A 107,248-nucleotide genomic window follows, 5' to 3' on the forward strand; every position below is an offset into this window, starting at 1 on the left:
TTTTTTTTCAAAACCTCAAAAATGATGAAAAACGGCGTGCTATAGTATGCCGTACGGTAGGGGCTATAGCCCATGTTCAAAAATGATGAAAAACGAGGTTAATTCTTTTTTTCAAAATTTCAAAAAAAGATGGGCTATAACCCATGTTTTTTGAAATTTTGAATTTTTTTCAAATCCTCAAAAATGATGAAAAACGGCGTGCTATAGTATGCCGTACGGTAGGGGCTATAGCCCATGTTCAAAAATGATGAAAAACGAGGTTGAAAAAAAGAATTAAAATTTTCAAAAAACGATGGGCTATAACCCATGTTTTTTGAAATTTTGAATTTTTTTCAAATCCTCAAAAATGATGAAAAACGGCGTGCTATAGTATGCCGTACAGTAGGAGCTATAGCCCATGTTAAAAAATGATGAAAAACGAGGTTAATTCTTTTTTTCAAAATTTCAAAAAACAATGGGCTATAACCCATGTCTTTCAAATTTTGATTTTTTTTCAAATCCTCAAAAATGATGAAAAACGGCGTGCTATAGTATGCCGTACGGTAGGGGCTATATCCCATGTTAAAAAATGATGAAAAACGAGGTTAATATTTTTTTTTCAAAATTTCAAAAAACGATGGGCTATAACCCATGTTTATTGAAATTTTGAATTTTTTTCAAATCCTCAAAAATGATGAAAAACGGCTTGCTATAGTATGCCGTACGGTAGGGGCTATAGCCCATGTTAAAAAACGATGAAAAACTATGTTAAATTTGTTTTTTAAAAATTTCAAAAGACGATGGGCTATAACCCATGTTTTTTAAATTTTGAATTTTTTTCAAATCCTCAAAAATGATGAAAAACGGCGTGCTATAGTATGCCGTACGGTAGGGGCTATAGCCCATGTTCAAAAATGATGAAAAACGAGGTAAAAAAAAAATCTAATTTTCAAAAAACGATGGGCTATAACCCATGTTTTTTGAAATTTTGAATTTTTTTCAAATCCTCAAAAATGATGAAAAACGGCGTGCTATAGTATGCCGTACGGTAGGGGCTTTAGCCCATGTTCAAAAATGATGAAAAACGAGGTTAAAAAAAAACTTCACATTTTCAAAAAATGATGGGCTATAACCCATGTTTTTTGAAATTTTGATTTTTTTTCAAAACCTCAAAAATGATGAAAAACGGCGTGCTATAGTATGCCGTACGGTAGGGTCTATAGCCCATGTTCAAAAATGATGAAAAACGAGGTTAATTTTTTTTTCAAAATTTCAAAAAACGATGGGCTATAACCCATGTTTTTTGAAATTTTTAATTTTTTTCAAATCCTCAAAAATGATGAAAAACGGCGTGCTATAGTATGCCGTACGGTAGGAGCTATAGCCCATGTTCAAAAATGATGAAAAACGAGGTTAATTTTTATTGTCAAAATTTCAAAAAACGATGGGCTATAACCCATGTTTTTTTTTATTTTGATATTTTTTCAAAACCTCAAAAATGATGAAAAACGGCGTGCTATAGTATGCCGTACGGTAGGGGCTATATCCCATGTTAAAAAATGATGAAAAACGAGGTTAATATTTTTTTTTCAAAGTTTCAAAAAACGATGGGCTATAACCCATGTTTTTTGAAATTTTGAATTTTTTTCAAATTCTCAAAAATGATGAAAAATGGCGTGCTATATTATGCCGTATGGTAGGGGCTATAGCCCATGTTCAAAAATGATGAAAAACGGCGTGCTATAGTATGCCGTACAGTAGGGGCTATAGCCCATGTTCAAAAATGATGAAAAACGAGGTTGAAAAAAAAAATCAAAATTTCAAAAAACGATGGGCTATAACCCATGTTTTTTTAAATTTTGATTTTTTTTCAAATCCTCAAAAATGATGAAAAACGGCGTGCTATATTATGCCGTATGGTAGGGGCTATAGCCCATGTTCAAAAATGATGAAAAACGGCGTGCTATAGTATGCCGTACAGTAGGGGCTATAGCCCATGTTCAAAAATGATGAAAAACGAGGTTAATTCATTTTTTCAAAATTTAAAAAAACGATGGGCTATAACCCATGTTTTTTGAAATTTTGATTTTGTTTCAAATCCTCAAAAATGATGAAAAACGGCGTGCTATAGTATGCCGTACGGTAGGGGCTATATCCCATGTTAAAAAATGATGAAAAACGAGGTTAATATTTTTTTTTCAAAATTTCAAAAAACGATGGGCTATAACCCATGTTTATTGAAATTTTGAATTTTTTTCAAATCCTCAAAAATGATGAAAAACGGCGTGCTATAGTATGCCGTACTGTAGGGGCTATGGCCCATGTTCAAAAATGATGAAAAATGAGGTTAATTTTTTTTTCCCAAAATTTCAAAAAACGATGGGCTATAACCCTTTTTTTTTTTTATGTTTATTTTTTTTCAAATCCTCAAAAATGATGAAAAACGGCTTGCTATAGTATGCCGTACGGTAGGGGCTATAGCCCATGTTCAAAAACGATGAAAAACTATGTTAAATTAGTTTTTTCAAAATTTCAAAAGACGATGGGCTATAACCCATGTTTTTTAAATTTTGAATTTTTTTCAAATCCTCAAAAATGATGAAAAACGGCGTGCTATAGTATGCCGTACGGTAGGGGCTATAGCCCATGTTCAAAAATGATGAAAAACGAGGTTAAAAAAAAATCTAATTTTCAAAAAACGATGGGCTATAACCCATGTTTTTTGAAATTTTGAAATTTTTTAAAATCCTCAAAAATGATGAAAAACGGCGTGCTATAGTATGCCGTACGGTAGGGGCTATAGCCCATGTTCAAAAATGATGAAAAACTAGGTTAAAAAAAAACTTCAAAATTTCAAAACATGATGGGCTATAACCCATGTTTTTTGAAATTTTGATTTTTTTTCAAAACCTCAAAAATGATGAAAAAGGGCGTGCTATAGTATGCCGTACGGTAGGGGCTATAGCTCATGTTCAAAAATGATGAAAAACGAGGTTATTTTTTTTTTCAAAAATTCAAAAAACGATGGGCTATAACCCATGTTTTTTGAAATTTTGATTTTTTTTCAAATCCTCAAAAATGATGAAAAACGGCGTGCTATAGTATGCCGTACGGTAGGAGCTATAGCCCATGTTCAAAAATGATGAAAAACGAGGTTGAAAAAAAAATCTAAATTTCAAAAAACGATGGGCTATAACCCATGTTTTTTGAAATTTTTAATTTTTATTTTCAAAATTTCAAAAAACGATGGGCTATAACACATGTTTTTTTTTATTTTGATATTTTTTCAAAACCTCAAAAATGATGAAAAACGGCGTGCTATAGTATGCCGTACGGTAGGGGCTATGTTCAAAAATGATGAAAAACGAGGTTAATTCTTTTTTTCAAAATTTCAAAAAACGATGGGCTATAACCCATGTTTTTTGAAATTTTGAATTTTTTTCAAATTCTCAAAAATGATGAAAAACGGCGTGCTACAGTATGCCGTACGGTAGGGGCTATAGCCCATGTTCAAAAATGATGAAAAACGAGGTTGAAAAAAAAAATCAAAATTTCAAAAAACGATGGGCTATAACCCATGTTTTTTGAAATTTTGATTTTTTTTCAAATCCTCAAAAATGATGAAAAACGGCGTGCAATAGTATGCCGTATGGTAGGGGCTATAGCCCATGTTCAAAAATGATGAAAAACGGCGTGCTATAGTATGCCGTACGGTAGGGGCTATAGCCCATGTTCAAAAATGATGAAAAACGAGGTTAATTCTTTTTTTCAAAATTTAAAAAAACGATGGGCTATAACCCATGTTTTTTGAAATTTTGATTTTTTTTCAAATCCTCAAAAATGATGAAAAACGGCGTGCTATAGTATGCCGTACGGTAGGGGCTATATCCCATGTTAAAAAATGATGAAAAACGAGGTTAATATTTTTTTTTCAAAATTCCAAAAAACGATGGGCTATAAGCCATGTTTTTTGAAATTTTGAATTTTTTTCAAATTCTCAAAAATGATGAAAAACGGCGTGCTATAGTATGCCGTACGGTAGGGGCTATAGCCCATGTTCAAAAATGATTAAAAAAAAACGAGGTTGAAAAAAAAAAAAAAAATTCAAAAAACGATGGGCTATAACCCATGTTTTTTGAAATTTTGATTTTTTTTTAAATCCTCAAAAATGATGAAAAACGGCGTGCTATAGTATGCCGTATGGTAGGGGCTATAGCCCATGTTCAAAAATGATGAAAAACGGCGTGCTATAGTATGCCGTACGGTAGGGGCTATAGCCCATGTTCAAAAATGATGAAAAACGAGGTTAATTCTTTTTTTCAAAATTTAAAAAAACGATGGGCTATAACCCATGTTTTTGAAATTTTGATTTTTTTTCAAATCCTCAAAAATGATGAAAAACGGCATGCTATAGTATGCCGTACGGTAGGGGCTATATCCCATGTTAAAAAATGATGAAAAACGAGGTTAATATTTTTTTTTCAAAATTTCAAAAAACGATGGGCTATAACCCATGTTTATTGAAATTTTGAATTTTTTTCAAATCCTCAAAAATGATGAAAAACGGCGTGCTATAGTATGCCGTACGGTAGGGGCTATGGCCCATGTTAAAAAATGATGAAAAATGAGGTTAATTTTTTTTCCCAAAATTTCAAAAAAACCCTTTTTTTTTTTATGTTTATTTTTTTTCAAATCCTCAAAAATGATGAAAAACGGCTTGCTATAGTATGCCGTACGGTAGGGGCTATAGCCCATGTTCAAAAACGATGAAAAACTATGTTAAATTAGTTTTTTCAAAATTTCAAAAGACGATGGGCTATAACCCATGTTTTTTAAATTTTGAATTTTTTTCAAATCCTCAAAAATGATGAAAAACGGCGTGCTATAGTATGCCGTACGGTAGGGGCTATAGCCCATGTTCAAAAATGATGAAAAACGAGGTTAAAAAAAAATCTAATTTTCAAAAAACGATGGGCTATAACCCATGTTTTTTGAAATTTTGAAATTTTTTAAAATCCTCAAAAATGATGAAAAACGGCGTGCTATAGTATGCCGTACGGTAGGGGCTATAGCCCATGTTCAAAAACGATGAAAAACTATGTTAAATTAGTTTTTTCAAAATTTCAAAAGACGATGGGCTATAACCCATGTTTTTTAAATTTTGAATTTTTTTCAAATCCTCAAAAATGATGAAAAACGGCGTGCTATAGTATGCCGTACGGTAGGGGCTATAGCCCATGTTCAAAAATGATGAAAAACGAGGTTAAAAAAAAATCTAATTTTCAAAAAATGATGGGCTATAACCCATGTTTTTTGAAATTTTGATTTTTTTTCAAAACCTCAAAAATGATGAAAAACGGCGTGCTATAGTATGCCGTACGGTAGGGGCTATAGCTCATGTTCAAAAATGATGAAAAACGAGGTTATTTTTTTTTTCAAAATTTCAAAAAACGATGGGCTATAACCCATGTTTTTTGAAATTTTGATTTTTTTTCAAATCCTCAAAAATGATGAAAAACGGCGTGCTATAGTATGCCGTACGGTAGGAGCTATAGCCCATGTTCAAAAATGATGAAAAACGTGGTTGAAAAAAAAATCTAAATTTCAAAAAACTATGGGCTATAACCCATGTTTTTTTTTAATTTTGAATTTATTTCAAATCCTCAAAAATGATGAAAAACGGCGTGCTATAGTATGCCGTATGGTAGGGGCTATAGCCCATGTTCAAAAATGATGAAAAACGAGGTTAATTCTTTTTTTCAAAATTTCAAAAAACGATGGGCTATAACCCATGTTTTTTAAATTTTGATTTTTTTTTCAAAACCTCAAAAATGATGAAAAACGGCGTGCTATAGTATGCCGTACGGTAGGGGCGTGCTATAGTATGCCGTACGGTAGGGGCTATAGCCCATGTTCAAAAATGATGGAAAACGAGGTAATTTTTTTTTTTTCAAAATTTTAAAAAACGATGGGCTATAACCCATGTTTTTTGAAATTTTGATTTTTTTTCAAATCCTCAAAAATGATGAAAAACGGCGTGCTATAGTATGCCGTACGGTAGGGGCTATAGCCCATGTTCAAAAATGATGAAAAACGAGGTTAATTCTTTTTTTCAAAATTAAAAAAAACGATGGGCTATAACCCATGTTTTTTGAAATTTTGATTTTTTTTCAAATCCTCAAAAATGATGAAAAACGGCGTGCTATAGTATGCCGTACGGTAGGGGCTATAGCCCATGTTCAAAAATGATGAAAAACGAGGTTGAAAAAAAAAAATCTAAATTTCAAAAAACGATGGGCTATAACCCATGTTTTTTGAATTTTTGATTTTTTTTCAAATCCTCAAAAATGATGAAAAACGGTGTGCTATAGTATGCCGTACGATAGGGGCTATAGCCCATGTTCAAAAATGATGAAAAACGAGGTTGAAAAAAAAAAATCTAAATTTCAAAAAACGATGGGCTATAACCCATGTTTTTTGAAATTTTGTTTTTTTTTCAAATCCTCAAAAATGATGAAAAACGGCGTGCTATAGTATGCCGTACGGTAGGGGCTATAGCCCATGTTCAAAAATGATGAAAAACGAGGTTATTTTTTTTTCCAACATTTCAAAAAACGATGGGCTATAACCCATGTTTTGTTTTGTTTTTATTTATTTTTCTCCAAAACCTCAAAAATGATGAATAACGGCGTGCTATAGTATGCCGTACGGTAGGGGCTATAGCCCATGTTCAAAAATGATGAAAAACGAGGTTAATTTTTTTTTCAAATTTTCAAAAAACGATGAAAAACGAGGATTTTTAAATCCTGTAATATAACTGTAGGGAGTACAAACACAGTAAGGAACCTGTGGGTTATCTATGAAAAGGCAACACAATGAGCAGAAAATAAACCATGGAAATACAACAAATTGAGCAGAGCACCGCAGGGACTTGAACCCCGTTCTGGAAAACCAGGAAGTACCACACCAGTGCCTTGGTTTTTGTTTTGTTGTAATTTACAGGTCCAACTCGAATAAAACTAAAAACTCTAATAAAACTAAAAACTCTAATAAAACTCTAATAAAACTAAAAACTCTAATAAAACTAAAAACTCCAATAAAACTAAAAACTCCAATAAAACTCTAATAAAACTAAAAACTCTAATAAAAATCCCCCTCTCCATCTCCATCTCTTTCTATCTCCCCCCTCTCCCCTCTCCCTCCCTCTGTCTCTCTCTTTGCCGTATATAGTTTCCCAAACAAACGATGCCTTCAGGGACTGCAGTGGTTCATAATGATCCAAAACAGCGTGCGCGTGTCCGTGCGTGTGAGCGTGCGTGCGCATTAATACCCTGTCTCTGCTGACTTGTACTGTACTGTACTGTGTCATTATGTCTAAAAAGTAGATCTGGCCCAATAGGACTACGCTATACCAACATTTGATTCGAATTTAGAACACAATGTTCTATACTGCTCTTTACTCCACAACTCAACGGCACGGCCTGTGGAGTGCTGCAGCACTGGAGAGGGAGACAGGAGTAGCTTACCAATGGAATCCACACACAGAAAGTCATGAATCATGCGATTGAAAAGACTTGGGAGGACTCAGGGAGGCATAAATTCATAGTCCGACAGTCCTTAGTCCGTCACGCTATCCCAAACCCTAACCGCAATGTATGTCGGAGGCAACCTTAGAGTATACTGTATATTGATAGAGACGGGCATTAAGTTGCTCAAAAGCGCATGAGGTGATTTCACGCCTACTTCCGCGTATAGGAACAGAGTGCATTCTGGGATGGATTGGACCCAAACACATGAACGCGCTGGACCGTTGACTATCATTGCGCCATTTGTGCGCGTTCGCGTATGAAACATAGCGTTCGCGTATGAAACATAGTGTTCACGTATGAAACATAGACTGCCTAACAATTTTCAGTGTAACACACGCTGGACTCACCATGCTGTTTGGGCTTCCGTTGTTGATGGTAAATAATTAGAGTCAATTCTATGGAAAACGGAAAACGGAAAATCGAGAAAACGGAAAATCGAGAAAACGGAAAAACGGAAAATCGAGAAAACAAACGGAAAGTCGAGAAAACGGAAAGTCGAGAAAAACGGAAAACGGAAAATCGAGAAAACAGAATACGGAAAACGGAAAATCGAGAAAACGGAAAATCGAGAAAACGGAAAACGGAAAATCGAGAAAAAGGAAAAACAGAAAATCGAGAAAACTAACGGAAAGTCGAGAAAACGGAAAGTCGAGAAAACGGAAAATCGAGAAAACGGAAAGTCCAGAAAACGGAAAATCGAGAAAACGGAAAATCGAGAAATCGAGAAACGGAAAATCGAGAAAACGGAAAATCGAGAAAACGAAAAATCGAGAAACGGAAAACGGAAAATCGAGAAAATCGAGAAAACGGAAAACGGAAAACGGAAAATCGAGAAAACAGAAAATCGAGAAAAACGGAAAACGGAAAATCGAAAAAACGGAAAATCGAGAAAACCGAGAAAACGGAAAATCGAGAAAAACGGAAAACGGAAAATCGAGAAAATGGAAAATCGAGAAAACGGAAAATCGAGAGAACGGAAAACTAAAAATCGAGAAAACGGAAAATCGAGAAAACAAACGGAAAGTCGAGAAAACGGAAAATCGAGAAAACGGAAAATCGAGAAAACGGAAAACGGAAAAACGGAAAATCGAGAAAACGGAAAATCGAGAAAACGAAAAATCGAGAAATGGAAAATCGAGAAATCGAGAAAACAAACGGAAAATCGAGAAAACGAGAAAACAAACGGAAAATCGAGAAAACGAGAAAACAAACGGAAAATCGAGAAAACGGAAAAACGGAAAATCGAGAAAACAAACGGAAAGTCGAGAAAACGGAAAATCGAGAAACGGAAAATCGAGAAATCGAGAAAACAAACGGAAAATCGAGAAAACGGAAAATCGAGAAAACGGAAAACGGAAAAACGAGAAAACGGAAAATCGAGAAAACGGAAAATCGAGAAAACGGAAAATCGAGAAATGGAAAATCGAGAAATCGAGAAAACAAACGGAAAATCGAGAAAACGGAAAATCGAAAATCGAGAAAACGGAAAATCGAGAAAACGGAAAATCGAGAAACGGAAAATCGAGAAATCGAGAAAACAAACGGAAAATCGAGAAAACGGAAAATCGATAAACGGAAAATCGATAAACGGAAAATCGAGAAATCGAGAAAACAAACGGAAAATCGAGAAAACGGAAAATCGAGAAAACGGAAAATGGAAAAACGAGAAAACGGAAAATCGAGAAAACGGAAAATCGAGAAAACGGAAAACTAAAAAACGAGAAAACGGAAAAACGGAAAATCGAGAAAACAAACGGAAAGTCGAGAAAACGGAAAGTCGAGAAAACGGAAAATCGAGAAAACGGAAAGTCGAGAAAACGGAAAATCGAGAAAACGGAAAATCGAGAAATCGAGAAATGGAAAATCGAGAAAATCGAGAAAACGGAAAATCGAAAATCGAGAAAACGGAAAACGGAAAAACGAGAAAACGAGAAAACGGAAAATCGAGAAAACGGAAAACGGAAAATCGAGAAAACGGAAAATCGAGAAAACGGAAAATCGAGAAAAACGGAAAACGGAAAATCGAGAAAAACGGAAAACGGAAAACGGAAAACGGAAGAAAACGGAAAACGGAAAATCGAGAAAAACGGAAAACGGAAAATCGAGAAAACGGAAAATCGAGGAAAACGGAAAATCGAGAAAAACGGAAAATTGAGAAAACGGAAATACAACAAATTGAGCAGAGCACTGCAGGGAGTTGAACCCCATTCCGGTAAACCAGAAATACCACAACCAGTGCCTTGGTTTTTGTTTTGTTTTACGAGGTCCATTCGTTGAAATGTAAATTTTGCATTTCAACGGTAAAGTAATTTCACAATTGACATTGTAGGCAATAATTAATAACGGTATGGCACCAGGCCAAAGCCATGGGGAGAGAGTATGTTTTGCACTCTGAGTTTGTTTGTGTGTGTGTGTGTCCGTCAGTTTGTTAACAGCTAATCTCCAGCACCATTAACCCGGTCGATGCCAAATTTTGCACACACACTCCCTGGATGCCAACGATGAACCTCTGCCCCATATTTTCCAGGACGGCCTGTATTTTCAAATCCTCCAAAATCGTGAAAAACAACATACTATAGTATGCCCTCCATGACCATGGACTATAGCCTTTCGCTTTTCCGCGATTTCACCTTTTTTTTAATCCTAAACAATGATGAAGAATCGCGCACTATAGCATGCCACTTAATGACCTTGACCAATATCAATGACCTTGAGCAGTATAAATGACCTTCAATAAGACTAGTAAATGACCTTGACCAGTATAAATGACCTTGACAAGTACATTGTGGATGTCTGTGTTCTGTCATGGTTTCTCCTCTGTATTATCTGATTATACCATCCATGACCATAACACTTAAAGGCACTCAAGACACCTTTGATGCACAGCATACACCATTAAACTGCTCTGTACGATCCCAAGGCCCCATTTCACAGAGCGTTTAGTGGCACCCTTGATAAGACAATGTCCATGTGAGCTAGTGGTTGTGAGTTCAAATCCAGCTGAGTTCCTCGGAGGAACTTCCTCCTACTTTCACTCTGTAGCATATGCTACAGAGTGAAAGTAGGAGGAACTCAGCTGGATTTTGTCTTCCGAAACCATGAACTATAGGGATAAATGGCCTAAAAATAAAAAATATTGGAAAATGATTATGCCCATTTCAGGGATGGTGCATTGGGTCATTTTAGAGATATTTTGTATTGGGAGTTGGTACCTAGCATGAAATAAACCCCCCACCCCACCCAAAAAACTAAATCGGACATGTTAATTTACCACTTTTTCACATTTTCTTTCATTAAAAAATAAAATAAAATCTTAGAGAGGACTTTGGTTCACCTGTCAGATATTCCAAAGTTCTATTGTATTAAGGTACATTTACATAATGCATTTTGGCTCCTGGTTGACTGCAAGCAAACAGGAGAAATCATGGAGAGACCACTGAGGACATAGCAATGCAAGTGGATATGGGGTTCGAAATACTGGCATCGGTCAGAGGAGTCAGTGTGGAGGATGTGTATAAACTAGTAGATACACACATGACTGACAGTACAGAGCACAACAAAGGGTTTTCAAAGCTGCTGGCAGAGATGTACAACTTGGAAACACCAGCAGGGCAGATATTTTGTGGCACCCACACTACACTGGGCTTCAGCAGTGCCATGAATAAGGTAATGCGGTTGTTGGAGGCTGATATGAAGATGGAGCAAGTGCTAAAGAGTTTCATGGTGGATCTGGATGTAGACAGCAAGAATGCCAGTGTAGCTGGACAGGCACTGGACATGTGCCTCAAGTTGGTGGCTCCTGAGTATGCCCACAAACCCTGGAACCGCTACAAGGAATTCCTCCTCTTCCTTGAGCAAAGGCAGGTATCCAGTGTGCTGTTTGCCTACAAAGACAGCAGGTTTGGGTGTCTCTCCAGGGCAGCAGCAGTCCTAACCTACCACTTTGGCCATCTGACAGAGTTCCTGAGCCAGAACCCTCATATAAACAACCGCCTGGCCTGCCTCGTCAGAGAAGTGATGGAGCTTCCCTACCTCAAGGTGGTCCTTGTGGTGTTTGCCTGCCTGGGTGTGCAATTGGTGGAACCCTTCTATGCCAGAACCATAGAGAAAGATGCTACCCATACTCAGCTCAGGGAGTTCTAAAAAGGGACTGCATACAGGATTGGGCCAGCCAATCAGTGACAACTACACAATGTTCACAACACCAGAGTATCCTGGAGTGTCTGACGAGCTTTTCAGTGGTGTAAAGAAGACCTACACAGAGGAGGTCCTGAACTCAGTGTCAGACATGGCTGCCGAACACTTGGATGAAGTGAAGAAGCTAACCAATCTCATGCAGCCCCACCTGCAGACTGTCCTGGCCAGACAGAGGAGGGACTGTGGCATTGATGAGAAGACCTTCCCAATGGACTATCTTGTCAGCGAACAGGCAACCAAGATAGATGATTCTCCTGTGCACAACATTGGAATGGAGAGACAATGTGGCAAGGTGGACTACAGACTGAAAAAGCTACGCACATTAAACGCAGTCAGCAGGTCTATCATTTTGCAGAAGAGCCAGGAACTTAGGTCTGGACAGATTCCATCCTTCAGAGGTTTCAAGGCAGCAGCCCAAGCAAAAAGGGAGGTCGAACTCAACTGGAGTAAACTCATGAAGACAAAATTTGAGTGGGGCAGACCAGAGTGGGGCAGACCAGAAACAAGAGATGGCTCAAAGAAAGGAGAGGAAGAGACTAGACATGCTGGACACACTGAAGTCTAGAGGTGGCCCCTTCACTGACAGTGGGGAAGTTGAGAAGTTCCTTGTGGATACAACTCTGAACAACGATGCAAAGCAGTAGAGGATGAAGTTGGAGGTTCAGTTTGCCAGAGAAAGTACCACGCTTCTGCCTAAAGTCGATCCTATCTTCCGAATCCAGACTACACTGCCCAGTGGGAAGAGGCGGATGAAAACAGCACAGGAGTTTGGAGATGCCCTCATGTTGAACCTGGGCAAGAGGAGTGACCGAACCACACTGGGATATGAGAAATTCCAAGAAAGTCTTGAAAGGATGGCATCTGGACAGGAGTGACAGAATTACATAAGAAACATGTGAACTGCTATTAAGAGACTGAAAAGTTAAATAGTATTAGCAGACAGTAAGATTAGTGAATGCATAACTGGCGGAATAGCCAGAAAACTTTTTATGTTATTTTTCATTTTAATGAGGAATTGGGGGTTATTTTCAAGATACAGAGTTACTTTGAGGTGTTACAGTTCTTCTATGTAGCCTATAGTGTTTATTAATTCCCAAATGTGTTTGAAAGTATTTATTCAACAGCATATTGAAAAACAGCAAGAATAACTTATGCATACCAGGCGGAATGGCCCTTTTTGGGTTATTTGTTTGATTTTCAAGGGGTGGGGGGTTATTTTCAAGATACAGAGTTACTTTTGGTGTCAAAAGTCTTGTATTTATAGTGTTGTTAATCAACACCCAAATGGGTGCGTTTAAATTTTGAACTTGATGATTATCCCCCCTCCCTAAGCCTATGTCGTTTTTTCACGATTATTTTTTTCCATTGTTCAAAATCATGAAAAACGACATACAAATTAGTAGCCTATGTCTTCTGAAACCATGAACTATATGTCGTTTTTTCATGATTTTCATCTTCTTCTTTTTTAAATCCTCCAAAAAGTGCTCCGGTTGCAGTTGCACTGGTTAAACTCTGACCAGTAAACTCTAACCAGTTTAACCAGTTAGGACGAGCTAAAACCAGCAACCGTCCGTCATGTTGTTTTTTCAACAGGGAAACTAAAACAAACATTTTGGACACCACGCTACCTGCCTTCTTCACCATTGAAAATATTGCTTTACAGTCTCACCACTAGATGGCAATCTTCCTCTTTATGAAATTGTTCTGTTGGACAACAGGCTGGTAGTAAAATTGACCACTGAGCTAATAGGCCTACTGCATGAAAGCAACAACACATGATTCCACTTTGTTCTTGTAAATTCTATTGAACATGACCAGAATGTCATTGACATTAACTCCCTGGAATGGCTCAAATGTACGAAGACTGCAATTGTAGATAAATCAACTTGTTTCCTTTCCAGTTCATCCCTTTATTCAAAACAAAGACATTATTTTGTCATGTATGTGTTGTGGAATGTTGAGTCTACTATAAACGAACCTACAGAAGACTAATCATCTATAATTGTCAAGATTATCAGTATTCAGTTAGAATACTTGAATCAATATTGTATTGATGGTAACATAATTTGGACTGCAAAGCATTTTTGTGAACCTACATAAAACTGTTGCACTAAACTCAGTGATGCAAATAGCGTGCATCCTGCATCCTTAGACTCACAAAAATTGAGAATGGACGCAATCATGTCACCCTCCGGGGGTCGGATGCAATACTGTACTCAGTACTGTACTCTAACGTTGTTGAAGTATAGGACTCCCTGGGACCCATCTGGTAATTAATTGATTTAATCAATTTGGGCTTGTTTGTTATTAACTCTAATGCTACACAACCCAACTCCAACACACGCATGCTCTCAAAGCCAGCCCTACTGTATGCCAATAGCAGGTCTTGTGGTCTTATGACACACAAACATGTACACCACATGCATGCATGTACTCAAGTCACGCATGTAATGCACGCACGCACACACACACACACACACACACACACACACACACACACACACACACACACACACACGTCGGAACTGTCTCTGCATGGTTGCTGCCAGACAGGTTATGCAATGGGATTTCAGTTTGACTCCTGGCATCTGTCTATCTCTTCTTCTATTCTATTCTTGTTAATCTCTTATTTTACCATACAGGCACGCATTGCAGTCACCATGCGCACAACCAGAGGTGGTACTGCAAATAATGTTAAACTACTTTCTTAATTAAAAACAGAAAATAAATTAAATCAACAAAACTAAATGTTTTAGTAGAAAAGAACTATGCACTATGTTGTAATATATATATATATATATATATATATATATATATATATATATATATATATATATATAACTTCCGATTTCACTTGTTCAGCCAGTGTCCTGTATGATTTCTCTGCTGATAGGATGAAATTGTTAATCCTGAGACAACCCTCTAGCAATCGTATTACAGTATTTAACAACAAAAAGACATTGGATTGTGGATTGGCTATTTTGGATTTTTGCCAATTACAAATTGGGCCTACTTTGTAAAGTAAATAGTATGCATGCATTTTACACCGCCAATTAAGCCTGGTCAGCAAATATTTGCGACCAAGAAATATGGCAGCAGCAGATTCAGCAGCAGCAGTAATATTCACTCATGGCCATATCTGGGGGGATGTGTTAAGTTAAAATGAATCAACGGTAGGACGGGTTCTCATTAATAGCTGTCTTCTGCTGCAATAAATGACATTTCAGCATAAAACAAACAGACAAATAAAAGTATTTTGGTTCATTTGTACAATTTTATCTCTGACAATATACCTAATATCAACAGCATTACGTCTCCAAATCTGAGGCCATGGTTCTCAGCAGGAAACCGGTGGATTGTGCAGTCCGGGTAGGGAATGAGGCATTACCCCAGGTGAAGGAGTTCAAGTATATCAGGGTCTCGTTCACGAGTGAGGGGAGGATGCAGAAGGAGATCAGCCGGAGAATCGGAGCGGCATGGGCGGTATTGCAGTCGCTGTACCGCACTGCTCTCTGTCTACCGAGCAATCTTCGTTCCTACTCTCACCTATGGTCATGAAGTGTGGGTCATGACCGTAAGACGGTCTTCGACGGGTGGCTGGCATCTCCCTTAGAGATAGGGTGAGAAGTTCAGTTACACGAGAGAGATTCGGAGTAGAACCACTGCTCCTTCGCCTGGAAAGGAGCCAGTTTAGGTGGTTCGGGCATCTGGTTAGGATGCCTCTCGGGCGTCTCCCTAGGGAGGTCCTCGACGCACATCCCACTGGGAGGAGACCCCAGGGCAGACCAAGGCGCAGTTGGAGGAAATACATTGACCAACTGCCCTTGGAACGTCTCGGGATCCCCAAGGAGGAAGTCACTAATGTTGCTCTGGAGAGGGTTGAAGATGGATGGATGGATGGATTACAATTACTTAAAATGTACATTTACATTTAATATCAGAGAATTAATTACTTGTTAAGTACTGTTGATAGATGAGATTTTAAGACTTTTTTTTTTTTTTTTTTTTGTAAGATATTTTTTTGCGGCTTACGCCTTTTATTGATTTTTGAAGGGACAGACAGTAGGCTGACAGGAAACGGGAGAGAGATGGGGGGATGACATGCAGTAAAGGCCGTGTCGGGTCCGGGAGTCGAACCCGCGGCACACTGCGACTGGATTACCAGTCCGGTGCCCAGACCGTTACGCTACGGCCTGGGCTAAGACTTTTATACTTTAAGATACTTTGGTTTCAAATGAAAGTGACTATGACTATGTATTTTCATATTTTGTGTACATGAAGGTACATGAAGGTTTTATGGCATGGTATCCACTGCAGCCATTTCCATGAGAGGGCAAAGGGCTTCAAATAAAGCACAAGAAGCAAATTGGAAGTGCTACTACGTCAATTATAGTTGTCTGAACTGAAAAAGGGAGAATGGGAACATTGGATTAGGAGCAGAAGCAATTGATTCTAGCACAAGTAAGTTTTCTTCTAGTCAACCCACAGGGGGACAAGTCGCACAATAGTATACTGTCACAAGTAAGACACGAGCAAGTACTCAAGCACAACATTTAAGTAAAATCAATACTTTATTCAGTAATCACTTCCCCTTTTCTTAAAAAATAAATAGATAAATAAATACATACATAAATAAACAACATTGATAAGGATAATGACCAGCAAGATCAAAGGCATTTTGAAAAGCAAGGACCAAATGGAGACCAGCCACTTGGTCATCATATAGTAGCAGCAGCTAACGAGAAGGTTTGCAGTTCTAATCTACATCAACCCTTACTGGAGACAGACCCAGTGAGATAGAAGACCTTACTGGAGACAGACCCAGTGAGATAGAAGACCTTACTGGAGACAGACCCAGTGAGATAGAAGACCTTACTGGAGACAGACCCAGTGAGATAGAAGACTCCTAGGATTTAAAGAAGTTTCACATCTCTGTGCATTCTATAGTGGCATTAAATTACTGAAGCAAATGTATTCTAACTGCAATTTAGGTGTTTTATTGTTTCTTACAGTATGTAAACTGTAATTTACTTGGTAACTGAAGTTGCACGTTTCATGAGCTTGGGATTTTTAAACCTGCTAAAAAAGCTAGTATGTCATTTTAATATATGGGGGTCATTGAATAAATGTCTTCTTTGTTTACTACTGCTACATGTACCTTTCGTGCAGGTAAATTATTTTCCCTGATAAGGGTATAGTACAAGTGAAACATCACCACCCTGCTCCTTAGAAAGTGCCATTATATCACTGACTCTGTCTTGAACAGATTATAACAATCAAATAGATTGGTTGTCAATTCACTTAAATCCAGTCAATTCATACTATTGAATTGAATTCCAGTTCATTTGCCAACAATATATATTAATATACTTTTCTTAATATCGTATTCAGCAATTGCCCTAAGTGAATTGATTGAAGTCGGCATAGGATGACCGCAACCCTGCAACACTCACATAAGTTGTCTATCTAATGTTTACAATATCTAATTGTTTTGGTTACAACTAAAATAAATACCCTACTGTATTGTTGATTACACTTACAGAATACTTTTCTGTCTCCCCTTCTTACCAGTTAGAGAGCAGTCTGTTGAGCTGACCCGAGGTGTATTCAGCAAAGCTACTTTCAGGTAAACTCTTGGAACAGTAACATGACTGTATATGACATGACGTAAGAAGGGATACTCAATATTGTCCATGCAACTCATATTGCTTTTGTCAACTATGTCATGAAATGTTGCTTTTCCTACATATTTTCCTACTTTTTCCCCTAGTTAAGTACATATGCAGTATATTAAAAAAATGGAAATAGGAGTTTAAATTTGCTGAGTTTGCTCTAGAGTGCACACTGCTATCACAATATCATCATACTTTGAATAGGAAGCCGTCTAAAATGTACAACCTTGTGTTTTGGAAGTTGGAATAAACAATATCATTTTCTTTTCTATCTTATCCAAAGTCTTTTACAGTAGCATAACTGTACACACCTTTAGCAGGGATGTTTCAGTAACAGTGTTAGTGTTATGTGACATTCTCTATCCGGTAAGATATTTATGACTACAGTACAGTATTATGTTCATGGCTAAGACGTAAAATGTTAGCAAAAGTTGGCTTATTTTCACAAGAAACATGGCTTGCTGAACACACCTGTGGTGAGTGGTTAGGGGGTGTTTTAAACATACACAAACACCAAACAGTACAACAGTGGTCCTAAACCTGTGTGGTGGCATGGGACACTGGCATCATGCAGAGTGAAATCATGTTTTGAGAATTCTTGAAAATATGTTCAATATTTGAAAGCAGTTAAGAACTGTTGAACGTGGTTAATGAGCTTCACATATTTGAATAATTCATTGTGTTGCATCTAAAAAGATCTAAAAAGGATGAAAACCACTGCCATACAATACAGTTAGTACAATACAGTACAGACAAAAGGTACAGTTCAGTAAAGCTTGCTTTTTTTTAACAAAACAATGAAGGCTATGTTTCCCAGAGTGACAAGGATGGCACAGAACACTTTCATTCACAGCCCTTCTCACTGTTCTATCAGTCTTAGCCAACTATACGTTTTCTTAGAAATCCGATGCCAAATTGTCTGGTATGGTAGATACATTTACCATCCAAACCATACAAAGCTGATTTTGTGCAGTTTAGGACAAGGGTGTAATAAACTCTCTAGTCATGCAGGGTCCCATCTAAGGACTATTATTCAACACATGTTGCGTATCAACCAATGTTTAAGAAATAAGATAAGTTTTTACATCCAACTTTTGTTTTGTTTTTCATAATTAATGAACAATGTTCATTTGTGATCCTACAAAGGATTGCACACTAAACAACTATTTTATATACATTCCTACATCCGGTGGAAATAAAATAAAAGGTACGTAGCTCCAAATACTCTTGGAAACCTAGCCTAACTCTAATTAATATATCAATCCTAAAACAGGATTGTGTATCTAATCCCTACTCGGTTCAATCACTACTTGAGCTGATAAAAAAAACGTTTGCGGGGCAGAAATCCATACCCTAATTATTTGTGATCAAGAGACGTTTTCCAGAGCTGGTGTTCTTTCATGACCTGAGCCCTGAACACAAACCCTCTAGTCTTAGTCAAACGGAACTGAGTTACTTGGACTGCTTGTTTTTCTCCATCTAGCCCAGATCACATGCATTGTGAGATTTAGCTATTTTTGGTGAGAATATTACCCCCAGGCCCAGAATAGGCATGCTGGGGTTCAAGTGGTTGAAGCACAGAGTCTTGAGGGCATTTTAGTGTTATATATTCTGCACCAGACAGAAGTGCCCATACCCGTAAATTAACACTAAGATCTGTGACAGTGTGTGCATAAATTGGATCTGTCATTCACTGTCAGTGAAGCTTCTCTTGAGGATAACATCACCGGATAGGAATGTTAGTAGTCTGACCTCCAGCTTCCAAAGACAATGCTAACGCAACTATATCATCTATCTGCTTATTATTCTATTGATTACTTTCTCATATAATTAAATCATCTTGAAGCATGTTTTTTTTCTTTCTTGTATTTTTATAGATCAACAAATCTATGTGAAAGAAATTCTAATAGATTTGTTTTCATAATACATTTAAATTGATTAGTCTGCTCTATTCTTGTCATACAATGGTGGCACGCAAAAATAACTACATATTTGTAGATTGTCTATTTTCGACTTTTGAAAATGTATCAATTGATTTAAATTAATTATTTTTTATCATTGAGTTTTAAAGAGACTGTTCTCAAATATTGATTGAACTTTTGAAGATCATATACAACAAATCTGTTCTACTCTCTTAAGAAAGTGTCACATGTAGTCAGGGACAGCAAGCATTTGTGGTACTATTCAAAACAATGTATACTACTGTATACTAATATCAACACACATGAACACATTGTCTTGTTATTAATCTGGAATTAGTGCTTAAAGTGAGTAACATGATCCAAATGCGTGTTGTTCTAACTATGACACAGATGTGTTGAAAAGGACAGATTATTTTAAGAGAATATTATTTGAGTGCATTTTCTCTTGCCTACAAAATAATACAACTTTACTGAGCTATACAAATACTAGTGTGAACCCTCAATAAACTTTTAGTTTAGCTTCGTTTTTGCAAAAAGCGTAGCTTCGACAGTACACCCACAAAGCAGTGCAATACAATATCTTTCATCCGAAAGACAAAATATATTCTCTCCAAAATATCACATGACTCCCTTGTTACAATTAAATTGTTGTCCATGACAATCATGTAATCACTAGATCAATAAAGTTATTACAATCTACAGTACAGGTATGTAAATGCTAGCAACAATGGATATTGCAGTCATATATATAATACACTACGCACAGAATACCCATGCCTTGTTGGGACAGACCAGGGAAAATTAAAATGTACGAACTGTGTGCAATAGGTTTAAACTACAGCAGTTATCATCACTAACGGGCAGAAACTTTGTATCTCAATATATATTCTTTTTAGTTTTCTTCCATAAAATAATTAATGCCCTATCTTGAAGTTCATAAGTAGCGGAAACAGCCGATCTACAAGCTCGCCAACACACTGCAATGGGATGCGTTGGGAACTTTAAAATATTTTTGAAAATTCAAAATGTTTGACAATTTTAGAAAAACGTAACCTATAATAAGTTAACAAAATCAAAAATGAGGCACAGCAGGTTCAAAGTGGTTAAGTCTGTCTGTGGGTATTTATAAATATCTAACCAAAAAAAAGTATTACTAATAAATCTATGTTACTTCTTTTGTTTGTTTGAGACATACAAGGTTTCTGTCTGATAGCAGCGATATATATCTAGTATATACCATATATATATTTTGGGACCTAAAATCTTCCTTTTGCCTTGGCCTGTATAGTGATGTTAAGTGGTTCTTTTGCGTAATGTAGACAAGGTCTACTTGGAGTTAAACCCTGAAGAACTAATCTTGGTGCTAAGCCCTTCTAATCATAAATACACAGCTCTGGACTGGCCCAGGCGGCTAGGACAGTGTGCTACAACAACACGAAGAGGAAGAAGAGAAAGAGAGACAGACAGAGCGAAAGAGGAAGATATTGTAGTTGTAGAAAAATAAGTTCATTTTCTGCAGTATTTTCTCCCCACTTTCTTTTAGGCTGTGAAAGCGGAGGCAGAAGATGAGCTACACAGTAAAATCCTCAGTGTTAATTTCACTGAGATTGTACAAATGGTACCAAATAGACCCGTAAACACTCAGGATTTTACGGTGTATATAACTGTTATCACTGATACTAAATCCCTGGAACTCTGTTGTTAAGTGTGTATTACTCTGGATCAAAATAACATTTGAAATCTTTGAAAATACTTTTATCCTCACCTTGATACAATAAAATGGCAACTTGGTTAGGTCAGCACTTACAAATACCCTTTACAGGCAGGTTAAGAGGAGACTCAAAAGTATTTGATGCGATTTCAAATGCTATTCTTATTCATGTATGGCTTGAACTGTAGCTAGCCATTTCCTGTGTTTGATGAACGTGGGTAGGTGCTATTGCGTTGGTGTCAAAGGTTAGGATTCAGTCAATTTACATAGTGCTTGGTTTTCCAATGGTCAGATTAATGTGAAAGTACATAGGCAACCAGATAGCCTGTAGTTAATGGTACACATTCTAAGCTCTCTAAATAAGAGTCTTATTTATGTATTTGTGGTTTAATGTATTAAGCTGTGGTTTCAACATGTGGTTCTTAGTAACATGAATTGAATCCTAACCTCAGACTGCTGTACCTTCAGGGCTGGTGTTTCAGTGACTAGCAGTAAACGGTTCAACAATCTCCTAGGTTAAAGACAGGTTTTAAGACAGAATTGAAACTAACATTTTAGACAATGAACCACAGTGGCTAGTGCATTCAGAATTCCATCTTAAAACATGAACAATCAAAATATTTAGGAGAGTTCCCCAGACAGCCAAACATCATCATCATTCGGCTGGTGGCTAATGTTAATTTTTAAGCCACCCCCAACTACAACCATAAAGCATGATAGTGAAGCACAAACCTCAATAACAACAGTGACAGCTGCGGTTGTGACAAATCGTAACAGTCTCATGTTACCAGTTATAATTGATTGTATCAGCGCCGCGGCATTAAGCAAGTTCAAGTTCAAGCATTACATTTACAGTACAGTAGATAGACTGTGAAGTCAGCAAAACAAAAGACTACATTTCAAACCAACGTTTGCTGTTAACACAGTTGTCAGATGATTACAAATACTTTCACCTTGACAGTATGGTTGATAGCGTAAAGGTTTTCTACCACTAAGAACACTTACTACAGTAGTTAATGTGGCGAGTTCTGTGTGCTGCTAACCAAACCTGGGCCAGAAAACATGAATAGGCTTGGTAGATTGTCTGCAATCGGTTGGTCTCGCCTAAGCCATGAAACTCGAGAATCACTCGAAAATAAAATAAATAAATGCAGATCCAGCACACAACACATAAATAACCACTCAGTCAGTTGTCCAATAAAAGGCTATTCGTGGACAACACTGGCCAAGGTTTGGCATATGGCAGAGACACCCAGAGATGGGTGATATTAAGTTTTACAATCAACAACTGAATGCCACACCAACTGAATACAATCTAGAGAAAGTCACCGATATCTAATGAAGCAGCAATCCAAAATCTAAATGCATAGCCGTTAGTACATCAACGGCCCCTATAAACTTTTTGTATTTTCTTCTCTCCCTCTCCTTTTTTTTCTTCTTTTTTTTAATATACTGATTGTGCTTTAAACCACACATGAAAGAGGAAGGTGAGGCTACTTGTGTTGAGAAGAGTTGCAGGGTCAGTTAGTATCATGGTGGAGGTGGGGGTCAGACAGAATAGTACTGGAGTACTGGAGGAATTCAAAACCATTCTGTGGCACGTGGTTGGGTTGGTCAGTGAGAGTAACACAGTAGAGGTATAGAGCGCCAAAAGTGAATTCCTTGCACATCCTCATACTTGGCATTAAAGTGTCTCTGACTCAGATTTAGAATTAGGACAGGAGGAATGTTGATAGCAAGTTGGAAGGTGGGCAATTTGAAGGAAAACGTCCCTCTTGTATAAATAAATAGAGAGAGAGAGAGAGAGAGAGAGAGAGAGAGAGAGAGAGAAAAGAGGAAAAGGTAGGATAGGAGTAGTATAGGAGGGACAGAAAAAAGGAGTTGAAAAGGGCGGAAGATAGCGGTAACAAAGACTTTGTTGGACATCTTTGACCTGCAAATCTCCCAACAGCGCTGCCTGGGCCAGTTCACGCCACGGCGGGGGAGGTGCTCCAGAAGCACCACCTGCGACGTGATTGGTGCTTGTTCATGATCACATCCTCCTTCTCGCGTTCCTTCTTGGCACGCTGATAGTGGTCCTCCTCTTTCAGATACCACACCGGGGGCCAGCGGTGCCTCTCAAAGTACTGCTGGTTCTCTGGAGCACACAAACACACATGGACAACGTGCATGCTTTGGTTGGTGCATTGTGGGAAAGCATTGACAATATAACATTAATATAAATTAAAAAAAAGTATTTAATCAGAAAATAATGCCATATATTGTTTTTACAACAAAAAAAATATTTGATCCCACCACAAATTGTGGTGGGTTTTAATGTGGACTGTAAAGAGTGTTATATACTCCATCATACTGTGTCCCATGCCAAAAACGCATATTGATGCATTGTGAGCTTGTAGATCTACTATTTTCAGCACGGGACCCCAACGTACAATACAAGGCTTTAGGTAGTTGCTATTCTGGCAGTGACTCTCTGACACTCACCTGGTGTCTTAGATTTGATCTCTTTGCGGTAGTTGGCACACACACTGTTGTAATGAGTGCATATGTGATGTAAGCACCAGGCGGACAGCTGGCTAGCATTATGGAACTGAAGAGACAAAGGGAGACATGATCAGAAAATATCGAGATCATAGTTGAATGGTCCAAGTAGGATATGCATAGTTGGTTTCAGCAGTCTACTGTTGCTAGGAGACATGTAAAAACCCCGGTCAACATCAGACAAACAGAGAACAACTTGAGCTAATTAAAGGTTAAACAAGACGAATAGACTAAAAGCCCCCCTATGGATATATGCTGCTTGTTAAACACAACCGGACCAACGTGGTTTGGAATCCTGGGCTCCCACTATTGGGGCAAAAGTTGACCTTTTGGCCCATGGGCTATTGGAAAAGGACTGACTCAAATGGTCAAGGTGGTCGAGGAAGCATGAATGTGCTCATCAAGTTTCATGGCAATGCACATTACATTCTGAGATATCTTGTGTGCAAGTAGACATTTGTGACCAGATTTGACTGAGAGCCTGCCATCACGCAAATTCCAGCTTTTCACCAGAGGAGAAAAACCTTCCCCAAAATGAGTTAATAGCACAGGCAGACTCTTCCCATATGGAAAAAAAAGTAGAAGAAACATATATGTTGTCCTGTTGCCTCCAATAGTAAGTATTTACATTTTTTATGTATGTCATTTACATGTATGTCATGTAAAGTACATACTAGATGTGAACTCTTGAAAGTGGCCCATTTCATACAATCCTCATATAAGACAATAAAGTGAATCATGTATGAATCAAGTAAACAACATGTATGTGATCTATGAGTTAAGTACATGGCAAACTGTATTTTCCTTACATGTTCCATACAATGTTTGTAGTTTTAAATTATAAGAGATATATCCTTTCCATATATAAAATGTATATGCAATGTATATATAAATATATGTATTTTATGGTTTGTAACCATTTAATTTACAAGAAAAGTATGCTTCTTTTATATGATTTTTATAACATTGTTATATGTCAGCCAATACATTATACCTTATAGTTATAAAAAAAACATATGTTTTATCTATGACTATATATAAGTTTTTATATGTGAAGTGTATGATAGGTATAAAAAACATATGCGCTATAGACCCCTGGGAGATAGTTGCTGAGATGGAGCACCACACCTACTATACCATCAGCTCCCAATTCTTCCCGCATCACTTGCCGCACCCAAGCCATGCTGCTACTCATACGCTGATTTGCCAGTGCCCAGGATCGAACCCACGAACTTGTGGTCTTAAGGCGAGAGCTCTACCGACTGAGCTACCCAGACACATCCTGACATATGTGAAGTGTTTGATATGCTCTCTTTATGTTTTTTGTTTTTTTTAGAAGATTCTTATAAGTTACCATAGCAGTATAAAATAAAATGCATTGGGAGGGACATTGGTGGTGACACTGGCAGGGGGGGCACTGGTTGGGGGGGCACTGGGGGGTTGTGTCACACTGGGGGGTTACTGGCTGGGGAGGACACTGGCTGGGGGGGGGGCATCACACTGGGGAGGACACTGGCTGGGGGGGGCATCACACTGGGGAGGACACTGGCTGGGGAGGACACTGGCTGGGGGGGGGGGCATCACACTGGGGAGGACACTGGCTGGGGGGGGCATCACACTGGGGAGGACACTGGCTGGGGGGCATCACACTGGGGGGACACTGGCTGGGGGGGGGCATCACACTGGGGGGACACTGGCTGGGGGGCATCACACTGGGGGGACACTGGCTGGGGGGGCACTGGGTGGGGGGTGTCACACTGGGGGGTCACTGGGTGGGGGGGGGGCACTGGGTGGGGGGTGTCACACTGGGGGGTCACTGGCTGGGGAGGACACTGCCTGGGGGGGCACTGGGTGGGGGGATCTTAAAAATGTAGGAGTCATAAAATGTAAAAGGGAATACAACTCATTATTTTGTCATCTCATGTTATTTCATTGTAAGATTAGGTTTTGTTTAATTTGGATGTCTCTGTGACATACATGGCCTGTATTGTATGGTTTCTATACAATATCCTATCAGATTTTGGTTTCACTGATGTTTGCCCAACTCTACAAGTTTTACAACACACAATTACTAAGGATTTTGTATGTGGATTTACTGCAGTAATTATTTATAAGTTCATATATATTTCAATTTATACTAATTTACTAAGAATATTGTATGTGGATTTACCGTCACATATAGTTCTTATAAGTTACAAAATTATATAGGTTTCACTTTACAAAAACTTACTATGGCTCTATATGTGCTTTGACTGTTATATATAGTTCCTATAAATGACAAAATTATATAAGTTTCACTTTACAAAAAAATACTATGGATCTTATATCTGCTTTGACTGTCATATATATTAACTACAAGTTTCATGTAAAACATATACAAATGTAGTATTTATTTTCCCATATGGGTTCACACACTAGAGCATGTCTGAAATAAGTGTACCTGAAATGTACATGTAAATATGAAATAAATGCTTAAACATGAAGGTGGTGTAATGTTAGAGACCACAGAAGTGAACCTTTCAAGCCTGTTTTCTCAACTTTCTCAAATCCAATGGCAGTCCCTCAGTCAAATTTGGTCATACAGCACGGTAAGTAAGACTACAAATAGTAGGACAAACAAACTAATACACACTATTAATGGACCGTTGAACTCGAACTGACCGACCAACTCTGTATTACGATTGATACTATCATACTTATACTCCTATTTTAATCCTATGGTAGAATGGTGGTGTTGTGTAGTAGCAAGGATAAGACAATAGCCATTGTGGAGTGGGTCTTATTGGTAGTGTGTATAGCCTGCAGATGGTGAAAGGGTGAATCTGAAGCATTCTTAATCATGACATCACTGATACATCCTTGGTATCCATATTGTAGGTCACTGTTGTTCGTGGTTCAGGTACATTATTAGTTCACACCAGCCACTTGAGACTGAGGGTACTTAATCATTGGCGGTTGTTGTATTATTAGTTCACACACCAGCCACTTGAGAGTACCGGTACTTAATCATTGGCGGTTGTTGTATCATAGTGCAATTCGTGAGAACAGAGGGAGAAATTGGGCATTTCATGTAGCCACCAACATTGCGAACTGGAACCAAACGCACACAAGAAATGTAGTTTTTCTTTCAAAAGATGTGACAGGGGGAATTTGTCACCTGAGCCAGCTCCAGATAAGTGAGAACCTCTCCATCAATGTCCTGTCCCTCTTTAGAGCCCTTGACCAGCTCACTGACAGCATACTGCTCTGTGGGGAGACAGATGGACAGAGGACGGTCATGCAAAGAGAGATAGAGAGAGAGAGAGAGAGAGAGAGAGAGAGAGAGAGAGAGAGAGAGAGAGAGAGAGAGAGAGAGAGAGAATTGGAGTGGGCTGGAGCAGACCGTCAGGGGACAGGGACAGAAGTAGGTGAAGAGGTATAAAGTGAGGCAGAAGAGGGAGATGGAAGTAGGTATAGAAGACAATACGTGTGTAAGTGAGGAGAGGAAGAGACACAAAAGGAGAGTGTTGAAGATGAAGAAAAAGTGATATGCAAGCCAAGGAGAAAGGGAATAAGTGGAACAGAGAGAGAAAAGGAGGGAGATAGCATGGGAGGATCAGAGAAAGAGAGAGGGACAGACAGAGAGAGAGAGAGAGAGATTGAGAGATGACGCTGTTCCCCTCATACATAAATCATCAAGTGTTTCATAACCCGAGAGTGCATGACTGCATGTGGTCTCACACATTCTCACACGCACGCACGCACGCACAAACGCGCACACACAATCAACACCCTCATACAACAAATTTTCACTTGCGCAGTGGACAGAGACACACACATGCACGTGTACACACACACACACAATCAAATCAACACCCTCATACAACACATTTTCACTTGCGCAGTGGACAGAGACGCACACGTGCGCGTGTACACACACACACACACACACACACACACACACACACACACACACACACACACACACACACACACACACACACACACACACACACACACACACACACACACACACACACACACTTTATGCAGGTCTCCATAGTCCTTCAGCAGCCTTCAATCTTCTCATGCAATCATGCTGTGATGACAGTTGTAGCTGTCGTTAACAGAATGTCTGCATGTCTTCATTCTGCTCTCTACTGGACACTGACTGACACAGTACAGTACAGACACAAATAGTCCTCTTTCTCCTTGGGGAGGGTAACTTGGAAGCTCCACCAACCCAGTTTATTCTGCACACAGACACAACCTGTGTCTCCCAAACAGTGGTTCGTTTGTGGGCTACGGACACATTCTTATGAGACTCGCGATTACATTTCCATTTTTTTCTATTAGAATTACTTCAAAAGATTTTCAAACGTATCCAAAAAGAAGCTGAATTTTCCATAAATTGAAAAGGAGAATTAAAACACTTTAAAAAAAAAAAAAATCATAGACTAAATCAAATCAAAAATCCAAGACATTCTATACATTTTGAAAATCTTTAAGAAGTAGCTTAGTGAAAATAGTCGATCTACAAGCTCACAACATGTCACATCGCGACATGTTATGAGCTTGCAGATTTTGCCAAAAATAGAGACACCAGGGTTAAAGTGGTTAAAATAGAGTCTTTCAGTGAGTCACCATAGAAGGACAGTGTCAGAGCGCGCGCGCACACACACACACACACACACACACACACACACACACACACACACACACACACACACACACACACACACACACACACACACACAAACAGTTTACTGAAAGATTCCCCTCTCTCTCTCCTTGTCCACACCTCATTGGCCAGTCTTTTACACACAAACACTATAACCCTTCCTCCTAAATCGTCTCTCAATGACACTATCCTCTCGCTCCCTCTCTCTCCCCCTCTCTCTCTCCCTCTCCCTCTCCCTCTCCCTCTCCCTCTATTTCTCCAGGCTTCTATCCTTCACTTCCTCCCTCTAGAAACACACACACACCTCCTACCTGTGAGTGCTATGAGTCGAGGAAGACAAAGTCTATTGGCCAGGGCGGTGAGCTCCATGGGGTCCAGGTCTGGTGTGGGGGACAGAGTGTTGGTATATAGGTACTCTAGTACGGCCTGCATGCACACTCGGCTGGTGTTAGGGAACCCCACCTAAGAGAAAGCATACAGGGACACAAATATTTTAGGTGCAGTAAACACAAATATTTTAGGTGCAGTAAACACAAATATTTTAGGTGCAGTAAAGGTTACATTCACAAACTCATAGATATGTCCTCGTGATACAACACACATGTCACTCAGCACTCCATTGGCCATATGCAGACTGCGACAATCTTGCCAGCAAGGTGCTAACTAGATGCAATTTCTCATTGACAGCCCATACATTTAAACAGAAAAGTCCTGATTTGGCCGCCAGGATTAATTAATCTATTTATCGCACATTGCCAAGGTTTTTCCACTTTCAACCTTTATTTTGAAGAGCCAAATATCCGTAACCAGATGTTACGTTGACGTAATGCTGTGTGTGGTGTCTTGACCGGTTGTTGTTCTCTCGCTCTGTGCAGAAAAAACCCGACCACGAGTATCACAGTGCCTGCTGTCGGCCGTTAAAAAACCTTGTTTTCACCACAAACAACATTCATTGTGCCGATTTGGAGATACGGGCCATTGAAAGCAGCACATAGAGTGCAAGTGGATGCGTGCGCATCTTCAAAATGGCTGCGTCCACTGTCACACTTTACACTGAGCTGCTAACGGGAGAGACCTATTGATAGGCTACACTGTTGGCGGGCTGCCAGACTAAAGTTAAGCGGGCTTCGTGTTAAACAACGTCAAACTCCCCAACATTACAGCTGTATGAAAAGCTTGAATTATCCTCTTTCTATCTGCAAAGTGTTTGTTTCATAAAAATCCATGGTAGATATATTATCTTGATAGCTACTTTCTGTCAGGAAATTCGTTGCAGGTGATTGTTTTTTCCTAAGTGTTGGAGTTTAGAAGCGCTTGTTTTCAGTAAAGCAACCTCCTGCTGCTTCCTGCATTATGTGCAAATTCAAAACGGGTGGTACGCAGGGCCATTGAATGATATCAAACAAGCACTTCCAAACTCCAACACATAGAAAAGAAATCATCTGCAAGGAATTCTTGACAGGAAGTAGCTCATAACATATATGGATTTTTATGAAACAAACGTGTTGCAGATAGAAAGAGGATAATTCAAGCTTTTCGTACAGCTGCAATGTTGGTGAGTTTGACCTTGTTTAATACAATCAGATAGGACTTTTCTGTTTGGATGTATGAATCAATGGGAAAGAGCTTACCACCTTGCTGGCAAGATGGCCACGGTCTGCATATGGTCAATGGGCACAAGTAGCGGCGGCTTTGCCATACAATTATGGCAGCAGAGACAGCACAATACTTTGCTAGCCTTTCTGCCTCGTCTTTGGGCATCCCAAGTTGTCGAGACCCTCCAACAACCAGTCCGTGGGTATGTCCTAGGCTGGATCGCCAGAGGAAGCCAATTTCTTAGTCTTGCACTGCTACTTGGTGTTAAAGCGCTCTCTGTAGTTGTTCTCATGGGACTGGAAGTCCACACATTGCTATTCCGACAGCAGACGGACATACCGCTGGAAGGCCGCCCTGGTCTAATGCCTCTCTTCCCGTTAGCTGTTCATTGGAGCGGCCATCAGGTAGATTGGTAGATTCCATTGGTGAATATAGTGCATTCTTGTATCCAAGCTACATAGTCCACAGAAGTTGTAAATGCATCCACTGCACACACTACATTGACAATGGTAGTTATAACAGAGCAGTTTAACGTCCAGGACACTTCACTTTCTTTCCTTTCCCCCCCCCCTCTCTTTCATTTCATTCCACTTGGCCTTTTCTCTTTTCCATCACCTAGTATACAGTATAATACAGGCCTACAGTACAGTGTAGGCCTATATCATGTCTCTTTGCTTCCTCCACTCTCTTTTTGTTCCGTTAGCCCATCTCTGTAATTGGGTCACTATCGATTCCCTCACCTCTCTCTGACATTACTAAGCACATTCCAATCTAGCAGCAGGTCAAACAAAGACGTGTGCACAAGCCTGCATGCATGCACACGCCTGCCCGTGCTCGCACGCACACGCACGCACCTCGCATGCATGCACACACTGCAGCCGAGTCACAGACAGATCACAACACTGCTATTACATAACACAGCCTTCAAGGACAAACATACCAGACTGTGTTGAGTTATACAGAACTAGACTGCTGATATGTAAATGGTGCATTTATATAGCGCCTTTATCCAAAGCGCTTTACAGAGATTGTGCATTACATTCACCCATTCACACACACATTCATACACCGATGGCAGCGGATACCATGCAAGGCACCAACCAGCACATCGGGAGCAATTAGGGGTTCAGTGTCTTGCTCAAGGACACTTCGACAGTAACTCTGGGGGAGCCCGGGTTCGAACTGGCAACCTTACGGTTACCATCCAGGCACTCTACCCCTGAGCCACCGCCGCCCCCCATATGTGTACGCTTACTGTATGCTTGCTTTACATATACAATACATGCAACCATAAACACTCTTACAGACCTCCATGTCAATGTATGTTTGTTGCGACTGTAGGTCGCATTTACTATGAAAACCGGCATCTTCCGTCCGTCAGATAGTTAGTCACCCCAGGCCTCCATCGCAGGTCACGCCTTGTGACATCACACCTCCATATGTGGTCATGCCTTGTGACATCACCCTGCATAATACTGTATGGTCATGCCTCGTGACATTACGCCTCCATATGGTCACGCCTTGTGACACATCACGCAACCAAATATGCATATGACCATCTCCATAAGATCACGACACTGACCTTGTCTAACCCATGCCAAAGCGCTTGCGCTCACCCAGCAGTCTGCCGTCTGCCGTCAGTGAGGTGGATGCGTGCGTGCGAGGTCGCTTCTCGCCCTCAGGGTGTCTTACTGGTATGCTTCTATGGCCCTCATTTATCAATGGAGTGTAAATTCTGCCTTAAATTCGAGCGTGGGTTTTGGCGTACGGTCACGTCGGCACGGCATTTATGAAGTGATTGTAAACAGCTGATCCTTGTGTAAATTCGGTCTTAGCGTTGATAAATGTGACACAACTGGCACAACCTATAAAATCAAGACTCGCCGTCGTTTTCGCGACATGAATAACTGGAATACGACCAAACAACATAGGAAAGCCAATAATAATTAAGAAATGTTTCCAAACAGCTCTTGCCTCGCTGCCTGTCATGTCCTCGCATGTATATGCGCTCATGCAAACACTGTTTAAATGGCGAGAAGCGATCTCGCCCTAAAGGGCCCTGTAAAGAGCGTGTCTTGAGTGTACCGGGTTTGATGAGGTCAGATCAACATATGGAATGTGGAACAGGTCAGCTCCGTATATGGAGATCTAAGGGTGGCAGCGGGGGCAGTGTCTTGGCCCAGGTAGGGCCGGGACTTAATTTTCGGGCCTGTTGAGAACTCTAGTTTTTGCCGGCTGCCACGGCACGGCTGCACAAATAACTTTGGGGACATTCCCGTATTATGGGCTTGCTTAATATCCCTGATGATGTCAGTGATTTCACGAGACCTGGGCACAATATATGGGGGCTTTACCCATGTACAGGTATGGGGATTTTGAGTGACGGAAAACACACGATTCGGGGTATGGGGATTTTGAGTGACGGAAAACGCACGATTCCATAGTTAACTGCGACCTTTGGTCGCAATGAATTAGTTTTATATACATTTTAGGAGTGAATACATGTTTAGATGCATGCCTGTGACAGCCTGTCAGCTGGTCAGACGATGCTGTTCCGCTTGTCTACGACAGAAAAACAGATGTAGGACAAAGCCTACGACAGTAATGCATAATATGCTTGTGTGTGAGTGAAGGCTGGCTGGTGAGTGATATTCCTCTCTATTCCCAGTCAGGTCAGAACTGGGACAGAGTAGCCGAGTTACTAAAGACAATCTGACCCAGTTTTCAGAAATCAAAAGTGTTGAGCTTGTACATGGGCTATTTTTGTTTTCTACTTTTGTGTGACACTGTAGTATGACAAACTAGGGCATTAATTTCTGGGGGGGGGGAACATAACATGATATATTTGGAAAAGAGGTTTCTGCCTGTGACAGTGTGACCACTGACATTTGTATGGACAAACAAAACAACAAACTATAAACCTTTTGCGACCATTACTATGAAAACCTGCATTTCCATGTGTCACGCCTCCATATATGGTCACGCCTCATGACATCACACCTCCTCTCCAAGCTAATGGGAGTCAGGTTTCACCTGACAAAAAGCAACAGAAAGATCTACAAGCTCAAATTAAATGTATGTAAATGTATTTTGTGGCAATGTGACTGACATGTTCTGGATCATGTTGACCCCCTTTCATTTGGTCCAGTCTGGTGGGAGGGGCCATGCGGAGTATAGCTCAGAGAAATGGCACTTTCAGTCAGTCTGCTGTCTGCTGCTGTTGGAAGAGAACTTGTCAGTCTCTGATTTATTCTATTTGTAACCATGGTTAAAATTAATTTTCTGACACTGTCCCCGCTGCCACCCTTAGATCTCTAGTATATATGGAGCTGACCTGTTTTGACATTCCATATGTTATCTGACCTCATCAAACCCTGTACACTCAAGACACTGCCCCCACTGCCACCTTTCTCCATATATGGAGCTGACCTGTTCTGACACTCCATACAGTATGTAGATCTGACCCCCCATGACAAAGCACCAGCGCTCGCCCAGCAGTCTGCGGTCACCCAGGCGGATGCGTGCACGCACACATGTATGTATATATTTGATATGAAGTATTTGTTTTTGAATACGGTATATTTAATTTTTAATTATCAGATTGTTTTTGCCACGTTCTGCACTGTAACACTCGTTCTGCCCAACTGCCTTGCCATCTTTGATGTATATATTGGGTCTCACCTGAGACAGGGGTGTGACACTGCCCCATATCAACAGCAAAAGGCTTCAGCAAAATAACTCAATAAATCCTGAGGTTTTACATCTCGTCTATACCTACTTAAGTATGACAAATAGCTTTAGATTTTTGGTGTGTGTGATATTCATTATACACACAAGTGAAGGTGTGCTTATCTTCATGCTGAGGAGATGAGCTGTTGGAGTAGAATTCTTAAAACGATGGACCCAAATGTAATTACACTGTCAAATGAACACTGTGGATTTTACCAAAGCTGGCTCTAATGTTTCCACTTTCAATTAACACTGAGAGAGTGATACTGAGAGACGACAGCACCGAATACAAATTTTGTCTGTCATTTAGGCCTGGGCAGTATCCCAAATCATATCTGGATATGTTCCTGCCAAAATACTGCCATATGGCCTACTTTACCACCATCAGGCTTTTTTGCTAATTAAACTACTCTAAATTCTAAATTACTGGTTTTATGTACATTACACATTCCTTCTTTTTATTTTTCAGAAAATAATCAGAGAAATTATTAGTTTATTTTGAATATTAATAATGCAGAATTCTTTGAGAAATTGATCATAAAAATACAAAGAAAGAAAGTATTGTGCAATTAGAGTGAGTTATCACTAGATTGACCTGCTCTCACTGTTCTATTTTAAACTGACAGGGATTCTTTCAATTGAAAGAGACACACACACACACACACACACACACACACACACACACACACACACACACACACACACAAACAAGAGAGCGAGTGACGTCTTTTCTGTCTCATTAGTGTGACTGAGCTGTCCTGTTGCCTTGGTACCGCAGTTACCTGGGGTCCCATATCTAACAGCACGTGTGCCTGCACGCACACACACACACACACACACACACACACACACACACACACACACACACACACACAGCACGATATACACGTGTATACTGTACTTTGTACAGTATATACAGTATGAAGTAATATATCTATCAATTTATTAATTAAACCATTCATTCCTTATTCTTTCCTTTTTGCTTGTTCATCCATCCATCCAAGGGGGCTTGCAGTTACTGACGTTATTTGACAGTCAGTGTGGGCAAGGCCTGTTGTTGACATAGTCTGCGTGTAATTGTGCATTGTGCGTGTGTGTGTGTGTGTGTGTGTGTGTGTGTGTGTGTGTGTGTGTGTGTGTGTGTGTGTGTGTGACGTGTGTGTGTGTGTGTCGTGTGTGTGATGTGTGTGTGTGTGTGTGTGTGTGTGTGTGTGTGTGTGTGTGTGTCGTGTGTGTGATGTGTGTGTGTGTGTGTGTGTGTGTGTGTGTGTGTGTGTGTGTGTGTGTGTGTGCGTGTGTGTGTGTGTGTGCGTGTGTGTGTGTGTGTGTGTGTGTGTGTGTGTGTGTGTGTGTGTGTGTGTGTGTGTGTGATGTGTGTGTGTGTGTGTGTGTGTGTGTGTGTGTGTGTGTGTGTGTGTGTGTGTGTGTGTGTGTGTGTGTGTGTGTGCGTGTGTGTGTGCACCTTATGTGTCCACGTCCACCTGTGTAAATGTGTCTGTGCCAATGGAGGTGCACATCTGAGTCAACATAGGGACATCTGCTCATGACCTGGCATGAGTCCAACATTTAATACATCAGAGAGGTGATAAAAGCTAACCCGCGTGCACACATGCACCCACCCACTAACCCAAACATGCATGCATGCACGTGCGCACACTCCCACAGGCGCACATCCTACTGTATGCTGCTTTATGAATATTTTCCATGCACACACATGTTAAAAGTCATTATGGTACTTTCCTTCTTGTGGTGAAGGAAAGGATGGACTTTATCCTCATAGAAAGTGAAGAAAAAAAAACGTTGCATATCTATATAGTAGAAAAAGACAATACAAAAAAAAAAGAAAAAATCCTTAAATGAACTAAAGTGGGGCATCCAGGTGGTGCAGGGTTACATTTCCTATACAACAACATGTAGATTGGGCTTTGTGGGCCGTGTGCTCCAACAAACACAATTGTATTTGTTTACAGGTGGGAGGCCAGCAGGGGAGAGCGTATATCGTCACTGTACTAACGACCAGGTTGGTCGGGTGCCCGTTTTCCACTGTCTTTCACAAAGAACTGAAGAAAAGAAACGGCTGGCAAGTACAGTTTACGTACTGAAAAATAAGACGGGAGTCTATTAACAAATACTTTATCCTTTATCCAAATACTTTATCCTATTTTCATTTTTTCTGTTTAATTTACATTATTGTTTCCAGAGTATGTTTTGCACTCCGTCCACGTGTCCTTGTGTGTGTTCGTCCGTCTGTGTACAGCTAATCTCCGGTACTGTTGGCCCGGCCGATGCCAAACTGTGCACACACACACACCCTCCCTGGATGCCAACAACAAACCTCTGCCCCAATTTTTCAACAGCAGCCTGTTATAGCGCCACCATGAGGCCGACTTTTACCAAACACATTTCTGTACATTACTCGTACACATTTTATCCATACATCACGCAATTCGGTATACATTATCTCCATAGTCATGTCATCACTATCTCCATAGTCATGTTATCAACACCGACCTGTCCGCTTCCCCATATTCAATCCCCATTGGCTAAGATTGCCTTCCAAAGTTTGCAGGATTGAACAAAATGCCTCAAATCACGAACGCAATGTGAGGGAAATGGAAGAAATGCCACTGGCTGAACCAGCAGGTAGGTACCTATGGTTTTCTCCCTTCTACTGGCTGAACCACTAGGTAGGTACCTATGGTTTTCTCCCTTCTACTGGCTGAACCAGCAGGTAGGTACCTATGGTTTTCTCCCTTCTACTGGCTGAACCAGCAGGTAGGTACCTATGGTTTTCTCCCTTCTACTGGCTGAACCAGCAGGTAGGTACCTTTGGTTTTCTCCCTTCTACTGGCTGAACCAGCAGGTAGGTACCTTTGGTTTTCTCCCTTCTACTGGCTGAACCAGCAGGTAGGCTATGGTTTTCTCCCTTCTCACCTCGTTGTTGGCGCTCTCCAAGAATGATCCCCCGAGCAGAGCAGCCATCCAATCACAGCTGGAAATCAGCAAAGGCTTGTGTGCATTGATGGTGCCATCATCCAAACGAAACGTCACGTCTGCATGTCAGATGTCGGCAAACAAAAACATAAATCCTTAAATTACATATAAAGCGATGAATATTAAATCTTGCACATTGCTAAGACTACAATGGGCATTATCATTTTTATGACTATGTACGCATTTATTTTCTTTCTTCTTTTTTAAGTGCTGTATATCACCAATCTCACTACACTAACCTGTGAATGTGTTTTTGGCGAGACACTCCTTGATGCGGTTGGCCTTGCGGACGTGGAAGGCCTTGGTGATCTCCTGGTTCATGAAGGCCTCTTTGTTCATGATGTTCTCCACCATCATTCTCAGGTCAAACACCTCCAAGATCTCTGCAATCTGGGCAATTTTCATCAGATCCCTCTCCCGCTCATCCAATTCTCCTGTGTACAGAAACCTACAGGGTGGAAGTTTAGCTAGAAGGCTACGCTAAAGGAATGACTGTATACATTCTGCCACATAATAAGCAAGCCAGTGTGTAGTTTGGGGACTGTTCAATAATTCAACATTATTGTGCAAATACCCGTAGAGACATTCCCCAACAACAACTACAAGGGACACAATTATTATGATATCCCAACGAAGGACGTCATTGTGTTAATGTTTCATCAGAACTAAATATAAAGCATTATGTGATCAGTGCATATCATATGATTATGATTCCGTTTCTGTAATGGTCAAAATAAGTCAGCTGTACATGAAAATTCTATATTTAAAACTGTATGATGCAGTTAACGTTATATAAATAAAATAACAACAACAACATTAAGTTAAAACGATTCCAGTTTTTAAAAAAAGAGAAAAGAAAAAAAAGAAAGAAAGAAAGCAGAATGTTTGGGCCTGTGAAAAATGTTTCCTGGATTTGTCCCATAAGTGTGGGGTTACAGTGGGTGTCCTGGATTTGTCCCATAAGTGTGGGATTACAGTGGGTGTCCTGGATTTGTCCCATAAGTGTGGGGTTACAGTGGGTGTCCTGGATTTGTCCCATAAGTGTGGGGTTACAGTGGGTGTCATGGATTTGTCCCATAAGTGTGGGGTTACAGTGAGTGTCCTGGATTTGTCCCATAAGTGTGGGGTTACAGTGGGTGTCCTGGATTTGTCCCATAAGTGTGGGGTTACAGTGGGTGTCCTGGATTTGTCCCATAAGTGTGGGGTTACAGTGAGTGTCCTGGATTTGTCCCATAAGTGTGGGGTTACAGTGGGTGTCCTGGATTTGTCCCATAAGTGTGGGGTTACAGTGGGTGTCCTGGATTTGTCCCATAAGTGTGGGGTTTACAGTGGGTGTCATGGATTTGTCCCATAAGTGTGGGGTTACAGTGAGTGTCCTGGATTTGTCCCATAAGTGTGGGGTTACAGTGAGTGTCCTGGATTTGTCCCATAAGTGTGGGGTTACAGTGAGTGTCCTGGATTTGTCCCATAAGTGTGGGGTTACAGTGGGTGTCCTGGATTTGTCCCATAAGTGTGGGGTTTACAGTGGGTGTCCTGGATTTGTCCCATAAGTGTGGGGTTTACAGTGGGTGTCCTGGATTTGTCCCATAAGTGTGGGGTTTACAGTGGGTGTCCTGGATTTGTCCCATAAGTGTGGGGTTACAGTGGGTGTCCTGGATTTGTCCCATAAGTGTGGGGTTACAGTGGGTGTCCTGGATTTGTCCCATAAGTGTGGGGTTACAGTGGGTGTCCTGGATTTGTCCCATAAGTGTGGGGTTACAGTGGGTGTCCTGGATTTGTCCCATAAGTGTGGGGTTACAGTGGGTGTCCTGGATTTGTCCCATAAGTGTGGGGTTACAGTGGGTGTCCTGGATTTGTCCCATAAGTGTGGGGTTACAGTAGGTGTCCTGGATTTGTCCCATAAGTGTGGGGTTACAGTGGGTGTCCTGGATTTGTCCCATAAGTGTGGGGTTACAGTGGGTGTCCTGGATTTGTCCCATAAGTGTGGGGTTACAGTGGGTGTCCTGGATTTGTCCCATAAGTGTGGGGTTACAGTGGGTGTCCTGGATTTGTCCCATAAGTGTGGGGTTACAGTAGGTGTCCTGGATTTGTCCCATAAGTGTGGGGTTACAGTGGGTGTCCTGGATTTGTCCCATAAGTGTGGGGTTTACAGTGGGTGTCATGGATTTGTCCCATAAGTGTGGGGTTACAGTGAGTGTCCTGGATTTGTCCCATAAGTGTGGGGTTTACAGTGGGTGTCCTGGATTTGTCCCATAAGTGTGGGGTTACAGTGGGTGTCCTGGATTTGTCCCATAAGTGTGGGGTTACAGTAGGTGTCCTGGATTTGTCCCATAAGTGTGGGGTTACAGTGGGTGTCCTGGATTTGTCCCATAAGTGTGGGGTTTACAGTGGGTGTCATGGATTTGTCCCATAAGTGTGGGGTTACAGTGAGTGTCCTGGATTTGTCCCATAAGTGTGGGGTTACAGTGGGTGTCCTGGATTTGTCCCATAAGTGTGGGGTTTACAGTGGGTGTCCTGGATTTGTCCCATAAGTGTGGGGTTTACAGTGGGTGTCCTGGATTTGTCCCATAAGTGTGGGGTTACAGTGGGTGTCCTGGATTTGTCCCATAAGTGTGGGGTTACAGTGAGTGTCCTGGATTTGTCCCATAAGTGTGGGGTTACAGTGGGTGTCCTGGATTTGTCCCATAAGTGTGGGGTTTACAGTGGGTGTCCTGGATTTGTCCCATAAGTGTGGGGTTACAGTGGGTGTCCTGGATTTGTCCCATAAGTGTGGGGTTACAGTGGGTGTCCTGGATTTGTCCCATAAGTGTGGGGTTACAGTGGGTGTCCTGGATTTGTCCCATAAGTGTGGGGTTACAGTGGGTGTCCTGGATTTGTCCCATAAGTGTGGGGTTACAGTGGGTGTCCTGGATTTGTCCCATAAGTGTGGGGTTACAGTGGGTGTCCTGGATTTGTCCCATAAGTGTGGGGTTACAGTGGGTGTCCTGGATTTGTCCCATAAGTGTGGGGTTTACAGTGGGTGTCATGGATTTGTCCCATAAGTGTGGGGTTACAGTGGGTGTGCGATTCGAAAGAAAGGTAGTACTGCACATACTTGTATGCTGGGATTAAATCTTTGTTAATTTTGTTACACACGTCTCAGCCATTTGCAGAGAGGACATTTTTATGGGGCCATACTAATCCCTCAAACTCACAGCCAAAATCTCAGACAATTTCCTGCCTCGGATCTATTTCTCCCCTTGAAATCCAGGTATTCAAAAGCAATGCATTCTGGGTCCTGGGATAGGGGTCTGGCTAAAGATTTGTAAGCACACAAGACCCTTTGTTACATGTAATTCTTGTTCTAAAACGATAAGGAATGTTTTAAGTTTCAGGTTGAAATATTGGTGTAAAAAATCCACAATTATTAATTTGTCGTGTGAAATGTATATAATGTATAATGGTAACGGAATCACTCAGTCAATATTAACAAACCAACCAATCAATAAATCATTTAATCACTTAAACCATACACTTCACTGACCGCCAATCAGAGTCCCTGAAGGTCTATACTTTTTCCTTTTATCTCTTTGCTAGAAAATAGCTGATCTACAAGATTACAATGTGTCACAAGATCGGCTATTTTTTTACTTGCCCAATGCTACGGATGATGTGGTTAAAATCTATAGCCTGGGGGCGCCCATTAGTTGAGTGGTTACTGTGCGTATCTCATTGGCTCTGATATCTGACATGACAGTGAGTCCTTGGTTTGATTTCCGCTCCCACTCCCCAGCCTCTCTTTCCCTGCTTCCTGTCTATCTCTAGTACCTATCAATAAAAATATCCTAATACGTCAAAAAAATAACTGGAGGGGAATTATAGATAAACAAATGAACAGACCTGAGCACCGCACTGAACGGACCAAGTTGGATGGAGTAGTCCATCTTGACCACGGTCATGGGTGCTAGTGTGCCGGTGACTGGGTTTGGGACGCTCTCCTTGTGGATGCTGTAGAAGGCCTTACTCCATGAAGCCAGCGACAGTTTGGTACGCCGGTGTTTGCCGGTGAAACTCATCATCCTCAAGGTGCCATCGCTCTGGAAAAGGAGAGAGAGATTGGAACTATACCATGGAACCATACCAAGCAAAACAGCCTGAAGGATCATCACATTTGTCACTGTGCGCGCACACACACACGCACACACGCACACACACACACACACGGCTCTTACCCAATAGCCACTTGCAAGTAAATATAGGCAGTGTATAATATTATTTTCAAGTCTGTCTGAGTCTGACAACAATCTGGGAACCCATCAGCAAAAAAAGAAAAAAGAAAACAGCACCCTGTTTTCCTTTGAATTTGCCTCTGGGCGTCTTAGAGGCGCCAAATAGAAGCAGGATGTTGCCCGTTTGCTCTGCCTTGGGCCCTCCTCTTCAGGTGGGGCGCTTATGCTTTCATTCCCACTAACAATGTACAGTATACACGTTCTGAGAGCCCCTGCCGACAGCGCAACTCGGAATCTGTTGTTGAGGGATCAGTCTGACAATTATTCTTTCCAGGTTGACAACCATCATGTCAAAGTAAATTTTTAAAATGGTATTGTATCAAATATGTGTTGTAAAAAAGAATGAAAAGGAAGATGACTTTGACATAAGTCACAATGGCTTCTGGACAAAAAAACAACAGCAAATTGTGAATACCTCACCTTGGACGCTCTTAGAGAACATGGAGACACGTTAGGCAACACAGCCACTTCCTCATCTGAGTCTAAACTGAGAGTCCTCATTGGGTGGTCTCTGCCATGTCTCTCTGTCACCACCAGACACTGCGATTCATCTGAGAAATCCATCTGAAACAGCAGAGTCAGAGAGTAGCACGGATGCAGCTGTCAAAGTCTTGATAACTTATGAAGTCTAGAAACCTGTGTCTAGCATCAATCACACAAAGGCCGGATAGGTAATTCAGTTGACAGTTGGAGGCTGAGGTTTGTCAGTTGCACGGGCCATTTGGAGGTGTTTTGAATGTCAATCAAATGCAAGTTCGAATCTAATTCAAGGCTCTTTTTGGCATGTCATCCACACACTCCGTCTACAGATTTCTTGTCTCTCTCACTAACACTATGGATAAAGCATGCATGCCTCAAAACATATATTCAAGACCCATTTTGGATTGGTGAATGGAATCGGCTTTCCTTGTGGCTAACACATCCAAAATCCATAAATATACACATAAAATGTACAAACGATATACGCATATGATGTACACATCAGGTCCATACGTACAAAGTACACTACACACACACACACACCTGAAAGAGATCGTAAAACTTGGAAGATGATGTGGACAGGTAGATCTTGTGTGCAAAGACATGGGTGTGGTCTTGGAGAATGAACATCACATCAGCACAGAACGGGCTGTCCAACAGGCGTCGGGCTCCCTCAGAACGGTGGCCAGGGACAACCTCGGGGATCTTAATTAGAGGGGGCGGGGCTTTTGGAGGGAGGAATGGTGCCTGGAGGAGGGGCTTCTGAACCTGAAATAACAAATACTTCTTTATAGATAAACAAACAGACATATAGTGAGAACGTACAGACAGAGAGAAGGAGAGAGATGATTAAAGACTATTACTATTCATATTTTGTCATTAGTTGTAAGAAAAACCTCATGCCAATAAAGTGTTTGAACTGATAAATGTGATTATATGAGTGTGAAAATAGCAGCGCAGAAGAAAAGACAAATGCATTCCAAAATAAATATTAGTTCTTCTAAGGTCCTCTTAGATCACCGAAGGCTCTGATGGAACAGTTGAATAATTAAACAGAGGAACATAAATATAGAAAAGTTACTGGTACCTTGCGGAGGTGTGACTTCCAGAACTGCAGGTGTCGTCGGGATATGAGTGCAGCACGAATGGCATTGTCAAAGATGTCTTTTATGCCAAACTGGTCAAAGACGCTGGTCTCATAGTAGGGGATGCCGAGCTCTTTAGCTACCTCTCTACCACTCTCTGGAGGTAAAATGTCTCCTGGTTTTATCGGCCTATGGGGAAAGAGCCAGGGAAAGAAACAAACAAATAAAGTGACTATTATATTGTTATGATTTTGAAAGCCGAAGGTGAGGGATGTTTTCACTCCTGACCGTCTGTCCGTCCGTCTATATGTCCGTTTGTAAAGAGCTAATCTGGGCAGCACTGTCCCCACATTTTTTTCAAACTGCCCTGTTATAGCACCACCATGTGGGCAACAATGATTGTAAAACACTTTCTTTGCAACCACTACCAGATTTCTCATATTCCATTCCGATTGGCTACAATAGGCTTTGCAGGACTTGCCCGTTTGGCCGTTTTGCACAAAAATCTGGAACGCAGTGTCCGAATGCCGTGGAACTTTGAACGCACATTCCCACTAGGCCACGGAAGAACTGTCAGACAATGTTTCTATTTGTTTTGTATTTGTTTTGAAGTGCAGTCTAACTAAATAAGCCTCTCATTAGTGGTCACCGGATGCTCAACCCACCTGGCCAGTGGCCTTCTAGCCCTGTTGACAGCCTCTAGGTCGGCGTATCTCAGGTCCAGCTGGCAGCCCACCAGGATGACGGGGGTGCGCGGGCAGAAGTGCTTGATCTCCATATACCACATAGACTTAACATGGTGCAGAGAGTTGGGGTTGGCGATGGAGAAGCACAGCACCACCACATCTGACCTGGTAGTGGAGAGAGGAACAGAAGATGTGGTGGTAATCATCTCTTTGGAATGCCAACTGATCATTCCCATGGGGTTTCAGAGAAATCCGTCAATCTGTTCTGCAATCAAATGTGTATTCAGCATAGGGAGAAAGTACAGTCTACAGAACTTTCCAAAATCAACCTAATGATAATAATGCAGGATTAAGTCAAATGTTTTAAGTAAATGACAATCTGTTCTCTGGTCATTTTGTTCACAGTTACACATACACACATAAACACTGACAGCCGACAGGACTGTTGCGGGCAGGATATTCAGCGGTGGCAGAAGGAATAACAAAGGATAAGCAAGAAACAGTAGTGATGCATTTACTTAAGATAGATGTCAAAACTGTATCAACCTTGATTTGGGATTCAGAACCACACAGCAGCACTCACAGCTCAAATGACAGGGCACAAGGGCAACGGAACACTGGATGCACAACTTGCTGCTCTGTGGTGTGTGTGTGTGTGTGTGTGTGTGTGTGTGTGTGTGTGTGTGTGTGTGTGCGTGCGTGATGATTCTCATTATTATCTTATATAACTGCAAATAATTGGAGCTTGTACAAAAGATAATTTCACCCACATTGTGACAATAACCCACTAACCCACCAGTGCATCCACGGCAACGCCCCCCCTACCTCAAGGAACTTGTCACCCTTCAATCCTCAACCCGCTCCCTCGGCTCCTCAAACACCAACCTCCTCAAACCCATAGACAAACCTACGCACCATGGGTGACCGGGCCGAGGTGCTTACAGCCAGGCCTTAAAAACACATGCCTATCTGTCTTTCTATCTCTCTCTCTCTGTCTCTCTCTCTCTCTCTCTCTCTCTCTCTCTCTCTCAAGACAAGACAATTACAGCATGTAGCACTGCCTTGTATTTGTAATAGTATACCGTTGGTTGTTAATTTATTCATACATATTTTTTTCCTCTGTATATAAGCTATATTCAGTATAATTTCTTTGGCGTAATATACAGATAACTAAGCACCCTCAATAACCCTGGGAAGGTGGAATTCTAATTATATCCTAGTGACCTGGTGTATACATTCACTATACACTGCTGTCTGTGTACTGATGTTGTTGAGTGTCCTGAATTAAATGGTGTTTTAACAAAATAAACACAGTTGGAGCAAAGACTGTGTGCGGACTTCTCCTTCTCTGTATTGATGTTGTTTTGCCTACACTTTATTACTTAGAATATAACTTTACAGGTTCCACTAGCAGTAGCCTTTTTTTTTCTTACTTGTATTATATCTTGCACAACTATATATTATGTTAACCATTAGGGCCTACTTGTAGCAGAGTCTGTGTTTCAGTCTTTGTGATGGTGTGGGTTTGAATCTGAATCATGCAGACCAAAATAAATAGGCTGGTTTTGCTTCTGCCGCTGACAACAAAGCTCATTTTGTGGGGGTTAAGAATGAAATATAATAGAATATAAATAGGACTTATGGAGGTGATATCAAGTACTAATTCATTTTGGTTTTGGACAAAACGTTCAGTTAATGCACTTTCCCTGAGAGAAGACAAATGATCAGAATGGTCCCACCCCACCCTACTTTAGACTACTACACAACCGAAAGGTAATATGGCTTTCTTTTATACAACAAAACAATGTCTACTGCAAGTACATGTATGCTGTCATTTAAGTGAACCAAACCAACTGCAAGTAACATTGCAAGTTACTTGGTTGTAGTTGACATGCTGAGGTACTTTGAGACTATCGATTAATCACAGTTTTCATACCAACTATAGAACAATAAGAGCCCTTGATTGGATCTATACATTTTTAAATTAGAATTTTAAATTTTTAAATGTGAGAACACGTACATTAAGTCAAAACAAGCTGAGTAGGCACAGTCATCTCTGCGCTGCCAGGAAGCACTACGCTGATATCACAGGAAAGAAATGTTACAGGAACTGCGATTTTTGTTTCCTTACTTGACCTGAACATTTACAGTGTGTTGAGTGAGTTTCATAAGGTTTTGTGAACAGCTCTCTTTCTGTGGGAAAGCAGCACAATATCAGTTTTGTTGAATGAGCTCATCCTTAGTGTGAGTCATGTTGCTTCCAGCAAACAATAGGAATGATTGTATTTAAAGCCATTCATGGAATTGGAAGGTTGCTGGTACCTAGTACCTACCATTATACTACTCGTTTCACCATGTACAACGCACAGATATTCTCTTTTGCACCTTAATGTCTAAATATCATGTACAGACAATACCTGCTGTACCAGATGGATATGCATTGTGTACATATGTAGAGATAGTTTTTGTTTGATTTTCCTTTCTCCTCCTTGCTCCCCGTCCCCCCTATTTACTTGTTCTTTCTCTTTCTGGAAGTAATGGAGCTAGCAAAAACTAATTTCACCCACTTTGTACACCTGAAAACCTGTGATATGACAATAAAGCTCACTCGAATAGAAATTAAAATCAGACCTGACTGAAGTGAGTGGTGAAACAGCGCCCCCTGTTGATACCCTAAACTTAGATACATACAGACTGGAGGGACATAGGCAAGGAGTGACGGACAAAGCTGGGCATTGGAGTGGCTGCACCCTATGGTTGCACCACTCAACAATGTTGAACTTGTGGCTGGGGAGCAGAAAATACTCCCTTTCCCTTTAATAATAATAAACCTCATATGTCAGCCCTTATTGTTTATTTAATGACACTACTTCTCTAACACTACATGCAGTAGTAGAGAGTGCCAGAGATTAGAAGGGCCTCAAATGTGACCAAGGTACCGGTAACAGTTAGTAAAGTAAAAGTAAAAGAAAAGACAGCTTGAGTACACTATAAAATCCTCAGCATCCATTTATCCATTTTGTGCAAACATGAAACCAAAGGGTCCATTAACACTGAGGATTTCACTGTGTGGACTTGGTCAAGCTAGCCTCTGCCTAAATGCATTAATGACTCTTGAGGGGTGCATTATATAACAGTGGTCCAGCAAGATGTACTGTAATGTGGGATTGGATTCCGGTCAATAGATAAGTAACCTCAGCCGAACGCCCAAAGACATAGGTCAGTCCATTACAGTAACAACTGGCACCAGGTCCCATTAGTTAGACCTCACTCAGTCAGACTGTAGGGTTTTATCCATAAGCAAAAGAAGCAACACAATAGTGGCTGGGCGCATATACCCTGCCAACACATAACACATAACAAAAGCAGATTTTGCACAATAATAAATGGCTGCATGCAAATACCCACTGCAAGGCATCCAAGATAAGAAGAAGTCTTTAAAAACCACCCATCATGTCATGCACACAAAAACAAAACGTCCACATGTGCACAGAAATACCCCCCCACACACACACAAACACACACACACACACACACACACACACACACACACACACACACACACACACACACACACACACACACACACACACACACACACACACACACACACACACACACACACACACACACACACACACACACACACACACACACACACACACACACACACACACCCACAAACAGAGAGAGAGCTTGAGAGGGAAACGACGATGACATTTCCCACATACCTACATACACAACTAAAATAACATTAAAAATCTGCACAAATCAAGGTCAAGGTGCATCAAGGTGGCCTTATATATACTAGCAAACCTGCCCCATACATGAAAAGTCACTTTTATAACAGCTATGTATAGTTGAGAAAGGCCAATTTCTGCGTTGGAGATCCTAGCTGCTTGTTTGGAGTTGCCCAGGGAACAATTTGTGTACTGGATGGTGCCCCATTAAATTGTACATCTCATGAGAATATGCCTCAGCGGTCCATAGCCTACTTCTATTAAGTTCTATATAGCTTATACCAATAGTACAAAGGTGGCACTTTGCTCTCAGAGATGAAATATTTTCACATTTTCACTGAATAACTTTAATTTCATCTTCATATAGTTTAAAAGCTTACGATCAGAATTGTCTTTATTGTCACATCACAGTTTTGATATGTTGTTAATTGGCATGCAGCATCTAGGCCTACTTGGCTATTTTAATTTGCAAAAGAACATACCACCGTTCTCCTTGTGGACTCATCATTAATTCAACCATTTCCGCTGTCTCTGGCATATATTTAATACATGGGATGTGCTGTCCTAGAGCCTCTGGGAGAGTTAAGAGGCAGAACACAGGGCCAACTAGCCACTTTACAGGAGACAGGCTAGACAGGATTAAGGGCCTAGCATAGACACATTTTGCTGTATAGACATAGGAACAGAGCTTCTACACCAGACAGGCCTGGAGGTCCAACAAAAAGAGTTCACTGTCAAAATAAAAATGAAAAGCTCCTGGGGTCAGTGGGGTGCAAACACTGCCTGCAGCAAAGTTCCTAATACCTTTAGTTCATGTGCAGACCAAGTTGTTCTATACGAAATGTGGGAAACCAAATACATCAGGGTACACGACCAGCTGAAATGTTTCTAGGAGATCCAATGGAATAGAATTTTCACTCATATTGACTGCCGGTCTTTGTAACATTTTCTTTGGTTTTTATTTGCATTTCCCTTTACTAGGGACAAGGCCTCGTTAAGGTGACCATGACCACAACTAATCAGATAAGATAAGAACTCCTTAATTACCCAATTACATGTACATCCAGGACAAAACGCAGACCTATTAGCAATCTGTGTAAAATGCATACACAAAAAAGTTAAGGGAAAACTTCATCAGTTCAATGCAATATTACATTGACGGAACATCTATAAACAGAGCTGAAACTACAGCATACCACCTAATTCAGATAATAATAATAATTTGTATTTTGTACAACACATTATATGATAAAACATAATAGTGTGATACTCAGATGTACTGTCTATTTTTAAACAACCCTCGTGTCAGTGTGAGATGGTGTTCTGCTGTAAAAGAGAATGCTATTTGTGCTCAGTTTACATTCCCGGATACAACAAATATTTTAATCCACAAACCACACACATTCAGGCAGTAACACAGAGTCACAGACACACTTGCACACGTGTCATCTTTGTCACATTCACATTCACGGGCACAGCGCCATGTGACCTACCTGCCATAGGCAAAACGTCTGTCTTTGTGATGATCTCCAAACGTGTCCCAAAGCCGGAGAGAAACACTGACTTCATCCACCACATCCCTGGAGCGCTCCAATACCTGCCGTTTAAAGACACGCACGCACATGTGCACACACACACACACAACAATGAGCCTGTTTCTTCTATTTCAGTTTGCAATATTCTCTGCAATTTAGCACTAATGAGGCCATTCATGACGCCTTTCAAACTCGGTTTAACATGAAGACAGATTCAAATAATATAAATTATCTTCATGTAATCAGGTCTTCTCAGCTGCCTTCGTCTCTCTCGAAGCCCATCGATTCCTTCCTACATCCTCCCTCCCACAACCTCCAGACTATAATAGTCCATGGTAAATGGACTGCATTTTTTATTCTGGCCACTTGAAGTGCTTTACACTGGGATCAGCCCACGGGATCCGTCAGTCCGGAGTAGTCTTGCTCAAGGACACTTCATCACAGTGCCAAGAGGAGCCCAAATAAAACCTGGAACCGTTTTGAACCACTGCTGTGCAGTCTTTAAAACAGAGGTTCCAAAACCGTGTCCCGAGGCACCATGGTGTGCCATGGTGTCATTGGTGTGCTTTGGGATTTTGTGATTGTTATTGCATTTTTTGCAACTATACAAAACGTTATCTTTTAATTTACCAAATCAGTGCTTTGTGTGAACCCATTTCCCAATTACAGAGGCAAATTCTATATCCTAAAGAAAGTGTAAACACTTCGAAGATCAAACACAATTTTGAGCATGTGAGCTTGTAGTATGTGGTATTTGCAGATTGTGCACACCTGTATGAATACACCTGTATGAATACAGGTGTGTATGGAATATGAATACAGGTGTGCCTTGAGATTTTGACTCGCCCATTGGTGCCTTAGGCACAGTTTGAAAACAACTGCTTTAAAACAGCAATTGTAGATGTCTATGCCAGAAGTGACAATATCGCCTCCATTCAGCCATCTGCACTTATTAGTCCAGCCACCCATCCATTTTCCACTCTATCCATGTTTCACATCTGCAGGGTTTAATGAGTTCAGGGCTCAGACTGTGTGGACACATGCCTGGCCAGTGGCAGCAGTCACATTCATGGGACCTATAATCCACCTGTCCTTCCATCTGCCCATTCTTTCCTCCTTCCCTCTCAAATGTTCTTACATCATGGCAGTTTGTCTAAATTGATTGTCCGTGCATCATTTTGATGCATCGTTCTTATGCATTATATCTACAGAGTATACAGCACTGGTTCAATTTGGTTCCATTTGTACACTCTTATCATCATGCATCACATTCCGTGCTCAGCCAAACAAAAGTTATTCCTCGCTTTTACCTTCAATATGTACTTTGCTCAGCCAAACAAATCATTGCTATGGGGTGGTCAGCCAATCACTAGCCAATGTTCGTGTTCACACAAACCCGGAAAGCTGGGCGTAGGAGGTGCTAGCGCCCCTCAAAATATATATTGTATAGGGGTTCGTGTCCTAATGCATTTCTAACTGGGGGCTTGGGTTGAGACAATCACTGGTATACAGGCATTACTTTATCCTCTATTCATCCATCCACCCTCTCTTTCTCTGTAGTTTGTGAGGTCGTACGAGGTCAATTCTCCTTCTACAGCAGGGGTACTCAACCTGGGGGTCACGACCCCTCGGGGTCGGGAGGTGGGGGGGTAGTTGCCAAATTATTTTGGGGGGTGGCCCTTCCCTCAAAAAATGCTAATTCATTGGGGTCCTTTAAAACAGGCCTGAAAAGCAGGCCAAAGGGAGAGGAAATTATCCCTTCTCCCTTAGTCAAGTGACTACTCCCCACATCTTTATAACCCCCTTCCTTTTTTCCACAACCTGTACATGTCTTTTTGTTATTATTTATTTTGTAATGATTAATTTTTTTTGGATATTTGACATGACATGACCCAGGACCTGAATGGAAAAAGACTGCAAGGACTTGATTTGGTGATATCCTTAAGTGTTTGACTGTACTCTTGTGTTTGACTGTACATTTCTGCCTAATAAAGTATTCAATCAATCAATCATCAATCAATCAATCAATTGTACCTCTTGACAGACTCTGTACTGGTCTATGGCCCAAACAGTAGGTACATGTGTAGCCAGAAGCTGGTACTGGGTAAGGGTGGTGTTGCAGGCCCTGGCACAGATCAACCTGGTCTTCCCCACAGCATTGTCTCCGACGACCACACACTTAATAGTCTCCACATTAGGCCGCTCGTAGTCCATGCTGTAGTCCAGCCTCCTGTTGGTAACCAAAGAGAAAGCTTATAAGAGCCGTATTCATTCGGTAATTGTTCAAAGTGATGCAGCAGTGCAACTAAGACAGTGGTTCTCAATGGACACCCTGTGTTTGCATTTTGTCCACCAGCATGGTCCATTAAGAGGACAGTTGTAGTCTCCTAATAGCTCACACTGTTTAGAGGCAATAAACTCTGTGACTTAAATGACAACAAACACTTGAAATCAATCAACATGATGGATGGGTGACTGATGATAAATCTATCCTGATGTTTTCTCTGAACAGGTATACGATTGACTTTCATTGGTGTCCAATAACGGGTGCGGTGCATTATCCTTAAGGCCAATGTCCAGTAACATTTTACCCCACCCCACACACCCTCCGCTCAGTAGAACTATCATCGGCAGACGACAGCTCAAGCAGCAAATTTACAGCATAATAGCAGATAATACAAAATAAAATAAAAATACAGTTAAATAATTTAAAAGCCAGGGTTTCATATGGGAGACAACATTGAATGGAAGAATATAAATGCTCGCACACTGAGTATAATAATTGTTTTTTTCCAAATGAATTCCCTTATAATTTATAATTAATTGCCAACCCTTCACCAGCTGGAGCTATAACATCAACAACAACAACTGTGTGTGTGTGTGTGTGTGTGTGTGTGTGTGTGTGTGTGTGTGTGTGTGTGTACGTGTACTGTATGTGTGTTTAACCACTTGAGACATAATCACGAGCATCGGTTCTTTCTTTTCCGCTTATTGATTTAACTGCTTCCCTCAAATAGCCTTTTCCCGGGAAGCTATTAATGGAAACACATTATCTTTCCTGTTACTACAGGTCTCCGATAACATAGACTTATATCACATTATCAAGGTGGATATCTCCTATACACTATCAATCTGCTGAAAAACAAGGAACACTCCCTGTTCATCTCTGCAGCGTTGTGAACAAACAGGTGACCGCTGAACTTCTGTACAAGTTTCAGTGACCCCCTGCGATGATGTCTAGACAATGTTGGCAGGGAAGGCCATGTCCACACTTGCTAAAATCTCACATCTGGTTGTTGTACTACAATGCAATGCAATCACACAATCTTGTAGTGAAGGTGACAGGCTGGCTCCCCTGGTGTAGTAACAGGCGAAGAGCCTTGACAAAGGGGTATGCAGTGATAATTGCTGACGGAGGTGTGCAGCTGACGATGTATACTAACTATATCAATCACTCACTTGAAACAAGTGTGTGGGGGTGTGTGTGTGTGTGTGTGTGTGTGTGTGTGTGTGTGTGTGTGTGTCTGTGTGTGTGTGTGTGTGTGTGTGTGTGTGTGTGTGTGTGTGTGTGTGTGTGTGTGTGTGTGTGTGTGTGTGTGTGTGTGTGTGTGTGCATCATGTGTAGTGTACGCATGCCCATGTGTGCGTGCTCTCGTGCCCGAGTAGGTATGTGAGAGATTATAGGTGGAATCATTTCAATTAAGTCTATGCAACTTCATCTCCTTTAACCACTTAAGCCTGGAATTTTGTTGTAAAAAAAGTAGCTGATCTACAAGCTCACACTCTGAATGTAAAGACGGTGTTGTGAGCTTGTAGTTATTTCTTTCTTTTTTGGGGTGGGGGGATTTATTTCTAAGAAATAGGGAGGTCATGTAGGGTTAATGTGGCAAGCCGTTTTAGTGACACTATTAAAATAACAGAAACACACCGACGACACCATGTGACAATGTGTAAGCACATGACAGCCACCTGTATACACACTTGTGCACACACCCACATACAAATGCACCATGCAAGAACAAGTTGTTTTGTTTGCAACTCATGAATGCATAATATCCTAAATACTTATTATACACTGCATCCTACATGCATCCATCCCATGTGTACAGTCTCTGGAGTTATTTTTTTTTTTATATATATTTTTTTTTTCCAAGATATTTTTTTTGCGGCTTACGCCTTTTATTGATTTTTTTGAAGGGACAGACAGTAGGCTGACAGGAAACGGGAGAGAGATGGGGGGATGACATGCAGTAAAGGCCGTGTCGGGTCCGGGAGTCGAACCCGCGGCACACTGCGACTGGATTACCAGTCCGGTGCCCAGACCGTTACGCTACGGCCTGGGCCAGTCTCTGGAGTTATTGATAAACAATTTTAGTGACACAAAGCCCTAACCACACCAGAGGGTCGCCATGCAACTCCTTTCAACATGCATTGCAAACTGCAACCATTATTCCCAATGGCAGTTGCAAGGAGTTGCATTGGTGTGGTCACGGTGTGGTTTGTTTTGGAGTTGCAGCTGGTGTGGTTTGGGCCTTAGAGACATTTTTTGTTTAATACTATTGCATTGGCATGGCCTTGGACAAGGAATGATGACAGTTGATCGAGGATTATTCCAAACTTGGTTTTCAAAAAAGATGAATTGACATTTTTATCACTACATGGGACTGTGGTTATATGCTATTGTATGGTGATAATGATGCCAAGGCAGGTAGTTTCACATTATTTCACACAAAGCATGAACTGTGGCCTAATGTCACTGCATAACTAAGATTACAAAACTGAAGAGATATTGTTGTCTGCTCCATAATTCAAAATAGGCTATTCCATTTGACCTAAAAACCTGCTATAGCTGCATGTTTACAGACTCAGACATACTGAAATTAAGTAAATTAAGGCATGCATAACATTGCATGTTAAGACACATGTTAAATAATTGCATCATATAAGTGATTGGTCATTAGTAGTGTGATTTAAATTATTTGACCAGCAGTAACCTTTTTTATATGTGGCATAACTTCTTAAGTAAATAGTTCATGGTTGTCAAAACTTTTTCCTGAATAGGTGTAGGCTATCTAATTTCAAGTTCATTGCATGTTTTTATTGTTTCATGGCAATGGTTTTAAAAGATGTCAATGACTTTCGTTTCGTTTGTATTTCGTCAAAAAAAAAACTGATGTCAAAAATCATTTTAAATGTATGCCTACTGAACTCTTAGATAAAGATCGTAAGTCTATATGTCATATGTGTCTAAATGGACACCACCCTGCCTGCCTGCCTCTTTGTTCCGTTCAGCTCAGGTGATACTAGGCTGCAAAAATGCACCTACCTTGTCTTTGTGGCCGCGCAGGGGCAGGTCCGTCCGCCAAACCCAAAACTGCAGCCAATTTACTTCAAAGTGAGTGTGATGTAAATTGCACAGGTAAACTACACCGAGGCAATGAAGTTACAATATAGTCTACCAGACAAAAGATAAAAATTTAAACAAAAACAAAACGCTCGTCGTAAACTGACTGGATAAAAACTGCAAGAGCATTTCGTAATCGGGTATTATAGCCGGATTGTGTAAACTTAATCCGTACGTGTTTCTCCCTTCCTCGTCATTGTATAAATGCTGTGCGTGTGCGTGTGTGTGGTTCTGGCCGCCTTCCTTCGCAACGCGACTGACTGCCCTTCCCCATCCAGGCAAAGTGCTCTTTGAGAAACAGCGAGAGAGGGAGAGAGAGAGAGGGAGATAGAGAGACACCGAGGCGGAGCGGGCAGAGAGAGAGAGAGAGCGAGAGAGAGAGAGATGATCTGCAAGCGCGCCGCACGGCGCTCTGAACGACGTGGATGCGATGCAGCTACCATTGTGACGTCAACGACCCCGTTCTATTTATAGCGCGGCGTAAGATTTCATTCAGGAAAACAACAAGGTGGTGAGAGGGAGACGGACAGTCGAAAGGAGCGAGTGACTATAGCGAGTAGGTGTTTGCGTGTGTAGCCAGGTACAGTATAAACATTGTTTTGTGTCACAGCGCAATGTTTACACTGTCTGAGACTGACTCTTAATAAGAGTCCCACTGACATGTTGACCGTTAAGGATGAAAAGCACGAGATAATGTGATTTCCCATTAAATTAAAAACAAAAGAAGTAAAGTAAGGGTATATAGTACACTAGCCCAATGACAGTGTTGTTGACATTATGGCCATCTGCACCACCTCCTTTAATATCCTACTGAGAATGAACAGCTGACTGGAACATTGTGTGTGTTTTTCCACCATGCACCTATTCAGTATGCATCACTGAAGCATGTTCATAAGACAAACAATAATGACTAGGCTGATCAGTAGCCCTCATTCACAAGGACAAGCTTGCTATAGATCTGTCTGATCCACACACATGGCCACTATACTGGCACTGACATTAGCCTAACATTCAACATTAGCAACATTAACATCAACATTGCTATTCCAACTTTGGCTGCATGGCCCTGATATAAGTCAATCACATAATTGTCAATCATCTTTTCTTTATATTTATTCCATTCACTGTCTTTGCACTTGAAAAGATTCAATAACATGAGTTGTCAACTGACTCATGTGCATTGTTTTAAGCAAGAACCGACGTGAATCACGACTTTCTTTACTCACTTATTGTAGGGTACAACACAAAGACAGATAGATACAGTACTATGATAGTTAGAGAGACACAGACAGACAGACCCATTGCAGATATACCGGTATTCATATCTTATTGTTTCGGGTTTTTTTCTCCTATGTGCCACTCCAGTGTTTTGACACACTGCTGTCACTGCTATGAGGCCTGAATTTCCCTACCGGGATCAACACAAGTTCAGGTTCTATTATCTCATCAGATTCCCAATGTTGAATCCCCAACAGTTTGGGTGGCGTGGCCGTGTAGACTGGGTGTCCATGACACGACCCAGCTGCAATGACACCATGCCGGATGAAGACGTACGGGAAACAAAATAAGCTCAGCATGGAGACATAGAATCATAGATACTTAGATAGCTACATCGGTTCCTAAACATTTCTCGATCAGGGCTTGCGGTGGTCTTGCGGTTGGGTGGTCTGCGAAGACCACCCATCTGACCACTTAACACGGCAGCCGAATGGTAGTCAGATGGGTGGCCCGCGTGCATTTTCAGAGCATGTTTATTTTTTTTATTTTTTTTTTAAGATATTTTTTTGCGGCTTACGCCTTTTATTGATTTTTGAAGGGACAGACAGTAGGCTGACAGGAAACGGGAGAGAGATGGGGGGATGACATGCGGTAAAGGCCGTGTCGGGTCCGGGAGTCGAACCCGCGGCACACCGCGACATGGATCACCAGTCCGGTGCCCAGACCGTTACGCTACGGCCTGGGCCTGAGCATGTTTATTTTAAAGAACAATCGATTGTGTTTCAGCTTGGATCAATGGAAAACACATTTTCAAGGTTATAAAGAAAAAAACACCTTGTAATTTTTAACAGCACTCCTCACTTCACACGGGTGTGATATTTAAATTAAATATAATTTAAATCTTAGTGTTTTGCAATTATTTGTAGACCAACTTGCAATACCCAGTCAGCACCCACCTTTGGGCCCCATCCCACAGGTTGGGAATCGCTTAACTATGAATTTTACTGTGTGTGCACTCATCTTTGTGCCTTTACACGTACAGAATGCATTTGTCTGTATCCATAACTAAGTGTATTGTGTTGATATATGTCCATGAGTCATTGTCTGAAAGCACAGATGGAATTCTGAATGAAAAGGTAAATGGAGACGGCAGACAGCCCCCGGGAATCAGGATGCACTTCAACAACCACCCCCTTCCGTCATCTGTCTGCTTCTTGTCCTGGCTGCGAATTCCGTAGTGGTCCATTCTTATGCTCTCAGACGTGTTAAATTAAGGATTTTACTTTCTGCCTCTTGCCGTCATCTCATTTTCATTCTCTTGCCCTACTTCTCCACCGTCATGTCTATTCCTTCCTTTTATGTTTCTGCAGTTTCTCCATCTCTATATCTGTCTTTCTATCTCACACATGCACGCACACACGCACACACAGACTCCTTTTCCCGTCTGACACAAACACGACACACGTACGTATGATGCCGCTTGAGACTCAGAGTAGCTCACATGAATCATACATTAGATGAGTGATTGGGATTTATTTAAGACTCCGCACGTGCATGCGCGCGCACACACACCCACACACACTTGCAGATCAGACCAGATTCACACATTGCATTTGCGCACGCACGCACGCTAGAAACACACACACACACACACACACACACACACACACACACACACACACACACACAGTGGGAGGGAGGTAAACAAATCAAGGAGAAAGAGGATGGAGCAGAAAGGGCATCAGACAAGGACCAAGCCTGGATGGTCATGAGTCTCCTTATAGTGGTTCTGGTTCATCTGACAAAAGATAAAAACATGCACACGTGTGCACACACACACACACACGCACCATGCTTTTCTTAAATGTTAACCACTTAAGCTCTAATACAGAATATACTGTGAAAATAGTACATCGCTATTTTTCTCTTTGAAAACTGTACACTATCACTATTATTGGCAATACAATAGCAAATAGCAGTACAACAGTAAAAACTGTAGTTCAACTGATTTTGACCCTGGAACGCCAATGGTGGTCCCCGGATAGACAAAGGTTGTGATCACTGCACTAAAGAATGAGTTGTGTGGATACTGCAGGAAGAAGAGTGACAAAATATGAGACTAGTCTTGTGCTCGTCATCACTTCTTCATTGTACAGTTCTTCTTTAAGTCCCTCAATATTTTGCACATTACACCCCTCTCTCCGCCACCCCATGCACCTCTTGTTCCTCCATACCGTCTTCCCTGCTATTTGCGTCGGTGTGCTCCTCACCCTTAGAGGTGTGAGGAATGTACCATCTGAAATAGAAAGGAAGACGCACCCCAGGAGGAGGGAGCGCAAGCGCAGGCAGAGTTCAGTCAGTGTACACCCCTGTTTCTTAGGTTTCTTTTTTTTTTTTTTTTTTCAAGGACCTCCAATTTGATAACCTTAGGCCCCCCTAGACCCCCCCCCCCCCCATTTTACTATTTTATTTTTCATTATATATATTCTCAGAATTCCATAGAGGCATAACAGTGAACATCTGAGCAGAATGTACAATGTGCATTCCGCAGATCTGAAAATGTCATCTGACATTTTCAGATCTGCGGAATGCAGCGAATCAACTCAGCTCCACTGATGTCACTAATCTTCATCTTGGATAAGTAACCATGCCACTGTTATGATGGGCGTTCTTAAGGAGTTTCAGCGGACACGCCTTGACTCTGGAAAAGTTGAAAGTACAACATGGCCAGCCTTTGTCTATCAATAGCTCAGTAGAAATGATGCAAGATGTAATACAGGGAGGAGGACCAAGGTAAGGTGAGGATGCACAGTGCTGACCATGCAGGCGGTTTGCCATTGTCCTTCGGTTTGGAAACTGGAGAGACATGGAAGGGACGGGAACAACGCGTGGTGTTGTATTGCATTGGGTTTGAAACAGTAAAGTGGACAGCACACTGGATATCAGTCACTTTCGATGGCAGTTCATTTGTATAAAGCATGGCAGTGCTGATTTAGACTTCAGTGGCACAGGTCTGACTGTGGCATCAAGGACTGACATACTGCATATTGAAAGATCAATGGATATTTGAACAGGCACCATTAGAATTATTATCTTTTAGCAAAAAAAAGAGAGTTGCGAGTTTTCCTTTTAACTTTGTAACTCATGAGCAGAACATAATGTTATAATATAACATATTATGTTACTTATGTACTGTGTTTTCCCCCAACACTGAGCATAATTCTACCTTAACTAATGTTGAGACCACCCCTGGAAACTGGGGCTGTATAACAGGGAACAAGACCAGACAGGTACTGTATACTACCAGGCTTCTATTTCTGGAACCATAAGAATGATCCATGGAAATCCTTCACAAACAGTTTCCACTGTACATTATATATAGTCTACAAGGTAAAAATCTTCAACGCTGTCTTAATTTATCTCTGAGGGGAAAAATTGACTCAATTTGCATGTCCTTTGTACTTTTAGAGGGCTTCCTTATGAACTTGTTTTGGTAAGAAATAAATTTGACCTGATTTATTTTAGTCAGAGTACAGAGAGTTCTGTTGTTGCCTGACACCCTGTCTGACCCAAAAACCAAGACATAATGTTGTCTGCCTCCAAAAGAGTCTTTTCATCTGTATCATTCCGTCCCTCCTGTCTTGTTCCCTCCCTCTTTCTTCTGTCTCACCACTCATTCGGGCTAACATTCCGCGAAAATAGACAATTTACACGCTCACAATCAGTATTAGTTTACAAACAGGGTTTAAGCGGTTAATAATCCTTCTCTACATTTATCCGACTCCATGGTGTCCTATAATCCTTACTTTATTTGTTTTGACCTCTCTCTCTCTCTCAACCATTATCACTCTTCCACCATATTTTCTTCTCCCCTCCACTCTCTTCTCTTCCATGGTTGCATCTTTTCCTACAATGGTTGTTTTAGTGTTGTGCCATCCCTGTACTATTGTCTATGGACTTTTAATGTTTTATTTTTTTTATGTTTAGAGCACTTGTAACACAAATCAAATGGCAGCTATATGGACTGGTGTGTTTAGGGCACTAACTGACGTGAGGCGTCATGTGGCCATGACTGGTTTCGTTTTATACAATAATAACTGTGTTATTATTGTTGCATTGCATTCTTGTCTTGTAACGTATATTAGTAGCAGTGAATCTGCAATCGTGTGCCAGCTACAGTGGGTGCCCCACACTTCACACAAGTGTGATGTTTTTAATTCTATGCATTAGCCAGACAATTTAAGGCTCTATAACTTTTCCACAAGAGTGCTTTAATTGTCTCATAATTATTTTCTCTGCATAACATAAGGAATAAGATTATGGCCAATTTAGCTCAGGGTGGTACAGTATGTTTTACTCTGACAAAACATGGGACTGATCCCATGCACCGAAGGGAACTCTAACCCACTGATCAAGTGTACGACAGCCACATCAGATCCAAACCTTTGTTGTTCAGGATAGGTACTCTCCTCTAACACCGACTAATGATGACTTAGCACAGTCATCCTTGCCATCCTAACCTGTATCCTCATTGTCTGGTCCTCGTCTTAACACTCAGCCTCACCCTGTAGCGGTCCTATTGCCCTGACAGGTTACTCTATTGACCCAGTTCTCTATGTACTGTAACAGAGAGCAATCCCGCATTAAAAATCAGGCTCCCACGGCTTACTGTGATGCATAATAGATGTTATCTTTATATTATTGTTACATCACAGGTTTAAATAAGTAGGTGAAATATTTCTTTGGGTTGCCCTCCATCATTTGTATTGTGAGATTATAGGGTAGAGCAGGAGTGCAGGTAAGAAGAAAAGAAAAAACAGGCCAAACTAGAACTGCACTCTGTCGAGTGCCTACTTGCTTGTTGCACTACTAGTGCGCAAGCAGAGCGCGCAAGTACTGTCGAGTACCGCTACAAACTGTCAAATCTCAGCTTCTCTGTGAAAGAAGAACATGAATTACCTTCATGTTCTTCTGTTGAAGAACTGTTGAAGAACATGAAGGAACATGAAGGTAATTCTATTTAATAATTTCAAATTCATTATTTCGTTACGTAATTAACAACAATCAATTACGTAATGTTGTAATTAATACGGATGAGTGACGGCTTTCGATGGTGACGTATATGTCGATCAGTGTCGGGTGGATTAAAGGAAATGCCTCTATGTACAGTATATATAATTTGTAAATTGATTAGCGGTATACTGTGGTTACTTTGCGTATGCCCCGTTTGATGCGTATGTATCGTAGCAGCATATGACGTCAGGGTATAACTGGTACAACTACGCTCTGCTTGCACAAGTAATAATCAAAGATATACAGATAGTGTGTGACTGTGTAGTAGCAGGTATGATGTTTACAATATTAATATTGAATGCAGGTGTGTGCATCCTCTTACATGCATAACTCTCTGTACTGTACATGCAGTAGGCCTATACTCTCTGGCCTAGAGCCATCTCACAATACCTTCAAAGGGCTTCCTATAAATGTTGTCAGCAGTTTTAAAAGGTATCGTTTTCCCAGGAAACTGAATAGAGGCTAAGGGTTGTCTTCAAGACGAACCAAGAGATAAAAGCTTCATCACTTAGGCTACAGTAACGTACTAGAAAGGCTGATAATCAATGATGTTATTGATTTTAGTCTTTGCAAACATTAGTGCTCTTATACAGTGCACATTATTTAATAAAACTTGCCAAAGTAATGCTGTGTCATCCAAGATAATTGATCCTCTTCAGCTAATGTACTAGCTGGCCAGTGCACTAGCATCAGGCAAAATCTGGGCCAAATGTATCGTGGTGTGTGCAATGACATAGCATCAGGAAAATGCATGTAGCTAAGCGCTAGCTACAGACACCTAACATCTATATTTAAATGCTCCTTTTCTTTTAGGAAAATGAACAGTCAACTGCAAGTTGGTGGTGGTGCGCCTTTGACTCCTTGCACATCTAAACATGCATCACAGCTTGTGGATATATTTTCTGTACAGACAGTATGTACGATGAGTATGAATTAACCATTACAATTGAATGATTGTAATGTTGGCAATCAAGAAATCTTGATCGATACTGTCATTCTGGATCAGCTAGATGGAGATGGTGTACTAGCTTCATATAAATCTGGGAAAATCTGGTCAAATCTCTCTCTTGTACAGTTAATTCATTATTCAATGTCAAGTGAATTTGATCGTTTATAGACGGTACATATGCCTTTTTTGCAACCGTTTACTATGACAACCTGCAAATCCTGTGAGTGTCACGCCTCGTGACACATCACGCCACCATATCTGGCCGTCAGCATCTTAGGTCTCCATATATGAAGATCACGACACTGACCTCATCAAACCCTGGATACGGATAGCCATACATGGAAAAGACTGGATCATCACCTAGATCTGCATATATGGAGCCGGCCAGCAACTCTACATCTGACCTCAAACACTTAGATCTCCATATGGAGCTGACTGTTCTGACATTCATATTCCCACTTTCCTCTTCGATGTCTCCCTTTTGACTGATAGTTCTCAAAAGGCCCAGCCCTAACTGGGCCCTCATCAAACCTTGTATACTCAAGACACTGCCCCCGCTGCCACCCTTAGATCTCCATATATGGAGCTGACCTGTTCTGACATTCCATATGTTGATCTGACCATGATCCTGTACACTCAAGACACACTCCATTATGGCCAGTACAGAATTCATTCCATTATGTTGATCTGACCCCCCAGTAGTCTGCCGCCACCCAGGCGGATGCGTGCATGGACGCCCTCGCTTCTCGCCCTCAGACAATACACAATAGCAGCATTGTACAAGGTATAGTATCACAAGAGAACAGTGCAAATTTGCAATCTGAGAAGGCATATGAATATAAAAAGTACAACAGTATTTGCAAGGTATAGTATCACAAGAGTACAATAAGTAACCAACGAAAGGTCAAGAAGTCGCTTCCCCACTAAGAGCTATGAACTATGTGGCGGTTGTTCAGTAGAACAATTGAAGTGGGAAGGAAAGAAAGTTTGAAGCGGTTGCTCTTGCAACGGCACACTATAGCGTCTACCAGAGGGTAACAGCTCATACTCTGAATATATTATATGTTCAGGATCAGACAACACTCTATTTGACAGACTGAGCACCTTTTTCTCAAAGATTGTCTGAAGAGATGGAGAATCTTTCCTACCAAATACCTTCATGGCTGTTTTTTTCAGTGTGTCCCCCAAACCAAGCTGACATGCCATATATCTAATAATGCTACTATATAGAGCGTCGCAGCCCCTCCCCCTTTCAGAACAACGAGTGGCCCAGGAAATGAAACCCAATGTATTTTTCCCATAGGCATTTCTTAAAGTATTTATTTAAAGACGGTTACGCCGCGGACAAAGCCAACTCGGATCGTGACAAATCATGACAATGAACACAATGTTTTGGGCCGATCAAATAATTTATAAGAAGAAAAACAAAACAAATAGTGTTGTCTCCTGCCTTTATTTTCTTCTTTCTAATGATTTGATCGGCCCAAGATATTGTGTTCATTGTCATGATTTGTCACGATCAGAGTTGGCTTTGTCCGCGGTGTAACCGTCTTTAAATAAATACTTTAAGAAATGCCTATGAGGAAAATGAACGGCGATTTCTTTTCCGGGTCTCTCGAGGGGGCGGGACTGCGACGCTCTATAGCGCTGCATCATAGAAAGTTGACATGACTCCCTTGCTCACACCAAAGAGCCTGAGCCTGCGGAGATAGTGCAAGCGTTGTGCCAATTTGGCACACAGAATATCCAAATGGACATTCCATTTGAGCTGGTTGTCCATTTGGATACCCAGGTACTTGCGTGCCCTGGGTCATGGATGCAGACACCCTTTGGATCGAAGATCATCTCTTTAGTTTTTGTGGTGTTTAACATAAGGTGGCTATTATCACACTCACCGATATATCCCACAGGGCGTTCAACACCCCACAACAGGCTGACTACAGTGTCATCAGAGAATTTCAAGATGTAGTTGTTTAACTTGTTAGACTGACTACTTCTACAGTAATTTGTGTAGGCAGTGAAAAGTGAAAATAAATGGTGAATTCCCCCCTTGTGGCACACCTGTGCTACGCAATTTTGGGCTTGAGAGTACATCATTTAACTTAACCTATTGAGATCTGTTTGTTAACATGGAGTAGAACTACCTAATGATGAACGGATTTACATTCATGTTTAGCAGAGGACTGACAGTATCAAAAGCAGAACTGAAGTCTGCAAAGAGGACACATGCACATGCCTTTGGCTCCTCCATAAGTGCTACTAATTAAATGGGTTAAACTGACTAGAGCATCCTCTGTGCTGCGCCCAGCCCTGTAAGCAAATTGTAAAGGATCCACAGAGGAAGCCACCTGAGACTTAAGTGAATTCACAATGATTCTCTCAAAGCATTTCATAACCCCACAAGTTAAAGCAATAGGTCTATAATCTTTGTTCACAGAGGGACAAGATACTTTAATTGGGAACAGGAATTATTAATGACTTTTTCCAGATATCAGGAACCATGTGTTTGTCTACAGACTGTAGGGCACCAGGCAGCTGTAAGCTCTTCTGAGCACTTCTTTAACAACAAGGCAGGCAAGCCATCAGGCCCCGTTGATTTTTGAGGGGCGCTAGCCCCTCCTATACACACACACACAGGTTTAATGCTAGTGCTAAAGACAATCTGGACCTGTTGAGGATCAATGACAAGTCGATCAGAAGCATTACACGTGATAAAATCAATGTTAAAGTCTACAGACTCCTGCTCTGAGGAGTAAGTGTCATGACAGAGAAAAAAGTAATTAAATTAATTGGCTTTAGCTATAGTTCATCCAGTGTAGCAATAGGATTTCGGTTTGTGTTCATGTTCGTTATCTTTTTCATATGATCCCATAAACCCTTAGTGTTCATGGTGCCGACACTCTCCTCCAGCGCAGCTCGATGGTTTCTTTTGGCCAGTGACAACATCCGATTTAGCTCCTTTTGGGCCGCAGCCATGCCCCCCCCCCCCCTGTCCCCATTATTAAAAGCCACTTTCTTGCTGTTAATACAGATTTTTACCTCCTTGGTTTTCCTCCGTCTGGCTCCCCCGGCGGAGCTGCTGGTGACGGCCTCAGGGAGGTTAGTTGGCAGTGTATTCCCTTTAGACCGGAGGGCGAGCAGGGCCTATTGCAGGGCCTATTTGTAGCTTTGATTTGAAAAGTGCTTAAATACTGAATGATGAATAGTTGAATGAATAATTCTATTATAAGTGTTGACCCCTATGAGACAGCCCAGTCACTCTTTAGTATCCCGCTGAGTGCAACCTCTATGTCATCAGTAAACATTATAGTCTCATCTCCTCATCTCGTCACTTTGCACTTCATCTCATTCCTCTGACTCTCTCTCCTACTTTTCCCTTTCCCCTCTGCTTCCTTTTGACTCTCCCTCTCTCTCTCTCTCTCTCTCTCTCTCTCTCTCGATCTCTGTCATCAGAATTGTAAGAAACAAAACCAGACAGCTGCTTCTGTGTTCTCTCCTTCAAGACATGGACAGATGGCTAAAGCCAAGCAAGCCAACAATATAATCTACCAATACACACATCAACTCTCAAGCACGCACGCACGCACGCACGGACGCACACACACGCGCAGTCTGCCCAGATAATGGTTATGTAAGGACTCATTCTCACAAACCTTCCTTCCATGCAGCCATATCATCCATGTATCCCGCACGACCAACAATTAATCCATCCATAATCACAGCATCATTCCTCTTCTATCGGTCCAATTACCCATCTACTGTACCCACACTGCACTGTCCCATTTGGTGCCTAATCCTATGGAGTTATAGTGAAAACTGTACTGTACCTACTGTATGGCGTGCACAGATTTCTGATAATAACTCCATGGCATCAGTCATGTGACCTAGATTAGACAGAGCCCATTCCGGGGCAGCAACAGACACACAAATAAAAAGCTCTGTAATGTCCGTAGGCATACTAATCTATGACAATAATGAGTCACGGAACCAAATGTTTCATATGAAAATAATGGGAAAGCTTACTGTATGAGATCACACACACACACACACACACACACACACACACACACACACACACAGTCACACACACACACACACACACACACACACACACACACACACACACACACACACACACACACACACACTCTGTGTTAATAGCAAAGGAAATCAGTGAAAGGATTAACAATGAGAGCAAAATGCAGAACTTTGCCAGTAATAGTTTCCACAACAACGTCTGTTTTAGCGGATATTTTACAATGGATGGTAAGAGGTAACATGTTGGATTTGACATTGCAAGTAGTGTTCACTCTTTAAGCTTGATTTATACAGTGGAAATAGTAGATCTACAAGCTCACATAATACATTGAATCTGTGATGCGTTGTGAGCTTGTAGGTCGGCTATTTTTGACGCATGACACAGTTGGCCTAAACTAATGCCTAAACTTGGCATTAGCCTGCTGACGCTGTCCCTCCGGACACTATGTAACTTTTCAATAACTATAGCACATTATGTCCCGTATTTAATACGATATTTATTAGCAACAAATCCCACCCTTTCCTGATTCATCTGGGAAATCGAGCTGTGGCACACTGGATGTGACGTCAATACATGAGTTTTATCAACTAAAGTGAGCATTGGATCCGCCATGCGGATGCTCATACACTACCACTTGCTTATAACTGCAACATTTTAATTGTATAAAAAAGGCTATAGACTTACCACATGACGTAGTTTCAGAAAGCTATGCACTGGAGGGGCTAGCCGCTAGCGCCTACAGTAACTGGCCAGGCTACATTCTTCTCCCTCTTCAAACTATTTAGTCCACTGGTGGTCCAGGGACCACCAGGCCCAGGGGTCCAAATGGCCTAAACTCTAAGAGTGTACAAATGGAACACCTATGGGACCATTTTGGTTCCATGTGTACACTCTCAGAGTTAAAAGCAGATTTTACAGAGCATTGTCTTGGGAGTTACAGACCTGTATGGGTCCATATGGACCGTTGGTAGTCCCCCGGACCAGATTCTACTCCACTGTGATGTGAATGAAATGAAATGTGTATCTAGGTATTACACTACCGACAGATTTGTCCAAACTAGAGGAGTTAAATTACGACCCTCTCAGGAGGGATATAAGGGCTGATATTGATAGATGGAATTTAATTCCATATTTAAATCTGAGTTCACACATAGAATCTGTAAAAATGAATGTATTACCAAGACTTATATATTTGCTTTTATCAGTCCCTATCTCAAAATCAGAACAGTTCTTCTCTGAGTGGGATAAAGTCATATCCAGATTTATTTTGGCAGGGAAAAAACCTAGAGTGAGGCTCAAGACTTTACAACTACCAAAGGAAAGAGGGGGATTGGCCCTTCCATGTTTGAGAGATTATTATAGAGCAGCTCAAATCCGACCATTGATTGGATGGTGTAAGCCAAGTTATAAATCAAGATGGAAAGATATAGAGGGTTCAATGGGAAGGGGGCTACCTATTAATATGTTGGTGGGAGACCCATCCTTGGTCAAACACTTGTCAGATCCTCAGAATGTGATGATAACGGGTTCATTAAAGGTGTGGAGTGAAATAATTAGGAGATATAAACTGAAGGACAAGACTGGAATTCTCAAATGGTTTGCATATGATCCAGACTTCAGACCTAGTACACATGACATGAGGTTTAGAGGTTGGATTGGGAATGGCCTCTCTGCATATTGTACTCTTTTAAAACAGGGTAATGTGATGAGCTTCCAGGACCTGAAAGTACCTACAAATCAGACTTTATAAATAGAAAACTATTAAGAAGAGAAGATACAACAGGAGTAGCGATCATTAATATTTTCCGAAATGCATATGTAGACTCTACTTATCAAAAGATAGTTTCAAATTTATATATAGTTCTGCAAGACATGAAAGGAGATAATACTCTGAATATTAAAGCAAGATGGGAAACAGAGGGCAACATTTACTATATCAACAGAAGAATGGGGAAGAATATGTGAGCATCAGTGGAAAATGAGTAGTTCCCCCACATGGAGAGAATTCAGCTGGAAAAATGTGAGTCGTTTCTTTTGCACTCCAGCTCAGAAAAGACATTACACGCATCAGTCGGACTGTTGGAGACTCTGTGGGGAAACATTGGCGAATCATTTTCATGTATTCTGGAGTTCCATTTTGGAGAAGTGTCCACAGTGTCCTGGAAGCAGTTTTTGGTGTTGACATTCCTTTTGATTTTAAAACCATGTATCTTGCAGATCTGGGAGGACTTCACTTTGAAAAGCAGGATCAGTAGGCTACCTAATGAGGGTATTGCTGGTGGCATCCAAAAAAGCCTTAACAAAAAAGTGGCTTACAAATGTTATACCAACTATAAATGAATGGATTGATTTAATCTATGGTATATTTATTATGGAGAGAATTACATTCAGCTTTAGAGGCCAGGTTGAAGTCTTCACAGATAACTGGTTTAGATGGATTGCTCATATCTCGACAATGAGACCAGATTTTGTTTAAATTAATTTGTTTAACCTGTAGAAGCAGATGCACCTGTTTGAGGTATTTATGAGAGAAGAGTGGCAGATTTTCCCCCTTGTGTGTATTGTATGTATATTGTCTTGTTTTGTTTTGTTTGTAATGTCAATTGTCAGTCGTTTCGTTTTCATGTTTGTCTGATTAAAATTCAATAAAAAGTAAATTGAATTATTTATTTTTTGAAACATAGGATTTTCAGAAAATTGTCAGGATTTAGAAGGCATTTTGTAGAATCGGGTGCTCAATGGATTAAATAGCCTAGCCCAAAAAAAAGAAAGAAAAAAAAGAAGAAATGAAATGTGTTCTGAGGCTCCTACACACCTTCTGCATCACATGACCCAGTCTGTCTGTGGCTCCTACACACCTTCTGCATCACATGACCCAGTCTGTGGCTCCTACACACCTTCTGCATCACATGACCCAGTCTGTCTGTGGCTCCTACACACCTTCTGCATCACATGACCCAGTCTGTCTGTGGCTCCTACACACCTTCTGCATCACATGACCCAGTCTGTCTGTGGCTCCTACACACCTTCTGCATCACATGACCCAGTCTGTCTGAGGCTCCTACACACCTTCTGCATCACATGACCCAGTCTGTCTGTGGCTCCTACACACCTTCTGCATCACATGACCCAGTCTGTCTGTGGCTCCTACACACCTTCTGCATCACATGACCCAGTCTGTCTGAGGCTCCTACACACCTTCTGCATCACATGACCCAGTCTGTCTGTGGCTCCTACACACCTTCTGCATCACATGACCCAGTCTGTCTGTGGCTCCTACACACCTTCTGCATCACATGACCCAGTCTGTCTGTGGCTCCTACACACCTTCTGCATCACATGACCCAGTCTGTCTGTGGCTCCTACACACCTTCTGCATCACATGACCAGGTCTTTGAAGTCAGTCTTTAACATACAACTAATCAGATAATCTCCCTGCCTTCCTTCAGGGCAACAGACAGACCTCACACAGCACTGGTGTCACGTAGGCCTACATCAAGTTCTACTGCCATGACTGTCAGCTATGTGCTATTAAAGTTAGACTTGCATGGGAGCTCCCTGATCTCTCATGGGTCATGTGGCTATACTGTATATAAGTAGCCGATGTCGGGTGGAAACCGAGTGGAAATTTTGTTAATGGACTACTTTGTATTGGTTAAAATATGAATAAAATAAACAGACAAAATTATGCATTTTCACCAAATAGAACCTTATTGCATTTGGTTCCATTTGTACACTGTCAGAGTTAAATGAACAGAGGATGACATAGTAGATTAGATTCCCAGAGATTAAAAGAAAAGCCCCAAAAACTTCAAATGTGGCTTATGTGGGTCACTGAAAGTTTCATCATCCTCATAACCTTTATTTCAACTCTGAGTATAGTTTATGGGCAGGCAAAACATGCACGCATGCGTATATAGGCCTACTGAGCTGTGGTTTATACCAATGACCTGCTATAAAGCTATAATGTGATTACCTAGCTCCCTGACAACATCACATTTGACAGGACCTCCAGTCTCCGGGTGCCAGGATTACATGCAGAAATAAACAAGACAGGGTCTAATAATGGCGTGGCTTCTATCTTCTGACGTAGTCTGAAAACGCACCTCTTCACCCTACCTTAGCCTGTAGCACTTGCCCTAGCCTTGACGACCTTACAGGCGTATGCAAAGGCTCAACTTGTGTAATTTGTATACATAGCACTAGTGTACTGTATATGCATAGTTTCATTATATAGATATTCCACTGTTAGGTTCTTATCTTACGGATTCTTGATGACTATTTGTATGTATTTTATGTATTACCATGTTATTTTGTTCTTGCTTACTATAAATCGCTCTCGATTAAGAGTCTGCTAAATGTCCTGTTGTCTGTTTTGTTTGTCTGTTCACACTTGTCATTGTTTAACTGTTTTTAGTTTTTTCATGTTTATCACATTTATATGTCTTTTTTATTATGTATTGTATGTGGAACATTTACATTGCCTGTTATTTCTTTCATTTTATTTAACAGAACTACCCATTATCTCTGTCAATAATATTCTGATGTTGTCATACAAAAATGCCTAATAAAAACAGTATTAAAAAAAAAAGAAAAAGAAAAAAGTCTGCTAAATGCCTATTGCTACTACATATATTGATGATATAAGGCCTGCCCACATACTGTATGGAGGGATGGCGAGACGATCGATCAGAGATTATTAATTCATAAAATATGAAAACAATACGCACAATACTGTATGTGCAGTAGTGTGCACACACAATTGGGTGCTGGTGATTTGCTAGATTAACTGTGTCAAATTACTCCAAAATGCTAAAAGGATTTGACAAAGCATACATGTAGTAGCATTTTCTTTCCTCAAAAAACTGTTTTACAGCATAAAGCATGGCTCTCGACCTCTGAGGCCACTTAATTCAAGTTTACAGGGTCCTGACACAAATTAGAGATCTGCACAGCAATAGCTCTCCTGTGTACAGAGCTCATATTCATTTCAGTATTCGACATTCATTATCCTGAACAATGGATCCAGGAAGAGGGGCACAGATTGAGGTCTATCAAATGGATACAACATAGATGCACACTGTGGATTTTACTGTGCAGATAGAAAGAAAGAGAGTGAGCTTTTAGAAAATAGTACAAAGACAGGAATATGGACTCAGCTGAGTTAGAAACAAACCAGAGGAGAAAGAAAAGCGAGGGAGAAAGACAGGGGACAAGCGAGGTTAAAATCAATGAGACTGCTGTAGATGCAGTTACAGTTGTCCTGCTAAACGACACGCCTATCAATGACGAGAAGCACAAGGCCCCCCGATATATGCCCTCAGATATATGTTCCGCCAGTGAAGAGGAAAGAATGATGATGAAGGACATATGAAGGATATTTGAATCCTGTGTGCTACAGTAGGTTTTAACACATCTGAAGAGGGCAGAGGTCAGCATGACCAATTCAAGTTCAGAACAGGGTTTTGAATGATTGTGAAGTCAGTGGAATTGGAGCAAAATGTCTATCTATATATTTTATCAATATTAAAGCGATGGAAATGGATCGCAATTATGCTTAATGTTGAGATTATTTTTATTGTAGAGTAGTTTTCAAACGAAGCACCACTCAGTTTAAGAATTTGCATATTATTTATCATTTGGCCAAAGAGAAATAAAAATGTGGACTTACAAAGCAGCAGACGGTCTATGACCACGAAGTTCACCGAGTGCTAGACATGAACGGGTGGATGGATGTGGCAAATACAACTCGCCAAAAGTGCTGAAAGTTTACTAAAAAGGATGCTAAAGGATGAAAGCAGAACTATGGAGGTTACAGGAAGATTGCAATCAAGGGAACCAAGAAGCCAAGATCTCTATACTAACGACCGACAGCGCTGATAGTTTTCTGTGTCTCCAACTGCAGATGATGAGAGGGTACATTCAGTAGAGCAGCGCTCACAATTCGTCATGCCTGATTTATACTGTGCTGGAAGTAGTAGTCAGATTTTTTACTTAATTAAATGTCCAAGCAAACGTCTTGTATTAAAAATGTTATAGGTTCAAAGTTTCAAACCCGGGGTAGACAAATAAATAGTGCTGCTTTAAGTACGTACATTAGAAGTTTCCACCACTGGAATTAGTCTTGGTTGCGTGCGTGCAGTCATGATGCACCGAATATCTACAAGCGCACAATACATTGCACTTTTGGTGCAGACGCCGGTGCACAACTAAGTATAAATTCCCCCTCGCAGCCTGATGATGCCAGCTGTGCAAACACTTGCATGACTCAACTCAAGTGTGACATCATCGCTGAGAAAAAAGCAGTCTGGTGGAAGTGATTTTATCTTATCAGTGTAGGCTGTTGTTCTTTCAGGTGGTCCAGAACTGTGGACAGAATAAAAACCATCCAAATCAGGGGCATTCAGGGCTGGGCAATATATCAACAGACGCACGGACAGTGTTAACCACACTCAACTCATAAAAGATATTGTTGCAGACATCTTGTATATCCATGCAAATTTCAACTTTATGATCTTTTTGTAGGCCTAAATTAATGCCCTACTTTATGATACAAAAGTTTCACAAAAAGTAGTGAAAATAGAAGTTGTACAAGCTCACAAGCTTGTAGATCAGCTATTTTCACTAATTTAAAATGTACAAAAAAAAGGAATGGCTTTGGACAAGGTGTCCACACACTAGCAACGATATTCTATATATTCATGGTGGACCCTCTCACTTCGCCATCTGACTAAAGCCAGCACGATTGCACGATTGGGCAACACGCCCTAGTCATGTTATTATTTGATATTTATTATTATAATTTTTTTTTTTCATTTTTTTTTTTTAACCTTTAGGCTTACCAATATTATTCATATCTTAATTTCTGTTATCTAAGCTCAACTGGTAGCTTCTATAGGAAGGCCACTCGATAAGCCCCTTTGGGGTTTTTTTGGCACTTCCAGCACATCATGTATATGTACTGTAACTAATCTTGTTGCTTATTGAAATATTTTCTTTCTGTATTTCTTTTATTTTACCATATTGTTATGTACATAATGTGCAAATAAACTAAACTAAAACTAAACTATATACAAAACCCATCAATCGCAAGGATTAATCAGGTTTTCCAGGGTGCATTATGATATTGCATAATCTTTCTCTTTGATATGCATCTATGCTCTACGCATCTGCGTCTGTGTGTGCTTATCACTCAGCTGTTTTTATAATAGCATTGCATAAGTAAGAATGTTTTTCCCTCATTCTGACATTACATAATGGACCAAAACCTGGTTTACATGGGCCAGTCCTGTGTCAGCCTGATGAAATGCAGCGGGGGAAAAACTTTATTGGTAGAAATGAGCGATTTCAATTATTTGGGGATGTGGAATTGGATGGAACCTATAGTGGTGCAGGCAGGAATTTGATACTATTTCTGAAATTCTTTGGAAAAACATTTTCTTTCTGAAATATTTGTATTTTATTGGAAACCGTTTGAAAAAAGGAAAGAAAAGTGCCATATCCATATCTACCCATAAAAATAGCACAGCGAACCCAAAATGAGTCCCGTGTTTGGTAAACACTGTGTGGACTCAGGACTGTGCTGGAATATTTCAGGTGTGTGGCTAATAAATTGAACTATTCTACCATACATTGACACAGGCATAGAGGGTGTGCGCGTGCATAAAGTTAGTGGCAAATCGAGTGGCAAAGTGAGTTTAACATATAGTTTAATGCATAGTTTAATGCAATCAAAGATGACTTTTCGAAAACATTGTTCCCAAGGTGGTAGACTGTATTGGGCCCCTCAAATCCAACATGCGTCCCAACCTCAGGAACCTTGGCGTCAATTTTGATCAATCAATGCTCCATGGCACCCACATCAATCTTTTCCACCTCAACATCGCCAAGATAGATCTATATATAGTCTCATACACGGAACTGGAACTCATTATCGACGCATTTGTCTCCTCACGCCTGGACTATTGCAACTCTCTTTTTACCTGTCTAAATAAAACCTCCATGGACAGCCCCCAACTGATTCAAAATTTTGCAGCTAGACTACTAGGTCCAGTAAACTGTGCCACATCACACAGTCCTGGCCTCCTTGCACTGGCTTCCGCGTTCAGGGTCAAGTTTAAGATACTGGTGCTCAATTTTAGAGCCATGCATGCACTGGGTTACTTGACTGACCTGGTGCCACGATCTAAAGATCTTATTTAGCTGCATGTAGAATGTAGAATTTGAAAATGTTAGCTTTTCTTTCTTTGTGACCGAAGATTAATATGACAAAACAGAATTCAAAATTGAATATAATTTGTAATATTTGGTGTGGTCCAACATTGGACTTCAAAGTTAGATCTTTCCTAAAACAATTCTCTTCAATCACCCAAAACATATTTTTTATTGTGGCTAATATTGACTGTAATGTTGACAACTAAACTGGAGTCCTTGCAGAAATCGTTAAATGTGTGTATCATACTGCCTCCTTGTGGACAAACGTGTTGAGAAAATTGTTCAAAATGAGAACTCTTCAATGGCTGAATGTTTAGTATCAGTATGTCAGTGTATGATTGAGAGTAATTCTCCCCCACATGGGCGTGGGGTCCACGCCCATGTGGGTTACCTTGCCGCCCATGATGTTTCACACCGTCACCAGCTGGTGCTGGTCGTCTCCACCTGGACAGGAGAGGAAACTAGAAACATTAGGCTAGTATTAGAAATGTCCGGTTATAAGGCTGGATAGCCGCAGCACTAAACTAAATAAACGTTTGATCCTGTCATTCTGAGTGCAACCCTTCACTTGCCTGGCATTTAATGCCTTAAAGGAGTAGTTCACTGTTCACCCAAAAAATACTTTGTATCAATTACACACCCCATGAAGCCTTGAATTCATGGATTTTATTTTTATTTTCGCATTCCTAAGCCAATAATTTGATGACCGCATCATCAGTCAGTAGGAGACCGAAATATTGACTTAGGACTGCGATTTTAAAAAATAACATCTCCATAAATACAAGGCTTCATGGGGTGTGTAATTGATAGAAAATAAGTATTCTGTTTGAACTACCATCTGACAAGAAGAAATGCTCAGACAGGTTTAAAGGAGAATTCCATGCTAGAAGGCTTTCTTACCTTTATTTGTAGTTATTATTTGTAGCAAACAGCCCGGTCTTGTGGTTCGATATGTACTCGCACGAGCCCATAGACTCCAATTCCGTAAACATCCGGTGTCCCTATTCGCCAATAGAAGTCTATGTAGAAGAGTCATTGGAACATGAAGTGAACGGAGTTGTTGTAACTCGGTCTTGCTCTATGGCTCTGGCAGAAAGGAAGTAAAGAGGAAGCAGGTAGACTCACTAGCTTGCCAGCAAGGTGGTAAACATGCAATTTTCCCTTACATCCAAACAGAAAAGTCCTATCTGATTGAATTAAACGTTAAACTCACCAACATTGCAGCTGTACACAAAGCTTGAATTATCCTATCTGCAAATTGTTTGTTTCATAAACATCCACCGTAGATGTTATGTCCTGTCAAGAAATTCCTTGCAGGTGATTGGAGTGTTGGAGTTTAAAAGTGCTCGTTGGATATCACTCACTGTGTGTGTGTGTGTGTGTGTGTGTGTGCGTGTGCGTGCGTGTGATGTGAGAAATAATGTATGAAAGAATAATGAGCGCATAAGATTCAATGTAAATATTTAATGTCACAGACAACACAGAACAATCCTTCATAGTTTTAATAATTACATTATCTCAAAATATAAAGAATGAGGTTCTGCTTTCCTTAAAAAATAAAAACAAATTTTGTTGTTTTCAATGTAGCTATAGGCTTAGTATAAAAACAAAAGTAAAAAATTATAATTATGCAGAATGTCCCATTTCACAAATGTATAAAATATATGTATATATAAAAAAGTACATTGTAGGCCTACTTGAGTTGTACTTACACCACTGACTCTTACTTACACATGAAGTAGTGCTGTGTGAGTGACATGGAAAAATACCGTAAATCACAATAACCAGAAGATATTCTTCCAATTTAAGCAAATACTACAGGTGTTTAGGTATGGAAGGTTTGGTTACATGGCGCATTTTTTTAATAATTATCCCACGATTGTGCAACCCATTTATTCACCCAGTGTCAATTATCTAATGTAATCCTGGGCGCTACACTTCCTCTGCCAACCTGGGGGGGGTCCAAGCTGCTTCTTTTCACCTGACAGGGGAGAGTTTCCCCGGCCGGACGTAGTGTGTGGAAGGAACAAGTTATTCCGACCAGTTCCTTTCCCCTCCATCAGGCGCCTTGGCTGGCCAGGGGGAGGCAGTTTAGAGACCAGGATTACTGCATGTTTTTTGTGAGGGTACCTACCCTAGGGGACATGGGGAGAACATGCTAACTCTACACAGAAAGGCCCTTTTATTGCCAACCCCACCTCAAGTACGGGAACTGATGACGCGGAGGAGGGAAACACGCCCCCAGTGCCCACAACGTCCCCAGTGGGAATCGAACCCAGGGGGAAACACTGCCCCCACTGCCCACAACGTCCCCAGTGGGAATCGAACCCAGGACCTTCTAGCTGGCATTCTTAATATAAGTATTTCAGAAATCCTACTCAGTAATTGCTTTGTGTTGATTAACAAAATAGCAGATAATGGATATACAAGCTTACAATGCGTCGCAAAAGTGATATGACCATCCGTAACAATATGATATCGAAATGGAGGTATTTTTCCCGTATCGCCCAGGCCTATTGTCCAGCCCTAACACCTCATACAATGTCAGTGTCTTGACTTTACATAAGTGTAATGAATAAAGTGCTTTAGGCCTACTCCTCACAAGCTTGTTAACATGTTACAATCCCGTGACCAGCAACATGGAGAGAATGGGGACAGTGAAAGAGAAAAACAGACACAGAGAAAAACGCAGCATTTCCTGGAGGAGTGGGCAGGTCACCCACTGTCTCCTTCAAGAAGGAGCCAAACACCTGTATATCTGCACGTGTGCTTCTTCCAGTGTCATCCATAGTTACCACAGCCAGCTGGAACCAGGATGAATCTGACTGGCACAGCAGGGCTCCACCTTTGTCTCCCTATAAGTTAATAGCAACCAAATATAAAAATGTTTTCCATTCCAAAATTCCATACTTTTCCAGATTCAAATTTCCAGAATTCTGTGTCGATTCTTCAGGCCATTATTTGACATGATACAAGTATACATGTAATTGCTTATTATGTAAATAACTTGTTTTAAAACATGTATGTTACATTCTAACTGTATAAATTAACATCTGGCATTCATAATTAATAAAAAGTATGAAGATTTGTGCATCTGACTGCTTTCCCTGTTAAAAAGGTTTATACCCTACTGTGTATACTTTGTTGACCGAGGTCACCCAGGGCTCTAGACAGTACGGTACTTGAACGATAATTGTTTTCCTCTACAGGTATAATCTCCTTGCCGATCTACAAGACGATCTACAAGCTCACAGTCTCAATGCTTCGCATTGTGACAGATTGTGACCTTGTCGATGGGATATTTTTGTTAACATGGACTGGAGGATGATGATGGAATGTGACTCACCTGCTGAAGGTCCATGGCATATGTACAGATGTTTTCAGAGTCAGAGTTGTTCCCACAACTTGTCACATTAGTCTCAAGATCTCGTAGGACTGAGCCAGCATCGCCTGCAGAAATTACATTAAATTACAAGTGTGAATATAGGGCTACTGTAGTAAAGCAGTCAGTGTGAGCACACTGCAAAGATCCTCTTTTAAAAAAAGAAACTGATATGGTTTCAAAGAGCAGAAAGTTTTGACAATAATTCTACTGTCACCTCTGGTGTTGGTGCCATGACCCCAACCAGCCACCCAGCACTGGGTTCCAGTAGGAAAGGCTCTAGTACCGGACAGGTCCATACACAGGTTGGATGTAATCACTGTAGCGGATTGGGTTAGCCAGCTCCAGTAATGCGATGTTGGAACCGGTCTTGTTGCTCATTGTAATGTTTGAGATGTCCGTCTCAAACACCTCCAAACCATTCTGAAGTCGTGGGCCCAGGGAAACCTTCCACTCAGTAATGTTTGGATTTAAGCTGTTGTGAAATTATAGACCCGTTTTTTGTCATCAGTGGCATTACTAAATAATGAATGGATAAAAAATAATAATAATAACGGTTGGTCTACTCTACACAGCATTTACAAAATCAAAAGTTAGGGTTAGAACGAGAAATGTACCTGGAAAAACACTGGGCAGCAGTGAGGACAAAGTTGTCAGCGATAATTGTTCCACTACAAATAAAGGTGCCATTTTTGTTAAGACTGGCCATCCAGGGCAAGGATCCCCCTGTTGCAGCACCACTGACCCCATCCACACGACTGTTCAGTGGAACACTACCACAAACTGACCCTACGTGACAAAATAACAAATAGTTAGATAATAGACAGACAGACAGACAGACAGACAGACAGACAGACAGACACTCAGACAGACAGACAGACAGACAGACAGACAGACAGACAGACAGCTGATCTTGATTCCTTTGATACTACAGAAAAAATACTCACGCACTGGAACTGTTACTGGAACTGTTACTATAATATTTTGTATTGTTGTAGCTATTGGTGAAGTTGTTGGTGGAGCGGGTAGACCAGGACAGGTGTAGCCGTTGTCAGCATCGGTTCCACTGGATGTAAACTCCACAAAACCAGGCTTGTCAGTGATGATGTGAGAGTTAATCCAGGATTGGTAATGGGACACTCTGGAGTAAACCCCAGGCAGATTGGGACGAGCACAGCCAAAGCCAAAACTAACGAGTGCAGATTGGACCCAGACAGAGCCCTTTTTGTTGACCATTGGACCTCCTGAGTCACCCTGAGAAGTATTGATGTCAAACAACCAATTCACATGACATTCGTTATAGTGCAACCAAGTAAGTAAAAAACACTTGTGTGAAGTGAGCAGCGCTCGTATCATCATACATCAGCCAATCAAATCATCACATTCCTTGCTACAAGTAAAACATATCACACCTGGCATGAGTCCTTGCCTCCAGCCAACATACCAGCACAGATCATGTTGTTTGTTATTGTACCCACTCCATTAAGACAGTTACACTGTCTATTCCCCATAACTGGAACCTCTACTTCTTGTAATCTTTTGGGGGACGGCAAAGGTACTGAGGGACAGAGGAAGTAAGACATTGGTCAAACCTATAAATAAACAGTTTTTCTAATAAAATCAAGAGTTACGTTTACAAATCAATCGTTCCCAATAATACAAGCAAAACTCACCTCCCTCCTGTATTCTACCCCAGCCAGTGACCCAGCTATCAGTACCCTTGTTGAATTCACTGTCACTGGCTGCCAGACAGACAGGTCTGACATAGTCAGTGAAACTGACTGGCGAGGAGAGTTTTAGCAGAGCAATATCATTGTCACTGCTATCACCGTCATAGTTAGGATGCAAAATGATTCGGGCAACATCTCTGGATACTTCATTTGGGTTGTCGCCCTCCAGACTCTGTCGACCAAAGGAAATCTTCCAGCTGAATGTATTTGCACTACATAAATGAGAAGCAGAAAAAATTAATAAACAGTATTGACAAATCAAAGTGGTCTTGTATGATTCTTTTTGGAAGTTGTCATGAGATCAAGGTACTGCATGTTCCTATTCTTAAAGAACAGCCACATGGATGGGTGGTGAACACAGAACAATATCGTGGAGAAGTAGATCAGTTCTCCCCATGTTATGACGTGCTATAAATATCCATATCCAAATAAACAAATTGTCTGCATGTACAGCATACAGCAAAACATGAATAAAGAAGTTTCCTTCATTCCTGAGTTCTGTTATACTTTATCATGTTAGTAACTAACCTGTTGAAGCAGTGAGCAGCAGACATCACCCATTCCTTGTTAATGAGGGATCCACCACAGATATGGCCTCCAAACCTTTGCAGACTGGCCTGCCATGGCCAACTTCCTGCTGGAGCATCCTCACCTCCAACTATCCTGTTGTTGAGTGCAGTGATTCCACACACTAGACCACAATCAATATTGATGTTAGTCAGACTATTATACAGTATAATAAATATTGACAAAGACAAAATAAAGTATTTACTGTACTTCTGCACAGACTTTTATTACTCCATACGTACCTTCAGCACTTGTTAAAACTACAGTTGTTGGTTCTGTGGTTGTGGTTGTAATGGCTGGCACTGGGGTAGCAGGAGCTGTGAGGCCAGAGAAGGTGTAGCTGTTGTCAGCATCTATCCCACTGGAGGTAAACTGGACGAAACCTGGCTTGTCCGTTTGGATAAAGGAGTTGATCCAAGACTGGTAACGGGACACTCTGGAGTAAACCCCAAGCAGATTGGGACGAGCACAGCCAAGGCCAAAACTAACAACTCCAGATTGGACCCAGACAGAGCCCTTTTTGTTGACCATTGGACCTCCTGAGTCACCCTGAGAAGCAAAGGTATTGATGTCAAACATTCAGCCAATTCACATGACATTCGTTATAGTGCAACCAAGTAAGTAAAAAACACTTGTGTGAAGTGAGCAGCGCTCGTATCATCATACATCAGCCAATCAAATCATCACATTCCTGGCTACAAACACACCTACACACAAAGCTGTGCATAGGAGAGGCTAGCGCCGCTCAAAAATAAGTATCATGGTACTGTACTGGCTATCTGCTACTGGCTGTTGATGTCAGATTAACACATAGTGACATCACCACACCAGGCAAAATCTGATGAGCAGTTGAATATCCTGCTTTTCATCACTGGGTGTCAGGCTTAACACAGATTTGGGTTTGGTTACATTTTAACTATTACCTAAACAAGTAACAAATATCACACCTGGCATGAGTCCTTGCCTCCAGCCAACACACCAGCACAGATCATGTTGTTTGTTATTGTACCCACTCCATTAAGACAGTTACACTGTCTATTCCCCATAACTGGAAGCTCTACTTCTTGTAATGTTTTGGGGGACGGCAAAGGTACTGAGGGACAGAGGAAGTAAGACATTGGTCAAACCTATAAATAAACAGTTTTTCTAATAAAATCAAGAGTTACGTTTACAAATCAATCGTTCCCAATAATATAAGCAAAACTCACCTCCCTCCTGTATTCTACCCCAGCCAGTGACCCAGCTATCAGTTCCCTTGTTGAACTCACTGTCACTGGCTGCCAGACAGACAGGTCTGACGTAGTCAGTGAAACTGACTGGCGAGGAGAGTTTTAGCAGAGCAATATCATTGTCCATGCGGTCACCGTCATAGTTAGGATGCAAAATGATTCGGGCAACATCTCTGGATACTTCATTTGGGTTGTCGCCCTCCAGACTCTGTCGACCAAAGGAAATCTTCCAGCCGAATGTATTTGCACTACATAAATGAGAAGCAGATTATTATTTTTTAAATAACCAGGATTGACAAATCAAAGTGGTCTTGTATGATTCTTTTTGGAAGTTGTCATGAGATCAAGGTACTGCATGTTCCTATTCTTAAAGAACAGCCACATGGATGGGTGGTGAGCACAGAACAATATTGGGGAGAAGTAGATCAGTTCTCCCCATGTTATGACGTGCTATAAATATCCATATCCAAATAAACAAATTGTCTGCATGTACAGTACAGCATACAGCAAAACATGAATAAAGAAGTTTCCTTCATTCCTGAGTTCTGTTATATACTGTATCATGTTAGTAACTAACCTGTTGAAGCAGTGAGCAGCAGACATTCTTTGTTAATGAGGGATCCGCCACAGATATGGCCTCCAAACCTTTGCAGACTGGCCTGCCATGGCCAACTTCCTGCTGGAGCATCCTCCCCTCCAACTATCCTGTTGAGTTGAGCCGTGCCACATACTAAAACATTTGAATTTAAAATGTTTAAATGTTAGGAAAACCTGCATTTATACATCATTACAGAACACTATGTTGAGATTACACCATGGAGAACACCTAATTCTGATTTGATCCTAATGTGATTTTTCCTGAAAAACCCATTTGTGCCACATAGTCGAGGTCATCCAATTTGTATTTGTGGTTTTGTAGTAAGTGAATGAATATTTTATCTCACTCAGGTCTAAGGACATTTGCAGTGTAACCATGTTTATTATCGGGTTGATATAATTTGACTCAAAGCAAACACATCCTTTTCTGTTCAATATTATTCCAAGTACTTACTATGATAGAGTATGTTAATACTATAGGCCTATAACTTATACACTTGGGATGGTTGTATTTTATTTTTTTATGATATATATTTTTGGCGTTTTCTGTCTTTATTGATAGGATGAAAGTAGACTGACAGGAAATGGGGAAAGAGATTGGAGGAAAGACACGCGACAAAGGCCGTCGGGATCGTAGGTCGTTGTATTTGATGTCCATGCCCTTCTACTGAGACTATTGAGACACTTAGATTGTGTCAAAGGTCATATCTGACCTAGACATCGGATCTGACACAGATTTTAACCTGATGGTCAAGATTCAATTTATCCCCTGAGCAAGCAGGCAGGCTAAATTAGCTCAATGCTAAAACTGTCAGAAGAGGGGTTAGAAGGGGAAAGTTACATAGTGCAACTTTAAATTTGCCAACATATAGTAAGGTCAAAGGGTTGCATTGGATTTGTATGGGTTCGTCATTCGTCAAAAGACCTCTGACCTTTAGATCTCCCAATGAATGAATTATATGATCTTCTCTATGAAATCGCATTTCCATTTATTTGTGTGGAGTCTGGACCTTGCTAATGCATGGTGGCTGCAGGGAGTACAGCGTTGACAGAGAACCCCTTCAGTGTAACAAAAAGAGTGACGTCATCTACAGTCTCCAACCAGCTAAAGAGGAGACGCTGTGAAGAGAGGGGCTTTTATGGCTTGACCCCGTCTTATCGCTGCTTGCAGCTATTTGTTATTGTTTTTTGTGTAATTATTTTGTACTATGACTGTATGGGTCAGCCTTGCACAGCTCCAATGTCAACATTAAGTTGTACGCGGATGACACAACGATGATGGTCCTGTTAAAAAACAATGATGATCCCCTACAGAGACAATGGCATGCACAGCCAGGCAAACAATACATCAGGAGCAATACCACCAGACTGAACAGTTTCTATCTAGCAGCAATTAGAATGCTGAATAAGAGCCCGTTACCACTGCAGATTGAATTGAACTGTTTTTAATGCACAGACCGAACTGATCTGTGATCATTTACATTCAATGACTCTTACTTTATTATGCACATTAGACACTTTTGTATGCACATTATTCTACTTGTATGCTCTAATCATCCATATATCTTTTACCCGCATTGCTGGGCCTGCACAATTAAGATTTTCACCCATGTTACTATGATGATGTGACAATTAACGTTTGATTCTGATTTTGTTGATGCTGTTTGTATGGGCATGCATTGAAGGGGGTTATGCTTTCAGTGTGCTTATAGTTCATTGGTCATTACATTGGTGTCAGAAGTGGGATGACGAGCAGACACTTTTCACCGGATGATGGTACTCTCCTACTGGCCAAAGTGCCAGCAAAGCAGAATTCAATTCAATTCTTCATTCTAAAGAGCCCAAAGGACAGCTGAACCAGTGGCTTGAAATGCTGCAGGTCTATGATTTTGAGGTGTGCCCTCAAGCATCATCTCCATCATAGATATTACAAAAAAATAGATGCCTCATTGGCCGCTGCAGTTCATTGGAGCCATGTGTGTCCAGCGTAAGGAGGAGCAGAAGGCACGCTGCGTCGCTGCCACTCAAGTGACTACTGGCCAATCACAGCTCGTCGTTTCAGGGACAATTCAATCCAAGGGAGCTTTATTGGCATTAGAAAACAAATGTTTACATTGCCTCTTCTGTGCACGTGGAAGCTTGGCAAGCTTCCGCTATGCTTCGTAAGGGATCTCGGGAAAGCTTGCTTCATGTCGAGAAAGACAACACACGCCCCAGAGCCGAAGGATAGCCAACGTTGTTGTATAAGCATTATTATCCCACACCAGAGGACATCTAGCAGCAATTTATTCTATACACAGACACTTCTAAACAGGTTAAACATAGCAGTAACACAAATGTCTTTAGCATGTTTGTTCTTTTGTATACGTTTAGATATTTCTTAGTTTTATGGAAAAGTGTAGAATTATGCTCCGTCCCCTTTCCTCGACAAGCATTCTCATTCCTGTCCAATGCACAGCCTGGGACCTCACAATATTTAGGCTAATGTAGTAAAAACATTTGCTTTGCTATGATGAAAATATATCATGCCTTAATAATTAGCTTAATTTATCTGCATTATCTTATCAAAAACCCTCATTATTTAGTATATCATTAATCTATAAAAGAAGAATCACCTCAAGAAAAATAAACTGAGAAGTTTGCCAGTGACCATTGGTGAACAGAAATATTGTCTAAAAGTCATTTAAAAGATTAATATAGAGAAATCATGTTTATGGGCATGGCTGTTCTTATTGCATGGACAAATACATTTTAATTGTACTTGAATGATATTGAACAGAAAAGGACCATGTGTTTGCTTTGTGTCATTACACAAAAGTGGGGGGGTATGTGGGGGTATGTGGTATCAAAATAAAGTATTCACAGGGATCGAGATACAGACACAGAACTTTTCTTTTTCCTTTTCATCGACTTCACAAAACCACCAAAATACAAGTTGGATTACCTCTAATTGTTATTTCTTCTAATGTCTTCAAATATGCAAATTGTGTTATTAAATATACACGGTCCAAAAATGTTAATGGCAGAAAAATCACATTAGTATTACCTGAGAAAAGTTTGGTATACCCTTTTATCAAATTGTTGTAGGGTTTCCCCATGTATAATCGTTGATTATTCTTTACATAGTGTATAATACATTTGAATTTAAACAGCAGTCACAGGTTGTACATGTTAGAATTAATTCTATCATTAACATTATGGTGAAATAGTTTCATTGCGATCAATTTTATTGGAACCAACTTGGAAGTTATGTGAATTATTCACACAGAAAGATAGAAAAGCTACACATAGGAAAACAGGTAAGTTGAAAGTAGTGTTGAGGGGAATATAGTGAAAACTGCAGACAGAAAATTAGATTCCAGGTGTCCTCCTTTATAATGATATAAAAGATAGAATTATTCATGCATTTTATTTCATCCTTTCTCAATTACTGTAACATCTTATATTCGGCACTTTAACTGGAACTCTACTTGGGGATGTTGTTTTAATGTTTGGTCAAATGGCTAGAGTAATTAAACAATTTTCATAATAACATTATGAACACAATAACTGCATTACTGACCATCTGCACTCAAGGCTCGTAGGCCAGGGCAGGTGATGCTGTTGTCAGCATCCATCCCACTGGAGGTGAACCGGACGAAGCCTGGCTTGTCAGTTTCGATGAGGGAGCTGACCCACGGCTGGTAACGGGACACTCTGGAGTAAACCCCAGGCAGCTCGGGACGAGCACAGCCAAAACCAAAACTAACAATTCCAGACTGAACCCAGATGGAGCCCTGTTTGTTGACCATTGGACCTCCTGAGTCACCCTGAGAAAAAAAAGCAATTATAAAGTACATGTCACCATTCTCATAATATTTAAACCCATTTGGGCCAAAGGCTGTTCTAAAAATGCTTTACACACACACACACACACACACACACACACACACACACACACACACACACACACACACACACACACACTTTTGGTTACATTTTATCAATGACCAAAACAAGTAAAATATCAAACCTGGCATGAGTCCTTGCCTCCAGCCAACACACCAGCACAGATCATGTTGTTTGATATTGTACCCACTCCATTAAGACAGTTACACTGTCTATTCCCCACAACTGGGACCTCTACTTCTTGTAATGTTTGGGGGAACGGCAAAGATACTGAGGAACAGAGAAAGAAAGACAATAGTCAAACTTAGGAACACAATGGTTTTCCAATTAATCAAGTGATGTGTGCCTAAACCAAATTTTCCTTATAATACAAGCAAAACTCACCTCCCTCCTCGATTGCACCCCAGCCAGTGACCCAGCTGTCAGTTCCACTGTTGAACACACTGTCACTGTCTGCCAGACAGACAGGTCTGATGTAGTCAGTGAAACTGACTGATGAGGACAGTCTTATCATAGCAATATCATTGTCGCTGGTGGCACTGTCATAGTCTGGATGTATAATGATTTCTGCTACTGTCCTGGACACTTCATTTGGATTACTGCCATCAAGGTTCTGTCGCCCCAGTGAAATCTGCCAACCAGAGGTGCTTGTGCTGGAATCGTACGGGTGACAAACATGTATAAATCTTGTGTATAAGTACTGGTATGTTATTGTGAGAGAAATAAATATTAGCAATAATATAAAATAAACCAGTGCATGTAATTATATTGAAATGGTGACACCTTTTCATAATGTCAGTGCAAACCTGGAAAAGCAGTGAGCAGCAGACATCACCCACTCCCTGTTGACGAGGGAACCACCACAAACATGGAAGCCGAAGATCTGAAGACTGGCCTGCCACGGCCAACTTCCTACTGGAGCATCCTCACCTCCAACTATCCTGTTGTTGAATGGAGTGATTCCACACACTAGACAAAGAATCAATATTGATGGAAGTCAAGACATAAAGCTTAAAAAGAAAAAAACTACTACTACAGTACTTCTGAATACAATGTTATTAATCCATATACTGTACCTTCTGCACTTGGTACATCTAGAGGGGTAACAGGAGCTGGGGTAACAGGACCTGGGAGGCCAGGGCAGGTGAAGCTGCTGTCAGCATCTGGAGCACTGGAGGTAAACTGGACGAAGCCTGGCTTGTCAGTTTCGATGAGGGAGCTGATCCACGACTCATAACGGGACACTCTGGAGTAAACCCCAGGCAGCTCGGGACGAGCACAACCAAAACCAAAACTAACAATTCCAGATTGGACCCAGACAGATCCCCGTTTGTTGACCATTGGTCCTCCTGAGTCACCCTGAGAAGCAAAAGTATGTATATATCAAAATGTCTATCAATTCTCGTCAACTTTGTTCAAGTTTATCCAAACCCAATCTCAAACAGGGCACTTATTGGCTGCTGTTGGTGCCAGGAGATAAGTATAACAAATTGTTATGTCACCTGGCAACAGCCAGTAGTTGATTGCAAGTGCAATACCCTGCTTTTAACCACTGGGTGTCAGGCTTCACAAAGATATGGGTTTGGCATTTGGTTACATTTGAACAATTTCCCAAACAATTAAAATATCACACCTGACATGAGTCCTTTCCTCCAGCCAACACACCAGCACAGATCATGTTGTTTGTGATTGTACCCACTCCATTAAGACAGTTACACTGTCTATTCCCCACAACTGGGACCTCTACTTCTTGTAATGTTTCAGGGAACGGCAAAGGTACTGAGGGACAGAGGAAGTAAGACATTGGTCAAACATAACACAAAAAAAAATTCCCCAATAAGTGATATTTTTTCTAAAACAACAATCTTTCCAATAATACAAACAAAACTCACCTCCCTCCTCAATTGCACCCCAGCCAGTGACCCAGCTATCAGTACCACTGTTGAACACACTGTCACTGGCTGCCAGACAGACAGGTCTGATGTAGTCAGTGAAACTGACTGGTGAGGACAGTCTGAGCATAGCAATATCATTGTCACTGGTGGAACTGTCATAGTCTGGATGTATAATGATTTCTGCTATGGTCATGGACACTTCATTTGGATTACTGCCATCAAGGTTCTGTCGCCCCAGTGAAATCTGCCAACCAGAGGTGCTTGTGCTGGAATCGTACGGGTGACAAACATGTATAAATCTTGTGTATAAGTACTGGTATGTTATTGTGAGAGAAATAAATATTAGCAATAATATAAAATAAACCAGTGCATGTAATTATATTGAAATGGTGACACCTTTTCATAATGTCAGTGCAAACCTGGAAAAGCAGTGAGCAGCAGACATCACCCACTCCCTGTTGACGAGGGAACCACCACAAACATGGAAGCCGAAGATCTGAAGACTGGCCTGCCACGGCCAACTTCCTACTGGAGCATCCTCACCTCCAACTATCCTGTTGTTGAATGGAGTGATTCCACACACTAGACAAAGAATCAATATCAGATAAAAGACAGACTATTGTGGGGTACTGTAAAGATTTACAAAAATAAGAGATAGGCCTATAGGACTGCCTAAGAAAACAACTGACAGATTACAACTTGTCCAAAATGCAGCAGCCAGAGTTTTAACTAGAACTAAGATGAGAGAACATATTACTCCAGTTTTGGCATCACTGCACTGGCTTCCGGTTGTTTTTAGGATTGATTTTAAAATTATTTTACTTGTCTATAAAGCTCTCAATGGTCTCGCACCTTCCTACCTACATGACTGCCTGCCTGCCTAAATATGTCCCAAACCGCCCCCTAAGGTCTTCCACTGCTGGCCTGCTCGCTTTGCCTAAAAAAATGGCAACAAAAAAATACGGGGAAGCAGCTTTTTGCTTCTACGGGCCGTCGGCATGGAACAAGCTCCCACTGTACCTTCGTCAGGCAGCCTCTGTAGACATTTTTAAAGCTCAGCTCAAGACCCACTTCTACAACATTGCTTTTAATTGATCTTTTATTTTTTATTTTTTGTTATTCATGTCCTCACTGTATTGCATTACTGCTTGTTTTTTAATGTCGTTGCCTTGCTTTTCTTTTATTCTCCATTGTTCTGTAAAGCACTTTGAGCTGCATTTCATGTCATGAAAGGTGCTATACAAATAAAGTTTTATTATTATTATTTCTGTAGCCTACTACTGAAGAGAATTGTATTAGTTCATATACCTTGTGCACTTGGTACAACTACAGGTGTTGGTTCTGTGGTTGTCATGGCTGGCACTGGGGTTGGTTCTGTAGTAGTGGTTGTCATGGCTGGCACTGGGGTTGGTTCTGTAGTAGTGGTTGTCATGGCTGGCACTGGGGTTGGTTCTGTGGTAGTGGTTGTGATGGCTGGCACTGGGGTAACAGGAGCTGGGAGGCCAGGGCATGTGAAGCTGTTGTCAGCATCTATCCCACTGGAGGTAAACTGGACGAAGCCTGGCTTGTCAGTTTCGATGAGGGAGTTGATCCATGACTCATAACGGGACACTCTGGAGTAAACCCCAGGCAGATTGGCACGAGCACAGCCAAAACCAAAACTAACAATTCCAGACTGGACCCAGATGGAGCCCTGTTCGTTGACCATTGGTCCTCCTGAGTCGCCCTGAGAAGCAAAAGTATTTATGTCAAACTTTCTATCAATTCTCATCAAATTTGTTCAAACCACTTGTCTTGAAGTCTGACACTTATTATGAAAATCAGGGCACTGACCTGGCAATCTCATATTGGCTGGTGTTGGTGGCGGTGCCAGGAGATAAGTATTACAAATTGTTATGTCACCTGGCACCAGCCAGTAGCTGATTGCAAGTTCAATACCAGGGCTTTTAACCACTGGGTGTCAGGCTTCAAAGATAATTGGCATTTGGTTATATTTGAACAATTACCAAAACAATTAAAATATCACACCTGACATGAGTCCTTGCCTCCAGCCAACACACCAGCACAGATCATGTTGTTTGTGATTATACCCACTCCATTAAGACAGTTACACTGTCTATTCCCCAGAACTGGAACCTCTACTTCTTGTAATGTTTTGGGGGACGGCAAAGGTACTGAGGGATAGAGAAAGAAAGACAATTGTCAAACTTAGCAACGGAAGGTTTTTCGCAGTTAATCAAGTGATATGTTTCTAAAACAATCTTTCCCGAATCCCAATGATACAAGCAAGACTCACCTCCCTCCTCGATTGTACCCCAGCCAGTGACCCAGCTATCAGTACCACTATTAAACACACTGTCACTGGCTGCCAGACACACAGGTCTGATGTAGTCAGTGAAACTGACTGGTGAGGACAGTCTGAGTACAGCAATATCATGTTCATTGCTGTCACTGTCATAGTCTGGATGTAAAATAATTTGGGCAACATCTATGGACACTTCATCTGGGTTGTCGCCCTCCAGATTCTGTCGCCCCAGTGAAATCTGCCAACCAGATGTGCTTGTGCTGGAGAAAAGAGCGCAAGAAAATGAATCTTATTATTAATAATTGTGAGAGAAAGACATTTTTTTAATAATATAAAAGAAGATAGAAAGCAGCCAGTGCATGTAATTATACTGAAATGGTGACACCTTTTGATATTGTCAGTATACAAACCTGGAAAAGCAGTGAGCTGCAGACATCACCCACTCCCTGTTGATGAGGGAACCACCACAGATATGTTGTCCAAATCTCTGAAGACTGGCCTGCCACGGCCAACTTCCTACTGGAGCATCCTCACCTCCAACTATCCTGTTGTTGAATGGAGTGATTCCACACACTAGACAAGAATCAATAGATTGAATTCAGTCAGACTACTTTATACTACAGTATAAAGATTTATATATATATATACACTCCATATACTTTACCTTCTGCACTTGGTAAAACTACAGGTGTTGGTTCTGTGGTAGTGGCTGGCACTGGGGTAACAGGAGCTGGGAGGCCAGGGCAGGTGAAGCTGTTGTCAGCATCTATACCACTGGAGTTAAACTGGACGAAGCCTGGCTTGTCAATTTCGACAAGGGAGTTGATCCATGACTCATAACTGGACACTCTGGAGTAAACCCCAGGCAGATTGGCACGAGCACAGCCAAAACCAAAACTAACAATTCCAGACTGGACCCAGATGGAGCCCTGCTTGTTGACCATTGGTCCTCCTGAGTCGCCCTGAGAAGCAAAAGTATAGTTTATGTAAAACGTTCTATACATTTGTCACATTTGTTCAAGTGTACCCAAACACAATCTGCTTGAAATCAGACCCTTATTGTGAGAATCAGGGCACTGGCCTGGACATCTCATATTGGCTGTTGTTGGTACCAAGTACAGTATAAATAATTGTTATGTCACCTGGCACCAGCTACTAGCTGATTGCAATTTAATACCTTGATAAAACACTGAATGTCAGGCTTCACAAACATTCAGGTTTGGGGTTTGGTTACAAGTTAACAATTATCCAAACTAATAAAATATCACACCTGGCATGAGTCCTTGCCTCCATCCAACACACCAGCACAGATCATGTTGTTTGTGATTATACCCACTCCATTAAGACAGTTACACTGTCTATTCCCCACAACTGGGACCTCTACTTCTTGTAATGTTTCAGGGAACGGCAAAGATACTGAGGAACAGAGAAAGACATTGGTCAAACATAACACAAATGTTCTTTTCCCCAATAAGTGATATTTTTCTAAAACAACAATCTTTCCAATAATACAAACAAAACTCACCTCCCTCCTCGATTGCACCCCAGCCAGTGACCCAGCTATCAGTACCACTGTTGAACACACTGTCACTGGCTGCCAGACAGACAGGTCTGATGTAGTCAGTGAAACTGACTGGTGAGGACAGTCTGAGCATAGCAATATCATTGTCACTGGTGGAACTGTCATAGTCTGGATGTATAATGATTTCTGCTACTATCCTGGACACTTCATTTAGATTACTGCCATCAAGGTTCTGTCGCCCCAATGAAATCTGCCAACCAGACGTGCTTGTGCTGGGAGAAAAACAAATGAGAAATATGTTTAAATGGTATGTATAATTATGTTATTGTGAGAGATAGAAATATTAGCAATAATATAAAATAAATCAGTGCTTGTAAAGCTATTGAAATGGTGCCAGCTTTTGATGTTCTAACCTGAAAAAGCAGTGAGCTGCAGACATCACCCACTCCCTGTTGATGAGGGAACCACCACAGATATGTTGTCCAAACCTCTGAAGACTGGCCTGCCACGGCCAACTTCCTACTGGAGCATCCTCACCTCCAACTATCCTGTTGTTGAATGGAGTGATTCCACACACTAGACAAGAATCAATGTTGATGGAAGTCAGACCATTACAGAGTACAATAAAGAGTGAAAAAGAGAACATTTACTGTTGGTACATCTGACAAGACTTGTATTAGCCCACACCTACCTTCTGCGCTTGGTAAAACTACAGGTGTTGGTTCTGTGGTAGTGGTTGTCATGGCTGGCACTGGGGTTGGTTCTGTAGTAGTGGTTGTGATGGCTGGCACTGGGGTTGGTTCTGTGGTAGTGGTTGTGATGGCTGGCACTGGGGTAACAGGAGCTGGGAGGCCAGGGCAGGTGAAGCTGTTGTCAGCATCTATCCCACTGGAGGTAAACTGGACGAAGCCTGGCTTGTCAGTTTGGATAAAGGAGTTGATCCATGACTCATAACGGGACACGCTGGAGTAAACCCCAGGCAGATTGGGACGAGCACAGCCAAAACCAAAACTAACAATTCCAGACTGGACCCAGATGGAGCCCTGTTTGCTGACCATTGGTCCTCCTGAGTCACCCTGAGAAACAAAAGTATGTGTCAAACTTTCTATCAATTCTCATCAACTATGTTTAAAACAGGGGGGCAGTCAGACAGATATTTTGTGAAGCCACTAAGGAAATTAAAGTTCATATAATGGCCTGTTGTGGCGCTGTCATTGGACCCAGAAAAACCCATATCCCCATAGAGGTCCATGTATTTGGGCCAAACTTCACCTAGACTGTATTACCTTAATAAACATAGTCATGAATACTTTCTTCTTCCAGTCACTAGTTTAAAGTCTAATTTCTAATGTCATAATATTCTTTTTGGAAAGTTATGGTCAATTAATAAAAAAAATGACCATAAAGTTGCGCATGTTCTGAGGGGCGTGGCTACCGTTACAGTCTATGATCGGGATTCCCCTCCCACTCGAGTCAAAATAAAAACCAACGGAGAAGAAGGGGGGGAAGTCCCGCCTCGTTGTCTGGGCCAGCCAATGGCCAGCTGGGCCAAAACGGAGCCAGCCAATGGCCAGCTGGGCCAAAACGGATCTAGAAAGATGGCGACTTACAGTCTTACAATAATATGGTTTAAATATAACCAAACCCAATCTGCTTGAAGTCTGAAACTTTTATTGTGTGTGTTGGTGCCAGCTAGGAGATGTAAGTACAACAGATAGTGAAGTCAGCATGCATCAGTAGCTGATTGCAAGTTAAACACCCTGCTTTTAACCATTGAATGTCAGGCTTCACACAGATATGGATTTTGAAATGACCAAAAGTAGTAAAATATCACACCTGGCATGAGTCTTTGCCTCCAGCCAACACACCAGCACAGATCATGTTGTTTGTTATTGTACCCACTCCATTAAGACAGTTACACTGTCTATTCCCAACAACTGGGACCTCTACTTCTTGTAATGCTTTGGGGAACGGTAAAGGTGCTGAGGGACAGAGAAACAAAGACATTGTTTAAACCTAGCAACACACTGTATTTCCCTTTAATCAAGAGATATGTTTCCAAAATCATCTTTCTCTTTCCGTTTCCAAATACAAGCTAAACTTACCTCCCTCCTGGATTCTACCCCAGCCAGTTACCCAGCTATCAGTACCACTGTTGAATACACTGTCACTGGCTGCCAGACAGACAGGACTGATGTAGTCAGTGAAACTGACTGGTGAGGAGAGTCTTAGTAAAGCAATATCATTGTCACTGGTGGCACTGTCATAGTCTGGATGTAAAATGATTTCTGCTATTCTTCTGGACACTTCATTTGGATTTCTGCCTCTTAGGTTCTGTCGCCCCAGTGAAATCCGCCAACGTCTGGTCCTAGGGCTGGAGAAATAATGGTAAGAAACATTTATAAAACGTATGGAATGTGAGAGAAAGAAATATTAGCATTATTGTAACAGAAACCAATGAGCAGTAAGCTGAATTTCTGTAGAACTTTAATATTACAGCCCATGTCACACCAAGTTCTCAAAGAATTTGATGCACTTTCTTCTGACATTGTCAGACATTGTCAGAAAATAAATGTGCAAAATCTCTCTCGACAGGCAGGCAGGTAGACAGACAGACAGGCATAAAAGGGCCAAAGACAGACAGACAGGTACCATAATGTGGGCATATACGGAAGACATCAGGGATCTCCATAAATGGGATTAAAAGGGACACAGGCAGACTACCCGAATGCAAACGAAAATAAAAGCCTGGGTACCTAAGCTACAGGCAGACAAACAGACAGATACGGAGATCGCCATAATATGAGCAAAAAAGGGACACAGACAGACAGAGACAACAGGCAACGAGTAAGGCATAACATAGTTTCAAATATTGAAATATTATATTCCCTGTCTTACAGCTCTCTTAAGTTGTTTGCTCTATCATGTGCCATTATAGAAATAAAGGTAATGGGTCGCACACACAGAGACTGCGTTTTAGTATTTATTCTTGCATGATGGATCAATGACAAACGTTTCGGCTATCCAGCCTTCATCAGTGTTACACTGATGAAGGCTGGATAGCCGAAACGTTTGTCATTGATCCATCATGCAGAATAAAATCAGTGCTATCCAGCCTTCATCAGTTGATCCATCATGCAGAATAAAAACTAAAACGCAGTCTTGGTGTCTGCGACCCATTACCTTTATTTCTATACGGGTAACACACCTTAAGTCAGAGCGCGGTGGTCACAAGAAAAGTTATATTTGTTGATAAAGATGATTTGGTAAATTAAATTACTCATTTACCTTGAGAAGCAGTGAGCAGCAGTCAGAACCCATTCCTTGTTGATGAGGGAACCGCCACAAACATGGCGGCGAAACCTCTGAATACTGGCCTGCCATGGCCAACTGCCTACTGGAGCATCCTCACCTCCAACTATCCTGCTGTTGAGTGGTGGAGCACCACACACTGGAAAAGAGATAATTAAATCCTGATATGACATACAATTAATACTATATAATATTCTTTCTTTCTTGAATAATCAAGTTTATTATGGAAAATGTGCATTGGAAACATTCATTAACATTACTGCTGCTGCTACAAATATAGTAGAAAAACAAGAAAAATGTAACGGGTTTGAAAATTGAAATGAATCATTTTCTACTTACCATTAAGTTGAGAATATGCATCTATGAAAGACATAACATAATTGATCAGCTATGTTAAGCACATGAATGATTTGTGTAACAACAAAAATTCTCCTCCAGAACAACTAGTGACACATTGCTGGTTACAATACAAATCATATATTTGAAACATTACAATACACACAACCTGTGATTTGAATAGACAACTTGAAACAATGACATTTGAACCAGACATACATCGTGTTTTTTAATTCACCTACTCTCATTCTGGCTACCACACTTTAAGAAAAATGTGCCGGTCAGTCCAGTGAGCCAACTCACCTTCAACAAAGAAGTTCAGCACAGTCAATACACAGGCCCATGTCCACAAAGCCATTGTGAAAGTACAGAGTTAATGTTTGCAACACTCTTTAAATACCATCTTATGCCCCTCCCATAAGGTATTCCTCAATATTAACCTAAGCATTCAGCAATTCCCTTATTCCTATTGGACATAGCATCAGGAAACAAATATAGGAGATTACCTGGAATGTTTTGTGATTTTTGGCTATCTTAGAAACCACATTCCTATACATACTAATACGATGAATGAAATGTATGCTTAGAATAGTGACTGCTATGGTTAACAAACTTGGGCCAAAATAAAGATTCACATTTTGGGAAATTATATGAATATTGACAGCCTGACAGGTGATCTTTTTGTGCATTCATTTAAAGCAGAATGTGCAGGGATGTGTTTCAGAGAGAGCAACAGAGCAGGGACCCCCACTACATGTTGTGTGCTACATAAATAGTTTTCCTTCTTTTTTTTAAAGCCTGCCAAGCTACTTTCAAAGCTTGCTCATATATATAGGTGATTGTCTCATCAATGTCTGGTGGTCGTTGAGAGATTTGAGACTATAGTCTCAATTATTATTTTTTTTTGCTAATTATGTTGGATTCACTTGTATCAGACATTTACCGTATATTATAAACCCCCCCCCCCCCCCCAATTGTTATTGGCCTTGGACTAGCAAATCATGTACAGTATGGGATTCCTATACAGCCCCAAGTGTGCGACAAAGGGCAATTATTTGACATTGAGAGGTTTAAGGTTGGAACACTTAAGAGTCATGACATGGCTATTGTACAGTATGTAAAAAAGAAGTATGCAGTGTCATTATCTGCTGAACAATTATACTTTCAAGTTTCAACACTCCAGAATGCCAGATGTGATTGAGTTCCGTCGGTGCCTCAGGGACAAAATAACCCATATAGTTATGTCATCACAGTCGTATATTTGTGTGTTTAAAGGACAACTTTAGTTTTTTTCAACCAAGGTTCATGTTTTAGGTTGTTATTAGAGAAACTAAAAGGTGAGTGTTAATTTTCTTTCATTTGCTGCTTTCTTTCGTTTTAGGGATTTTAGCTCTTTTGTACAGGGGGGCGGGGGCATTCGAGCATGGGGCTAAATATGTATTTTCTTACCAAATTTGATGGTGATTTATTTATTTATTATTTACTATAGTCCTAATAAACCCCAGGAAATTACATCTGGCCACAGAAGATTACATGATCTACTTAATGTGAAGGTAGCCTACTGGGGGAAGGCTTATACTGTGTGTATAGGCTCAATATGTCAGTTTGACACATTCAATAGATCCTGTGATCTTTTGTGGCCAGATGTAATTTCTTGGGGTTTATTAGGACTATAGTAAATAATAAAAAAATAAATTGCCATAATATTTTGTAAAACAATAAATATTTAGCCCCATGTTCGAATGCCCCCGCCCCCCTGTCAACAACTGCTAAAATCCCCAAAACGAAAGAAAGAAGCAAATGAAAGAAAATTAACACTCACCTTTTAGTTTCTCTAATAACAACCTAAAACATGAACCTTGGTTGAAAAAAACTAAAGTTGTCCTTTAAGAGACGCGAGAAAGATTTGAGGATAATCTAACGTAGAAACATTTGTTTGTTTTGTAGTATGTTCTGTTTCTTCTTCTTAATTGTATTTTAACTAATAGGGGGAAAAAGATTGACAAATAACGTTGGAACTGCAACAAATTGTGCACAAGCAACCGATGCATGGTAGGCCTGTGTTTTCAGTGAGGAAAAAAGGAGAAAAACAAAACAAAACAAAGAAACACAAAACCTCAACAACTGGAAAACAATTATAAAATGGAAAGAGTTAATAAGAAGTCTCTTTGTGGCAGGTGCGTTGGTGGAGGAAGGAATCATGGACACCTCAACACGGTCTTCACTTGCTCAATAAAGATTGAGCAAGTGGAAAAATCTTCCTGATGCTCTAAAATGGTGTGAAAAGAGACAAGATGAAGGGAAAACAATGAAAGACAGACGGACATAATATGGTTCATTGAACCTTTACAAAAGAACAGCCCCAATGGAAGGAATTCAACTAGTCTAACAAGTCTGTAGGCAACAATTAGTGACGAAGGACAAAGTGCAAGAATGAAAAAAGTATTGTCTCACTCGGCTGTCATGCACTATATTACTGTTATATAACAAAATATGCATTTTGACTGAAAGCTTCATCTTTTAAACACAGTTACATGATATCTGAAAGTGGTAAAGGTTGTCCACCTTTGTCTTGTTTAGACAGTAGGCTTAGTCAGGTGTGGGAATCGACTGTTATATAACAAAATATGCATTTTGACTGAAAGCTTCATCTTTTAAACACAGTTACATGACATCTGAAAGTGGTATCACTCCACATCCCTACAGCATCATCATGGCTTATAGTCTCTAGTATATACACAGTCAAATGTTATATTGTATATTTCGGATTTTCGGTCAATATTTTGCACGCACACACACACACACACACACACACACACACACACACACACACACACACACACACACACACACACACACACACACACACACACACACACACACACACACACACACACACACACACACACACACACACACACACACACACACACACACACACACACACACACACACACACACACGCTTAATGCAAATGGCAGGAATGGTTGGGCGAATTGCAGGTCTTCTATCTGAAGAGACGTTGAGGCTAATATCCCGTAGTCTGATTTATAGTCACGTAAACTATTGCTGTGCAGTATGGGGCAACACAGCTCAGACCACACTAAACAAGGCAGCTAGAATGGTCTTAAGATGTGGGTATGAAATATACACGGGTGAACTGCATAACAGAATGGGATGGCCCACAGCACTTGAATGCATAAAGAATAAATTAACATTAGTTCGCGAGAAACATCAGGTCAACACAAGATCAAGACACAAGATATTTATGTTCTACCAAAAATAAAAACTAGTATGGGAAGCCGATCTTTTATTTTTAGGGCAGTTAAATTATGGAACTCATCATTATAGCTGGGATTGCTTTTATTGATTCACTATTGTGTTGTGATTTCTGTTTAGCTCTGTTATTTTTTTGTTCTAGTTTCTGTGTTGGTATGCGGTCATGTTTCCAGCTGGCTCAGGGAAGAGGACGACCCTGCCATGCATAGTCCACCATAGATAGGTGAATGAACTGTATCTGTCTGTGGGCAGGCATATGCTGTGCCTGTGTGTGCGCGAGTGTGTGCGGTTGTATGAGTTGAGGATTAGAGGTATGGGCATTTTTGTTACGCTGTAATATTTGACTCACTGTTGTCGTTTAGCATCAGTGCAATTTAAAATGTATTTTTGAAATGCAATGTACTATTTTGTAATGTGATATAATGTATTCTGTATTGTTTTAATTTATTTCTGGACTCTTGGAAGATTAGCCGAAAGGCTAAAAGAGATCCAAATAAAAATCTAATCAAAAAATGCATCTGACTTAGGCAATCATAATCATTATGTCTTAGTGATGAAACTTCAATACAATTATTATTATTAAGACAGTTTCTATTGTATTCATAGGAGCATAATAGGCACAGCAGAATTCACTGAAACTAAATTTGGCAAATATTTACACAAGATCTCTTATTAATTTACTAGTGATGATGATTGTTACGGATAACAAACTATCATTACATCTTGGTAAAACAGAATCTATTCTCTTTGGGTCTAACCACTCCCTTAGTAGGGTAAATTATTTCAGTGTCAGAATTGACACAACAAGCTGACAGGTGAAGGCATGGCAACAAGGGCGATCAAAAAAGTAAACCAAAGGACAAGATTCTTGGGGAGAATCTCCTCCTTTGTAAACAAGAGGGCTCTCAGGACATTAGCTGGAGCTGACCCACCTTTATGCAACACATTTTGATGGCATAGGATGGCTCCGGGTAGAAGACAGAGTCAAGCAGTTGAAAATGGGGCTGACTTTCAAAATAGTAAATTCAGCCCTGCCCTCTGTGCCCTCAGTCCCCATTTACTTAACCGATTACCTCACAAAGGTGAGCAACTCTCACAGCCACAACACTAGAGGGAGTATAAAATAATGATCTGGTGCCACCCACATATAGAACAAATATGGGTAAATTCACTTTCCACAGCACTGCCACTCAGGTGTGGAACGCCCTGCCCCCTTCCCTCAAAACAAACAAAGCACTGGCTTCCTTTAAAACCGGGCTGAAAAAACACCTCCCTATACACCCCCCCCCCCTCCGAGCGATTTATTTGGTATTTAGATTTTTTTAGATTTTTTTGGTACTTTCACCTGTAAATGATTTTCATGTTTTTTTTGAGGTATCTTAAATTAATGTCATCATTGTAGTGTGAATGAATTCATTGGGACCCGAATGGAAACAAGACCGCAAGGTCTTTTTTCGGTGCTATCCTTTTGGATAAATGTGCTTTTGACTGTACCATGTACTGTTTTTGCACTTGATATTGTCTAATAAAATAATCAATCAATCAAATTGTTTATTTATTTCCGTGTCCTGCACACAATGTGCCCAACCCTCATGGGTTTATAAGACGCACCATTTCACAATTGCATTTAAAGCATGTTTACATTACATAATTCACGCATTTCCAGCATGTTTACATTACATAATTAATTATACTACAACTCAGATTTATACAGGTCTTCTTTCCCAAGCTTGACAAATAAAATCTGCCACAACAAAAGTCCTTTTGGCAAAACATATCTCCATCTTTACATAGACATTTAAATCTAGGAAATCCCCACAGATATAAGACATCTTATTAACCGTTCCTCACCCAGGAATCAGCCCAGCTCCTAATCCAGACAACAGTCTTGTCAAAACTCGACTATTGTAACTCCCTCCTTACTGGCCTACCAGCATGTGCACTCCAAAATGCAGCAGCTCGCTTGGTCTTCAACCAGCCAAAATTCTCACATGTCTCCCCCCTGCTCCGCTCCCTCCACTGGCTCCCGGTCGCTGCCCGCACAGAATACAAAACTCTGATGCTGGCATTCAAAGCAACCAAAGGTATGGCTCCCCCATATCTTGCAAGTATGATTGAACCCTACAAACCCTCCCACGCACTCAGATCAGCCAACGCAGGGAAGCTGGAAGTACCCTCACTAAAAACGCCGGGACAACGCTCCACACGTCCCAAACTCTTCTCCCTTCTGGCTCCAAAACTGTGGAATGCACTTCCCATTGCAGTCAGAACTGCAGCATCACTCCCAATCTTCCGCCGTAGCCTGAAAACCCACCTTTTCAGACTCCATCATGGCCCATAGCACTTACCCTAACCCCTTAGATAGCATTTCTGTTGACTTAGATAGCATTTGACACAGACTTATAGCATGTTACAGTATGTAGACAGCACTATAATTGTATTGTATATAGTCATAGCACGCCATAGTACATATGTATAGCATAGTAGTAAATATGTATAGTTTATATGTATAGTGTATGTATAGTTTAATTATATAGATATTCCACTGTTACTTTCTTTCATGATAAATGCTTTTATGTGATGTATTCCCATGCTTTTGTTCTTGCTTAAATGTAAGTCGCTCTGGATTAAGAGCGTCTGCTAAATGCCTAAATTGTAAAATTGTAACCAAATTATCCCTTAAGTCGTCATATTTAGAGCAGTAAAACAAAAAGTGAACTTCGTTTTCAATTTCATCAAGATCACAGAACAGGCAAGATCTCTCTTCTTCAGGAGTGGCATTAAACCTGCCAGTCTCCAGTGCTAATGGTAATGTTCCTGACCATATTTGTGCACAGAGCGATCGTTGTCTTTTGCTTAAATTATACTTCACATAGGCTAAGGTTCTACGGTATCTAGTAGTCGTAGTAACCATATAATAGTGGTAGCATATTATAGCATACAGTACCATACCATAGCATAGCATACTACATACATAGCATAGCATACCAATAGTGGACTATGGTATGCTATGTTGGAACATTTCTGCCCTCTTCACTTTTCATAGCATATAAAACATTAACAACGGGCCGGCCAGGGTTATTCAAATCATAAACAAATGTTAAAGGGATAGTTCAGATTTTTTTTACTATTTTTTTACTACCATTATTGATTTAATACGCAGATTACGTCTTTGGCCACTAGGGGGTTAATATAGTGGTTGCAAGTTAAATTGATTGCCTGAGTCCCATGGTGGGAGTTCTGCTCTGGTTTTGGTGTAATATTAAGTAGTTCTGGTCATTTTCTGGGGGACACAAGGGGCCACGCATTAAAAGTAAATTAATCCACAAAACTAGCGTCATTTGTATTGTTGACCTATTTCTACCAATTTCTGCAACTTTCGTAATTTTTTTACCCCTCTATTACACAGAACTATGTTTTTGTGTTGATATCATTATGCCCCAAAAAATTGTTACAAGTGATAGAGGGGTAAAGTTGAACGAAAGTTGCGCTAATATTTTAGAAATGGTCAACGATACTAATGATCGTTAGTTTTGTGGATTAATTTACTTTTAATGCGTTGTCCCAGTGCCCCCCCCCCCCCCCCCACGAAATGACCTATAAACTACTTAATATTCACCTAAATCAGAGCGGAACACACACCATGGTACTTGGGCAATCAATTAATACAGTTGCAAATTGCAACCACTATATTATACAAGTATTTCATACAACTTAAGTTAAAAAATTGTGAACTATCCCTTTAAAGTGCAAATGTGTTTTCTTAGGGACCCAACCCACCCAAGTTAAGTATTTGTGTTTCCTACAGTACTTCCTTGAATGTCCGTATGGACCAGTGGACTTGAAAAAGGAGCTACGTACTGTACAGTACAGTATGTCATTGTGTTAACAATAGTACACTCTCATTACTATCTTCTTCAAAAGGTATACATATTAAATACATTGATGATAAACTTAACCATTTGTCGGGGGGAAAAAGCCACACAATGGCTATTGCCGTTGTGATACACGATCATACAACTAAGTATAAATCAGGCTTAAATGGTAAAAATTACATCATTGAAGTCATTGAAAGGAAGTGACCAGGCATATTTCAGAACTATGAATGAACAACAGTGTCAACATGAAAGTGTTCAAAGTGGTGATGGACTTGTCACTTAGTCATTAGGACAATAATGGTCCATTGTCATATGAGGAAAAGGATGTGGAAATGGAAACTGTGACAAATAGAGAGATAGATGGACAGAGACAAAGGGTCAGTTAAGTAAATATTGAAGTGGGTTTGGTCCTAATCTGACAACATCTTTGGTGTGTATATACTGTCTCAAAGTGTGGCCACCAGCAACACTAGTCAACGAACTATGACAAAAACCACTGGTCTTCTAAGGTCATCGCATCGGCTAGTGGCTACTGTATAAACTCTAACGTATATGCTGTCATCCAAACAGTGTTGTGCTGGGGACAATCAAACACAAAACAAGGCCGGCCTCTGAAGGTGGTCTGTACAGGGGACAGGTGGTGATTATGTGTTCTGCAGCCTGCTCAGGCTCGCCACAGTGTCAATATGAATTATTCTTGGGAAATAATATTTTCAGAACAGAATAATACGAATTATGTAGAATGTTGATACTGTTATTCTTCAGAGAATATTATATCCATTAAATCACTATTGATCCATCCATGAGACTTTTAATTATACTTTAAAGTATTTGTTGTATGGTCTACATGTTGATTCTTCATTACTCAACTATTGAAAGTAATGAGGAGTGGAATAGAGATAAAGAGGAGAGTGTAGGCAGGAACTTGTGGAACTTGTGACAGAAGGGTTGGAAACAGTGGCACTGACAAAAGGACAGGAGGCGGAGCTGGAAGTAGCAGAATTGAGGATGATCAAATTCAGTGATATGGCAGGACAGGACGTTGGGACAGGATCAGAAATGACTATAGGATCAGCCCTAATAAGGTTAGATCATGGTTTGGGGATAAAGCCCGAGAGGCGAGGTTGAGATGGATTGGACATGTGAAACAGGAAACGGAACCAGTCCAGGTGTAAACAGATGTCAGTTGTGGTGACACTGATGGGAATCAGCCAAAAGAAGAGGAGATTCATATGTTGATTCACTACCTTATCACCTAAAACTGGAGTATGAATAGGAATTAAGTCAGTTGACCACGTGCGTCGTCGCTGTCAAAAGTAAAACAGTAGCCGTGATCAACGCACAGAATGCAGATACTGAGTTCTTGGTATAGGTCAGTAGATGGCTACTGAGAGCATTCAATGCTCTGATTAAATGCATTGATACCACTTTGTTCACTATTCCCTGAAGCAGTGTTGATTTTGTCGACTAAAACTGACGAAAAATGTTTGTCGACTACCTTTATTCACTGACCAAAATAAAAACCAAGCTATGATGACTGAAACTATGACTAAATATACTGACAATTTCAGCAACAAATAAAAACTAGACTAAAATGCTAGGGAGGTACTAGTGGAGAAGAAATCCAGATCAAGTCATAGATTTTTGGTTTTGCTCAGGTGCTGTGCTTTGCAAATAGATCTAGAGCTTGTAGATCGCCATTTTCAGCATGCAACGAACTACAGTACATGTAAAATCAGCCAAAATACATTTTAGTTTACTAAATCAACTGTAAATTTAATCGACTAAAACCATGTACATATTAGATAAAAACCATTAATAATAATCTTTATTGTCCCAAATAATATTCATAGACTTCTGTTCAAATCCCCCCATCAAAACACATAGAACATAAAAAACATATCACCAAGACAATACAAAACATGAGGTCCCCACATGTATACAGAACATCCTATCGGCGGGGCAGATTAATGCTGCGATGGCTGAGGGGACAAAACTCCTACTACAACAGGTTTTTCCATGCTAAGGTTCTGCATTTTTGTCCCGATGGCATGAGGTTGAAAAGGCGATACAAATGATCAGTGTCATTTGATATCGAAAGTGCTAACCGTGTGATGGCCTTATAATATTGTTCATATATTATCAGAAAGGGTGGGTGTGAGAAATCCGATGATCTTGGAAGCAATACGGGTAACCTACTGTAAGTCTATTGTCCAGAGTGAGTCCCAAGATATGTGAAACTGTCAACCTGTTCTACTGTTTTACCATTAATAAGGAGTGGGAGGGTTGTTTCAATGACCACTTATTTTCTTTTGTCCACATTCAACTATATGTAATTGTCAGTCACTGTGTCAGTGCACCACTGTGTAAAAGGAGAAATGGTGTTCTGATAGTCCGTAATCGGGTTATTGTGATGGAGCTGTCCGAGAATGGCAGAGTATTTAAAGTATGTGATGTTGGTGGGTGAAGGGCTACAGTCATTTGTGTATAGTGGGGAAGCCAGGGGCATGAGAATGATGTACCTACTTTAACTGTTTGTGGTCTATAACTCAAAAATGAGTCCAGTGGATGAGAAGTGGATCGAGGGATGTTGAGGTGATGCCATTTCTTGATGATGTGATGCCGTTGAATTAAATAGTGTTGAAAGCAGAACTAAGAACAAATCAATGAAAAGAATAGTAGCAAAAATGTATCGACTAATCGAGCAATTTAGTCACCGTCTAGTCCAGGGGTGTCCAAAGTGCGGCCTGCAGGCCAAATGCGGCCCTGGGATAAATGTCATACGGCCTGCAGCTTCATACCTCAATTGTATTATGAACGGCCCCGCCCATTTTTCACCCGTGTGTCAATTATCTAATGTGATCCTGGGCTCTACACACCCTCCGCCAACCTAGTCCCCATATATGGGGGACATGGGGAGAGCAACGGACTTGAACTCATGCTTCCTTCATGCCCGAGTGTCCAAGTTGCTCCTTTGCACCTGACAGGGGGAGTTTCCCTGGTTGGACGTAGTGCGTGGAAGGAACCAGTTCCTTTCCCCTCCATCAGGCGCCCCGCGGCCCCGGCTGGCTAGGGGGAGGCATTGTATGCTCAGTGTATGCTTTGTGTGCAATGACAAATAAAAGTCTATTCTATTCTATTCTATTCAAGTTTTTTAACCTGGGCATTTCCCAGAATATAATTTAAGTGTTCCTTATTCCTTCTTCCTTGTATTATTATTTCTATGTTGCTCGTCTGGTTACATTTGGTAATGTGACATATGGCTGAAAAAAGGCTGAGAGACACTTTTTGTTCATAGCACACACCCGACAAAAGACCATTGATATGAAATATTGATGATGATATGATGAGTTCAATAGAATCGTTTAAATGCGATGCACATGTATGTGACTTTGTTATAGACTTGTCCGACGCTACATTATGTCAGGAGATATAGTTGGTTGGCCCTTGGGTGTTTTAAAAAAGTACAACACTTTGTTTAAAAGGATATCACCAAAAAAAAGATCCTTGAGGTGTTGTTTCCATTCAGGTCCAGGGTATTCAAAGGGGGTCAGCCATTCCACACTTGGGTGGCAATGCTGTAGAAGGAGAATCTACCCATGTTTGTTTTTAAAGTGTGTGGTACCAGATCGTTGTTCTCGCTCCCTCTAGTATTGTGGCTGTGGCTGTCACTCACTTTTTTTTAGGGTACAGTATGCATATGCGGGTACTCGAGGGAAAAGCTGCATTTACAATTTTAAATGTCAATCCCAATTTCAATTGCTTCACTCTGTCTTCTACCAGGAGCCAACCTAGACTATCAAAATGGGTTGCAAAAAGATGTGTCATGGGCCCAGCCCCCAGGCCGAAAAGTAGTCAAATTAGCCCTTCGCCTCGCCTTCAGAAGGAAAAAAAACAGTAAATGCAGAACTGTGATTTTTAAAGTTTTGCCAGTTGCCACACGACTCCTGGTGTATGATGCAGTGATAAACTGTCAGCTCACCTGTGCCGTCTTCTTCCTTTTTTCTCTCCCGCATTCTTGCCACCAAGCCACTCTTATGACCGCACATTGCGGGTGCTCCGTCTGTTGTCATTCCCACAAGTTTATCCCATCCCAGCTCCATGTCATTTCCATGCATCGAACTAGCCCTGAAACATGACTGATTATCATGACAGTCATGCAGAAACTTAGCCCTGTTTTTGGCGCTCGCTGCATTTACAAGATTTCCGTATATATAAACATTCAGATTTCAAATATAAAGTACTCACAATTTGTCCCACGGGTGTTAGTTAGTAGCAGCTCCAACGATTCGAATGGCTGCATCCCGCGTTGTTTAATAAAAAGCATTTTTATCCGAGCTCCCCGGCTACTTTTTTCAAACGGGGTTCGTTTGGGAAATCCACAGTTGCACACCGGGAGCGCACTCGCCTATTAGTCTGTATTGGCAGGGCGGTCAGCGTACATATATCGAACACACCGAGTGCCACCCTCCTCCCGACCGATAGGGGCGCGTAGTTGAAAGCCAATGGCAAAATAACACCTCGGATAAAAATGCTTTTTATTAAACAACGCGGGATGCAGAAATTCTAATCGCTGGAGCTGCTACTAACTAACACCCGTGGGACAAATTGTGAGTACTTTATATTTGAAATCTGAATGTTTATATATACGAAAATCTTGTAAATGCAGCGTTCGCCAAAAACAGGGTGAAGTTTCTTCATGACTCGTATGAATACGAGTCATGAACCATGGCTAGCATCGAACGTAATCCCAAAAACTCTGTCACACACAGGCTTGAGTGACTCAAATTGAGTCCACGGATGAAAATTGACAGCTGAGCAAGCAATGTCCGATGTATCGGTGCTCTCTCATCCACAATTCCACAGCAAGGGAATATGCGATGAAATATTTTCCATTTCCCACAAGCTGTTGTTTAAGATTAGTGGAAAGCTTGTTTACACTGTCAGCAACTGTGTTTCTGCTCAAACTCACATTTGAAAATAGCTGCTTTTTTCTGGCCACACAACGTCACAAACTTTGAGCATGCAGTTCTTTACAAACTCTCCCTCGGTAAATGGCCGGGCTGACTTTGCGACCTCTTCTGCCACAATAAAACTGGCTTTGACAGCAGCCTCGCTTTGTGATTTGGCTTTTGTGAACATAGCCTGCTGGGACTTCAGATTTCTCTTGTACCTTCTGTAGCTTTTGTTCTGTGTCCAAATTCTTGTATTTGTCTGGGTGTTTCGATGATAATTCATAGTGCCTTTTTAAATTATATTCTTTCATTACAGCCACGCTGTCTCTACACACAAGACATACAGCCAGGTTTCCCGTTTACTTCGGTGAACATGTATTGTGCCTCCCACGGTCCCACCTGTCTTGAAACCTTCAGCGTCTACCTTTCGTTTTGCCAATTTGGGAGAGAGGGAGATGATTAGGCTTCTACTGTGTGACTGGCTGGCTGCATGTGCTCTGCTGAGTATGCTGACTTTAGTACTGAAGTGAAGAGAAGACGCGGTCACGCCGGGTCGCGCTCGCTCACGGGCACTCGGTACACGCCAATGCACTCGCAGTGCATTTTGGGACTTGTAGTATTATGGTGCTGCTGGCACATAATGCTGCGGGCCGCTTTTAATAGTAATTAAATAATATCCCGCGGGCCAGTGAGAACTCATTCACGGGCTGGATGCCTGGATTCTAGGCTTAAAATAATTTATATAAATATTTTAGTAAATCTCTATGAGAAAAATTAATGGCCAATTTTTCAGTGGGTCCAGAAAACCACACCTGGCCACTGCTATTCTCTATCAATAAACATCAACCTCTCAATGCAATCCATCTTAATTAACTAACTTAACAAATGTGCATATGTTACACATTAAACAGTAACCATGTATTTGGAATAAAACCCTGCTGATTAGTGACTATATCCGATTCCTTGAAACTGCACCAAAATAGTTAAACAGACTTTATATTATGAAATGATATAATGCTGGACCGAGTTAATGCTAATAATATAGCCAATAGCACTAAAGCACTTCATATAGTAGTAGTTCACCATTACATT

At 40.9% G+C, this 107,248-nt stretch overlaps 2 protein-coding genes across 2 annotated transcripts; both read right to left on the reverse strand.

Moving 5' to 3' along the window:
- Positions 1-22,921: 22,921 nt before the first annotated feature.
- Positions 22,922-53,968, reverse strand: rhobtb1 (Rho related BTB domain containing 1). Its single transcript, XM_083787057.1, has 14 exons — positions 53,711-53,968; positions 50,419-50,614; positions 48,343-48,446; positions 43,089-43,274; positions 42,426-42,612; positions 41,882-42,106; positions 41,279-41,422; positions 40,470-40,666; positions 36,830-37,038; positions 36,531-36,649; positions 28,583-28,733; positions 26,769-26,857; positions 23,555-23,660; positions 22,922-23,207 (listed from the first exon to the last, which is right to left on the reverse strand). The coding sequence occupies exons 2-14, from the start codon at positions 50,596-50,598 to the stop codon at positions 23,038-23,040; spliced, it is 2,067 nt and encodes a 688-aa protein (XP_083643183.1). The 5' UTR covers positions 50,599-50,614; positions 53,711-53,968; the 3' UTR covers positions 22,922-23,037.
- A 19,722-nt stretch (positions 53,969-73,690) lies between these two features.
- LOC310874698 (uncharacterized protein) lies at positions 73,691-94,402 on the reverse strand (the record flags this gene model as incomplete). The annotated part of the gene is made up of 32 exons (XM_083787562.1): positions 73,691-73,725; positions 76,001-76,136; positions 76,628-76,731; positions 76,881-76,942; positions 77,281-77,452; positions 77,611-77,917; positions 78,076-78,221; positions 78,337-78,605; positions 78,922-79,116; positions 79,199-79,509; positions 79,908-80,053; positions 80,169-80,370; positions 85,261-85,327; positions 85,481-85,643; positions 85,751-86,033; positions 86,308-86,453; positions 86,567-86,835; positions 86,989-87,151; positions 87,878-88,295; positions 88,598-88,743; positions 88,866-89,134; positions 89,285-89,447; positions 89,539-89,836; positions 90,145-90,290; positions 90,400-90,668; positions 90,810-90,972; positions 91,088-91,472; positions 92,233-92,378; positions 92,502-92,770; positions 93,685-93,847; positions 94,048-94,068; positions 94,348-94,402. The coding sequence occupies 32 exons, from the start codon at positions 94,400-94,402 to the stop codon at positions 73,691-73,693; spliced, it is 6,087 nt and encodes a 2,028-aa protein (XP_083643688.1).
- Between the last annotated feature and the right edge of the window lie 12,846 nt (positions 94,403-107,248).

This window comes from Protomyctophum parallelum (assembly GCF_964188405.1).
Source record: "Protomyctophum parallelum genome assembly, chromosome: 17".
Classification (NCBI taxonomy): Eukaryota; Metazoa; Chordata; class Actinopteri; order Myctophiformes; family Myctophidae; genus Protomyctophum; species Protomyctophum parallelum.

Coding starts and splice junctions, on each gene's coding strand:
- rhobtb1 (XM_083787057.1), bottom strand. CDS start 50,598: ATGGACTACGAGCGGCCTAATGTGGAGACTATTAAGTGTGTGGTCGTC. Junction 42,107..42,425: donor GGAAGTCACACCTCCGCAAG/GTACCAGTAACT, acceptor TTGTTATTTCAG/GTTCAGAAGCCCCTCCTCCA. Junction 26,858..28,582: donor TCGACTCATAGCACTCACAG/GTAGGAGGTGTG, acceptor GTCTCCCCACAG/AGCAGTATGCTGTCAGTGAG.